The 121,896-nt window shown below is 38.6% G+C and overlaps 7 protein-coding genes and 1 long non-coding RNA gene across 9 annotated transcripts; 6 read left to right on the forward strand and 2 right to left on the reverse strand.

The window, feature by feature from the left end:
* The first annotated feature begins 1,446 nt into the window (after window positions 1-1,446).
* Window positions 1,447-2,130, forward strand: LOC146311381 (uncharacterized). The gene is made up of 2 exons (XR_014772337.1): window positions 1,447-1,878; window positions 1,959-2,130. It is a non-coding gene; the product is annotated as an uncharacterized LOC146311381 (long non-coding RNA).
* Window positions 2,131-4,644: 2,514 nt separating this feature from the next.
* Window positions 4,645-12,922, reverse strand: lrit3b (leucine-rich repeat, immunoglobulin-like and transmembrane domains 3b). Its single transcript, XM_084742679.1, has 6 exons — window positions 12,721-12,922; window positions 9,540-9,917; window positions 7,204-7,289; window positions 6,446-6,739; window positions 6,298-6,357; window positions 4,645-5,293 (listed from the first exon to the last, which is right to left on the reverse strand). The coding sequence occupies exons 1-6, from the start codon at window positions 12,828-12,830 to the stop codon at window positions 4,833-4,835; spliced, it is 1,389 nt and encodes a 462-aa protein (XP_084598805.1). The 5' UTR covers window positions 12,831-12,922; the 3' UTR covers window positions 4,645-4,832.
* A 4,510-nt stretch (window positions 12,923-17,432) lies between these two features.
* Window positions 17,433-23,058, forward strand: fam241a (family with sequence similarity 241 member A). The gene is made up of 2 exons (XM_084742581.1): window positions 17,433-17,681; window positions 22,342-23,058. Exons 1-2 carry the CDS (start codon window positions 17,532-17,534, stop codon window positions 22,633-22,635), a joined length of 444 nt encoding a protein of 147 aa, XP_084598707.1. The 5' UTR covers window positions 17,433-17,531; the 3' UTR covers window positions 22,636-23,058.
* Window positions 23,059-31,610: 8,552 nt separating this feature from the next.
* On the reverse strand, window positions 31,611-40,477 carry jkamp (jnk1/mapk8 associated membrane protein). Its single transcript, XM_084742428.1, has 7 exons — window positions 40,369-40,477; window positions 38,654-38,733; window positions 37,485-37,639; window positions 36,830-37,036; window positions 35,406-35,587; window positions 35,232-35,308; window positions 31,611-32,445 (listed from the first exon to the last, which is right to left on the reverse strand). Exons 1-7 carry the CDS (start codon window positions 40,370-40,372, stop codon window positions 32,227-32,229), a joined length of 924 nt encoding a protein of 307 aa, XP_084598554.1. The 5' UTR covers window positions 40,373-40,477; the 3' UTR covers window positions 31,611-32,226.
* A 4,869-nt stretch (window positions 40,478-45,346) lies between these two features.
* On the forward strand, window positions 45,347-50,588 carry gpr135 (G protein-coupled receptor 135). Its single transcript, XM_084742990.1, has 2 exons — window positions 45,347-45,777; window positions 46,686-50,588. The coding sequence occupies exons 1-2, from the start codon at window positions 45,662-45,664 to the stop codon at window positions 48,034-48,036; spliced, it is 1,467 nt and encodes a 488-aa protein (XP_084599116.1). The 5' UTR covers window positions 45,347-45,661; the 3' UTR covers window positions 48,037-50,588.
* An 8,017-nt stretch (window positions 50,589-58,605) lies between these two features.
* Window positions 58,606-88,842, forward strand: daam1a (dishevelled associated activator of morphogenesis 1a). 2 transcript variants are annotated; one of them, XM_084742364.1, is made up of 26 exons: window positions 58,606-58,737; window positions 69,953-70,170; window positions 70,267-70,356; window positions 71,790-71,861; window positions 72,040-72,134; window positions 72,218-72,437; window positions 73,649-73,762; window positions 74,271-74,381; window positions 75,220-75,323; window positions 75,430-75,496; window positions 75,640-75,757; window positions 75,855-75,993; window positions 76,993-77,051; window positions 78,208-78,395; window positions 78,513-78,776; window positions 80,239-80,346; window positions 80,675-80,772; window positions 81,586-81,670; window positions 82,074-82,180; window positions 83,151-83,239; window positions 84,027-84,195; window positions 84,395-84,502; window positions 85,442-85,502; window positions 85,638-85,772; window positions 86,282-86,452; window positions 87,648-88,842. In XM_084742364.1, the coding sequence occupies exons 2-26, from the start codon at window positions 69,985-69,987 to the stop codon at window positions 87,840-87,842; spliced, it is 3,153 nt and encodes a 1,050-aa protein (XP_084598490.1). In that variant the 5' UTR covers window positions 58,606-58,737; window positions 69,953-69,984; the 3' UTR covers window positions 87,843-88,842. The 2 variants fall into 2 exon arrangements, with proteins under 2 accessions (XP_084598490.1, XP_084598492.1); XM_084742366.1 differs by lacking the exon at window positions 87,648-88,842 and having other exon boundaries at window positions 86,189-86,326.
* A 3,270-nt stretch (window positions 88,843-92,112) lies between these two features.
* On the forward strand, window positions 92,113-107,755 carry LOC146311387 (mitogen-activated protein kinase kinase kinase 7-like). Its single transcript, XM_084742169.1, has 14 exons — window positions 92,113-92,335; window positions 95,986-96,096; window positions 98,107-98,172; window positions 100,274-100,319; window positions 100,549-100,687; window positions 101,008-101,132; window positions 101,500-101,628; window positions 102,045-102,175; window positions 103,559-103,619; window positions 103,735-103,865; window positions 103,960-104,098; window positions 104,893-104,954; window positions 105,578-105,693; window positions 107,363-107,755. Exons 1-14 carry the CDS (start codon window positions 92,270-92,272, stop codon window positions 107,532-107,534), a joined length of 1,494 nt encoding a protein of 497 aa, XP_084598295.1. The 5' UTR covers window positions 92,113-92,269; the 3' UTR covers window positions 107,535-107,755.
* Window positions 107,756-114,958: 7,203 nt separating this feature from the next.
* Window positions 114,959-120,860, forward strand: LOC146311388 (4-galactosyl-N-acetylglucosaminide 3-alpha-L-fucosyltransferase 9-like). Its single transcript, XM_084743037.1, has 2 exons — window positions 114,959-115,106; window positions 119,344-120,860. The coding sequence occupies exon 2, from the start codon at window positions 119,351-119,353 to the stop codon at window positions 120,509-120,511; it is 1,161 nt and encodes a 386-aa protein (XP_084599163.1). The 5' UTR covers window positions 114,959-115,106; window positions 119,344-119,350; the 3' UTR covers window positions 120,512-120,860.
* The last annotated feature ends 1,036 nt before the right edge of the window (window positions 120,861-121,896 follow it).

Here is a 121,896-nt window from a genome sequence, read left to right on the forward strand (position 1 = left end):
CCACGCACCCTTTTACGGTATGGACTGACCACAAGAACCTCTCCTATCTACGGTCTGCACGTCGACTAAACTCCCGGCAGGCTCGGTGGGCCCTGTTCTTGGGTCGGTTCCGGTTCTCCCTCACCTACCGCCCTGGTTCCAGGAATGTTAAGCCCGACGCCTTATCCAGACAGTTTACTCCACCGGTGGAAGACACACCTGTGGAGACCATCCTCCCTTCCTCCTGCGTGGTGGGGGCGGCCAGGTGGGAGATTGAGCAAGTCGTGCAGGAGGCTCAACAAGATCAACCCATTCCCGAGAGCTGCCCTCCCAACCGGATGTTTGTTCCACCCGCCGCCAGAACTCCTGTGCTCCAGTGGGGACATGCTTCCAAAGTCGCCTGTCATCCTGGGTTTCATCGCACCCTCTCCTTGCTCCGACGCAGTTTCTGGTGGCCCTCCATAACGTCTGACACCAAGGAGTATGTTTCCGCCTGCTCCGTCTGTGCCCGCAACAAATCCTCCCACCAGACTCCTGCTGGCCTCCTACGTCCACTGCCCATCCCCCATCGCCCTTGGTCTCATGTTGCAGTGGACTTCGTCACTGGACTCCCACCGTCAGAGGGTAACACAGTAATCCTTACCATTATTGATCGTTTTTCCAAAGCTGTGCATTTTGTTCCTCTGCCCAAACTCCCCTCAGCCCTAGAGACGGCCAACCTCCTCGTCCAACATGTGTTCAGACTTCATGGTATACCTCAGGACATAGTTTCGGACCGGGGTCCCCAGTTCTCCTCCCAGGTCTGGAGGGCCTTCTGCCAGGCTCTGGGAGCTTCAGCCAGCCTCTCGTCTGGATACCACCCCCAAACCAACGGCCAGACGGAGCGGGCCAACCAGGACCTCGAGTCAGCTCTCCGGTGCGTCACCGCTAGACATCCCGCCTCCTGGTCCACCCATCTTCCCTGGGTGGAATACGCCCACAACTCTCTGGTCAGCTCAGCCACAGGTATGTCCCCCTTTATGGCCTCTGTGGGTTTCCAACCTCCCCTCTTCCCCATCCAGGAGACCGAAGTGGCAGTTCCGTCCGTCCAGGAGCACCTCCGGCGGGCACGGCGGGTCTGGCGGGAGGCAAGGGCGGCTCTCACGCGGACTGCGGCTCGCAATCAACGATTGGCGGACAGACGTCGCGCTCCTGCCCCCCACTATCAGCCGGGTCAAAAGGTGTGGCTTTCCTCACGCGACCTCCCTCTGCAGACGGAGAGCAGGAAGCTAGCCCCCAGGTACATCGGCCCTTTTGAAATAGAAAAGGTAATCAATCCCTGTGTGATGAGACTCAAATTGCCCGCAGCCCTTAATGTTCACCCGGCCTTTCACGTTTCCCTGTTGAAGCCTGTGTCCACCAGTGCTCTGTGCCCTCCGGCCGAACCCCCTCCGCCCCCCCGGCTCATTGATGACCACCCGGCCTACACTGTCCGGCGGTTGCTGGACGTCCGCAGACGGGGCCGGGGATACCAGTTTTTGGTGGACTGGGAGGGGTATGGTCCAGAAGAACGGTCATGGGTGTCCCGTTCTTTTATTCTGGATCCGGACCTTATTAATGACTTTTACAGGGACTTTCCTGGCAAGCCTGGCAGGCCGCCGGGTGGCGTCCGTTGAGGGGGGGGTAATGTCATGGTTGTTGAGTTTTTTGGATTTGTTTTGGTGTTTTTGGTGTTTCGGGTTTCCTTGTTTCCCTTTTTCCCCCCTCCCCTTTCCTTCCAGGGCAGTGTGTGTGGCAGCGGCGGCGGTCATTGGCTGGCTCAGCATAATGAGACGCACCTGGCTCTCATCAGTGCACTTCCCCGGGTATATGAGCTTGGCCTAGTCTCCACTCCTGTGCCGGACTATTCAGTCGTTGTCGGTAATGTAGCGCAGCAAGCTTTCTAGTGGATCTTTGGTGTTTTTTCCTTCGTGATTCTAATCAACAGTGTTTTTGTGCAGCCTTCAGTTCCTCTTCCGACCGTGGGTGCAGCACTCGTGCTCCTGAACCTACGCCAGCACGGTTCCCCTCCTGTCGACCCCGCTGCGCCAGCCAGCCGACCGCGTCCAGCACCTGCCCTCGCCTTCCGTTGTTTTTTGCTCTTTTGTGAAACAATAAACTCTTTGAAAACTGCTTTTATCTCGCTCTCTGCGTCTGGGGTCCTGGCCAAACTCTGAACCTAACAGTGGGGTCTCTTAATTAATGGGTTGTATCTGGACAACCTCTAGAGGAAGGTGCCTATACGAGGCATTCTTATCAGAGGCTCAAAACACCTCAATTTAATCTTTCCAATGCCCAACCGCCCTGCTTTGCTTACCCATTTTGGTCACTTGTATCCACAGTCTCATCCTTGTGGTCATCCAAAGTTCATGACCATGAGTAAGGGTTGGAACATAGATCGTCAGGTAAATTGGGAGCTTCCTCTTCAGACTCAGCTCAATTTTTACCACAGTGGTCTGGTAAGCTCCCCGCTTTTGCTGCATGAGTCCGCCTGTCTATCTACCTTTTATCCTAACTTGTGAACAAGTCCCCAAGATACTTGAACTCCTCCACTTGAACTTAGGGTAGCAGCTCCCTCCCAACCCATACTATTTAAAAAATGTTTACAAAAAATTAGTAATGTGTTTTCTGTCTTATAGTCACTGTTTTGTTGATTCGTGATCATTTTGTTTTGTTTCTACAGAAGCTCAACTTACAGTTTCAGCTGACCACTTTATGCAACTAGCCTGACCCTGAGCTTCTTCCTCACGTTGTATCTTTATTGTCCTTGAAAGTTTCACAGAGATAAGATAATCATATTTTTTATGGCTCATAATCCTTGATCTACACTAAAGATCTGCATGAGAGACAAGACATAAAACCCTGTTGAATCAGATCTAATGTCACCCAACACTGATGATCTTGCCAGCACAAGATCTTTGTCCTGGGACACACTTACATTATATCAGTATATCATAATAATTATACATCATCTTTCTGCAGGTAGAACTTAAGATATTTCAAATTAATTTAGAAGAGCAATAAGCCTCAAAGAACATTTTAGAACCTTTTACCATATTGGACATGGCATGTTTTTTTTTTAAATATCACATTTAGTCACACTTATAAAATACTGACAACAGAGCAAAAGTGTAGTTGTCAAAGTCAACACTAAGCCATGACCAAGACTGGAATGTTTCAAGAACAAAACAAGGGCAAGACTTTGAGGGACTGAGACCAAGTCAATACCACAGAAGGTGAGGCGGAGTCAAGACCGGGACCAGACCAATGGTATATGTGTATTTTTCTTCTAAGTATATAGCATAACACACAATTAGTATGTAATCAGACACTTTCCCAGTGTGGGAAAGAGTGATTAAGCAAGCCAGAGAGAGAGGAGCTCACTGAACTCCAACCACACAAGTCTTGGTAAAATGTTATAGGCCTACTGCATATTTGATGTACAACTCTTAAAGTAATGTGCTGTGCACTCATGGCTCACAAGCTCAGCTTTTTCTCTATATGTTGTCACATTTCACACAAATGAGTGGGCAGTACTGAAGATAGCTAATATTCACTAAATCTGGGTGAATAGCAAAGAGTAACACTTAGCTTACCTTTCCTTTTGCTTCCTTTCTAAAATATTAATTTTCTGTGTCACTGTAATTAAATTTGAAATAGGATAAGGTAAGGCTAAATACTGTAGTCCCATTCCACTTAATAAATGTCAGCATCTTTTCTCCAAAAAAGAGTGTTTCTTGCATTCTGGTTAATTTTAAAGGAAATGAGTCAAAGTCTATGAAAGTCAAATTTTCCGTGGAATGGTTTAGAAAGCCTCCCTTTTTGTGAGGTCTCAAGGTTGGCAAGTATGGCTTTAACATGCTGCATGTCTTTTGTTTGACCCAAACACAAACAGAAACATAAAAATGACAATTTGTGGTTTTAGGAGTAATGCACCAGAAGTCAGAACCACTGTGCAAAAGTTCCAGTATGCACATAACTTATAAAACAACTTAACCACAAACTGGAGTTGACGCATGTTTTCTGTTAAACAAATGGGATAAAATGTGTTAATTTGTGAGCTTTGGATGTGTTTTTCTGTTTTTTCTAAACTTTGGACAGACCCAGGCAAGCAGTTTGCCCCAGCATCATTAAGTTGTGAAATATGCTAATCATTACTTTTGTTCTTTGTCAAAAGCAACAGATGACAGTAGTTAGGCTGATGACAGGTTGAGGCTGTGTGACAAACACGCTTGTTAGTTATCTGTCAACAGATAATATGTACAGTATACTTGTTACAAAGCCCATGTGTCACAGTGAGGTAACATACTGTATCCACTGGTGCCCTCTAGTGGTCAGTGGTCGTGTTACATTTAGATATGAATTCATGATGAAGTCATCCTCACTCCTCCTTTTTTAAGCCAGGTATTAAAACAGGAAGGCTGGGCAACGTGTACTCACTTCTCCGTGGAGGGAATGTAATTATGGTTACTACCAGGAGACTTGAGAATGAGAATGTGAATCACATTTAATAATAAGTTGGGGGTTTCCTATGGGCTGGATCTGATCCATAGGCAGGTAATTTGAGACCTCTGCTGTAGACATCCCTTCAGAAAACTATAGTTCATCAACATCACAGATGGTACATCAAAGTTTCTATGTCACGCATTTATTTTTTTTTTTTACAAACAAGTCAAATTTGCAGGTTAGCTCATCAAATTGTGCATTATTCTGCAGTGCAGAATGATGCCAAAAAAGCCTGGGTGACTATAACTAGAGGTTCACAAACAATGAAATTCTATTTGTGATCTCAACCTCTTCTTAAAGTAAACCAAGTGACTGACCCTCAGTGTATCTCATTCAAGTGTTTCTGACAACAGAGTAGGTGTAGAGTTTCTGAGGGGCTCAGGTGTAGACTTGATAGATGTCTGGGTCTTTTTCTTTGTATCTGCTAAGGAAATTCTGCGCCTTTTGTCTAACACTCTGGACACAAGATTAGGGGAAATCTGGGTCTTGTTAGACGGTGGTGTGGTGTTTTGGAGTATCTGGTTCTCCTTCACTGAGGACATGCTGGTTGTAGTTGTATTCTGGTTTGGCTTCCTGTATTTTGATAATGACTTGGGTGCAGACTTTTGGGACTTCCTGTTTGGAAGACGGGATACTCTTGTGACTCCCACCACCTTCAGTTTGATCGGGGCTTCAGATATTCCTGCCATGTTCCGTGCCTGGCAGCGATATTCACCAGCATCCTTATATGACACCCCATTGAGGCTGATTATTGACCAGCGGACCCCCACTCGAGGAGACTCCTGCATAACTGAAACATAAAAACAATCTTAGCTTATACTTTTCACTATAAATATAGCTTAGAGTTTTACACAATCATTCTTCGAGACTAGACCGATCTAAAACCAACTCCCAATTTGAGACCTGAACTCAACTCCAAGAAACATTTTTGCTTTCTTTCATGCCAGAAGGGGGCACAGTCATTGTTTTGCAAGTTAAGGCCCAATTCATGACTTACAAGTCTCAAGACAAGTCTCAACTTTGAATTTCATGTCCTAAACAAGTCATAATGCACTTGCCATTTTAACAACTGAGCATCAACTTTGTGCAGCTTCAAATGTTGAGCATCTGATAGATCATGCTAGCATGATCATTTTCACCCAAACAATTATCTTTCCCTCACCCTAATCTGTTTTTGTCCTTACCTACCCCAAATTTAACAACAGAGGTGTCACATTGTAAAACATAATTAGTTTGCATAATGAAGAAAAAAACACAAATCTCGGTTTCTTGGGTTCCCTTCAAGACACAAAGTCTTCTGTGAAGACAGAGATAGCTGTAATGGCAGGTTTTCAGTTATACACGGTACATTTTTTTTCAGCATTCCTTAGCAGTAGTTCTTTTCTTTGAAATTACTTTCTAGACATTTTCATATTTGAATCAGTGATGTCTCTTGTCTGTCAATGTGGGACATCAATTTGTTTGCTTTTCAGACACTTCAGCAAGTTTTTCACACAAATACTATTATATACCACATACCCCATGTCAGGTAGGTATGAAGGTATGACAAAGTACATACCACCCAAGGCTAATGTGGGGAACAAGTGGAGCAATGGCAGAAAGCTAGCCAAACTCATCAGGGTTGACTTACATTCTTGCATGCTGATTAATAACCAAGGCAATCAGGTATGTTGTGAAATTTGTAGCTACAGCCAAAAGGCTCAGTGGTAATTAAATCCCCCAGGCCTACAACAAAACATTGCACCAGTGCCGTGACAAGAGTATCAGAGTATCAGACTTGTGTTTGTCACTCACAACTCTCCAAACTCCTGGGCAGCTGGTCAGAGTTCTCAAGAATGTCTTGTTGGCAACAAGCTGTAAAGAGAACCCAACAGCAACATGACTTGATTGAAGCTTAGATGTTAGTAAACTCATCACCGAAAAATGACTCTGGATTGCTTACTGGTGTAGGTGGAGGTTTTGATCCAGGTCAGGGTTGGTGTAGGGTAGCCGGTGGCATCACAGCGGAGGATTACATTGCTGCCCAGTGGAGAGATGACTCTGGTGGCTGCAGGCTGGACTGAAGGCCTCATACAGCGGGACAGCTGAACCTGGGTCAGCAGCATCCCTGACTGACCCAGAGACCTGCTGCATATCAGTAGCTGGTCCATGAGGACCACAGGACTCCCCAGTGACATGGACAAGGACATCACCATGGAGATCTGGCAGTCACACAACCAGGGGTTGTCATGGAGACCTAGGTATCCAGGATAATTTGACTTTGACTTTTGACTACATCATTCTCTTGTGATGTTGAGTGGAAATATGTTCTCTGAAGACAGTGAGGTGGCTGTTTTCAACTGTACACAGTACATTATTTCAGTAATGTTATTCAGCAGTACTGTTCTACTTTCTACCAAACATTTGACAGATCAACGTCATCTAACGGACTCTCAGGAGAGAGTATAAGTCTGTGGTTTATCAGTCAAGTGTATGAACTACACTGAATACTGGAGTCCCCGTTAACAGTGACAAAAAGACTGACAGCTACCTTAAATGAAAGGGTCCAGTGAGGACTGAATGTGCATCATACCCTATGCTTGTCTCCTGTTTGAAATGACTGCATCTTCACTATGTCTTGGCTGATAAAAAGCAAGTGTAGCTACTTTAGACAGCAATAGAATATAATGTGATTCTGTGTTGCTCCAAAACATACTGTACCCAAAATTCTTCTTTGGACTGGTCCCCCCTGTTGTTCTGGGAGAGGAAACCAAAGGTCCAGCAGCTCAGCAGGTAATATAGTTAGCCTGAGGAGAGGAGAGGCGAGGAGACATAACTAATCCCAATATAACCTCCACAAATAAGCCATTAGTTTGGCAAATGCAGTGGGATCTAACATAAGTTTGGCTAGAAGCAATGCTACTGAAGCTAGTAAGCTGCATTAGTTAGCAAGACATGCTCACGTTTGCAGCTTACATTAGAGCAGATAAAGATAATTTAATCTATTCCCCTACACGTGCAAAGAAGGAAGCCACCATCCGGATTCAGTACCGCTCTTCTTAGAGCCAATATGTAGAGAAATACAAGGCCTGACAGGCCTGTGGCACCCTAGTGGGTTGATAATCTATGACTGGACCATTGCTGTTCGCAGGACGCGTCATTTCTGACAAAAAAAAAAAAAAAAACTTAACATGACTTTGGGGATGTTCATGAAGAAAGCATGTCATGATAAAGCTCATCTTCATAAGCCACTAGTATATCATGGGCAGGAAGAGATAATATAAGTGCAATTAGCATACGGGAGATGTTTGCCTTCAGGGAAAAATAAATGTTTTCTTCAAGAAAGCAGCTCTCTGGTGTTATATGCAGGGGTGTTTCTAGACAGGGGGCATGGAGGGCCACTGGCCACCCCTGAAATCTTATTGGCCAAACTAAATGCCACCCAATTATCCTCTGGTATGACTGGTTATCTGTCCAGTGAGAGGCGGGAGCTTACTTTGAACCAACTGTCTGAGAAGAGTATTTTTAAATGGGCATTGCTTTCTTTTGTATACCCTACTTTTAATTTTTCACAAGGTTAATTTAGCCTACTTAGCAAATGAATAAATGATTTAAAAAATAAATCATAACAATAAAAGTATTTTTCAAGTGTGGAGGATGAATTTAGGAATCTCATGGCCTGAGGACAGATGTATAATGGAGGTACAATCAAAAAGTACGACTGTTTAGCTTTGAAGGAATAAGAAACTTTAAGATACTGTAATGTTAGTAATCAAAGTAGATATGAGAAGATGGTATGTTAATGTGCATTAGTGTGTGAGTTTATGTACATTTCACCCCTGCATTAGTCAGTGCCCCACTTGGGCCACTTGCCAAAAAAAAGGTCTACCCCTGTTCATATGCATGATCTATGGCTTGTGGTTCAGACATACAGCTGAGATTACTAATGTGCATATTCATCCATAAAGTTGTAGTTTTATCTAAGACATTTTAAGGCATGATTTATTTCTTAATAATTCTGATGAACAGCGATGAGGTTTTTTAGGGGTTTTAATCAGTGCAACTCTGCAGCTCTCTACACTCTTAGAAATAAGGGTACCAAAAGGGTTCTTCCTGATGGGCTGAGGTTCTACCTACAACCATTTGCTTCTGAAGAAACCCTTTTTTGAAGAAAGGGTTTGTCAAGGGTGTTTTTGTTTTTTTTTTGAAAGATTAAGGGTTCCATTAAGAATCCTTATCTTCAAGAATCCTTTTTCGAAGATGGAGTTTTTCAAAAATTGTTGAAATCCTTGACAAACTCTTTCATCAAGGGTTCTTTGTACCATAATATAAAAAGGTTTGCAGTAGAAGCCCTTTGTTTGGTTATAGATAAAACCCTTGGAAGATAAAAAGGTTCTCAGTAGAAGCACCTAAGTGGTTCTAGATAAAACTCTTAAATATAATAATGTTCACAGTAGAACCCCCTGGGTGGGATCATGATAAAAGCATTGGAGTATAAAAAGGTACACAGCAGAACCCCCTGGGTGGGTATTTGTGATCAAGGCTTGGAATATAAAAAGGCTCTTGGTAGAACCTCCATGTGGTTCTGGGACAAAACCCTTAGAATATAAAAACGTTCTTGGTAGGGCCCCCTGAGTGGGTTCTAGATAAAGCCCTTGGAATATACAAAGGTTCACGGTGGAACCCCAAGTCGGTTCTACCCTGGAAATATAAAAAGGTTCTCAGTAGAACACCTGGGTGGTTCTAAATAAACCCCTTTGTATATAAAAATATTTTCAGTATAACTCCCTCGGTAGGTTCTTAGAAGACTGAACTGTTCTTAGGGTTCTGGGTGGAACCATTACAGCATAGAAAGGTTCTCTCTAGAACTCTCATCCTCTGGGTATAACCTCTCACAGATTATTCTAAGTATAATACTTTATGTTGAGTTCTAGGTAGAACTCTTTTCAGGGTTTCAAGAGGATCCTCTATAAGAACCCTTTATGGTTCTAGTTAGCACTTTTAGTTCTAAGAGTGCACATCAGTAAGCATTGTGGTTGTGCAGCGTGTGGACACACCTGTTGCTGGACAAGTCGAGGTAGGTGATGTTGGGGAGGAAGACAGAAGCATGGGCAGGGAGGCTGGACAGACGGTTGTTATGGAGACCCAGAGTCTGGAGGCGGGGCATGTCCCGGAGCCCCTCCCAGGGGAAGGAGGTCAGGAGGTTTCCATCCAGACGCAGCTCTCGCAGGGCCTTAAGGTTGACAAAGCTGCTGGGGTGGATGGAGGTGATGGAGTTGTAGGTCAGCCACAAGAACCGCAGCTCCGACAGGTTGTAGAAGGCTGCACGGGGCACCCTGGAGATCAAGGTCTTCTCCAGACGCAGTTTGACTGTATCCGCTGGGACATTGATGGGGACAGCTGTGATTCCAGGGTCACTGCACTGCACCAACCGGCTGTATATGAAACACAAAGCTGTGAGGGCTGAAGTTTGGACAGATGAACACAAACACCTGTATTTTCTGAGTGTAATTCACTCTGATTGTGTTCTAGCTTTATATTCTGTAAAGATGACACTGATAAAAATACCATACTGTAAAAACAAACTTTGTTTTAACTATAAAAAAAATGTCCAGGCTGCCTAAAATGAAGTTAAAGATGATTTTGAAAAGACAAGTTAGGGTAATGTTGTTATGATTGAAATAAAAAAAACTTTTCTCATCAAACAGACTTTATGTTAAATCAGTTGAACTTGAGAGAAAATATTCAATATGCTTAAGATATTAAGTTGAGCCGACAACTGTCATGCTGACAAACAAATTTGTTTTACTTTTACATTTTTGAAGAATCAGTTCTTCATTCTTCACAGAGATTTAACTCTCAAACCATGCATGCTGGAAAGTCTGCTAATATGCTGATCATGTTTCTTTAGAAACTTAATTTAATGAGTTGATTGAACTGTATACGGTACATTCATTCAACTCATGTTTTCAAGTCAAGACTTCGAGTCAGAAGACGTTTTGTATAAATAAATACTAGAAATTCAAGTTCAATTGAAGGAGCAATATGTACGAATTTTAGTTTAAATCATTCAAACATTGACAAAAATTGTATGCAGAATGTTAGGAAATAACAGTTTTGAAGTTTTGTCAAAGACTTGTGTATTGTCCTGCTGTCCAAAGCTCCTGTGCTAACATTGTAAACACTACACTTGCCTGGTGCTTCAAGCTTCCAGGACAGTGTTAGGATTCAACAGCCAATTCTTACACATATTGCAACTTTAACTTAAATTTAAAAAAACTTGGATGTTAAGTTAATAGGAAAAGATTAGTTGATTCCACTAAAATCGCGTATGATATTTTTACATTGACATCATTTATCATTTCATGATAAACAGTTCTGTCACATTTGTAGTTCTCTTGCAAAATGCATGGTCTGTATGAAAAAGCCTTACAAACATGCTGAATGCATTTTCTACCTGGAAATTCCTTTGTTTGTTTTTCAAAAAAATGGTATCTCTTACATCTGCTCCTTTCTTCCTCTTCTTCGATTTTATTGGCTTATTGCTCCTGGGTTTGTGTCATTTAAAGTAATTCAGCACCCTCTTGTGGACAAGTGTGCAAAAAGTCTTTATTCAGCAGCATGGTGGCAGTAAGAAGCAGTTATTTGATCGCCTTTACTCTGTTTTTAGTTGTTTTTATGGAGAATCGAACATTCCAGTTAAGCTAATTAAGACCTAACATATACTGATATGGATGCTTGAAAGGAAATATTACATGCTATGAGTGTAGTAGTAGTACTAGTAGTAGGCCACAGTATAGAGCACCATAAGAATAGCAACATTTAAATGTGATATTGTAAGATTCTTTCTACTGTACTACTGTTGAAGTTTTACAGGTTCTTTAATTTGACCAGAAGGAATCCAGTAAAAAGTAATCTCTGTCTAGTCTGATAATGGAACATTAGATGAGGGCAGATTGGCTTTTTTTTATATGCAATGTGCCAGTGTGCCACAGAGCAGTCATAAAAGCTCTGTAGTAAGAGGTCCAGCTGCTGCTCTGAAGGTTGGCCTACAGATTTTAGGGGGTACACATTAGAGCAGTATTTGAGAATTGTGAACTGTAGAGCAGGAAATAGTATTTAAAAAAACATCACAAAATTAATCTTGTAACTGAACAGTGGCACAATTTGGTATCGAGGTAATCTAAAAGTAACAGAACACAATTACATTACCAGTAATTGTATTGGAATACAGTTTTAAGGTGACCTCTCCTACCCTACTAATGCAATGTCATGTAATGAAACCTGCGAAACATCTGATTTGGATACAAGCCCCAGTCTTACAAGTGGAAGTCATGTGAATGTAATATAATGTATGCAGTGTTACGTAACGTAACGTAACCTACAAAACATCTTAATAACAAGTCAGTGTTACTCTTTAGACATGAACCCCAGTCTTGCTGGTAAAAGTTGGTACGTAGTATAACTTATGCAGTGTTTCATAAGGTAGAGTACCCTACAAAACATCTTAAAAACAAATCAAAGTTGACTCTTGGTTTCGATACAAACCATTGGCTCATGGGTGAAAGTTGTTACCTAACATCATATAAAACTATGCAGTGTTACATGATGTTACCTATGAAATATCTTGAGAACAAGTCACGCTGGCTGTTGGTTTGGTCTCATGGGTGAAAGTCATTAACTAACCAGCCTCCATAACTGAAGACAGTCTTCAGCATGTAAATGTGCAGTCATTATGGAATCTTTTTGCTTTTGTAGTATATGATTTCACAAAACGTAACACTGTCCACTGTTCAACACATGCGTCATTGTCGGAATGATGTGATTTTTTTTTTTTTTTTGTTAGCCTTCATCAAATTTGGTTGCAATGAGATTACTGCAATCCTGTCACTGTGCATGCTATACTCTGTTATCTTAACAAGGTAAAATAATATGCATGGGGCAGACCACATGATTTCACCTTTCTTTTGCAAAATGAGACACCATTTAGTGACTATTCTGACTATTAAGTTTTGATCAAATTTGTCAAATGACATTACTAAATGTAACATTTGCAGATCTGCATTACTATGCTGTTTTCCAATAGAGCTTCAATAATATGCTAATGCTCAAACTATAATGAACTGTAATGCTCATGTAGATGCAGATCAGTTGCATACACACACACACACACACACACACACACACACACACACACACACACACACACAGATGAGAATGAAGCCAGTGTCACTCCACCTGAGCTCTGTTATCCCACTGTTCCCGTACGTGCAGGCACATAGAGCCGGACAGGAGCGCACCGCCAACACAGTGGACTGCAGGATGTGAAAGAGGAGCAGCAGATACATCCTTCATCAGACAAACCCTGCGCTCACACAGGACCTTCATATCTCCATGTTCCCACTCCTCTCCAGTCTGAGGCTGTGTCCACAGAGCAGAGTGAAACTGAATCCCAGATTAGCTGGGATTACACCTCTTACAAGTGGCATGTAATCCCACGCCTCACTGTCAGAACAACAAATCACAACATCAGTGCCAGGCCAAGCCTTTTTATTGGGCCTTGTGGACCATTTGACCCCACCACCCCAACCTGTGGAAAATTTCATATGGAACATTACACATCACCAGCCAAAAGCATATTTAGTCAGATAGAGAATTTGAAAGATGGTCTGAATTGTATTTTGCTGTAATTAAACAACTGAACGTGTCACAGAACTGACCTTTCTATGAAGATATTGTTTCAGTATTTCTGACGGGATATGAATGCAGCACCATATGGCTCATCGCTCAGTAACCAGGAAGTAACCAAACAATAGCTTGAGCCCTGTTCAGGAGGTGTATGTATAAAAGTTTTTCCTCCTGAAGGCCAGACTGAACCTGTTTTATCCCCTGGAGGTGATAAATGCCAGCAGTACACTAAGAAAAGTTACATGAGCTCACAGAGTTTACTCTGACGCTGAAGTTCAACATGATGGACAACCTGCAAAACATGCCTCCACGCACATGATTTAAACTATATTTAATCATAACATATCCAACTAGAAGAGGTCACTCAGTAGAGTGCAGATCTCCACCAGGCAACAGATCATGAAGCACCTATTGCAATCTTGCCACAACCGTCAGATGCAACCAGCAGAGTCTTGCCAACATGAACATGACCTCCACATACGTTGTCCTGAGCTGAAACAAGAACTCAATCTGAAGCAGTTGTTGATCACTTGCGGCCACTAGTGGTCGGTTAAGAAGAGTGAGAAGTCAGCTGTCAATGGTCGTATAAAACAGAGCAGTCAAAAATTAGAATCACTGTCTCACAGTTGTTTGTCTCCATCAACCAGTCAAGTTACAGTTTACATCCATGTCTGTCCACACTCATATAATGTCTGTGGTGAAGACTGAAGGAATTTAATATGGATCTGACCACTATACTGACCTGTAATTTTGAAGGATGGAATGGAAGTTCTTACTATACATGTATGAGTCCAATGAATAATTGAGAAACGCGCCGTCTTCACTTGGAGACTATTTTTTACACAGGAGGACAGAGGATTCCTAAGAATGGGATGACCTGAAATATAATGCCTCCGGCCAAAAAACATAAAGGCAAAAAAAGACATAATAAATGTTTTTCAAGAATTCTGAATCAGAGAGGTCCTTCAATATACAGTCATGAATGTGCACAAAAATTAGACTGATCAGATTAGCTCTGGACAAGATGCAGGTCCAGTCATAATGCACACACGGAAGCGATTACATGATCCCCTCCTTAACTTGAAAAGTCAGATGGTCAGTTTACCTCTACATGATTCAGTTTACCCCTAACCTGGGGTAAGTTGAGCCACAGGAACACTTTTTTCAAAATCAAATTTTCAGGGCCCTTTGTCATAGATACATTTGTATAAATTCAATTGGTAGGAGACATCCTGAAGTAAGGGTAAAGGTTTTCATTGTGCTTCTGTTTCATTTTTCTTGCCTAAAGGAGAAGATAAGACATCCAACCCCAACTCTCCCCTACCTGGTTATAAAAATACATTTGGACAAAAGCTTGGCTGCCAGACAAAGGAGATTGTGTCTTTAAAATTCAGATAAGAAAAGGCTTTCTCTGCTACATTGGGAGGATCCTCAGAGCAAAACCATGGAGATTTAATAACTCACTATTGCAGGATGTGGAGTTTGTCCCCTTAGGACAAACAGCAAATGAGTTCTTCACAATAAGCATGCACATTCAAACAGCACATTCAAGCCTGATTAAGTAGCCTGCAGAGGTGGATGATTGGTTACTCAACCACCAAACACAGGCTGAGAAATGAAAGAAAAAAGAAAAAGTAAAAGCACTGTAGTCTCGACACATGCAGGAAACCACAAATGTTTCCCCTGAAGAGGACTCTACTCATGGTGAGAACTGTTTTACAATCAACACCACATGAAGTGACTGCTTTTGACAGATTTGCCTCGATAAGATTTACGTTTGAGGATCTAAGAAAGGCTCTGTACACAACAGGGGGCCCTAAGCAGGATTTTCTCTGGGGGTCCTCCTTACTTTGCCTGCAGCTTAGAACTGTGAAGTAAGACAAAAAATATACAGTACATATCAGGGATGTAACAATATATCAAATATTGCAATATTGCAATAAAAGAAACTTTGATACTGTGCTAGATTGTCCTACTACTAACTTCTGCATTGTTTTTGTTTTGCAGTTGTACATATTTCAAAGACTGTCTGCTTTTATTTCATTTTATTAAAGAAGGAAAGTAGAAGCACTGTTCATTAAAAGCAAAAAAAAAAAAACACTTTATATAATTTATATAATTATGAGAGAACTAAGAGGAGCTCGGCTCCCCTGATAAGGGCATGAGACACTTCCATGTATACATGTGCATATCACACATCTTAGTAGCGTCGTGCACCGCAAAACAGGGCTCCCCCAAAAACCACTGTCTAATTCAAACCCTGAGGGCCACAATCTGCAGAGCACAATAACTGCAATATTCTACTTTCATAGGAAGGAAGAAGTATGAGGCTCCCTTCAAAAATCTCAGAGTTTTTTGAGTTGTTGAGTTCAAGGAAACTTTATAAGCTTTGTGAGATCTTGTCTATGTCTAATTCTTAATAATTGTACATAATATAATAATTTGTCACCGGTAGTGTAGGAATAGGTGTGAAAAGGGTGTCATAAAAAAGAATAAATCTGTAAAAGAAGAAAAAAATTGTTGAAATATAAAGAGGAATAAATAAAAGCATAAATCGGTAAATAAGAAAAGTCTACATTTTTATTCACTGATAATATGAGGAGAAATAAATAAAAGAAGAAAAACAGCAAAAGGAATAATTCTATGTAATTTTTCCAACATTAATTTATTTGTTAATTTAATTCTGCACATATTTATATGCTTTTAAAAGAATTTATGTATTTATTTATTTATTGGATAATAATGACTCTGTTTTTGAATAATTGATTCACTTTGTCCCTTTACTTTCCCTAATTGTTTTCCTTTTACTTTTGCTTTTCCCGATTGTTTTTGTTTTGGGTGGGCCTTCCTGCACAGGCTGAGCAGTCATTTCCTACACACACAGGGTCATTCCAGCAAAAACAACAGGAAAAGGCAAAAGTAATAGAGAAGAATGTAAGAAAAAATAATAGATTAAAAATAAATAACTGACATCATATATGAATTAATTAATTAATTGAAAAGTATAGAGGAAAAAAAGTCACTTGTGTACAAAAACAAATATATATATATACATATATATAATGAACAAATAAATGTGAAATAATGAAAATCCTTATAACGTTCTTTTATTAATTATATTTTATTTTTTATTTCTCTTTATATATATTGAGTTGCTTTTTATCTTTATTTCTCTTTACATCTTTGTATTTTTATTATACTTATTTTATTTTTATAAATTTTTCTTTATATTTACACATTTATTTATTTGCTTAATTATCCTCTTATTTCTTTGAATTTTAGCATTTTTATTCTAGTTATTTATTATTTTATTTATTTATCTTTGTATTTACACATTTTCGTAAATTTACTTTACTTATATATATATATATATATATATATATATATATATATATATATATATATATATATATATATATATATATATATATATATATAATATATGTGTATGTATATGCATTTTTTACTCAAGATGTCAATACCATTTATTTTAACAGTTGTATGTTGCACATTCTGTTTTTTATAGCTTTTCATTAACTCTATCATTCCGCTGGGAATGGAGTTTATTACTGAGCTAAAGTCTTTAAATTTGATAGGGAATGCTTTTTCTGTAAGAAAATCTTTATAACTACGTAGTTGGCCATTAGAGTTAAATAAGTCTTTTAAATAAATAATATTTTTATCTAACCAATTCTGTAAATAGAGTGATTTGTTCCTTTTAGTGATACATTTGTTGTTCCAGATGATAGATTTATGTGAAGAAAGGTTATGTGAATAATATATTTTCCTTGCTAACAATGCTAGTTGACAAAATTCGGACAACTTAACTGGTAACCTTGAGATACTATAATTACATGACAATAAGAACTGAAGACCTTCAACATTTCCAAATATGTTGTGTGGAATGAAATGCTTTTAAGCATTCTTTTAACCATTTCACCTTAAATGTATAGTTCAAGTCCATGAAGTCCAGTAAATCAAAACCACCTTTATCTTTAGGTCCAGAGAGCAAGGTTTTTTTCAGATGATGGTGCTTATTCTTCCATACAAAGTTAATAAACATGTTATTAATATCCTTACATGTGGAAACATATATTTTCTTATTCCTCTACAGATTTGTTCTTTTTTCATGACAGGCCTGTGACTCCATATACACGCAGCACTGCTGTAATGACTATTCCAGCCTGTAGGTGGCGCCTGTTGACGTGTGTGCGGCCTGTCTAATGTGATGACGGTTGCTGAGTTCGCGGGAACGCGCAGCGCGCCTCTCAGGGCGGACGTTTGGAGCAGTGCTGGTCTATCAATCACTCCACTCGCATGTTTTGATACCTGAAAGTTGCTGTCAGTGGACGAGCTGTAAAATGTCCGCTGCGACGCCGCCTTTAAATGACCAGTATGTTTTTCGTCGACGTGAATTAGAAGAGCTGCCGTCAGAGAGCCAGAGAAGATGGCATACTCCTCAACCTGTCCACGGTGCACGGCAGACCGCTCTACACCACCAGCAACACCGGGTAAAGCAAAAGTATCGTTAAGCTAGCTGGAGCCGTTTATTAGATTTCATGCTAACCCTGACACTCGGGAGTGTCTTCTCTGTGTCAGAGTTCAACTCAGCTCTCACAGCGAAAGAGCTTATCAGCGTCTGTTTACGACCACCTCAGTTTTACCAGTGTTCAGCTCGCACTTGCCCTGTTTAACAGCCGAATAACACCAGCGCCGGAACCAAACCCCATTCAAAAATGTGACACCTTAATGTTTCGTTTCAAAAGGAAACGAAACATGCTTGGTAGAACATGCCGTATGATTGAAAAGGACCAAGTATACAAGTCGGCATATATATAAACCTGATAGAAGAGCTGCATGGTTATTAATACAAGTTTCTTGCTGTAATACTCTGAAGTCTTGTCCCGCTCACTGTATGTATGTGTGCGTTGTATGTAATTTAAAATGGGACATTTTTTCAATGTAGTTTGGTGGCAGGTTCTTTGACAAGAAAGAATATCGTTAGAGTGCCAGGCATTATCTTGAGTTAATTCACCACTTTAACAAAGTGGGAAGGTAAATTCAAAAATCTTTTCAAATTGAGTTTGTTCACTTGGGAGTAAAATTGGTCACTATTAGCTAGCTAACAGACCTCAACCCCCTACAGCAGTAGGGCTTCTTTAACTACTATTTGGAGGTCATTATGACCTCAGTGTAATCACAATGTTCAAACTGCAAACAACACTTAAGGTGGTGTGTTTTAACCTGTTATTTTACAAGGAACCTGGCTGGGTGTAATTATTGGGTAATTTGATCATTTATTATGTTCCTGCTTGCAGCAGGCTTGTCACTGTTCAGTTGTTTGGCTAGCTGTATTAGGATTCAGCATTATTTTTAGTTGGGCTGCATCCCAGAATGCTCTCTGGTTCAGTAAGGAAGTTAATAAGATGAATAGAGGATTACATAAGGTAATAAACAATCATTAACCACAGTTGGCATGTGGTCCATGCTTATTAACTGGCACACCTAAATCTTAAGTGTGGTGTTGTCACTTGTAGTCCATACACATAGAGAATAAGCAGGCTTTTTACAATGCATTCTGGGAAATGCAGCATTTAGTTTTAATGTTTTTTTTTTTCCCCACTTGCTCTGTGGGGCAAGTGGGTCAGAAATCTGGTTGCCCGAAGTAAATTTTTTACTTTCTCCTGCACAGATTGTTTCCTGTATTAGCAGTTATCAAATAACAATAAAGACTAAAGTTAACTGTCAAGGCTGCAGCATCTATAAAATGTAACATAGTGAAAAATGTCCATCCTAGTTTTTCAAAGCCCAATGTGATGCCAGTCTAAAACCCAAAGACATTAATTTTAATATGATAATAAACCAAGAAAATAGGGAAATCTCCTTATCTGAGAGGGTGACACCAGTATTTTCTGCCATTTTTACATTGTCAGGTTTACTTGTCCAACATGGTGTTTTACTTGTCCCGGGCAAGTGGGCTAGCTGTATTGTTGAGCCCTGAGCTGTATGAGATCATTTACTAACAGGAAGTTACTGTTGTCTGATTTGCATTGTTCACTTAACAGCAGCATCCATGTAGGAATAACAGCTGGGAACTGAGTAGCTTTGTATTTTTCTGAAAGCTTTCTCTTACTACACAAGAGAGGTCATGATGGTTATATGAAGAGATAGTAGTCGATTTGAACGAGGCTTGACAGTCAATGATGTTGGAAACCTTGTTTTTCAGGAGCTACATGACACTTACTGGAGGGCGTGGTTCAATAAGACAAGTCCAAATTAGAAATATGATATGAATCAAAGTACTGTTTGCCAGAGAGAAGATGTATCCCTGTTAGAGTGCAGAAACACTCAGTCCACTCGGTTTTACAGAATCGTTACAGAGAGGAGGCTCCTCCCTTGCAAATGATCAACAACTGCAGAGATTAATTTTGATATGTCATCAAGTTACTCCCCGAATTAGTCTAACTGGGGATGTCCCATTCAAGTTTCTTCGGCCCTGATCAAGTTGCTCACGTTTAGCATATCCTTCTATTTTACTAACCATGGTGTCAGAGCTCAGTTAGTCACTCTGGCAACCCTAAATAATTTTTGACATTCATTCACTAAATTTCATATCTGAACAAAATGCTGAAATGTAGAGGACAGCTGTCAGAAAGAAGAGCAGCTCTGCAACATTAGCTGATGGATAAACAGAATAGAATACAGTAAAGAGAGGATCAAAATTTATGCTGATACAAATCATTAAAATATGCCTGCACTGTCTAGATTTAGTTTGAGGGTGGGCAATTATTTTTCCAAAGGGGCCACATGAGAAGCCCTGATTGTTGCCAGGGGCCGCACAAATTTTTGTCACACTGTACCTCAATTTTATAGCTAAGATTAAATGTAGAAAACATACTGTACACTTACTCTTAGTCTTCAGCATTTATTATATTGAAAATAATTCCAAACAGCATCTTATTAAGAACATTAAATTATAGTCTTTGAAAATACTGTACAGGTAATCTAAAGCAAGGATGCTGTGGACACAACCCATCCTGTATACCTGTTTTATCTTTGACAAGAACTGTTAGCTACATAACAGCCAGGTATAAAATATACAAAAAATGCACAAATGGCTGTTTTCAGATGAGAACATTAGTGTGTTTTTGAATAATCCACTGTGGATTCTCAGTGCCAAAAACAAATAACATGACAAAATAATACTGTTTTGTACACACAGAACAAACACGTGACGCTTGGACACAACTCATCATGAACTCCTGTTTGCTTCTTTGACAAGAACTGTTGAGCAACAAAACAAACCAAAAACAGTACAATATCTCCTGTCCTGACCTATAAACACATCGGTAGGTTACTTTTTTCAATTTATGAGAACAGGAGTACTTTTGTTTTGTTTTTTGAATGATTCAGTGTGGATGTTAATGCCAAAAAACAAAAATCTTGTTTTCTACACAGCAACATGTTCGTTGCAAACTAAGCACACAGCCTTATTGCTGACCTCCGTGAAAAAAACTTTAACAGTCCATGACGCATTAAACACTCGACATTCAGCATCAACCTCACGCTTTTTAGTGCTCATTTGGTGACTCCAGTGTTTTCCTCCATCAACTGTGTTCCACGAACAAAATGAAAATCCCCATTCACGCAACCTGCCGTGGGCGTGTTTCAGTCACCTCAGCACAAGATGCAGCGACTGCAAACATCACTCGCGTCAATCAGTTGTGACAAGAGGAAGCGCACTCGCGCCATACAAGCATTTCAAAATAAAAGCTGATTTAGATCATTTCATTCGTCTCTTTAGCCTCCTAAGTAAAATGGTGTGGTTTGTCTTCGACATCGCAGGCCGGATAGAACCATCATGTGGGCTGGGTTCGGCCCGCGGGCCGTACAATGCCCAGGTCTGGTCTAAACCCTTCAGATCTGGCGTACATTATAATGGGCATCAAATAAATTTTGTTATGATCGACTAGTTGATTGATAGATAATTAACCGTAGAGCTGCAATGAGGAATTGATTATTAATTGACTATTAAATCAGCTATTTTGATAATTGATTAATCGGTTTGATTAAGTTTTGAAGAAAATAGACCAAATTCTCTTTTTTCAGCTTCTTACATGTGAATATTTTCTGGTTCCTTTACTTTTCTCTGACAGTAAACTCAATGTCTTCAGGTTATGAGTAAAACATTTGACATTTCAGGTTTTGGAAAACACTTAGCGACATTTTTCACCATTTTCTGACATTTTAAAACAATATCAACAACTATGAATTTGCTCGAGAAAATAATTGTCTGTGAAAATAATCGTTAGTTGCAGCCCTAATTAACTGGCAACAATTTTCATCATCAGTTAACTGTTGTAGTCATTTTTCAAGCAAAAATGCCAAATATTTGCTGGTTCCAGCTTCTTCAGTGTGATGGTCTGAAATGTGATGCTTTAGTTCGTCATACATGAAAGCAAGCATTTCATCACATCGAGCTGCAGGAAATTATAAGAGGAATTTTTCATTATTCTCTAACATTTATTTGGCAAACTTTAATTGATAAATCGAGAAAATATTCAGCAGATTGACCAATAATGGAAATAATCTTTGGTTGCAGCCTTACATTAAAAGATAGCAAGCTCACATGTCTCATCACAGTAAAATGCCTGCTGATATTGCTGGATGTTATTGACCTATCGCAGCTATATCTGTTTATGTTGGTATCTGTGTATATGTTGTCCAATGTGTACGGACATGACAGATTGTCTTCTATAGCCTATTTATTTATTTTTTGGTTTATAGTTATTTATGATTATTAGAAATACCAGTAAAAGTTAACTGTTATTGGACACTTTATTGTTGATCTGTAAAATATTTTGCCTCCATTACATGTCTTTGTCACAAGTATTTTATTGGCATCGACCCGAAAAATCCAGTATCGGTTGGGCCCTGCCTTGTATTCTACTCCTACAAGAAATAACTTTAAAATTAGGATTTTTTTAGGAGCTAAAAAGCAGATCAGGTCTAAAGGGCATAAGGGGTCAAAACAAAGTAAAACTGAGTATGTCTAACAGCAGGGGTGCATCGCTTTTCAGCGCTGTTGGGGATTTTATGACCAAACACTTTTCACTGACGCTGTGTGTTTGTGTTTGTGTGCGTAACCCGTCATGACCTTTGTCCCCACAGGCTGACGGCAGCCGGACCCGACCTCGACCTCCCAATGACCCCACCAGCAGGTGGCCCCACATTGATGACCCCACCACCAGACCTCAGCTGGATGACTGCGAGCGCATGGGGACTCTGTTCGGGATGCTCAACAAGTGTCTGCGGGGGATGGGCTTCAGCCAGATGTACTTTGGGGACAAGATAGTGGAGCCAGTGGTGATTGTGTTCTTCTGGCTGCTGCTCTGGTTCCTGGGCATCCAGGCCCTAGGGCTGGTGGGAACTCTGTGCATCATCATCATCTACATCCAGAAGTAATGCGAGCTGACACTCAGGGCGGAGCCTGCTGTTTTCTTTGGTTAATGCTTACACATGCGGGACTCATGCTGATAGATGTTTGGATTGGAGTCTGCAGTGGGTCTGTGCTTTTAGGAGAGGGCTGTGCTGCTCTGTAGCGATGGTGGCTTGTAGAAATGGTTTGACAGTCAAATCGAAGTTGGACCTGTCCTTCAGGATGGTCTGGACTGGAGCTTCTCCTGCCTCAATAACAGCAGCGGTAACATCCTGCTGCTGTTGCCAGGACTTAATTGTATTGATCAGAGAACAGGAAGATGTTGTGAGGAAATGGTTTGTTTCTGTTTGAGTCAGAGGCTGCAGAGTGAAGGCCAGGAGTCACTAAATTCAACTGCACACTCTCCGTGGGAAGGGATTCACTTAAACCTGCAGTGCCGAACTTTTGTCTCCCCCTTCTGGCAGTGAAAACAAACACTGTCAGCACTCATAGCTACCATTTTTTCTGAGCCAAAATCCAGTGCATTAAGAAAAACATATATATCATTATTACTATTATTATCACTATTTTGACAACTGAATACTACTACCCCTGTTTGGATGTGATATGATTGCTATTACTGTTTTATGGCCAGGCTCAGGTCAAAATTTGGCATCCAGGACGCTGCTGGGAAGCAGCAGGGTCCCACTTTGGGGTTAAATATTGGGTCATGTACAGAGTTGCATACAATGGTTATTTTTACAGCTGGTTAACCTGCTGTTTATTTTCTTGAATAATGATTTATTGCTTTTGTCCAACCAACAGTCTAAAACCCAAAGACTCTTTATAAATGAGAAAAGCAGCAAATGTTTGTTCAAAGTGTGGTCCGGCTGCTGTTAGCCTGTACAGGAAATGACTAAAACGATGAGTGAATTGTCACAATAGTTGGCAACTAATTTAATATTGATCTACAAAGTCAGTTTTCTTTTTTATCTTAGGTTTTTTTCCACTATAGACTCTGGCCCACTCCTACACCCCATTTAGTCTTTTGTCCAACCAACATTCTAAAACCCAGAGACTTGTCATAAATGACAAAGAAAAGCAGCAAATCCTCAAATTTAAGAAACTGGAACCAGGAAATGTTTGACATTTTTACTTGAAAAATGATTATCAATTATCAAATCAGTTGACAGAGATGTACTGGGCAGTTAAAGGCTCAGTCAGCATTGTGTGAACCCATTCAGCGACAGCTTGAGTGTAGCAGACATTCATATGTAAAAGTCCCGCACTGCAGCTTTAAAAAGACAGTGTGTTAATATGAAATCCAGCAGTTAAATGACTCCAGTAATCAATCATAAGAAACAGTGTCTGAATGTAACGTTGACACACAGTACATGTTATGTTCTTGTGAAACCTTACTGTAAAATGTTTACTTTATTATAGATACAAGCAATGCACAATATTATTATTATTATATTAATATTGTTATTGTTCCAATATCAGAATTACAGCTGGTAGTGAAGTCCAGTAAGACTTTTTAGGCTAGCTGTGGAGAGGAATGCAAATTCTGAAGAAGTAAGCAACGTTGCCTCTAAATATCTCTGTGTCTTGGTGCCTGTGCTTTGCCTGATTAACTTACTGTACTCAGATTATTACTGGTTGCTGTTATCAACTCTGACAGTGCATATCCAACAAATACAGATGGGATACATTTCAGAGGAACTGACAGAAATGGACCTAACTGATGTTGTAGAGAGATAAGAAATGGATACACTGGGATAAAACTCCCATTTAGTATTGGAAACTGTGTTCAACAGACACAGTGGTGTTCTTGTGCCAGTGCTTACGGAGCGACAAAACTCAACTTTGATACCGGATGCAAACAACCTATGTATAGTCTTCCAGTTTGTGTGTGCTGATGTGGCAGAGCTGCAGTGTGACAGTTGCTCCCCACACGGCCACAGAACGACACACTGAACCACATTTTTGCCACACAGCTACACTGCAGCTGAGTTCATTCTAGGGTTGTCACAAGAACCGATACTTCCGATACCAATTCGATACCAACACGAAAAAAATAATTCCATACTTGCTTTTTTCTGGTACCATCAGAACCGAATATACTACTTCTCCCTCGGCGAGCCGTGTCTATTCTTGGCGGAACTGACGGGGGCATTATACGCGTGTGAGCAGCACGGAGCAGTCAGTGGCGCTGAAGAATAAAACCTGCCGTCTTAGAAAAAATAGCTTCAGCAAGTGAGAGTGGTACAACGCGTTGGCTTGTCGACAAGACAGGTACTAAGAGTCGCGTGTGGAAATATTTTGCATTCGAGGCGGATGAATACGGAGCAATTCTAGACTCAAACAAGCCGACATGCAAACAGTGCCTCAGAAGTTTTCAAACGAAAGGAGGAAGCACATCAAACCTGGCCAAACACCTTAAAGACAGGCACCCCGACTTGTTCAGAGAATTCAAAGTGAGTGAGTTTCCGTTTACTATCACTGTTGTCACTGTCACATTATACGTTAACCCGAATATGCCTGCTATGTTCTGTCAGTTTGGCATGAGAGTCAGCTGAAGCGCAGCTGTGCAGGCTTCTACTCTCTCGCTCAGTCGTTCCCTCGTGTAGATGACGTTTAACGTAATGTAACGATACGGTCTGCGTCATTATACGTAAGGTGTGATGATGAGATACTGTCTGACAGTCTCTTATGTTATTTAAACTAAAAGTTTTTTTTTTCCTTTACAGTATCAGTGTGAGCCAGACCAGGAGAAGCAGGAGGAAAGTCACACACTAACACAGCCAAAAATCACTGAAGCTTTTGAAAGGCACAGAAAATATGACTCGAATTCAACTGAGGCAAAAAAAAAGCTGAATAGGGCGGTAACAGAGTTTCTGTGTTTGTGTTTTTTTTTTTTTTTTTAATTCGTGGTATCGAATTAGTATCGAGAATCGTGAAAATTCACAGGTATTGGTACCGACTACTGAAATTCTGGTATCGTGACAACCCTAGTTCATTCACAAAGTTTACTGGGGCTAGTCAGTCTATTAACAGAATATCAGTATCATTATATCAGATGAGATGCGGTTTTTGGGGTTTTGGTTATATTGTGAAGTTCTTTCTTTTTCTTTAAGTTTGTGTAACATTTAAGTTACACAGTTGTCTTAACCTGGCTGTCCTAACTGTTTTAGTTGAGAGCAATTTACAGAAAAAGTCAGTTTTTAATCATCAGATGTGTGTCATCATGCTTGAACTGAGGTTTATGCTGTATATCTTCTGAAAGCCGTCTCAGGCTCAGGTGTTGTTATTGTCCTTAAATAAGGAAAATGTCCACAATCCAAAGCTGAATGTTCACGCTGCAAACTGAGGCGATGAAGCCGACTCTGTCTCTTATGAATCACCCACATATGCAACACAAAATTTTCCGTTAGCTATTTACATTCACTCTCAACTTTTTGTTCCAGTGCAGGAAGTAGTGTGATATTGGATGAACAACCAATTTGTAACCAAGTCCTTTAAGCAGAACTAAAACTAAATGCTCAGAGTTGAGGAAACAAATGACAAATACTAACAGTTAACATTTTCAGCATTATGTTGCATACAAAACCTTTCAGTCTAATGCACAACAGTTGCATATGGATAAAGGGTATTTCTGCAGAGAAAATGTCTGATAAAACCGGTTGATACAGAAGAGCATTAAGGCCAGACATAGGGGGAAAATGAGAGGATTATTTTACAATTAAAGAATAAAGTTAAAATGTCAAGAAAAAAGTCAAATTTATTTTTGATATTTCTACATATTTCAACTTTACTCTTAATATTTCAACTTTATTCTCAATATTTCAACTTCATTTTCAACATTTCTGATTATTCTTGACATCCACTTTAGTCTTAATACTTTGACTTTGTTCTCGATATTTCAACCTTATTCCAAATATTTCAACTTCATTTCCCACATTTCAACTTTTCGGACAATATTTCAACTTAACTTTCAACATTTCTACTTAATTCTCAACATTCACTTTATTCTTAATACTTCAACTGTGTTCTCAGTATTCTCAACTTTACTTAATTTTAGACATTGTTCTCAACATTTGAATTTGTTGTCAAAATTTCGACATTATTCTCAATATTTTGGCTTCATTTTCGACATTTCAACTTTATTTTCAACATTTGTTGAAATGCAGAATGTAAAAATGTCTAGTGACAGTGAATACAAGAAAATGTCATGTATCCCCCTCATGACTGGCCTGTAGGTTGAAGAAAATTGAACGGGACAAAATGTAAAAAAAACATTGTAGTACCTCATCTTTCAAAAGAATATATAACAGTGTGGGAGCATGTAAAGGATTGTGGTTTAATTTTACCTTTAATTGTTCTGGGAGTCTCAGGTAGCTTTTACAGTTGATCATATTTTACTCTTGTGTTTTTATTGTTCATTTTGCTGACAGATGATTGGAACGTGCAGGTGTTAACGTTAACTGACCACACACTGTGGTAACAGACCTGCAGGCATCACACAGATTTTAAAGTTTACTACTGAGTATAAAACATCATCAGTGATGGTGATGAGCAGTATGTTCACCTGTGACTTCATGTAGCCAGGCTGTACTTGTCCTTGTTTTAACAAACTGCAGTTCTTTTGACCATAAATTATTGTTTATAAGGTGTTTACACAGACAGATTTATGCATACCTACAAAAGAAATATTGAATCAAAATGTATTGCAAAGTCTATGATTAAAGTGAGCCTTCCTAAAAGTGTCCTTTGGCTGTCTCTGAGTTTTACAGCAATATATAGAAAAAGGTGACATGTGATCCAAGATGAGTTCATTTGTCACAGCAGTGTTGTTTCTGTTCTATATTGTTTCAAATTTTTCAGTTTTTCTGGCCTTCAGGTACCTTAGCTTTTCTAAAAGTCTGTTCTAAAATCACTGTAAACTGCTGCCTTCTGGTGATTATTGCTTTTGTATAGTGGTTCTCTACATTTTTTGAGTCACAACCCCTCAGAAAAATCAGGTTGATGGTGTGCTGTCTGCCTGAAACTGATCAGGAATTACTGTGTAACATACTAAAGCTTAAAAAACTATTTTGAGTGTTTACCAGTCCAAGATGACGTCCTCAAATGTCTTCTTTTGTCCACAACCCAAATATATATACTGTTTACTGTCAGAGAGGAGTAAAGAAACCAGAAAATATTCACATTTAAGAAGCTAAAATCAGAGAATTTTGACTTTTTTCTTTAAAAATGACTCATATCAATTATCAAAATAATTAGCAATAATGGTAATAAAAGATTAATAATAGATTAATTGTTGCAGCTGTAATATCAGTAGTACAGGCAATGTAAAACGCTTTGGGTAAAAACATTGGCTAAATGACCAGAACATCTAGAACATGCAGGGCAGTGGGCCTTGAGGACCAGGATTGAGAAACACTGCTTTACATGACAAATTAAGAATTTACTTAGAAAATATTGTCAAGGTGGCTCCAGCTCCACTTCACTATGAACAGACAACAGCAAACCTGTGAGTTCACAACATATGGCACATAGTTTATTTTTTAAACTTGAATCCCTTGATTCTGGAACATACACCGATCAGGCATAACATTCTGACCACTGACAGGTGAAGTGAATAACACTGATTATCTCTTCATCATGGTACCTGTTAGTGGGTGGGATATATTAGGCAGCAAGTGAACATTTTGTCCTCAAAGGTGATGTGTTAGAAGCAGGAAAAATGTGCAAGTGCAAGGATTTGAGTGAGTTGTGATGACTAGACGACTGGATCAGAGCATCTCCAAAAGTGCAGCTCTTGTGGGGTGTTCCTGGTCTGCAGTGGTCAGTACCTATCAAAAGTGGTCCAAGGAAGGAGCGGTGAACCGGCGACAGGGTCATGGCCGACCATTGATGCACGTGGAAAGTGAAGGCTGACCTGTGTGGTCCGATCTAACAGATGAGCTACTGTTGCTCTAATTGTTGAGCATCAGAACTGGACCACGGAGCAATGGAAGAAGGTGGCCTGGTCTGATGAATCAGGTTTTCTTTTACATCACATGGATGGCCGGGTGTGTGTGTGTAGCTTACCTGGGGAACACATGGCACCAGGATGCACTATGGGAAGAAGGCAAGCCAGTGGAGGCAGTGTGATGCTTTGGACAATGTTCTGCTGGGAAACCTTGGGTCCTGCCATCCATGTGGATGTTACTTTGACACGTACCACCTACCTAAGCATTGTTGCAGACCATGTACACCCTTTCATTCCTTGATGGTTGTGGCCTCTTTCAGCAGGATAATGCTCCGTGCCACAAAACAAAACTGGTTGAGGAATGGTTTGAGGAGCACAACAACGAGTTTGAGGTGTTGACTTGGCCTCCAGATTCCCCAGATCTCAATCCAATCGAGCATCTGTGGGATGTGCTGGACAAACAAGTCCGATCCATGGAGGCCCCACCTCACAACTTACAGGACTTAAAGGATCTGCTGCTAACATCTTGGTGACAGATACCACAGCACACCTTCAGGGGTCTAGTGGAGTCCATGACTCGAAGGGTTAGAGCTGTTTTGACAGCAAAAGGGGGACCAACAAAATATTAGGCAGGTGGTCATAATGTTATTCCTGATTGTTGTATAGCTGCTTCTGTAAACAGGCTCCTGCTTTGTGTGTGTACTCTGCATATTGTGCTGGATGAAGCTGGATTATGTTAGCATGAGTCAGTTGTGCCTGTGTGACTCAGACAGCAGGGATACAGTATGTTTTTAAGACTCATAAAGAAGACTCATAAATACTTAATGTGTGAGCTCATGCTGCCTCGGTTCACTGCACAGATTTAATAGATTCAGAACACATGTAGTGTCAAAGACTTACACTGGAATCATACAGGAAGGTACACAACTTTAAATACAGTGGAACATTCATCTGTAGTTTTAACGTTCACTACTTACAAACATACATATATTTACAACTATAAATATATATATATATATATATATATACAGTACATCAGCAGCCTCAACTCATCAACCACTGAAGGCCTTTTGAAGGATTACAGGTCGGTTCAGGACACAAAGGACAAAACAGCATCACATAAGCACCATTACAGACATACAGAAGAGTATTAAGGCAAGACATGATGGGAAAAATGAGTGGATAATTTTTGAATATTTTAAACCAACATTTAACCCATGATTTAAAGAATAAACATTTCCCCTTATGCCTGACCCTAGACTGGTGCTTTAAGGTTTTTCATTGAATTATTTTATCTTTATTTATTCAATCATTCAGTCATTGTCCTTAAAGAAAAAGGTCACTCAAAAGTCAAAATTCAGTCATTATCTACTCACTCTTGAAGGCTGAAGGTTAGGTTTAGTTTTTCACAGGAAAAGTGTTGCAGAATCTCCCAAACAATGGAAGTGAATGGCGACCACTTTTCAAACATAAAAAAACAACAGAATAAAAAATGTAAAATGTCTCCATACTGCTCGTCTGGTACAATCCAAGTCTCCTAAAGCCCTGAAATGGCGTTTGTACACCGTCACACCACATCCAGATCAGACGGCATGCAAGCACAGGACAAGCAGTTTGGAAGATTCTACAACACTGTTAAACTCCAGCAGTGTTTTGTGGACTAACAAAATGAACCCAACCATCAACTGCCATGACGGTGAGTAGGTAATGACTAAATTTTCATTTTTGGGTGAACTATTCCTTTAACTGCTTATCCCTGGAGGGTTGTGGGGGGCTGGAGCCTGTCCCAGCTGACACTAGGCGACATGCAGGTGCACCCTGAACAAGTTGTTCATCACAGGGCTGACAATTATCTTTATGACAAACAGAATTAAGTTCAGTAAAATACACAGCAGTGACACTATTTACATGTTTCTTCTCACCTATAGAACATGTTTGACACTTGTGACACCTAGTACAGCTTCAAAGTGTCTTCCGGTATCCTGCAAGACTTTCTTCTCGTCTCTTTGCTTGTTTTATACAGCACAGAAAAATGCAGACAAGGCATAGTGTATTAAAATACAAAAAAATAAATGAATAAAACTTTTAAAATTAGCAGGGTCATGTCATTTCCAGAAACATCTTGATTTAAATTAAGAAACAAAGGACCTTGTTAACTGTGTTTTTGTCATTAAGTGTACAGAATATTCTTTCAGTCTTGTGGGATTCCAGAAATACCTTCAGAAGTGGATTTTTTCTTAAAATCACTTCTTTCAGAAGACCTGATGCTCAGCCGTCTGACTTTAATGATAATACAGGAGCAGCTGAGATGTCCTTTGATTATACTTTATGATGCCTCCCGGCCCTCTGAATTTCCAGTAACCAGGCCATCATCACTCTTCATTAACAGTATTTACAAGAAAATGTACAGGATGCACAATAATGCAAAAATAAAAAACTATCAATACACCTTGGTTTGTGTCAAATCAAAATAAAGGTAAAACTTGAATAGCGAATGTAGCTTTTGATTTTCCAAAAACAGGATTTGTAGGTAAATGTAGAACTAGAAAATGCATATATAATTGATTTATTGTTAAAGGGATAATTGATGAATAGTGACCAGTTTTCAAATGTAAAAAAAACTGCAAAAAGAAAAAAAAACAAAAGAAAAAAACAACAAACAAAAAAAAAAACATATAATGCCTCCATATTGCAAGCTGACTAAAAAATGTTATTAATTCCATGTTTTTAGCCAGAATCTTCACTGTAGATCCTTAGCTTGGATTATGCTCACATGCACACTGTCTGAACTGTGTGTGCTGTGACTGGTCACCATTCACCTCCATTGTTTGGGATATTCTGCAACACAGTTTTCCCATGAAACTCCAGCAGTGTTTTGCAGGCTAACAAAGTAAACCTGACCTTCAATCAGCATGAGGGTAGGTGAAATGACTGAATTTTCATTTCTGGGTGAACTTTCCCTTCAAGCTGATTGATCAAGTTAAAATACCATCTGGTTGCAGCGTCTCCACTGGGAGATTTCTGCAGATTTTTGTTCACCATCACTGTAAATTGAATCTTATTGGGCTTTTAGACATATTGGACATTTATAGACGTTATACTGGATCAAAACTTGTCATCGACATTCATCATTATTTTACAGACTATAGGAGAATGAGTTAAACAATAACAAAACAAGATTAGTTGCAACCATGACATATAAACTGTTATGTGAGCACTCAGTGAGCAGTTCTCAACTTGGACTGTGCAAACAAAGAGTGAAGAGCCGGTTTTCATGCAGTCATGTTCCCATGGGAACATTTGCGAGTTACGGTGTTTAAATAAGATGTCGCTCAGCAGTGTGAACTGATCTGGGAACTCTGATGGCTTTACAAATCATGAAGAGAATTACACAAAAACACTGGAACTGTTAATGTCTTCCACACTGGTTGATCCTGAAGTTGTTTCTTCAAGTTAAAAAACAAGCCCAGCCACGCTCAACACCTCATGATTTCATCACTATATGGTTTTTAACTGGTTGATCAGGTCTGATCACATTATCTCTGAACCTGAATCCCATCCAAACACCTCAGTGACACTCTGCTGTAAGCCTCCTGGTGGCTCACTGCTAGCATTTAATAGAACTCATGTTCTGGCTGTGGGATGTGGGAATGTGGAGCGGGGTGTGTCAGTGTCCGTTGCCGCCCTCAGACAGAATGCGGCTGGGCTCGGTGAACTTGGCCGTGGCGATGTAGAAGAGGGCGGGGCCGGGCACGAGGGCCAGCAGGGGCAGGTCCTGCTCCAGCTTGTCCAGTCGGGAGATGGAGATGATGCCGTACGCGTGGAGCAGCCAGTGGCTGAACAGGACGACCAGACGCTTCTTCTTAGCAACCAGGTTCTTAAAGGACTGCAGAGGGCGAGCACACAGAGAAAACAGGTTAGAAGGAATATCACTGGGACATCAGCTTCACTAACTGTCAACACAAAAACAATATTATTTAGACAAATACCAGCAGGGGAGGCACATATTCAAGATGTCTAACAGCTGAAAGATCGTAAAAATCAACAGCTGTCATGAGTGCTTAATTCCAGGGTTACCCATTACAGAGTATAAAATGTGCCAAAACAATAGTTCAAGACTTTATTCAGTGTTAATAATAAATTGCTAATTTAAATCCATGTTTCCTTCTTTATTGCCTTGAGGAAAGAGAAATAGTTCTAATATAATAATAATAATGATAATAGTATATATACAACAAGCATTCTTCAGGATTAGAACAAATCATGTCCTACCATAACAATTAAAAACTTATCAGCAACAACATTCTTGTTCCAATTTTTGGGTGAAAAGGTCTTCTTTAAAGATTTATACAGAAAGTTAGGAAATGTTTTGCTTTGCTTTATTTTTGAACTTCCTCTGAGTCAGAAAACAGTCTTGTTCCAGACAAGAATTCACAACTTCAAACTATTTAAAAATGTGTTAAAATCCTTCAAAATCTAAAACTAACAATACCTACTGATAGCAGAGGTACAATAATGCACTATTACAATAATCTTTGTTTTAAAGTAGATTTTTTTTTTATTGTTGGCCTTTAAAGTTGTGTCCCAGATTTCTGCCAACTCCATCAGAATTTTGTAAAAACATGATTTAACCAGGCATAAAAAGGGTTAGCTATACTCTAAAGACCCCTGTCACACTTCCTGGTTGAAAAAAAGTCAGGAATACTGCTCAAGCACTGGTCAACGTTTTTGACAAATTCTTTAAATAATATTTCTATCAGATGAGTCTCAACTATAACATGTCAACTCTGTAGTCCTTCTAATCAAAGCTAATTAAGAATTATTGTTTAAAAATGTGTATTTGTGTGTATAATGACACAAAAATGTGTATTTTAAAAATGTGTATAATGGTTGCTCACTAGGACTATGCTGTGACAACATTTAAATTGAAGTAATATATATTTAATGTTTATTATTTACCTAATTTATATGCACGTGTTTGATTTCAGCTCAGTGTGATTACAGTCTCACTAGTTCCTTCCTTTCCTCTGCTCTGTGTCAGTGAACCGAGCAGAGGAAGTATCAGTTACAAACAGGCTCAGTAGTGCGCGACACTCATGACAACATGCTGACAGATTGTGTGTTTCTGTATTTTTAGCTGAGCTGGACCACAGAATATTTGTTTAAAACCATTGTTCTGTGTGAAGTTTGCTGGAAGTGATGTAATGTAGCGCCGGTGTGTTTTGTGTGCAGTAAGCACTGAGCTGCACTCTGTTCCACTGCTTGTCAGCAGCAAGTCATATGGTAACCTCTGAGGCGATCAGGCCTCGTGTGCTCTGATCAAGTTAGGATTCGGTTAAAACACCAGTCAGAACGGTGTTTCAGTGAAACCTCAACCCCTGCATTTACTCCAGGTGTTTTTCACCACTGTTTTAACAGAAGTAACAGGCGACACAGCTTTTCTTCTTAAATCAGTGTGTGCTGAATCTCATTTATGGTAGGTTTCAAAAAAAACTTGAACCTTTAAATAGGCAAGCATGTATAAATATTTTGGAAAATTAACTAATTTACACTCTGTATCTCCTGAGATACGCAAGCCATTTAGGATATAAATTTAACATTTTCCCTTTTTTTAAACGGTCTTTGTGCCAACTTTTAAACAAATAATTAGCTGCTTTCTTTCACATTTTGCTTAAAAAGTTTTAAAACATGAAAAAAACTGAACACCACACACTCACGCACATTTTGACTGCTGGAAACAAACCTAACTGTTGAATAAATAAGTTATTAACATTTAGAAACTAAACATCTCATTATCCCTCTACATGAGCAACATCCCATCAGCAATGGAAGCTGAGCAAATGGGGAAAAAGTTGAGAGCATTTTGACCAGTGACCACATAAAAGTATGTTTACACTGGTGAATCAATCAATAATAGATATTTAAGAGTAAAAAAAAGACTAAAAAGTATTTCAAACATTTATATTATTGATAATCTGTAGAGTTTAGGCCTCAAAACAGAAGTATATCTGTGAGAGATTGTTCCCGTTTTATACTCCTGTCTGAGCAATGCATCATTCAGTGTCTGAGTATCAAAGCTGTGAAAATGTAATTCATTATTTTGCAACAAAAACAAATTAAATCGTCCTTAAAAAATACTTTCTTAAACAAAACTGCCCCAAAATATACACATATACACGTCATAGTCACTGTCTTTCTCTATGTACACTGCAATTTTGGATTTTTGATACAAATTATGATGATATTTTTGAATACTGGCATGAAGTCACATGACCTGAGTACTTCACCCTCCCATCATGTCGAACTACATTTCATGATGTACTATAAATATCAAGGCCCATAAATATCACTTGATAATTGGAAACTGATATTATTATTTATTAATCCAATGATGAAAGCATATCTGATTTGACAGATTATGTCAAAGCATTTATTTTGAATTCTTCAGCATAATGCTCTTAAAAGATAAAGTATGTTTGCTAGAGTAGGTTTTTAAATTTTTATACAAGAAAAACTAACTGAACATTTGAAACGTCAGAGGTGGTCTTGTGGTTTTTGTTGTCATAGCGATGTCAGATTTGGCTTTCTAAACACTACAGGTGCTACGAATGTTTTTAATGTTTTTAATGTGCTCTGTATTAAAAAGAAACTCAGGGCAGTGGGTGTAGTTACCTGTATCTCAGAGGCAGACATGTAAACAGCCAGTGTGACCAGAGACAGGACCAGGATGATGTAGGGAAACGCATAGTCTGAAACACACAAACACACAGCTGCAGGTCAACCTCCGCTGTTACACACTGAAGAAAACAGCTGTGAGACACTGGGACCAGCTGGATGTGAACTCACAGAGCAGTCCTCCACCCACAGCCTGCAGCACAGTGAGGATGGGGAAGAAGTAGAGAGCGGCGTAGATGCTCTTGAAGCGATCGGATTTGCCCAGACCGCACGCTATCTTCTTCACCAGCAGAGGGCGCAGCAGCATCATCAGCACCAAGCAGAAGGCGTAGTAGATCAACACGATGGTGTAGCTGACAGAGAGAAACAGGAAACTCAGTCACAGATGAACAAAGTGAGCAATAACGTGATGGAGACATGATGGAGTCAGAAATATTAGAAAACATGTCACACGTTGGTTTGTGGTCCATCACTTTGAAGCATCGAGTTTGGTTTTATAACTGTTACAATTTTGGTTTCTTTGAGTCAAAAGTGACCATATTTGGCAAGAGGGTGGAGCTGTGAAGGATATGAATTGCTACACCCCTAGGCCAAACAACTGCAGCTGAAAATTAGTGTTTATAGAAGTGACTAGGGCTCCAACTAATGCTTATTTTAATTATTGATAATTCTGACAATTATTTTCTTGATAAATCAGTGAGAGGTTTACTCCATAAAAATGCCAAATAATGCTGAAAAATGTTAATCAGTGTTTTCCAAAGCTCAAGGAGATGTCCTCAAATGTCTTTTTATGTCAAAAACACAAATATATTCAGTTTACTGACATAAGAAACTAAAGAAACCAGAAAATATTCACATTTGAAAAGCTGAAATCAGAGAATATGGACATTTTCTTTATCAACAAATGGCTCAAAATGATTACCAAAAGAGTTGCTGATTAATTTGATAATCAATTCATTGTTGCAGCTCTACTGTTAATTAATGTGTGTTATCCTTGTAAATAAAATAAAATAGATAACATGAAGTCCTGGTTGGATGTGACTGTGAACCCGAGGTTAGGCGTGGTAGCGACTTGTCGATTACAAGGTAGCCCCGCCCTAAATCATACCCTGCTTTATCGTCTATTTTGTTCTAAAAGGGACCATAATTTATTGAATGAACATCATGCTGTATACATGAAGACTTTGAACTAGTGATTATGACCATGAACTCACTGAAACTGATTACTGAGGTCATAAAACAAGTTAGGAGGCTCATTTTCTCATAAGCTCCACTGTCGCCCCCTGCTGGACTTTAGAAAGAATGCATGTTTAAGGCACTTCACTATTGCCTTCACTTTTACTTTCATTATCTATGGTGAAAATACAGAGTTTGTATATTAGAGTACAGTTCCTTAATATCTGTATGAAGAATACTTGGATAGTAATTGTCTGTAAAAGTTAAATGTCACATAATACAAGACAGACATAAAAGGGTTGGGTGATCAGGCACATATATTAGCTGTTAGTGAGTCCATCAGCCAGTTCCTTTTTTGAGGGTCAATTTTTAACAGGAGAATAACCAGTGTCCAGGCGTGTTGTCAGTACAGTACTCACAGTGGGTAGACAGCCTCCTGGGTGCAGTGTAATGTGTTGATGTAATCTGGACTGGGGTTGTACAGCATGGTGTACCAGTCCGACAGCATCTGGACTCGACAGGAACGGATGCTGAGCTTTCCGACCGGCTCCGTGACCAGCAGGGTGACCACCGCTGACACACTGCACTCCACCATGGCGGTGATGTGCTGCAGCAGAGCGCTGGAACTGAACGCACAACGACAGACACAACAACACACAGATCAGACAACAGAAACACACGACTGAAGTTATTCATCACAGATGACATAGCAACACATGACATCTATAAAATATAAAGCAGTCATTCTTGAGAAATGGGACAAATCATGACTCTAAAAAAAATCATTAATACCAACACTCTAATTCTATTTTTTGTGAAACTGGACTCATATATATGAAATATATGTAATTTAAGAAATGCTTGGGTTTGCTTTAATACTTTCGATTTCTAAACTTGCTCTGTGTCAGAAAACAGTCTTGACCCAGACAACAACTTCAAACAATTTAAAACTGTATGAAAAAGCACCAGCATTATTGTAAAAATCAAAATCCCTTAAAATACATTTTTGTCCCAATTCTCAAACTTGAGTGAAAGAATAATATTTTAAAAAATTATGCCATAAATAAAGCTGACCTCTTCTTCCCAGAGTACCACTCGATGAAGAACCAGTGCAGCACCAGTGGTAACATGGCCATGAAGCCCAGATAGAGCCAGTCGTAGAGCTCGGGGGACTCGTCGCAGCGTTGACACACCTTCTGGTGGTTCGTACGCTCCCCACGAGGACATACCTGCCAGGACAGAGTGGCTGGGATTAGAAACAGTGTCTCACACAGCCACACTTCATTTAGTCTACTTTCCCCTCTTTCCCTTTTTAGTTAGCCTTCCTGGTTGGCCCAAAAAAATAAGAGGGATTCTATTCTTGCTGACCTGGGACATCTAGCCTCGCATGAAAGGTTGCAAGTGAGAAAGCTTGGTATTATTTTAGATTCTGAGCTAAATTTTACTGCCCACTTTAATTCATTGCTTTACACAACATTGTAATGGTAAGACCTCTACTGACCCAGCAGGATGCTGAAAAGCTTGCTTATGCCTTAGTTTTTACTTGTCCTGATTATTGTAATGCTCTGTATACTCGCTGACCAAAAGCAGCCAGTACAAAATTACAAACCATTCAGAATGCTGCTGCCAGGGATTTAACAAAAAAAAAACTTTTAGAACTGACTTTCGAGTGTTTCTTTTAGTTTTTAAGTCACCACATAGCCTCAACCCCTTTCATATCACAGACTCCCTCTCATTTTATGATCCTTCACGAACCCTTAGATTCTCCACAGGTGCTCTTTTAGCTCTCCTCAGGGTCACCACTAAAACCGTCAGCAATGCAATTTAGAACATTTTGCCTTTTACACATTAGACTCGCTGACTTAGAAGACAATTTCAAATGACAATTCAAGACATATCTTTTTAATTTGGCTTATAACCAGCTGTAGACCAGATCTTTCATACATGCTGCTCCTTGTGCATGCACTTGGATTTTTAATTTGTTTTGTGGGTGATTTTTGTTGTTGTTGAGTTTTTATTTGCAGCTGAATTGTAAAGCACTTTGAACTAAAGTTCATTCATTAATTCACTGTTTTCTCTCCCTGATCTGAATGAGTGTCATCTTTACCATTACAAGAACAATAATTACATAAGAGACGGTAAAATATCTCTATTATAGCACAGATGGATGACAGGTGATGATGTCATCCAGTTAACCCTGTGTTCATCAGCAGTCAGACATAAATGTGACGTTCAGTACTCACACCACAGTCTCCCTCCACTGATTCGTTGATCATCATCCTGCCACAGTACAGGCCCGGACACGTCGAGCTCATGGCCACCGCTGCAAAGACATACAGTTTATACAGCCGTCAACACTGTCAAGTCAATACAGCGGTTTGGTAACAGTAATTTTACTTAATTCTCATGTCATTTTACCTTATAATCAAGTATATGTGTTTTATATGTTTCATAGGCTATGTAATGCTGTCAGAGAATACAAAATATGTTGCTGTGGAAATAAAACTTTGATTGAAGGGGAAAAAATGCTTATACACAATTTTTATGTTTTTTAAAATGGTTAACTGATAGTTACTGTCAACAATCAAGTGCTTACAATTTGCAACCTTATTTTAAATCAATAAAATCATTTTTAATCGATATTTTGCATCAAATTAATTATCTTTTTTGAAGCAAGTAGTGTTACAATAAACAGGAAAATGTACAATAAGCAGGTGTTGATGTAAATGTGAAAACATCTCCTTCAGGGTGATTCAAGACCTCCTGCATTCTGCCATAATGACCCACTTCACTGTACAGTAACCCTTACATGAATCACTATATGTGACGTTCCATCATGACTGCTGATCCAGGATGGAACCATAAAGCAGTGAACTTACCCCGGCCCAGTTTTACACTTACTGTATCTGGAACCTGTCTGTTATCAAGTATTTTTCAACCAACAGACTGTTTTCTATTCAAAGTAAAGAACATAAGACAGTTGTGGCTTTCTAGAAGGAACAAAAACCCTAAATATTCTGGTAGAATTCTGATGAGTACGACTGCAAGAGAAAATGCTTGCAATGACGGAGACAATCTCATAATTTTACATTTTATTGCAGTGATTTTACTTGTTCAGTTTTGCCTGAACTTAATGAGTCTTAGGCAGTGAGTTTCTGTGTATTGCTTAAAGGGATAGTTCAACCAAAAAAAGAAAATTCAGTCATTGTCTACTCACCCTCATTCTGATTGCAGGTTGGATTTAGTTTTTTAGTCCACAAAACACTGCTGGAGTTTAACAGTCTCCAAAATAATTGAAGTGAAAGGTGACCAGATTACAAATGGAAAAATAAAAACAAAACATGGTCTTGGAACATTACTCCAAGCCAAGGATCTGCAGTCAAGATTCAGGATGGTGTAAATTATGTCTTTCATATCTGACCAAGTCAACAGTATTTTCTGATAACTAATATGCAGCTATAACGTGGTGTGCGTCATTTTTTCGAGCCTTTCTCCTCCATCTTTTCTATTTGTTCAGTGTTTAAAAGTAAATATGACGGATGTCTGGTTCATGTCAATAAAGCAGCCGACGTTATTTTAAACTATAGAGCTTTCAGTGAAGAAGAAGAAGCATCTCATTAGCTTAGCTTAGCTAGCGACCAAGAGAAGCACAAGGCAGTTAAGGAGAAAAGTGGAACATATTTCCACAGCTGGGACAAAACGTGACTTTGACAGGTCGCTAATTAAACTGCCATGAATACTGCTGTCGGTTAATTTAACTACATAAATGTTTTCTAGTGAACCATTTCAGCTGAAGTCATTACAGCTGGTGCAGTGGGATGTTGTTAGCTAGTTGACAGCTAGTTAGCTAAGTAGCTAATAAAACCATAGTTCTGATGAGCCACGGGGCGGTCAGACTATATTAACACGCTGAATATCATCAGATAAAAACTGAATATGAAACAAAAATGTAACTTACACATTTTGGACCAAATAATGATTTAAATCGAGGTTTTCTCCTCAGTGCCGCTGCCGTATTTTCATCTGGTGCTCAAACCGGATGCGGACGAAAATAAGGTAACACAAACCGGAAGTAGTTTTTTTCTTACAGGAAGTTTTTAAAATAGTCTCCTCAATTATTTATAATATAATTCAAACAAAACAAAACAAATGAATAAATACTTAGAAAATTAGAAGATAAAATAATTAAATTAATAAATATAATGAAAAATAAATAAATCTTATAACCGCAGCTAATGATAAAAACAACAAAACATTCCTTTCTGTTGTTGCACAAGACAACACACCCTAAATAGCTGCTATGTGTGTAATCAATCAATATAGAACCATGTCAATCCACTGTCTGCTCAGAATCCTTCAGATGAGGGCTGCTGCTCTGTTCATGGTTTAAGTTGTGTTTGATATAAGGTGGCCCTCGAGTGTTATAAGTATGGTCTACTGGTTATGGAGGTGTGTGGCTGCCAATATTCAAATTGGCAATCAAATGAAATTCAAATGAATTATGAGTTATGACCCATTAGAGGTGTGTGTGGCTGTGTCTGTATCTGCAGAGACCCTGCCCTCTACCTGTACTTTCCTTGTCTTCTCATTAATTTGCTCTGCGTGGGACACTGTTACCAACACAAAGCGTTGGTTTTAGACATCCTGTGAATGAGACTCAACAATTGTTCAAAAAGCGTTCATGAACAGCTAGGACAAATCCTATTGATTCTATACGGTGCTGAGTACTCCTATGTATAATGATGACTGGTGGACTCAGAGGTGGGACGGGTGGGTGATTACCCCCACTATGTCCTCATGTTTGAAAATACATTATAGGATGCCCTATAGATAAAACATGATAAATGCTCTCCAGGTGGCCCAATGGCCACCTGTTGGCCCCAACAACCACAGTGTCTTTCCAGTGGAAAAAACATCAAAAAGTGCATGTCCTTTCAGTGCCATATAACTTGTCCTATATACTAGAAAATTAAATAAATAAAATTAATTTATAAGATCTTTTAAAAATCGTACATAAATTAATTAAGTATGATAAAACGCTGGTCAGGTCTATAATGACACGCTCAAGACAAACCATCAAACTCACAAACTTCTCAATGACTCTTTAAGGTCATTTTAAGAAATTAGTGTACCTCTGCGGGCTTTGAATAATTCAATAGTTACTAATTTTTTTGTGTGTTTTTATATAGAGGCGTAGTGGTTGTTGTCAGATGATAAAACATTTTTAATATTCAGCAGTGATTGGAACTCTTTCCCTATAAATACACCCACCGAATACAGTAGGTGTCCTTTTTTTTTTTTTTTTTTTTACAATAGTTCACACCAGAATTTCAGTTTGTCTTGAGATTGGGACAAAATTGTATTTTGAGGGGGTTTGGATTTATATTCTTCAATTATGCTGAAAAATATGTTTTAAAAGATCATACTTTTGGCCATTAAACCTTGTGATGGCCCAACCTCCAAGTCATTACATTTTTATTAAACACAGATGTCAATTCCGGAACATGGAGGTTTTTTTTTTTTTTTTTTGGTTTTTTTTTATTGATTTGTCTCTTCCCTTGATTAAATTAATCAAATTTTTTGGGGCAGCATAGACTTCCAAACCATGGATGTCATGCTGCTCAATCTGAATAAAAGCACATCTCTACTGTTTATTTCATCAGAACCCTGCTGAAGACACCATGCATGACAATTGATTAGTGATTTTATTAAGAATAGGCAGTTTATGCAGCCGTCCTCTAACCAGCTTAAAGGGATAGTTCACCCAAAAATGAAAATTCAGTCATTTTCTCCTCACCCTCATGCTGATTGAGGGTCAGGTTTATTTTGCCGCTGGAGTTTCACCAGAAAACAGCTTTGCAGAATCTCCCAAACGAAGTGAAAGGTGACCAGTTTTCAAACGTGTAATCCAAGTCTCCTAAAGTCCCAACATGGCGTTTGTAAACTGTCACATCACACAGACCCAGTTCAAATGGCATGCACGTAAACGTGACTCCAATTTAAGGATCTATAGTAAATATTTAAGCTAAAAACATGGTGTAAATGACCTGATTCAAATGATCTTGGCATGTTGGGACTTTGGGAAAGTTAGATCACACTAGAGGAGCAGTATGGAGACATTAAATGTTTTGTTTTGTTTTTTTCTGTTGCTTTTTTTTTTTTCTTTTTTGTTTGACATCTGGTCACCATTCACTTCCATTGTTTGGGAGATTCTGCAACACTGTTTTCCTGTTTTCATTTTTGTGTCTACCATCCCTTTAACACACTTCTGCAGCACATGCTTATCTTGTCTAGTAGCATCAGCTCATCTCACCTTAAACAGACTCAGAGCAGCTGTGAACAGCTGCAGACCAATGATGGTCCAAACCAGAGATCAGTACTGCTCAAATGGATTTTGATCACCTGATGGTTTATATATCAAATGTCAAGAGCATATTTTGCAAACACCTTATTTATAATGTCATTTCACAGGGATACAGATGCAAAATCGATCACCAGTTACCATGGCAACTGTATAAAACGTCACACGTTCATATGGAGGGCGTGGCTTCAGAGAGGGAGAGAGATGGGGGTCGTTGGCAGGTAGAGAGACCCCGAGACAGAGAAGAGAGAGAGAGAGAGAGGGAGCGAGAGAGATGAAGCTCGCTCACACCTGGAATTATTGAAGCAGCTGCTGACATTAATGGAGATGTAGAGGAACAGCAGCGAGGCAGGCTGTGGTTTTATTGACAGGATTCAACAGGGTGGACGGAGTCGCTGTCCGTCTGTCTGGCTCTCTGTCCAGCGGTGTTTTGTTTTCTCTTGCAGCGGCGGTGGACACAGCTGTGGACCGAGACATGGACTGACTGTCTTCAGCTCTCCTCACCAAGGATTTCACAGGCCAAAACCTCACCAACACATGTGCTGAAGCCTTCAGTACTGACACGGAGCTGCGGCTACACGGTGACTTTGCTGTACACGCCGTCTTCTGTGTGTTCTCCAGAACCTCCAGAGGAGAATAACGCTCATTTAAAGCTACTAAACAAAGCTGAAACATGAGGACAACAAGCGTTTGGAGCGAAAAGACTGACAGAGATCCGTAGCTTGTCTGTGTGGGGGTTACTGTGGACACACTGGAACAAAATGGTCAAAGTTTGAGGGGCCGAGGGAGCATGAGGAAGACAGGAGACAACCGAATAACGGACATTTATGCTCATTTAGCAAATATACTTTAACTAAATGTCAAAAGGCACGACTCTGCGAGTTTTCACATACTGCAAAGAACTAAAATAACTACTCTTGCGAAGAAATATGGAGACCAAAATGTGTCCAATAAATATTGAGTTAGCTTATGTTTTTTCAATAAAGCTTTCAGGCTTTTCTTTATGGTAACATGAGGCTAACAAAAACAGCTGCAGCTGCTAACTAGCTTACTATGGCTAGCTAAAAATATATGCTTTTTTCCAGGCTAAATACTGTACTAGTGATGTTTCAATACTAAAACAAGTGCATGTAAAAATATATATTTTGTTAGGTTTTTATTTTGTGTTTATCAGACTATTAGTCTAAATAGTCTAGAAGGTGTAATTTACAAATCACTGTAGCCTCAGTTATAAATATTCCAGTGCTTTTGGTGTGTTCAAGTGGGGTCGTATTTGCCATGTTTGCGAGATGAGCCAATTTAAACGCCTCCCCCTCAATGTCGTGTTCATGATATCGTGAACTGGAAGTTTTCTGTTAGCTCCAGGTTCACAATTTTCTGTTCACGTGTTACGTTTCTTAATAACAAGTTCAGGAGATCCATTTGAATTGCAGCATATTTTTTCTTTACCAATAACGATTCCGACACCTGAAGTCTGCATACCGGCTGATAGCAAGGGCCAAATCTAAAACTGGTGCATGTATTTACCAGTTTTTATTTCAAATCACTGTAGATACAGTTATAAATGTTCCAGTGTTTTTGGTGTGTTCAAATGGGGTTGTGTGCTCGACATCGCAAACTGCATGTTTTCTGTTAAGCTCGGGGTTCACAATGTTCTCTTCACGTCTTCCGTTTCGTAATTACAAGTTCACAAATTCCACTTGAATGCAGCATATTTTTCCCCCCAGTACCATTTATGATACCTGAAATTTTTTTGTATCGGATGATACAGAGTACCAGTGCATCAAACATAAAGGCTTGTCATTTTTATCTTTTAACAGCTGTATGCTGATAACTCTCTATGGATTGTGATAGTATAGCTGCTGTTTTGTGGCCTGATGCAGGTTAAAAAAAATTAGCATGCGGGATGCTACTGGGAAATAGCAGGGTCCTGTTTCCAAGCTATAGGAAGCAGCTGCAAAGTAGTAGTTATATTACAACAAATTATGCAGTATTAGATTGGTGCCAATAATTTGCCACTAATGGATGCATTTCCAATACTGGTATTCATATCAGAACAACCCCAGATATAGTATTACTCCATCATATTACCTGTATCAAGTATTACAGGAATGCAGTGACACTTTAATATATCATAATACAGCAAAATAATACCACAAATTAAATTTGATAGTTTAACAAGCAAAATGAATGAGTGAAGCACGTATTTTGGGGGAATATGCCATCAAAATTCACAAGTGTAAACATACAAGAGTATACCAATATATTTCTACCAACAGAATTAAAATGAAAGTAGCTAAAACAGACAACGTGGTTCCAGTTATAAAGGAAATCTTTTCTGATGTTGAATTAAACCAGCAGTAGCTTAATCTGTACACATGCAGTTTTTATGACGGGCTGTGGATCAATCGTGGCATCAGTCAGTGGCCTCTTAATGCTGAGAGCTGGGCGTCAATAGAAGGACACCGGGGAGTTTGATGGCATACAAAATGCAGAGCCAGTAGCTGTTGCAACAAGGAATGATAATTGTCTTTACATATGATTATTCACAGGGCAGTGGTATCCATCAGTTCTACATCTTTTCATCTTAAACACTTTTGTTTTCTTCTGCCATTAACATACAAAAGTAACAAAATATTGCACAATGACCGTTTCATTAAACCAGCCTGTTAAGTCAGTGTCAGCCTATGAGCACAGATTTGACTTCCCTTTGTATTTTCCTGTCTTCTGATGATGGATAATGAAGAGATAATGAAATAGGGATCTGCAAATGAATGAGTTATGAGCAGCTGCATTTGAATCCAGGACACCAACACAGACTGACTCTAATCTGAATGGATGTGTGTGCGGCGAGGGATGAGTTTTGTTGTGCTGTTTCTGTGCTTCGTCGATGGATTCACCTGTTAGCACAGCCCTGCGGGGCAGCGGCGGCTCCAACTACACAGCTGACACCTCTGGTCCAAGCTTCACTGACCAGCTGGGCACCGCCTCACCTGTTGTTCCAAGGTAAGTCACTCTGTCCAACCATCTTTCCATTTTTCCTTTCTTCTTTGAAATTAAATCACTGTGCAGATTTCCATGTGAGTGGCTCCAGAGTATAGGACACTCATTCTTGAGAATGGGGGCAGAACTGAATTTTTAGTGAGGTTGATTTTGACTTTTGAAATATATTGTTAAAGATCAAACTCACTGTTAAACCTTGTAAAGGGCCGGCCTAATAGTTTTTAAATATTTGTTAACTCAGTCTGCTGGAAAGTTTTACGGAGTTGACATTTTAACAAAATAGTTAACAAAATACATATTTTTAAACCATAATTTTTATTTAGCTTTGATTTAGGACTACAGAGTCAACATATTACCGTTGAGACATCTGATAGAAATGTTATTCAATTAATTTGTCTAAAACTAGAAAGTTTTCCAGTGTTTGAGCAGTATTCTCGCCATTTTTTTTTAAAACCAGGAAGTGAGACAAAGGTCCTTAGGGTATAGCTAACCTTTTTATGCCTGCAACAATGGGGCACCTGCACCATCTATACACCATTTCCTGGAGCTACAGTCACCTATAGCTGACAGCAACAAATGGTTAACAATCAAAATAGAGAAAGTAGCTAATTTCAGCAGAGATACAATTAGTAAGCAGAATTGATTTCATCTCTCAAGTGTAGAATAAACTGATGGCCTTTAAATAAATCAGATATCAGCCCTGCAGCATCAGTGGCGTGGTTACAAATTCTCAGCCTCCTGGAAATGGCTCCCTCAGGACTTGAACAAATGAATCTATAAGAGGACAGTTCACCCCAAAATCAAAAATACATATTTTTCCCCTGAAGAAGTGCTGCATAATCAATGAAGTCATAATTGTTACTTACTCTTTTATCAGATTATTTTTTATCTTTTTTGTTTTTTTTCTTTAGGGTTGTCTCCATAGTGACCAGCCTGGTGACCACCACCACAGAGGCCACAGTGGGAACCACAGGAAACCTCTCAGCGTTCAGGGACCAAAGAGGGAGCGAGCTTGGTCAAATCCACCAGGCGTCAACACCGTCGGTGCTGAGCGCCGCCGAGAGCAACTCTGTCCTGCAGGGCATCACGGTGGCGGCTCAGGCCCTGGTACTCCTTGCCATCTTCCTCCTGTCCAGCCTCGGCAACTCAGCCGTCGTCATCGTCATCATCAAGCACAGGCAGCTTCGGACAGTGACCAACGCGTTCATCATGTCGCTGTCCTTGTCGGACTTCCTCACGGCTGTTCTGTGTCTGCCATTCTCCTTCGTCATGCTCTTCAGTAAGGACGGTATCTGGATGTTCGGGGATCGTTTCTGTGTAGCCAATGGCTTTTTCAACACCTGTTTCGGGATCATCTCCACCCTGACTATGACTCTGATCTCCTTCGACAGATACTACGCCATCGTCAGACAGCCACAGGCTAAAATCGGCCGCCAGAAAGCAACTCAGCTGCTGATTGCTGTGTGGTTAACTGCAGTCGTTTTCTCTCTGCCTTGGTATCTGTTGATCCGAACACCAACAGAAATCCATAAGCAAGGGTTCTACCACTGTATGTACGTGTTCCACTCTGGAACCTCACGCATGGGGACGGCTTATAGCATCTGCCTTATCGTTGTGTGCTATTTACTGCCATTCTCCCTCATGTGTTTTTGTCATTATAACATCTGTAAGACAGTTCGTCTCTCTGAGATCCGAGTCAGGCCGGTGACGACGTACGCATACTTACTGCGATTCTACAGTGAAATGCGAACAGCCACCACAGTCCTGATTATGATTGTTTTTATCATTTTCTGTTGGGGGCCATATTGTTTAATGGGGTTGGTTACAGCAATGGGGAACTACACGTTCAACCCCGCAATGGACACGGTGGCTATCTGGCTGGCCTGGGCGAACGGAGCCATCAACCCTCTGATCTATGCCCTGAGGAACCCTAATATATCCATGTTGTTGGGGCGGAGCAGAGAGGAGGGCTATCGGACCAGAAATATTGGCACGTACCTGTCCAGCCACACCCAGAACCGTGAGATCCGGCTCAACCAGGCGGAGAGGATCAGGGACCGCTACGTGAGCCGCGTGGGAGTGAATAATAACAGCCGGCTGTCGAGTTCAAGTCCCGGGAAAGGAGGCGGCGGAGGAGAGGTGGCAATGTGGGCCTGTAAAAACCCTGCTGTGTTCTTCTGCAGGGACGCCCAGCCTGACACCGCAACACTACCCAACTCCGTCAGCGCCCCAAAGATGAAGACAGCTGACACCAGCCTGTGACATTCTGGACAAATTCTTCACCATATAATGAGTGTTTTCAGTTTATCTGTGTTTGTTGTTGTGGATCTAGAGACTGTTGTCACCAGTTTGTGACATTGTTTGGAAATACGCAACAGTATTTATTTGTCTTCAGATTACAGAGTGTTTATGATTGATCAGATTTTGTTCCAGGAATCAAAAGATTTACTACTATTCAATTGGAGTATAATGGTTTACACTGAGGACACCAGGACACCATGATGAGGATCCATGGGACCACCCGAGGGACCTCTGGAACCCCCTCAGTGATTTTACATGGAAAAGAAGGCAAAGAATTTCTCTAGAAAATGACGACAAGTTTTGTTTGTGCAACAGAGCTCTTCATATCAGATATCATTTAATATGTAAATGCAGCTGTTGGATATGGGAAAATGATTTTAGATCCACAGCATTCCCTGAATCCTAAATATATCACCCGTTCTTGAGAACTGGGACAAATCACGTCCTACCAAAAAACTTTAAAAACGATTAATACCAACACTAATTCCTTTTTTTTTTGTGAAAATGTATTCTTTAAGGATTTATACATATGAAATATATGTAATTCAAGAAATGTTTTGTTTTGTTTTGATTTTTTTTATTTCTAAACTTGCTCTGTGCCATAAAACAGCCTTATACCAGACAAGAATTCACAATTTCAAACAATTTAAAAATCATTTTGGCTTTAAAATCTTTTTTTAAATGAAAATGTTGGCCCTTTAAAGTTGTGTCTCAGATTTTCATCAGCTCTGTCAGTTTTTGACAAAAACCTGATTTAATCAGGCAGAAAAAGGGTTAGCTATACCCTGAGGACCCCTGTCTCACTTCTTGGTTTAAAAAAGGCAGAAATACTGCTCAAGCACTGGTAAACCTTGTATTTTTCAACAAATTCATTAAATAATATTGCTGTCTCCCAACTTTATTTTGAAAGTGTGAATAGATGTTGCATATTAATTATTGCTATTTTGACCGCAGAATGAGAACGATGGTGGATTAGTTTGAAAGTCGTGATGAGTGTCATGAAAAAAATGGAAAATTGGTGTCTATGCACTCAAATCTAATGGATTCAATTTCGTGACTGTTTGACAGACTGCAGTGAGATGGTGTTGTACTGTTGTGAAAAACGCCTCCAGACTGTTCTCTTTCAGAAGCAAAGGCAAAATTAAATGGAACTTTTGATGGCCTGGTCACACCAGAAGGTGGCACAGTCAGTTTAGCCTAATCCACACAGCATTGCAAAAAACACCACCCAGCTACAATAGCTTCTAAACTGCTGTTTTAGCTTCTACAAACCAGCCTGTATCAGAGTTATAATAAAATGGATGGTTCAACTCAGCTATCAGTCAGTGGTGCAAAATACGTGAGCCAAAATTCATGAAAGCTGAGAGCACATACGCTTCTCCCTATGTGATCAGATCCACTAATTGGGACAATTCCATTGATATTACTTGATTTTCTCCAAAGTTGTGTTGTTTTTAAATGCTGTGAGAAGGCCAGTAGAAGTGGTTTATTTTGTGGAATCCATGTGATTGATTTCTACCGACCTTTTAGTGGTCTAAATTTATCCAAACCTCGATCTACTTACAGCTTCAACTTTCAAACACGTTTGCTCACTACAAAGCCAACTAAGTCACTGTATGCAAAGTCACAATCCAGTGCTGCTTTCCACGGTCCTCAGTTTGCCTTGAATTAAAAGTGAGTTCAGTTATTTGCTGATTCAATTATTTTGGTGCCTGAAAATTTTATGTTTTTAATTGAAAATATAAAAATTTTAAACATCATTCACTGTCACTTCAATGCATTTAGTCAGTATTTTTTAAAATACAATTGTTGGCGGTTTTTAAAACTCAAAGATTCAAATTTATCTAAAGAAGAAAAGCAAAATATGTCAACAAAAGTTAAGTAACTGGTAAAACTTTTTCAAAACTTATGAATTTGATTTGGGCTTGAAATTTTCTCAGCTTTTTCGATAAAGGAAAATAAATGAAAATTTAAATTACAAACACAAAACAAAGCCATAAGGAGCCAATGGAGAGTGGCTAAAAGGCAGCATGTGAGTTTGGAGCTGCAGGTTGCAGATCCAGACTCCAGACTTAAAGCTTGCACAGGTTACCTGCAGGCTGCAGGGACATCGATCTACACAAGTGCAAGACATTGGCAACATTACACTTTGACACGATGACAGCTAATGACGAGTCCTACATTGTAAGTTGATCAGCTGTTTATAACTCAGCTGTCTGTTGAGCTAAGCCTGTTACCCTGAAAACAAAAGCCCACTGCTCTGAAATAACACTCTGGAGTTGGAGCTCAGTGACTTCCTGCCTTCTCTCTGCCAAACTCCATTAACATTTTACTCAGTTTAACCGTTATAAACATCGACTCCTTCTAAAAGATTACTAATGATTTCTTACAACTCATTAACAAACACTAACTACTTTGTCAAACATTCTGCATTAATTTTAGCTCCATGTGAAGTGAATGAATAGCGCAATAGGCAATCCTTTTCTCACCAGAATGGAAAATTCAAAGAACATACTGGCCTGCAGGGCTGCTGTTGGAGAAGTGGGTATTTCATGTCATTTTGTGATTTACTGCAGTAAGTATATTACAGATTTCTCCTTTAAAAAATGTGACTTTAACTCAGAATTGGAATTCTGTTTGTTGTCCAGGATGGATATAAACAGGAAAGACCATTTTTCACATGGAATACTTTGACTTGAGGGGTTCATTTGCAAAAACAGATAATATATTTGTATTGGTATTCAACAACCTGGGAATGAAACTTCACAGTGAACCATTTTTCACCAGAATTGCTTGTAGCGCCTTTAACTGCAACCATCCACCTGAATTGTTGTTTCTTTAACCCAAGCGTCATGCATTTCATCCAGACCCTCTCACATCGGTCGACCTCTGTAGATGTACAGTACAGAGCTCACTGAGTGTCCACAGGTGCTGCATGGAGGAGGATTCAGGTGCCAAGCAGGAGGGGGGAACTGTTTCTCTGATCACTTTGTCCTGCCTGTATGTGTAAGTGTATTTCCATCTCACCTTTTGTTGTCAACAATAAAAAAAGTTACATTTTCTATTTTTAAATTCCACTTTTGTCTCTTGTTTTTCTCATCTTTATCATGGAAAAAAGATTACCTTCCTGATATGTCCTTGGTGGGTGCATATTTTCAACAAAAAAAAAAAAAAAAGCAATTTACAAATTTGAGGAGATTTCATTTAATGGCTTGCCTAATTTGAGGTAAGCTATTTTTCTACACTTTTTTTCTCAGTTATGTGAAAGAACAACATGAAATGAAAAATACTGGACATGAATTAACCCTCCTGTTGGTCGAAGTCTTCTCTCTGAAACACATTTTAATCGATTTAATCTGATTGTCATGACGTTCTATGTTCTATGAATTTGTCCTCTCAGGGCATCTGAACACACAAATACATTTTGATCATTTTCATTTAGTTTTGATGTTTTATTTAACTTTTGTAGCCCCGTGCTCATAAGAAATGAATAGGTGAGACTGTAATTACCATATATAATTTAGGTACATACCCATCACGTGTCGAACCTATGGCCCACAGGCCAAATCTGGTACAGCACTTTGTTTTACGTGGCCTGCAAGAGAATATAATTTCATTGTCATTTGTCATGAATGTGCACAAAAAAATTAGGCTCGGTCCAGTAGTATTAACTATTAGCTGCAGACAAGATGTAGCTCTAGTGATCACACACACACACACACACAAAATCAAATACATGATCCCTTCCCAGTGTATACCCGGCGGGATAAAAAACTAAAATTAAAGTTGTTAAGGATCCTATCTATCATGGATTGGGCTTAAAATTCAAAATAACATCCAGTTGAAGCTGATATAATAACTGATCTGCAGATCCAACATGATAACTCTGAAGACAGGGTTGTTGCTGTCCTGTGTCATCAGTCCTCAGTCATCTGTACTGAAGCCTAAAGGTCATGTGTCTTTGAAGACTGTCACCCTGCAGACAAACACAACCAGGACAGGAGATCAGAGAGAGGACAGAAAGGACACCATTCATTAGTAAACACAAGCGACCTTACAGGCAGAGGAGGCAAAAGTGACCAAACACATTCTGTACTCAAGTAGAAGTACAGATATTTGTGTAAAAAATATACAAAAGTAGAAGTACTGATTCAACTTTTTTACTTGAGTAAAAGTGAAAAAGTACAGGCTCTGAAATATTAAAGTAAAAAGTCGTCCTCTGAAGGACATTTCTACTGACTGTTTCTGTGCAAAGTTAACTGAACCTCAACTTTTCTCCAAGGTCTTGTTCTGTCTTAAAGTTGTTTTTTTCTTACTCTGTCTGTTATGTATTGTTACATCCATTACATAATTTTTGTCATGTTACTTTATTTTTAGTCTTGTCAGTTTTTTGTCTTGTAATGTATTTTTCTGTTCCATGGCATCCTTAATGTTTTTTCTTGTTATGTCTTTTTAGTCTTGTTACATCCTTTATGATGTCTTTCTTTTGTGACATATTTTGTTGTCTTTTACCTCATTTTTAGTCTTGTTACATTTTCATCTTATGTCTTTTACGTTCTTTTTAATTTTGTTAAGTCTTTTGCAACTTTTTTTGTCTTGTTACATTTCTCATGTTGATTTTTGTCTTGTTATGTCTTTTTGGCTAATTACGTCTCTATGTTGACTTTCGTCGTTAGGTCTTTTTTGTTTTTTTTTTCTTTTAATCTTCTTATGGGTTTCTTGTTGTTTTTTCTTGTTACATCTTGTACATTGTTTTTCCTCTTGTTATGTCATTTTCTTCACGTTGCATCTGTCATGTGTAATATGCACTGATTTCTACACCAATGAATTGTCTTTTCTATTTGTCATTGTCCCGTCCATGTGGTCTGAAATCAGTCACACAGTGATGCAAAATTAAAATAATCAATAATTCCATTCAAATGTACAAAGTAACCAGTCTGTTTGAAAATGTAAGGAGTAGAAAGTACAGATATTTGTGTTCAAATGCAGGAAGTAAAGGTAACAAGTTGACAGAAAAACAAATACTCAAGTAAAGTACAGATACATGAAAACTCTACTTGAGTAACATATTTAAAGTTTTTTTTACTGAGTTACTTCCCACATCTGCTTACAGGGTAACGTGGGATGAAATGAGTGATACATCCTCTCATATATCAGCGTTGAGATGATTTGATCCATTAATAATGACCTCAAAGTTCAACTTCAAAATGAAACATGTTCTGTTTCCTGCCCACTCTGACAGTTCATTTTCCTTTCATTCCTTCGGTCTCTCTAACCAGCACCTCTGTCTACGAACATGTTGGACATTTATACCATTGTGGTATTCTGTGTGTACACATAAGATATAAAGAGCAACACAGGAGCACATACATGTGTTTCTTATATGACTGCTTCATGTACGCTTGTCGCTCTGCACTGGCCTGAACACTTGTGTATTGTGGGCTGTAATAGAGATTGAGACCTTTAGGGGGAGCCAGCAATATATATAATATATTAAAACTTTTAGTGTTGTTTAACTTGAGTAGTAGCAGAGCTGTTTGATAGTGATGTTCAGTCTGATACCACATGTGTGAATGTTGTTCTTACTGTGTAGCAGCTGCTGCTGATGCATATTTCTCTTCTCAGACTTGTGTAGTAAGAATTACTTCCAGCTCATCTGTCCTGTCACTATCATGTACCTGTGTGCTTTGAAACGAACAGTTAGTGTGACAGCTGCACTGATAATGACTTTATCCTGCTAAGCTGACATTACCCATCAGTCTGCTGGTTAAGACCAGAGAGAAAAGAACTGCACCCTTCACTGCTCCACAACATCACAGTGTGTGTGTTGGAATGTCACCTGGCTTCATATCACACACACACACACACACACACACACACACACACACACACACACACGCACACACACACAGGGAGGGTGAAGGACTGAATCATAAGACTCATCAAGGTGATGTAATAGAAACAGACACACACACACACACACACACAACCACACACGTGAAGTTCGCTGTCTACACACCCCTGTTAAAATACCAGGTTTTTGTGATGTAAAAAAGTGAGACCAAGAGAAATAATTTCAGAACTTTTTCCACCTTTAATGTGACCTATAACCCGTACAACTCAATGGAAAAACAAACTGAAATCTTGTAGGGGGAAAAATAAAAAATGAAAAACTTACAATAACCTGGTTGCATAAATATGCACACCCTTAAACTAATATTTTGTTGAAGCACATTTTTCTTTTATTACAGCGCTCAGTCTTTTTGGGTAGGAGTCTGTCAGCATGACACATCTTGACTTGGCAATATTTGCCCACTCTTCTTTGCAGAAACGCTTCAAATCTGCCAGATTGCGAGGGCATCTCCTGTGCACAGCCCTCTTCAGGTCACCCCACAGATTTTCAGTCGGGTTCAGGTCTGGGCTCTGGCTGGGCCATTCCACAACTTTAATCTTCTTCTGGGGAATCCATTCTTTTGTTGATTTGAATTAATGCTTTGGGTCGTTGTCATGCTGAAAGATGAAGTTCCTCTTCATCTTCAGCTTTCTAGCAGAAGCCTTGATGGGTATTTGGAACTGTTTATAATTCCTGCCCCAGTTCCAGCTGAAGAAAAACCGCCCCAAAGCATGATGCTGCCTCCACCATGCTTCACCGTGGGTATGTTGTTCTTTTGGTGATGTGCAGTGTTGTGTTTGCGCCAAACATACCTTTTGGAATTATGGCTGAAAAGTTCAACCTTGGTTTCATCAGACCATAACACATTTTCCCATATGCTTTTGGGAGACTTCAAATGTGTTTTTGCAAAATGTAACCAGGCTTGGATGTTTTTCTTCACAAGAAAAGGCTTCTGTCTTGCCACCCTACCTCACAGCCCAGACATATGAAGAATAAGGGAGATTGTTGTCACATGTACTACATAGCCAGTACTTGCCAGAAATTCCTGCAGGTCCTTTAATGTTACTGAAGGCCTCTTGGCAGCCTCGCCGACCAGTTTCCTTCTCATCTTTTCATCAATTTTGGAGGGACGTCCAGTTCTTGGTAATGTCACTGTTGCGCCATATTTTCTCCACATGATGATGACTGTCTTCACTGTGTTCCATGGTATATCTAATGCCTTGGATATTCTTTTTTTTACCCTTCTCCTGACTGATACCTTTTAACAGTGAGATCCCTCTGATGCTTTGGAAGCTCTCTGAGGACCATGGCTTTTGCTGTAAGATGTGACTAAGAAAATGTCTACAAGAACAGCTGAAATTTATTTGGGGTTAATCAGAGGCACTTTAAATGATGGCTGGTGTACACTGACTCCTATTTAACAAAAAGTTTGAATGTGATTGGTTAATTCTGAACACAGCCACACCCTCAGTTGTAAGAGGTCTGAACACTTGTGCGACCATATTATTTACTTTTTTTATTTTTACTCCCCCCACCCACCTAAAAGATTTCAGTTTGTTTTTCAACTGAGTTGTACAGGTCATAGGTCACATTAATGGTGGAAAAAGTTCTGAAAAGTGTAGACTTTATATATACATACATATGCATATTTTCCAAATATTTGTTCTGAACAGGTGCAGAATCAACATTGTTATTGGTCCTATAATACTTAACCTGAGAAGGACAGACTGCTGCAAGAGTCTTCTCACAGACAACATTTTGATTATATTATGTTTTTTTTTTCATTTCTCCCTCAAATCAGCCTATTGGAGGAAGCATAATAATCAGAATGGAATGCAGCCATAGTTTCTCTCCACAGCAGCTGGAGGGCAGAGTTGAGGGTCATCAGAGCAGAGTTTGGCCTCCACTGTGTTTGTGATTGGTTTGTTTGGTTTGGCCCCTGGTTCCTTTTCTACACCACACAACATTCCTCTCGTAGTGCATCACAGAAACTGTAAGGTTACATCTGACATATCTACAGTTTCACTTTGATTTGTGGTTTATTTCCTCTTTCTAGTTGGCATGCAACACATCTGCAGTTGCATGTGTAGCTCATGTGTGCTCTCCTCTTTTTTTTTTATCTCCATGACCTGGTTGCGACTGAATGAACTCACATTTAAAACACCATCGTGCTGCAGTTTACCTGTTTACTTCTGACTGTGACCTCTTTCTCACAGTGTTTACTCTGCAGACACACTGTGTCAACACCTGCTGCTACCTTTGCCCTCACAACACACAGCTGTCCATGTCTATGTTTTGTTCTATAAAAAGAATCAGACATTTAACCAGATCTCATTTCTCTAAATAAATAAATGAGTCTGACCTCATTCATACTTGTTTATTATTTCATACTTTTTTATTCAACAATCAATGCCATCTTTTACTGTCATTTGATACATATACATATGATACTTGAATGCAACTTCATCCAAATGATTTTAACCTGATTTTAAAATATAAAATTCCAGGCATAAGTGGGGAAAAAAGAGAAGCAAGTTGAGAAAATGAAGTCGAAATGTCGAGAATAAGTTTGAAATGTCGAGCGTGAAGTCAAAATGTTGAAAGAAAAATTGAAATATTGAGAATAAAGTCAAACTTTTAGTATTAGAACAAAAGGTTGTTTTTCTTGTTTTGCATTTTGATACCATTTTAATGTATAATACAATTTCAACTTTATACATTACACACAAACATTTTGACTTGATGCTTGAGGTTTCACTTTTATTCTTGACATTTCAACCTTATTCTCAACATTCTGATTTTATTCTTGATGTTTTGACATACTTTGGGACTTTTTGACTTTATTCTTGACCTTGATTTTATTTTAGTGTTATTGGTGACAACATTTCGACTTTATCTTGAGGTTTCAATTCTATTCTTGATATTTTGACTTAATTCTCAACATTTTGTTCTTATTTTCCATGTTTTGACATAATTTATGACGTTTTGACTTTATTCTCAAACGTTTTGATTTTATTCTCACCATTTTGACACTATTGTTGAGATTCTGAGTTTAGTCTCAACTTTTAAACTTTATTCCTGTAATTTCAGCTTTATTCTTGACATTTCAAGTTTATTCTTGATGTTTCAAATTTATTCTCAACATATCAACTTTATTCTCCATATTTTAATTCTTAACACTGATACTCTATTTGTGATTTTTTTTTTTATTTTATTCTCAAGGTTTCAACTTTATTCTCAATGTTTCAAATTTATTCTTGACATTTTAACTTTATTCTCAGTATTTTAATTTTATTCAGAACATTGCTACTTTATTCTTGATGTTTCTTAACATTTTGATTTTATTCTCAAAGTTTTGACTTCAGTCTTGACGTTTGGACCTTATTCTTAATGTTTCAACATCATTCTTGCCATTTTGATGTAATTCTCAACATTTCAATTTTATTCTTGACATTTCAACAACTTTTCTTACTTGTTTTTTCTTGAGATTCTAAACTCATCTCACAGTCTTCATCTGCAAATGGAGCTGTCATCATGTAACCAAAGTACTAAACTTCCATCACATGATAACATGTGATTATTTTTAGGATTATGAATGAATTACTATTTTTCAAAATGTGTGGGGGTTTTGTAAGAACTGTTCAGACCAAAGTAAATGAAATTTAGAACTGAACAGAACATGAGATTCATCAGCTCAGACTAGGCACTTCAAAACTTCTTTGCTTCAAAGTCCATAAATGACTGCAGACATTTCCTCTGTCATGACAGTTTGAATCAGTTGCAGTATCCTGGTTGCAGAGTGCGATCATGTGACAGCAGGCTGCAGAAGTAACAATGATAATGAGGGCAGTAAAAGTTAGAAAAACTGGTTTCTGAAGGATTGTGGGCTGCAGCAGGAAACATGATTGATTGTAATCTGCTGATCTACATCTGAAAATATCTTCATTATCAGACACGATGAGAATGATGGGACTGTCACACCTCTCTGTCTCTAGCTCTCTCTCACACACACACTCATGCATGTACACACACACACACACAATGCAGTGGGTGAGGTCTGAACATGACTGCCTCCAGCAGGAATGCAGTAGTGTGTGTTTTGAACCCTCCACATACTGTACACTCTCACCCAGGCTGATGTGTTAGTTTCTCTCCACATTCTGTCTGACAGACACCACACACACCGACTGACTCTCATGAGCACGAGCGAGCGGAAAGAGGGGGAAAAGAGGAACACAGAGGCAGAAACAGAAGAAGAGATCTGTGGATACATGAAGCAAATGAAAGAGGATTTGTATTTCTGTGGACACCTGCTGCAGCTTTCTGCCAAATCTGTCTGAATGAGCTCGTGGTGACTTTTCCCTCTCTTGTGGATTTTGTATTTTGTAACTGAACAAACCTCTTGTGGATTATGACTGCAGACTCTGTTTGAACATTTTGAATTCAACTCCAGCTCTACTGAAAGAACCGCGGGCTGATTTAAGTCTGTTTAGTTGTCATAGACCTTTAGCTTCAGAAGTCAAGTCTGTGTCTTTGGAGTTGAAGCTTCATTTCAGCATCTCTTTCTTTTTCTTTGGATCATATAAAGCATGTAAGAATATATTTGAGAAGTCACTCAGAAGAAGTTTTTCAGTGATAATGACGTTAGAGTTTGAGCTGCGGTGACGGAGAGCGGAGTGAATGATCTCTGCCACAGATGTTCATCTGACACCTGCCTGCCGGAGCTGAACATGGCATCTCACTGCGTCACATAGGAGCGGATCACAGAGGTGAGACGCACATGACGAGCCACACACTTTATGTAAAGGGTGATGACATCACAGATCCAAAGGCTTCAACAGGATTTCAGTTCAGATTCCCACCTCACAACCCACCTCTTTACAAAAACCAAAATATCCTTTCATTTTTAACATTTTGGACATGACTTACAGTGTTAAGAAGACAAGACTGTGTGCAAGGGAGTAAAGTTGAATGTTTTAGAGGAAAACAGAAATAAATTATGCTAAAATTGTTTTTCTCAATAGACACTTCCTGTGGGTTTCATTATAGGGAAATTAAATCAAAGTTTTGGGGAAATTGTGGTAGTTCCTGTCCTGTGTGGAAGTAAAAGTTAAGGTTAATGTGTTTTAACTTTTGTACAAAAGTATGTAAGTAAAGTATGTAACTTATGCCATGTTCACTTGGCTACAAAACTTAACTTATGTCACTAACTTAACAAATTTATTTTCAAGGGTAGAAATAACTAGTTACAAATTCTTAAGTTACTGTGCTTGCGTAGTTTTTTGGGCAGTCTGTACTTTTACTTATACTTAAGTTTGCATGACATTATGTAATCTCCTTAGTTACTTTTAAAATCATAATTGAGAAATGTCCAAACCTTTTTCAGTATTTTTGTAGTTGATAAGGTGATCTGATCACAAACAGGCCAATGGACACAAAACTGCAGCAGCACAGGTGTGGAGTAAGGATATTAATTATTAATCGGTTAATCACCATTGAGAATTTATAAATCTCTTCAAAAATATTTAATCAGAAGTCTAGAAATGACAGTAACTGCACCTCATTTGACAGTGTTTTGTCTGGTGGAGTCATTTGTTGAATAAGAAAACTTAGACTTTATATGAATGAAAAAATGCTGAAACAAAACAGAAAAAAATGAAAATGAGAAAAAGTAACAGCAATATGTTTTGTATCTTATAAATGATTAATGATTAATCGATTGTTAGTGTTTTCAACGACCAACTATCGGTCAAGATTTGAAGAAAGAGAAACCCCATTGATTGAATAGCAGTAAAATGTAAAAACAGAATAACATCAACAGTTAAAAAATAAACTAATACTCTGAGTAGTTTTTGAGATGAATACTTTGTACTTTTACTTATGTATGTTTCTGCCAGAACTCCTTTTTTTAACCCACACCATGATCTTTTCCTAAACCTGATCAAGTAGTTGTGTTGCTTAAATCTGCAACCGCTTCACAGTGTTTACTACAATGAAAATCAGGTCAACTAACTGTTGTTACCGCGTCCAAAACTGATAAAATGCACCTGACTAAAGGTAAAAGACGCCTGAAAAGCTTAAAATTCCTAGAAATGACACGTGAAATGTCCTAAAAAGTGGCGTGCTATTTAAACGGCATCCATCATGAGATTATGTTGCAGATGCACAACAGATTTTCTGTTCAGGGTATCTCACCTAATCAGTGCTACAGTGTGAGCAGATGGCAACACAGAGACTGAAAGTACGCAGATAAAAGTTTGCTCTCAGGGTGTTATAAAAGGTCATGCGGTCACTTAAAAGTTTATTTTATCATGAAGCATCCACAAAGATCTGACTTCAGGAGTGTGGCACTTGAAGAACGGTCAGGGTGGGTTTCGACAGGAAATATAATGTGAGCTTTCCCTTTTAACCTTGCAGTTAGATTTAATCAGGCTCTGCCACGTCACAGTACAGCCGAAGCTCATCGTTGCCGTTCAACACGATGCCTGTGATTCCACCAGCAGCGCCTCAGTTTAAATACACGCCAAGTCTGTTTTTGATGGATGCTGCATCAATCTGCACAGAGCAGACTGAGCGGGCAGGAGCTCAGATACAGAAAAAGCAGACAAAATCAGTTAAATTTTCAAAATAAAAGCCCCTCTCCAGACTAGCAATCATTATTGCAGACGGAAAAGAAACTATTTTACTGCATAACCTGTTTATCCATGTTCAAAGCACAAAGACCAAGGAAACAGGACCAAATCAACAAAATGTGAGGCATGCAGCCGTGTGGAAGATGGGTCAAAGCTGTGGCGCAGACATGCCATGCCCGGTGAAATCAACCAGCTAGATCTCCAAAGCTGTTTGTCCACAAAACATGCAAAACTCCCCTGATTGAATCTGTGCACAACTTTTGCACAAACACTCCTGATGGTGCACTTAAAACCAGCAGTGCATCATCCATTGCTGTTCTCATTCTGCCATTACTTAGTTAGCAATACTAATTATGCAGCATCTAGTTAGACTTTCAAAATAAAGCTTGCTGAGAAACACTAAAGCTGATGGTTGCAGGTCGGTTAGCTTTAGGAACAAAAACAACATGGTTAGGTTGAAGAAAACATCGAGATTAGGCTCAAAACAACTTCCTTTAATCAATGTTGACTATTGGTTTTAAATGGGAAACAAAAATCTGGTCTTCTGTGGGCCAAATAGTCACTACAACACCAATTCACCCCTGAAAATAGACATTATTCCCTCGTGCTGGAGTAATATTTGTGAAAGAACTGCAGCAGCAACGGTTAAGGAAAGTACTGAGTCTTTTTAAAAAATAAAATATATGTTAGTGTGCGGTTTTTAAAGTAGGAACCAATGGACTCAGCGCTGAAAACCACAGACAGAGCAGAGAAATCAGAAAGTACTGAGAGGTTATTGGTACTTTTATTGGATTCATTGACAGCAATAAAGTTGTAAAATAACACCAAGCCTTATCCAATTAATCCATTAATGTCCACAGTGGAATTTTATAATTTCCTTCACAGCATGATGTATCTCTATTTAGCATATCAAATCAATGTTAAACTGATGTAAAACTTTAAAAAATCTAATTTATCTAAGAAGTAAAGTGTGATTAATATGTGAAATCAGAAGTTGTGGTTTTCACTGGGGTCAGGTCTGCTGCCATGTCACCTAAGGCATGATACTCTTCAGTCAGTCACAATGTTAGTGATCAATATGATTACATAAACCCCATTAAACCATTTAAAAATGTCTCATCAGGAGCCAGGAGTGACAGATACACAAAAAGTAGTGTTCTTCTGCCTGACGAGGACATGTGGTTTGCAGCCTCATCAACAACACACATCCATGATGGGAAGGCAAACATTTACTGACTGAACTGTCCTTGAGTGACAGTGAATCCCCTGCAGCTCCAGGGCTGCTGTTGTGTCGCTGGCACTGACCTTTGACTTCCACGTGGAGGAGGGGGCAGAGAGAACACTCTCTTCCTGCAGGGGTCGATACAGTATTGATTAAACTCTGCGAACTCTGAGCTGACTGCTTCATCTGAGCATCAGGGTGAATTATAACCCTGTCATCAATCCATACACAACATGAACATACAGTACACACACATACACACACACAGTGCTGATCATTATTACAGTCCTGCAGCAAACATCGACATGCATGTAAAAAACATTTATGCGACTGAGGCAAGGACAGAGTGCAGGGACACAAGAGTTACAGTGCTTTTATTTATGTGTATTTCCATGTGTATTTATGTATTCTGTAGAGTTTAAGCATGATGACATCAGCCAGTCAGTAAGTCGATCTTTGGGATGTTGTTGTCCTCAGGAGATCACCTTATGACTCCTGACCTTTTCTCTATTACAGCAACATTATGCAAGACTTGTTTTTTTTTCAGTAATTTGGCTCCCCAACAGTTTCAGGGCCCTATCTTGCACTGATTTAAAGCACAAGGAGCAAAGGTTTAATTCAAGGTGAATCCAAATCTACCTTTGCTGTCTTGTGCCAGGGCCCCAGCAGGATACACCTATCAGCTGTGCCCAAGTGCCTTGATTAACTCATGGGTGAGTTTTAGGCTGAGCATGCAATAAACCAATCAGAAAGTCAGCTCTTATCACCTTTAACAATCAGGTATGCTGGGAGCGCAAGCAGTGGCAGCATGACGGCAGATTTGCCGAGGACAAAACAAAGGAAAATGATTTTCAAGTGAGGAGAAAGATTTTGGACTGGTTTAGGAAGTGTAACTGCGAGAGAGAATATATGGAGACAGCAGGGTGTCTCATTTGTTTCATATGTAAATAGTTGATTTTATCATCACCATCATTATACAGATACCAAATGCACCTTCGTTTTGCCTTCATGTTTAGACTTCCTGCCCACAGCCACAGCGACTGGGTGCAGGTTCATTTGCTGTCTCACAGATGTGGCAAAAATTACAATGCTGTAAGTTAGCATTGCCACCTGTGACACTGGCACCAAATGTAAGATAGGACCCTCAGAGTTTATAGTTTCTGATTTTCTCTGCAGTTTTGAATAAATTGATTTCTTTTTTTCTAAGTAATGCAGATCAACTACTAAGCCAGCAGAGAGCCAGACAAGATTTAAAAAAAAATAATTTACTGGTTTATTCAGCTGTAATCAGTTTCACAGAGATTATCTAACTGTGCTGCTCAGTGTGGCTGTTAGATGACATGTACAGTTTGACAACATTGTTAGGTATACAGTATACTCCAGACCTAATCAGAGAGTTTACACCATGAAGCTAGACCATTAAAAGCATTAAAAATCATCATTTATCACACCAGTGCACCTGCTGAGGGTGTGTCTCTGTCTGCCTGTCCTGTCAAGTCAGCATACTTCACATAACCTTCCTGTTGCTCCTGAACCGCCTGTCAGCCCAGTCTGCCCTTACACACACGTTGTTGTCACGTCTGCAAGGTAGCAAATTAAGTTGCACCTGGTCTGTGCAGCCTTGGGCGGGAAGTCTAAAAAGGAAGGCAAAATGAAGGCGTGGTCAGGTGCATTTGCTATCTTTTGCTCGGCACATTGGAGCCACTTGCGCCTTAGTCCAGCTAAAACCTGGTCGAAGAGTCTGTGGTCCAGTAGGTCTGAATGCACAAGATAGCAAGTGACGCATTTTGCAGAAGCACACACACGTCTCCATAATCACAAAACACCTTAATTCATGTTACGTCTTTTCCCCGCACAGGTGTGTGCATTAATTAACTCAAGTTAGATGTGCATTTGTATCGCATTTATTGTGGTGAACGTTGTCTACGTTAAGTTAGAAAATAGTTGCTGAAAATGTTTAAAATTGAATTGTAGAGTTAGATCATAAAACTGTTGTTCATGATTTCTGTGTTCAGGATTTTTTGGGCGGACCTGAAACATGGCTCGATGACGTGCCAGAGTCATGGTCCCCCAATGTACTTAGTGATTTTTTAAATCATTTAAATTTGGCTGGGTTTCTCAGGTGTGACAAACTCACACTTATTGTTGCTTACACACTCTTCAATAGAACAGAGTTACCCAACCCTATAATCAAACTCCAACATGAATGAAAAGTTCAAACAGTATTAAACAATAGAGTAGCAGCCATTTTCGCTGACTTCCTTCTTCACTTTCTGACGTATCATCTGATGTTATGACGCCATTGACAGGCAGCCAAATGAAACCCATCATTATGTTGAATAAAATGACAGATTTCTTTGTGTTTGTCTACTCAAAGTCTAGACTTGACTTATCTAATCTTCCTGCTGGTCATGTAAGGGTATTGCAGTTTGGGACTGTACTGAAATTAGTATTGAAATGGGCTCAAGAACATTTTACCGAGCTATGATCTTTTATTGATTTAATATTTTACTTTTCTTCAGATAAACTAGAATCTTTGAGTTTTAGAAAGCCAAAATTGTTCGGCCAATTTATCATTATTTTGGTGCTTGAAAATTCATTCATTTTTAAGAACAAATTAAATTCTATCTACAAAAGATTATAGGTTGAAGAAAAAAAGTTTAGGGTTGAGGTTAGACAGTCGAGAGTTTCCTCAACTTTATTTTTTACAGTGTTTCTAATGAAACCCTGATGGTTCCATCAATAAGTTAATTTATGATTTGTGGATCACAGGTGCTTAAATGACAAATTTTTCCCCTCAGAACCTGCTTAAGCAAAGTTTTTTATGCTCAGTAGGACTGCAACTAAGGATTATTTTCATTTCTGATTAATCAGCTGATTATTTTTCAATTCATTGATTATTAGTTGGTGAGAAAAGATTAATACTTGGTCAGAAAAATGGTGAAAAATGTCAATCAGTGTTTCCAAAATCCTGAGAAAACATCCTGAAATGTCTTGTTTTACCTACAACTCAAAACTATTCAGTTTACTGTCAGAGAGGAGTAAAGAAACAAAAAAATATTCACATTTAAGAAGATGAAATTAGAGAATTTTGACATTAGTTTAAAAATGGCTCAAACCAATTAATCGATTATCAAAACAGATGTTAATTAATTTAATAATCAATCAATTAATTGTTGCAGCTCTAGCTCAGTACCTTTAATGAATCAAGTACAAAGTACAAATCTGATAATATTCTTATAAGACGTCCCATCACTGGAGAAAAAAATGCATGTAAAAATGTCTGACATACCATCAGCACTTGCTTCCTGAATATGTGAGCATGTGAGTGTGTTCGTTTCTACACTGAAACTATTTTTGTGGCACGACATACCAAAGCGCTGTTTCTGTCATAAATCACATCCTTAAATAAATGATCAGACACAGGACTGTGATGGAGGAGCACTGAGACACACCTCATGACTCAGCTGGCCGAACAACAGCTCTTCCAGTTATAGCTGTTAATCACACCCAGTGAATGACTGTGTGTGTGTGTGTGCGTGTGTGTGTGTGTGTGTCTAGTTGTGTTTGTGATCGTGTTGGTGTTGATTGATGGTATGTTGAAGATGGCTACACATTGTCAGAGACGTGTTTGTGGGTGTGCAAGACAATAAATATCTGTGTTCATTTTATGTATTGATATTAATAGATAGACAGGAAGTATTTAGTATGTGATGTCATTGTGATAATGCAAAATCATGCCCCTTCCAGTGTGCCTCATGGGACCTAACTTCAGAAAAAGTTAAAAAAAACAGTAGTCAAAGACCTGAGTCAGATTAGTTTTACGCTCAGTTTGAACTGTGCTACTATGTTGTTTGCACATTTAAAACAGAATTCTACAAGTCAAGAACGTCTCATTCTGTTGTACTTCAGTTTTATGTGAAACTGCTCAGTGAACTACATCTCTAGTCCTGCACAATACATGTCACCAACATTAATCTTGCTGCCCCTTGTAGCGTTATCTTACCTGAAGTGTTTAATCGGCGACGGGTGACGGCTGGTTCACGCTGAACTGCTGCTGCTCGTGTCCACACAGGCTGTGTTTCTGCTGCGAGGCAGCTGCTGAAAAATTCTATCCTTCTACATAGAATTTGCAGAAGAGTTTGAAGAGAAGAAAATTACCATTTTCTGTAAGCAATAGGTGCTTTTGTACTCATTCAGAGAGGGAAGGAGGGATGAATGAATAGAGAAAGAAGAGAAAAGAGAAAGAAATAAAAAAGATTGTCTACAGATGTAGATGATGAAACTGTAGTGAGAGGTTTCTTCTTGATATGACTGTCAACAGATCATTTTTAATGTGTATTTTTTCTGAGAAAGGCACTCATCTTGCGGAAAAAATAGGCAAGCCTCCTAATCTTTAGATGAAGCGTGGCTGCAGAGTCATGCTGCTCAAATAACATGGGTGCCGAAATGAAAACCAGCAGGTAACACCACACACACACACATGCTGCTCCAGTGTGTAGTGTGAACAAGCCGTAAGATCTGCTGTTGTGTGACTACATCCTGGTACGAAAACACACAAGCATCATAGCTAAAGTGAGAGAAAAAGTCATGACGTCACTTACACGACTTAGTGTGTAGCCTTTCTAATTACCTTCACAGTCTGATATCTCAACAGTTTTACAAAAAAAAAAAAAAAAAACCTTCTTGACTTTTAAAATGACCTTTAAAACTGAAAAATGTGTAACTCATGGCACAGGATCAAAAAATTATTTGACAGTTCATATTTTTACTGCAGTTTGGTCCCGTGGTGGTCCACCAGAGGGGGCGTGACTTTGGCTCTGTACAATCTGTAGAGATCAGTTTTGGATTGATTGGAGATCAATCCATGGAGATCAGTTAGCACTGCGTTCTGTGTTATTTACAGAATAAAGAGTCAGAAACTTCAGTCGCACAATGTAAAGTCTGCAGAGTTCAATTAAACTTTCAATAGTAAAGATGAGAGAAAGATTCAGTTTTGAGTATCATGCAAATGACAGAGGCTTTGCATTGGTGGCGAGCTGCATGTGGTCTTTGAGGTCTTGATTATGGATGGACATATAAATAGAATAGATAGATAAACTTGGCTATATAAGCCTGAAAACAGAGTCAAGGAGCAGAACTCTAGTTTTCTCTCAGACCACTTGAAATACATTTTCCTTAAAGCATACCTGCTGACACAATTGGGGTCACAATTGTGCTGTATTTCTTCTGACTTATGATGTATTTGTGGCACTACACAACCTAAATGAGCCCTACAACTCTAAAAGTCTACATGAATGAGAGCTGGCTGCCCGCTGTACGACTGTGTCCTCTCCTCTCACACTTCGTCCTCCTCCGTCTCCTCAGTAGGTGAGAGTCATGCAGAATACAGCAATATTGTACTGCTACTTTAAAATTTGCATTTCAGTAAAAAATGTAATACAGAAGAAAAACTATCCCATGTGCACCATATTAAAGGGAGGCTCTGTCATCTAAACAAGAACAGGCTGTCGTTTTACACGGAATCATTCACAACTCATCACACAATGGCTCCATCTATTCTTACCCATCAAAATAAAAGCACCAGACCCTGTAACTGGTCTGCAAGCTGTTTGATCAGTGTGGAGCTGATGTGTTTCGTTGCTCTCAAACAAAGTTTTGTTTTGGGTTTATGGAACTGTCAAACCTTTTTTTATTGATTGTATACTGTACAGCTGTTAATTTTTATTGTGCTATAAATACAATAATTATTGTACATCTAGCAACACTGGTGAGAGTCATGTCTAGAAAGGATTTGTGAAAAACTGCTGAGATTTGTACACGTTGTCACAGTAACTGTCAAAACATCTGTCAAGGTCTGGGATTCCCCCTCTAAATATGACTGTGAGTGAGAGACAAAATTTCAGACAACTTTTAAATCACATATTTTTAAGAAGCCTAACTACCTGAAACTTAGAAAAAATAAAATAAAATATATGTTAAATATCCATTTCACTGTAATCATTTTGAACTGGACCAGGTGAGGCTAAATGCTGTGGTCTCAGTCCAGCTAATACAAGTCTGATAAAGTTCATCTACAGGAATCTGTTTGCCAGAAAATATGTACTTATTATTCTGTTATTTTCATTCTTTAAAAGTCACTTTGGTTCTGACATCCTCCCTATTTTCGAGATCTCAAGGTTGGCAAGTACCCTGTAAAAACAAAAAAGTTGAGAAATCTCAGTTTTAAAAAAGTTTTGTTGAGATAATTGACTTTTCCTCTTTAAATAAACTTAAAGCTTTGAATTTTAGAAATTCAAAACATTGTATTTAAAAAATATTGAATAAATTAATTGAAGTGAACATAAATGTTACATTTTTAATATTTTCAATTAAAACTAATTTTTCAGACACTGAAAAAAGATCAGTTTATTTTATTTTAAACCCCAAAGATTCGAGCTTATCTAAAGAAGAAAAGTAAATTATCTCAACCAAAGACTACAGCTTAGCAAACCTTTTTAAAGTTTATCTCAAAACTTAAGAATTTGTTTGCTTCAAAATTCAAATCTTTTGCAGTGCGTTGCCTTGTCATCTCAACTTTTTTTTTTTTTTTTTTTTTTTTACAGTGTATGGCATTATGACCCCCAAGTTTGGGTGAGGAGATGACGGGTGTAACAATAAATTTATGTAACCGGGTGAAAAAGGAATAAGGGAAAACCGAGATGGTGTAAACTGAAGTTAACAAATAAAATAAAATAAAAGGATTAACTTAATCTACTAAATTAAATGACAACAACACTCAAAAAACAACAAGTGCCTTTGCTATCTGGCAGAGCTAGCGAAGCACATGGAGTGCCCAGTGAGTGTCCTTGCTCACCGTAGAGCAGGGGTCCCCAATAGGCAGACCGTGGTCCGAGTTCAGGCCCACACGCCATCCTATACGGACCCGGACCTATAACCAAGAAATTATTAATAGATTTTATTTTTTTACGGGACGCTTCTATTTGAACTGGCGCAACTTTTCTAGTCTTTCCGCTGCTGGTTTAGCTGATCAGGAAACACACAGACCAACTGCAGAGAAGCTGCGTGTGGAGGAGACTGTTATTAATGATGGAGTTTATTACAACAGAAACTAACATGATGCTTAATGACATCGACACCGACCAGATGCACTTATAAAATTAAACAACTGTATAAGGAGGCCTGTACGTAAAACAGGAGAGTCTGTGTTTCTCTGAGAGAAATAAATAAATAAAACACTATTCACTGAAACACTGATCACTGACCTGCTGTGATGGAAAAATACTCACATTCTTTATTGAGGTATTTTTACATTGTGGTATTAGGGTTTTTACTTAATTACAATTTAAAAACCTTGCATGTTATTGTTTCCATTTTTGAAAAATCAACATTTTTATTGCTGTTGTTGTAATTTAATGGGTCTTATTGGTATTTTTCGATGACTAAATACAGACCTGCAAACTCATAAGAGGAGAAAAAGGTGGCATGTTGGTAAACCAGTCCCCTGTCCTCTGGGGGTCTGGGAGCGTCTGTCCTATCTGATTACTCGATTAATCACCAGAATAATTGATAGATTATGCTTTAATTTTACTGGTCCGGCCCACTTAAGATCAAATTGGGCTGTATGTGGCCCCTGAACCACCCCTGATGTAGTCGTTGATACAACTACTACACTACTTCAGTATATATCAGTGTATATATCTCATAACACAAGTTAGACATTATGATGTTCCAGACCTTTGCTTTAGGAAATTTTCTCTAACTGGACCTCTTTGAATTTTAGTTGAATACCCCTGCCGTAGAGGCTTGCAAGACCCATGATACACAACACAAGTGACTTTGCTCGCTGTGAGAGTTAGCAAAGCCTGCCTCTGCAGGACTAGACTGCTGACTTGCAGACCTCTGTCTGGCTGCACTCTCCTACCTTTTGAGCGCCAGGCCCTGATTGCAGAGTGACTGCACCTGCTGCCAATCACTGCAGCTTGCAATGGGGAGGAGGGGCAGAACCTGGGCACAGGAGAGCTCAGCACACATACACACACTGTGGCATTTAACAATGGCTTAAAGGTTACTGTGGAACTTTTGCTGAATGGTGTCAATAATTTTTATACTTGTTGTCTTCCTTTTCAGTCAACACTTCTGGTGAGGTCCCTATTGCAACCATGGCGTCCCGGGTGAAGCAGCCCCAGGGGCGTGGCCTCTCCTCTCTGTTCTCTTGCTGCTTCAAAGAAGACGACCAACCAGAGATCACCTACTGCCACGATAACATGAACAGCATGGCTGTACTGGAGCCCACCCTGCCCATGCCCCCCGCTCAAGAGCTGGACTCTATGTTCACTGAGCTGGTGGTGAGTACCAGAGTCACTGAACACCGCCTCCAAACACACAGCAGCTTTCTTCTTATTGTCCTCATTCTCTTTTTCCACCGTCTCTTTCTTCAATAGGATGAACTGGACCTCACAGAGGAGCACAGAGCTGCCATGTTTGCTTTGCCAGCAGAGAAGAAATGGCAGATCTACTGTAGTAAGAAACTGGTAAGAACCTGGTAGGGTTGCCACCTGCCCCATCTAATACAAGATCATCCTGTATTCAAAAATAAAATTGCTTTCTGAATCAATACAGGATGCGATTTGTTCCATATTTTTATGCAAACTCTACTCTAATGCACAAAATACATTTTCACATGCTTAAAATGACATGAGATCATAAAACCAACAGTTTCTTGATACATGAACTATCCAACCTGAAGCAAAATTCAGTACAGGACTGCCTCGTCCAAACAACACAAGGGCAGAATGAGCAGATTGGAGTTATTTTGACAGACCAAACATTTTGCCCATGTCTATGATCTGATGTTAAAGTAACTGATGCAACTGTGCGTTATATTATTGACTCTTTATTTCCTTGACATTCATGTTGAGACTTTGAAACTGATGCACAAAGAGCACAAATCTGTTGCACGTAGCAAGGTGAACCCAAACACTGAATACAGACAGATAAGACTGTGTGAAGTGTGTGTGAATGTCATATTGTCCATTTCAGAAAAAAATAATAGATGCAGTCCCCTTCATTTCTGCATGACATGCTGGCATCAAAAAAAGTTTGAATTTCTTTCACGAGCTGTTATGTGCTCAGTGATTTCTATAGTACAGTTTGTTATTTTTGAGAATGATTGATCAGTTCATGAACTATCAAGGTTCTTGGAGCATTTTGCTAGCTGGGCAGATGCGTCTGGTCATCCTGCCATTCAGACAGATTTCCACGCATCCTGACTCTTTACGGGTCAAACTGTCAAACTAAGCAGTGCTGATCAAATATAAATCAAGATTCTGTTACAGCATTGACTATTCCTCGCCTCAGATGTTTTCAGTGTATGTAGTATTTAGCTGTACTTTCAGACCAGACCACCATTTTTTCCTGTTTTTAAAAAATGACCAAGCACCGTTGCAACTTACATTTGTTGTTCTGGATGGTTGTAGGTCGATACAATTGCGTCTAGAGGCATTTTGGGCTGCACCTGTTAATAATGCCCACTGGAAACTGAAAATGAGCTCAGAGATTCCAAACTAATACACATTAGCAAATTAGTCTTGCAATGCCGGGCTGCATTTTTGCATGAGTGATTATGTGTTTACTGTTTGCCAATCTCTCTTAAACTCCACCAAGCTTTCCTAGCTCTCCACCAAAATTGGACTGGACAGAAAACTTTAAAATGCCATTTTAGAAACCTGTGAGTCATGTCACAAATCCTCATGACATCCAGATTATCAGTATTCTGTGTTTACAATGCATAACATCATCTAGATATTATGTTACCAACAAGAAGTTGTTTATCACAATAACTGAAATGATTCATCCATCCTATGAAGAAAGGGCTAAAAGGCCACACATGACCCAGGGCTTTGTTGTCTAGTATATGTAGGTTTTTCCATGGCCTGACCTGTGTGTGTCGGTGTGTGTGTTTCAGGAGGCGGAGGAGAACACAGGAGCGACCAGATGGCCAGAGTATTATATTGACCAGCTCAGATCCATGGCTGCTGTGAGTAACACTCCAAAGACCAAGTTTAATCACACAGAGTTTGCTTTACTAACAAAAAACTTTCATCAGAATAATTTTATTCATGGCTTCTTCAACTATGATTATTTGTTCATGATAGACATACATTATAATAATCTCTTGAACTGTGAAAAGTTACAAGGTATTTATTATTTCCCAGAGGAGGACTCTGCTGGCTCTGGAGGGTGAGGAAGAGGAAGAACGATATAAGATCGTAGATGGTTTGAAGACAGCACTGAGGACTCAGCCAATGAGGTACAACTCCAGTTCTGACATATCATCATTTTGATTTTTTTTCCAAACCTGGGTGACCTAAAGAATCTGATTCATCTCCTCAGGTTTGTGACACGATTCATTGAGTTGGACGGCCTGTCTTGCATCCTGAATTTCCTCAAGACGATGGACTATGAGACCTCCGAGTCTCAGGTCCACACATCTCTGATTGGCTGCATCAAAGCTCTGATGAACAACTCTCAGGGCAGAGCTCATGTCCTGGGTCACTGTGAGAGCATCAATATCATCGCACAAAGTCTCAGCACTGAAAACATCAAAACCAAGGTACAACACAACAGCACACAGGAAACTGTAACTTTTTCTTACTTTGAAATCATGAAAAAGATTTGTAAGTAGGTGAGGATGGTGGTGAATGGATGAATTAGACAGGCTGGATCAGAGGGCCCACAGAGCCCACCAGTAAGTGACACAAAAGGAGTCTAAAGAGAAGCTCAATGATGACAGAAACACAAGAAGACCACAGGGAGATGCTAAACAACCACAAAGAGGCAGTACATGATCAAAAAAGACATAAAATAACCACAAAAAGATGCTAAATGACAGCAAAGAAACACAAAACAAGTTAAAAGAGACACTAAATAACCACAAACAAATGCTAAATGATGACAAAAGCACATAAAAAAGACCACAAGGAGATGTTTAAGAACCACAAAGAGGTGCTACATGACCAAAGAAACAAAATGACCACAAAGAGACAATAAATGACAACAAAGAGACACAAAATGACCACAAAGAAATGCTAAATGACCATTAACAGACTTAAAAAGGTCACAAAGAGATACTAAACACAAAATGCTCAAAGACACAGTAAATGACAACAAAGAAACACAAAATGAGCACAAAGAGATGCTAAATGACCACAAAGAGGCACTAAATGACCAAAGAAACATAAAATTATATCAGACGGACACAAAACGACTACAAAGAGATGCTAAAATAATGACAAAAAGACATAAGATAAGACCACAAAGAGATAGTAAAGGACCACAAAAGGTGCTAAATGACCAAAGAAACACAAAATGACCACAAAGAGACAATAAATGACAACAAGGAGACATACAAAATGACCAAAAGAGATGCTAAATGACCATTAACAGACTTAAACACTTGCTACCTTACCAAAGAAACACAAAAGGACCACGAAGAGATGCTAAATGATGACAAAAAAGACATAAAAAAAAGACTTCAGACACACTAAATGACCACAGAGAATCAGTGACAGAAAGGAGACACTAAAAAAATGATAGAAAAAAAAAAATACCTCACTACCTATGACAAGATGACAATGGAGTGAGCTAGATGAGGATGATATACTGATGTCAAACAGTCACCTAAAAGTTTTGTTGTCATCATTTTGTTTCTGATCACGCTCTTATGATTTCTTTAAGGTCAAACTTGAACTATGTCCCAGCAAATAACCATGAAAGTCCTTCTCCTTCTCATTTGTAATGGACCATTCTTGTTTGTCTCCTCAGGTCGCAGTATTAGAGATCCTCGGTGCGGTTTGTCTGGTGCCAGGCGGCCACAGGAAAGTTCTAGAAGCCATGGTGCACTACCAGGAATTTGCTGCGGAGAGAACACGCTTCCAGGTCTGCTCCTGTTCTCCTGAGTTTTCATTTTCTGCAAAGCACGATTAAATGTGGATGAAATAGATTCATCTGAGCCGGATCCAGCTGCCAAACCAATTTTGGACTTTGGTTCTTGTTCAAAATATCTATGAAAAAATTTTGGCGGGATGGAAATTTAAAAGATTGAAACTCGAAAGTCTCAAAAGTAAATCTGCATATATTTCTGCTATCCTCTTGCCAACCCATGAATATTTCTGCAGACCTGCCCCTGCATCAGGCATGGTCTGGACTGAGTGGTTTGCTGTTTTATACAAAGCCCTGTATTAATACAGAGGCCTCATTCTGCTATATCAAATGCTCAAAATGTTATTGCATACATGAGATACAATTCATTCACACATTTCTGATAAATTCTTATGCACAAGACACAGTTCAGTCTCTAACAAACATAAAAGATAAGCTATTGATCCAAGTAAAGCTCTTTTATAATGGTATAACTTGCATACTTTTGTGTTTTTTTTGTGTGCAGACCCTGGTGACAGACTTGGATAGATCCACAGGCCGCTACAGAGATGAAGTGAATCTGAAGACTGCCATCATGTCCTTCATCAATGCTGTGCTCAGCAAGGGAGCAGGAGAGGTGAGGAGCCAGCCATCTGTGTCTGCCTTAAAGGAAAATCCTCAGTTTTAAATGCATTTCTCAGAATGCAACCATTGCATTCAGTAGCATATATGATGAGCTACATCCTGAGTGAGTTAGAGTATGTACATGAGCATTTCACAAATACTTCACTTATTGATCACAGTGTAGTCTTAAAGGTCAGTACCTTATTTCATTTAATTCAGTGTGCCTGATGTGCAATGCACAAAGGAACACTATATGTAATCCGCCACACTTATTCTTCTGCTTCTTATTATTTTTCTTCCACCAGATTTCTGGCATGTATCTAGTCCTGCAACATTGGGAGCACATACACAAAAAGCACATCAAAATGTGTGGAGATTTGGGATATGAAAGAGATAAAGCAAATTTATGAAACAGAAAATAGGCATGGGAAGACTTCAAATATAACAGTTTAACTGTTAACAGTTAAAGTGAACTGAACATTTTTTGATTATTGTAGATATTTTAATTCTAATTCTAACAAATAATGCTGCATACTTGATAATTACTATTGTTATGAACAATGATTACAAATATTTGAAATATTCTTTAAGCTTTTGTTTCCTTGCATTGGACAAACAGTCAAAGATATAGTTTCTTAACTTAGTAAAAGTATTCTTGAGAAGTTGAAAAATAAGAAGACATCAGTGCATCCCTGAAATCAGTGGGCACAAACAGAATAAGAACAAATTGTGGATACAAACAAAAATAAGAGAAAATTTGTCTCTAAATGGTTAAATGGTTTTTAATATTATCTTGCACAAGGCCAGCTGTTTACCAAAAAGCTAAACGTGTGTTGCATGTATGTTTTCAGACCAGACTGGAGTTCCGTATACATCTGCGTTACGAGTTTCTGATGTTGGGCATTCAGCCCGTCATCGACAAACTACACTCCCATGAGAACGCCACCCTGGACAGGTGAGCGCCGCCAAAGGGCACCAGCATTTAGAAACATCAGTACTCTGTCAGGGGGACATGTTTACATGTTGGCATACACATTTTGATTTTGTGTTGTCGTTTCTAGACATCTGGACTTCTTTGAGATATTGAGGAATGAAGACGAGCTCCTCATGTCCAAACGTTTTGATGCTGTAAGTCATATAAAACACACTTGTACCAACACATCTTCAGCGTTACATTTCTTTTCACTGTCAACTTAAGTATGAAAATACAGATCAGATGTGTAATGTGCTGTAAATGATAATGATAAATGTGTTTTGGTACGTTGCCTCAGGTCCATATAGACACTAAAAGTGCCAGCCAGATGTTTGATCTGATCAAGAAGAGTCTGAGCCACACTGAAGCCTACCCTCACCTCCTGTCTGCGCTGCAGCACTGTCTCATGATGCCATGTAATTTACTGATTTATTTTTGAAAAAAAATTAAATTGCGATAACATGATAGTGTCCATGCCTTTCCTTCTGTTGACTTCTGTCTGTGTGTCTGCAGATAAGCAGAACAGTGCCACCCTCCAGTACTGGGTGCTGTTGGACCGGATCATTCAGCAGCTGGTTCTGCAGACAGACAAGGGTGAGAACCCTGATGTGGCCCCACTGGAGGATTTCAACGTTAAAAATATTGTACGCATGTAAGTTTCCAGGGTTCCAGACTTTGGTACATGAGTATTAGTGACCATTTTCTTCCATTTTGTTATAAATGATGACGGATGAGATTCAAACAGGACCGATGAAACAATGTTCTCTAAGTTGTTGAGGGAACCAGAGCAGCTGGAGAAGCCCCAAGCAAGCATGGGGCGAACATGCAAACTCAACACATGTAGTGTCGACCACGCACTGTAAAAACAAAAAAGCTGAGAATACTCAAAATTTCAAGGCAGCAGACTGCAATGGATTTTTGAGTTTTGACCCCAACTCAAATTCTTCAGTTATGAAAAAGTTTTACCAACTACTGATCTTTTGTTGAGATATTTTACTTTTCTTCTTTAGATAAACTCAAAGCTTTGAAATTTAGAAACTGAAAATTCTGTATTAAAAAATATTGAGTAAATTCATTGAAGTGAATGTTAAAGTATTTGAAAAGAGAAATCAGGTTTGTGTTTTTGTTTCTGTTGTTTTTTTGTGTTTCTAAAACTCAAAGATTCAAGTTTATCTAAAGAAGGAAATTAAATTACCTAAACTAAAAATTATAGCCCGGTATAACTTTTAAAAGTTTATTTTAAAAGTTTGAGTTGGGCTCAAAACTCAAAAATCTATTGCAGTAAATTGCCTTTACATATTGCACGTAGTAAAGTCAGATAACTAAATAAAGTAAACATTTTACCAAGCATAAAGATGCTTGTTCAGACTACAGGAGACTGGCAAAGAAAATATTGTTTTGTCAATGGCAAATATATATGTCCACTTTTTGTTTGCATGTTGTGTGTTTTTTTCATTTTTGGTACTATATGGTTATAGTTAATGACACTTATGAATGGAGGTCAATGGAATGTCCTAACAAGGATAGTGATACAAACACGTGTGTAGTAGCAGCAGATGAAAATCATCACTGATAAACTTCTTTCAGTCATATGTGTGTGTGTGTGTGTGTGTGTGTGTGTGTGTGTGTGTGTGTGTGTGTGTTCCTATAGGCTCGTCAAGGAGGACGAGGTCAAACAATGGAAAGAACAAGCTGATAAAATGAGGAAAGGTAAACACACACATATACAATCTTTGTGCAAACATCTGCATTCTGCTATACCAGAGGGTAAAATGAAGACCTTGGCTGGACTGGACAGTTTGAATATATACGTTACTCTCATAATTGCTGCAGGTTAACGTGTCCAAAAGAATAATCAAGAACAACTACAGTAACACATTTATTTTTTGTTTTGAATTCACCCAAAACAGAGTTAACTGGACACTCATTCATGGGAACTGGGGACAAAACTGTATTTTGAGGGTGTTTAGATTTTTCTGTTAAATTTTAAAGATCAAACTCTTGGCTATTAAACCTTGTAATGGGCCAACCTCATAGGGATTACATTTTTTAAAAATGTAGACGTGAACTCCGTCAGAATTTTTTATGTCACAGTGTAGTTGTAGTGAGCAGCCATTTTATTATTTTAAAGTGTCTCAGAGTTTTTTTTAATGTTAATCAAAATCATAATTCTTATTTAGCTTTGATTTAGAAGGACTACAGAGTTGACATGTTATGGTTGAGACACATCTGATAGAAATATTAGTGAATGAATTTGTCTAAAAATAGAAAGTTTACCAGTGTTTGAGCAGTATTCCTGCCTTTTTTAAACCAGGAAGTGAGACAGGGGTCCTCATGGTATAGCTAACCCTTTTTTTATTCCTGATTAAATCATGTTTTTGTAAAAATCTGACAGAGTTGATGGAATCTGGGACACAACTTTAAAGGGCAAACCATTTTTATAAAAACCATAGTTTAAAATAGATGATTATAATCACACATTTTTATGTTGTCAGTAGGTAATCTTTGTTTTAGATTTTGAAGACTTTTAACACATTTAAAAATTGTTTTAAGTTGTCAGTTCTTGTCTGGGACAAGGCTGTTTTTTGTTTTTTTTTTGGTTGGAAATGATTTGTTCCAATTCTCAAGAATATGTGCTTTACACATTCAGCTGGAAATAAATACTTTATAAGCGCTTTGCTAATTTCTCACACAATGCACACAATGATCAAAATCATTGTCAATAAGTCAAGATGCAGAAAGTGACGATGCTTCTTGGTTGTCTCCAGCTCCGTCACTCATCATCAATCCTAGCAGCTCTGCCATCAAGAGTTCTACTTCAGCGTTAAGATAAAGACCCTCCTGTCTGACCTTCTCCTCTTTACAGAACATCACAACCTACAGCAGCGTTTTGAAAAGAAAGAGCGAGAGTGTGAGGCGAAGAACAAGGAGAAAGAAGACATGATGGCCATGTTGAACAAGATGAAAGACAAACTGGAGCGAGAGAGCAACGAGCACAAGCAGGCGAAACAACAAGTGGCAGAACTGACTGCTCGACTGCAGCAGCTCAGCTCTGTACGTTCAGCACACTGCAAAATCTGATTGATCAGTTTTACACAGTAACAATATAAACTGTCCGTCTGTTCAGAATGAATGACGGAGTTGTTCTTTCTTCTGGTCTTCTGTTCTTAGTCTTCCAGTGTTCCAGGAGGACCTCCTGTGATCTCTGGTGGTTTACCTCCTCCTGGTCCTGTCCCGTCTGTTCCTTCTGTTCCTGCACCTCCTCCCCCTCCACCACCACCACCTCCTCCAGGAGGCCCTCCGTCTTTTGGCAATGCTCCATTTGCCCCACCTCCTCCTCCTCCTCCAGGAGCTCCACTCGGAGTCGCCCAGAAGAAGAATATCCCTCAGCCAGCTAACCCGCTGAAGTCCTTCAACTGGAGCAAACTGCCTGAGGTACACTTTCTAGTTCCAGATGCATTGTTACTAATGCAGTCTCAGAACCAATCAGCTATCATCTGATGACGATTTAGCCTCTGAGACCAACAGCCAATATTTTTGATGTAGCCAACAGATATCCAAAAAAAGTATATCTGGACTAAGACTTTGTCTTCCCTGCGTTGGTCATTGTTCACAGTCTGATTAGCAACTTGAGACATAAGAATGGACAACAGACAACATTTCAAGTTATCTCCACAAACTGATATCTGTACCTGAATGCAGATGCATTTTTAAGAAGCCAGTTAAAATTGTCAGATGATAGCTGATGGGTTCCAAGACTGCATTTCGGCCAATGTGATTGGTCAATACTACTTGGACTACAAATGGAAACTAGGATACATCCAATGCCAACATCTTCTCCCTTGCTACAGCTTCTGCATTCATACACAGATATCTGTCTGTAGAGATTAGTCCTAATTTTACTGCTGCTATTACTCCTATTATTACTGTCACTACTGCTGTTATTGTACTATTACACAAAACATATACTACCAACACGTTCTCAATCCCAGCAAGTCAAATATGGCTTGTTTAGGGGCTCTACACTTCAAACTATGATGTTGTAGTACTGACTGTAAACAATATTTTATTGAAGAAAACAAAAAAGGATTAATCAAGAAATAATACACTGATGCTTTCTGGGTAATAACACTAAATAGTAACACTTAGGCACTTCTGTACATATAAGTTAGATACACATTAATGTGACGAAATATCAGTTTCAAAATGCAACAGTCTGCTATACAGAAATAACAGACTGTAGACTGCTGTAATTGACCAATCAGAATCAAGCAATTAACAAAGCAATGTTATAAGCAAGGATTGAATGTATCCTAATATTTCTTACTCCTCTACTGCCGTAGTGCTCCTTTGTTGTCCACAAACCAAAAACACATCAGTTAGTCACTGTCGCACTGCGTAACGAGTTCCATCATGAACACACACTGTCATTTATTCTGACTCAATCCCACGTACACTGTCCTGCTACCTCAAACACTCACTCAACTGCCAAATGTGGATTATTCTACAACTGAAAATAGTCCCCGACAAATGCTGTTTTCCTCCTGTTTGAGTAACATTTGCAAAACAAACCTTCTAGTTTTTGTAGAAAATGACCAAACTTACTTTAAAAGTGAAACTAAACATCTGAGTTCACATCCTCAGTGGGCTCTAGGCTCACAGCCACAGGAGGTATTAAGAAACAAATTAGCACATTGTAGGTTTTGGTTCATGGAACTTGTTTACAGTAAGAAGAACACAGAATAACGGTAGACCTCTTTTGATTTGCAAATGCCAGTCAGCAGCTGACAACCTTGTTTGGAAATAAGAAGTTTTGAGATCCAGCCTCTAGAAGAAATTCATTAATTGGAACTTGTGTTAAGATTGTGTTGACACACTGCATTATTGTTTGTTTCAGAACAAGATAGAAGGAACCATATGGAAAGAGATCGATGATCTCAGGGTGTTTAAAACTCTGGATCTGGAAGAGTTCCAGAGGACCTTCTCAGCTTACCAGAAGCCACAGGTAACCTTTTTTTCTTTTACCATTCATAGATTACTTTCACTGACATTGCTCATGTTCCGGCAAATTTACTGGTAAAGTTGTTAAATCTTTTTTAGAACACAAAAACAGCTGTGGTTTCCAGAGATTTTCCTAGATGCTCATGTGTATTTTCTGTGATAAACTATCACATTAATAAATTATCTTATTTTCTTCATGAGTTTGTTAAAACTAAAACCGTCATCTCAAGAAAATTATCCCACTGTTGGGAGTCCCACTCTTGGCACGGCACTGTTATATTGTGCTGTATTTTGTTGCATCCTAACTTTCTTTCTTTTCTATGTTTCAACAGAAGAATGCAGAGGATGACCACACTTTTACCAAAAAAGTGAAGGAGCTGTCAGTGATCGATGGTCGCCGAGCACAGAACTGTAACATTCTGCTCTCACGGTCAGTGTGTGGAGAACAAAACACTACAGGTTGTCAATACTGGAAGTCATACATGAACTGTGTTTGTTGCTGTCAGGAGCTTGAGTAGGTTATTTGTCTTTACATGTGGGCTGATTCAATGCATTGTGTTAAATGGATAGATTTACAATAATACACAAGTAACTTTGTAATCTAGTAAAAGTACTTCTAACTTAAAATTAAAGTCATAAAGGTGTCATCATGTTCTATTACACTGTCAAATGCTTTGACAACTAAGACAACTAAGAAAGATATCTGCCAACGGGACTAGAGATGGAAATTAGCCTTGGCTACAATCTCAAACATATTTACATAGAAATGTTTATTAATATGTATGTCCCATTTTTTTTTTAAAAAACTAAATCTCTCTTTAAATAATCTTGGTAGTATATTCTGTAATTCTGTAACATTTTATGACTGTCAAGTGCAAATGGTACGACTTTAGTTGAGGTGGAGCGAATTATTCATGGCACTGTTATAAAAGCATTTGACAGTGTAATAACACTTAATGACATCTTTATGACAATTGCAAAATGTATCACTGTGGTTGACTTAAAGGAAAATATTCAAGACACAATAATAAAAGTTAGTCAATCTCTAAAGCCAACCAGTTTAATGTAATGTTAACACATAATGCTATGACATGTTGTCATAACTAAGCCATAGTTGTTTTGGTTAATGTCAAGTTGTCATATTGATAACAAAGACATTGATGTACACACTGCATTAGGAACTCCATTTAATTTTAAAGCCCAGCATGATTTGGAAAAAAACGAATCTAAATTTCTGTTACAGGCTGAAGTTGACCAATGATGAGATCCGCTATGCCATCCTGACCATGGATGAACAGGAAGACTTACCTAAAGACATGCTGGAGCAGGTGCAAAGACACACAAACACAACACAACACAACACAACCTGAGGACACAATGGACATGCTCCATATCAATTACCAGTTTTAAAATTAAATTAAGATTTGTGAGAAATATAGTAGCAAAGTGGGTAGCAGGGTATCAGCCATTCAGGGTTCCTAAAGTCCAAATTCATTTTTCTCCATACACTCTATGTTAGACTATATATTGATAAAATGACATGATAGATTGATTTTAGCAGCTTAATCACTTTTGGATATTAGAATAATACTGGATCAACAACTGTGATGCATGTTTCTTATAGAAACATCAGTGTTTATTTTGGCCTCATACATGTCTGATAGATATTTACATGAAGAATTTTTCATATCAAATGCTCTTATCATAGTTTGTGTATGTTTTTGTGTGAAGCTTCTGAAGTTTGTTCCTGAGAAGAGCGACGTTGAGCTGTTAGAAGAACACAAGCATGAGCTGGAACGTATGGCCAAAGCTGACCGCTTCCTGTATGAGATGAGCAGGTACACACCAAAAAAAAACAAGAAGTAGATCCTGTAGAAAGGAAATGTATGCACATTTGCATTAATCTCTGAAGGGTTAAAGGGACAGTTCACCCCAAAATTAAAAATACATCTTTTTCTTCTTACCTGTGCAAAGACAGACAGTATGCTCTTGACATAGCATTTATCTTAAGTTTAATACATTAATAATGTCTTACTACAACTGTATAAGCACAACCATGTCATGTTCATAATATACAATAAATGTCTTATACTAAGTTCCTTTTATTTAGCACATTACCCTGACTTTGTATATGCAGCTTCCACTCAGAAGGGTGATGTAGGTTCCAGAGTGACTGGGGTCCCTGTGCAGCCATCAGCCTATTGGAGCCATGTCCCACTGATCCCATTTATAAAACGTCCTGTCTGAGCCAGTGCCACCTTAGCGATGTCCAGTATCACTTGCATGCAGCATCTGAAAAGAAGTTTGATGCATGATTAGTTTGTTAATCTCATCAAATGGGGATTTACATCAAGTGAAATATTATAGAACAGTGATTCTCAAAGTGTGGGCTGTGAAGACCCTGCAGATCAGCCTTGAGAGGTCATAAAAAATAAATAAAGAAAAGGTTTTCAAACTTCAATGTTCTCATTTTGAAATTACCATTTTATTTATGTTTTTTAAGGTAATCAGAACTAATAAGACAAATCCAGAAGATATAAATCACATATTATTGTTCATTTATCTGACCTAGTGTTACACAGCATTTGGTGACCTGTCACATTAACCCTGGAACTTATATCTCATCATTGGTACAAATAGTCCTGGGCGGGATTTTCAGATTTCTAATTTGGACGTGGCATTCTTAAGTTTGGGAATGGCTGTTATAGTCTGTATATGTCTCTTCCTGCTGGTACAATTACCAGTGACTCTTGTCAAACATTTTGAGTCCACTCACAGCCATACTTTCCATTTCCTGTCCTCGCCCAGCATCAACCACTATCAGCAGAGACTCCAGTCCCTCTACTTCAAGAAGAAGTTCGCTGAAAGAGTGGCTGAGGTCAAACCTAAAATCAAAGGTAGGGCTCTTTTCTATTATTAGATCACACTGAATTAATGAATGAAAAAATGTTTTAGATGAATGATACATTTGTCACTGATGGGGATGAATGTATTTAACAGGATTTCACAGGCTTTTTTGGGGATTGTTGCAGCCTAAAACGCTTGATTTGACAGCAGCTTTTCTAAAAAATTGTAATATATCCTGCAACGTTTTTAAGCATTTTATGCAATGAAATTGCGGGACTAAGTGAAACTTAGACTTTTAATGAATTATTATACAAAAAAAATGTATAAGTCAGCTAGTTCTGGTGACAATAAAAACACACTCTGTTCTAAGTAACTTTACCAGAAAGGCTCAGGATTACAAAAATTCTAACAAAATAAGTTTTATTTGTAAATGAAGAAGTGCACCTGGGGAGTATTCCAAAAAGGAGCAAAATCTTTTTGGAGTTTGTGCTCAAAAGAGCACAAAATTACATAATTTTAAAGTGGACAGAGAATTGATACATGTCAATAACATGACAAACCACATGTTGTTTTCAGTACCCATGACAAAATAAAAATACAAAAAAAAAAAAAAAAACTTGCAGGAAGCTACAATGATTGGTCAGATTTGCAGAAAAGTTCCAGTGATTGGACAAAATTGCAGGGTTGTGCAGAATTCAGAACTCAGTTGAATTTGCATTAATTGTTGTGAACACAACTTCCTGGAGGGACTGATTAAAGTTTCATTAAGTTATTTTTTGTGTGGAGATCTTGTAAGATATTAGATATCACAATACTGATTTGTCTGTGTGCTTTCAGCTCTGAGTCTTGCGTCCAGGGAGGTGGTCCAGAGCGGGAGACTGCGTCAGCTGATGGAGGTGGTCCTGGCCTTTGGGAATTATATGAACAAAGGACAACGAGGAAACGCCTATGGATTTAAAGTGTCCAGTCTCAACAAGATCGCTGACACCAAGTCAAGCATTGACAAGTACGCTTCATAACAAGGCTTTCTATATCATACATTTGACATACAACTGAAGCACATTTGTAAATAATACAGTGAATGGTTTAATTATGTAATGTTAATAGTAACACGTGCTTTTCCTACTATGACCAGACAAAATGTCTGGTAATTGCAAGTTGTTCCAAAAACAATGATAAATGATAAATGTGGTGTGTATTTGTAGAAACATCACTCTGCTCCACTACATGATCACTGTACTGGAAAAGAGGTACCCAAAGGTGGCAGCTTTTAGTGAAGAGCTGCAAAATGTGCCAGAAGCTGCTAAAGTCAAGTAAGAACACACACACACACACACACACACACACACACACACACACACACACACACACACACACACACACAGAGTTTGTGGCAGTGGCTGTTAAAGTGTTACATGCAGAATCAGTTTGATTGAAATTATGTTTTGAGTTGTTAGGTTTAGTCATTTATGAATTTGATAAGATATTAATAACAATAACAGCAACAGTAACAAGATAACGCTCACCTAAACTGTAATTGTTTTGTCTTTCAACTGTTCCAACAATCATCAGGTCTAGTTTATTTGAAATAAACTCCTAAGTCTTTGAGTTACATGTGAAAATATCACAAAAATCTGCCATTAAACAGGCTGCAATGGAATCCTCTGGGGCAACCGTGCACACTGAAAATTCATCCACTAAAAGTGCGTGTTTTACCACTGACAGGCTCAGGTTGTTGTTCTAGGTGTCTGAGCACAGTATGGAAAGGATCCATACAGAGACAGAGATAACTGCAGACAGTAACTGCATCAACTGTTCTTCCCATTTAAATTCCATCTAAAACCACAATATTTAATCATACAATAATATCTCCTCAAAAAGAGATGTTAAATGTATTATATTTAATGCAGACGGCAATAATTAACTGTCATGTTACTAATTACCAGTGGTGGACAAAGTACTAAAAATCTGTACTCAACCAGAAGTACTATTACATTACTGAAATTTTACTCAACTACAAGTAAAAGTACTGTAACTTCAAACTGTGCTCTGAACTCAAAAAAGTAAACTACATAGTGTAATGCATACTTAAATAAGTAAGTAAAAATAAGAGTAAAGTAACAGACATGAAAATGACTCACAAGAGTGCAAGAGTACTCAAAATAATGAGGAGTTGTAATTGGTTACTTCCTTCCCTTCTCATTATCTATTTCCTTCTGTGTGTCTCTCTGTCTCTTTCACTGTCTGTCCAGTATGACTGAGTTGGAGAAGGACATTGGCAATCTGAGATCTGGCCTGAAGAGTGTTGAGGCGGTGAGTGAGCTCAGCAGAGTGTCAGGAAATCCGTTCAGTATCACCCAACGACACTGTAAATCTGTTGTGAAGAAAACAAAGTTCACATCTTCATCAGTCTGACTGCGTGTCTGCTGTGTGTTTGTCCGTCTCCAGGAGCTGCAGTACCAGCAGGCCCAGTCCTCTCGGGGTTCTGCAGATAAGTTTGTGTCTGTGGTCAGTCAGTTCATCACTGTGGCCTCCTTCAGCTTCTCTGAGGTGGAGGAGTCTCTCACTGAGGCCAAAGAAGTGGTGAGTGACCAACAGATAACTGTTTCACTTTCATTTTGTCCCAACTTCAGCTTCAGCAACTTCAAAAACTTGTAACAGCATCATAACACTTAGCAGTCTCAAGGTACAGGCTAAATACTGGATTTCCATCCTGTCTTCTACATTGTTTTTACTGTTTGACGTTTGACTTTGACGTTGACGTTGATAATCACAACAGTAGTGGATGGAAAAAAACATTCACATTTTCTTTAGTTGATTTCCTGACATGCAGTTAAAATTTAGCAGCATTTTCCCACTGCCCTTTATCTTTATGCTAAGCTAGGCTAACCAGTATGTAGACTAAACCAGTCTTTCAGTCATGAGGGCACTGAGGTTCATGTTTATGTGTGAGGCTGGAGATATACTCGCTGTTTAACTACATGCTTGTGTACGTGCAGCATTAATTTCTGAGGACGTGCTCAACCATCAGATGAAAATGAAAATCAAATGACCAAAATAACCACCTTCACCCATCGTGTCTCCTGTTGAAGTTTGGAAAGGCGCTGAGACACTTTGGAGAAGACCTGTCCAGCCTGCAGCCGGATGAGTTCTTTGGGATCTTCGACAGTTTCCTCACAGCTTACTCCGAGGCCAAACAGGACAACGAGAACATGGCCAGACGCAAAGAGGAGGAGGAGAAACGGGCGCTCATGGAGGCACAGGTGAGAAGACATCATCAGCTCAGATTAGAGAGAGGTGTACTGTAGGCAGACAGGTGAAAGGATGCAGGATGTGTTTGAATAGTTCTTTACCAGCTCCTTGTTACAAAGTGTTTAGATACATGAAAAATATTTTACACTTTGATTTATTACGAAATGTTGTCAACTATGGAAGGGCATTTCTGCCAATGAAATAAAAAAGATCCTGTAAGTCACTGCAAAGAGAAACTTGACTTGCTTATCTTAAAAGGTGTTAGTATGTCAAAATAAAGGGAAACTCTCATTATTTTCTTTTGCTGCTTTGGCACATTTGAGAAAGGAGCACTTAGGTTTATACCAAGAATGTTTCTTATTATTTAGTGATACCAAGTCATTATTAAGTCATTTTGTGATATTAACTGATTATTTTGCAATACCAAATAATCATTAAGTCATTATTTTGCTATGTCAAGTCATTATTAAATCATTTTTGTAACACTAAGTCATTATTTTGCAAACTAAGTCATTATTAAATCATTTTGTGATACTAAGATTAAGTGATTATTTTGCAATACTAATACTTATTATTACATAATTTTATGATATGAAGTCATTATTTGGCAATACTAGCAATTATTAAGTCATTTCTGTCACAATAGGTAATTATTTTGCAGTTATTTTGTGATATTAAGTCACAATTCTTCTATACCAAGTAATTATTTTGCAAACTAAGTCATTGTTAAGTCATATTCATGATACTAAGTTATACTGTTGCCATTATTTTACAATATTAAGTAGTTAATAAGTCATTTTTATGACACTAAGTCATTCTTTTGTGATACTAAGTCATTATTAAGCCTTTTTTATGATTAATTATTTGCAATTATTTTTCAATATTAAATCATTATTTTGCAACACCAAGTAATTACTTTGCAATTATTTAACAATACTAATTCATCATTTCAAGAAAGTTTCTCATCATAATGACTTACAGGATCTTTTTTCCATCACATTGGCAGCAGTGAGCTTCAATAGAAAATACACAAATTTTGACCCTAACATCTGAGAGCTGACGTAACTTTCATTATTCAGTTTCCCTGTTTCCATACTGGCATGATCACCTGATTAATGGATGAATATGTGGAAAAGATGTTAAATGAACCCATCCATCCTCTCCTGTTATGATCTCTCACTCTCCCACTCTGTTCTCCTCCTCCAGCTGAAGAAAGAAAGGGAGCAGAAGGCGAGGAAAGCTAATGCAGAGGAAGGCGGTGAGTTTGATGACCTGGTGTCAGCTCTGCGCTCCGGTGAGGTGTTTGACAAGGACCTGTCCAAAATGAACCGAAGGAAACAGAGGAGACACGACTTGTTCGACAACAGCCGGGAGAGACCAGTAACAAAGCTGAACGAGTGACAGAGACGGGACACTTGATGGACAGCAGCACCTCACTGAGACTGGCAAAGACCCTGAAACACATGAACCCAGTTAAAGGAATAGTTCAACATTCTCCAACAAGAATGAGATGTCCCACGTTACACACACTGCTTCCAAAATCATTGGTCTTCCATCCCCCAACCTCTCAGGTCTCAATAACCATCACTCACATCACACTCACCATACCACATGACCCTGGACACGCCCTCACCCTGTTTTCACTCCTGCCAGAGTGATTCTGAATTCCATAGCCTGTAAGCAGTCTATGTATTAGTCATTTGTGTGAGTTATGTATAAAAAATGACCAGTTTCAGTCTTGACTATGTCTTGTAAGCTGTTGTTTGCCAAGAAATAGTTCCAGCAGAAGTATTCCTAAATCACAAATTGTCGTTCTTAACCTATTATTGAGAACTGGGATAAATTATGTCTGACTAAAGAAATGCTTTAGAAATTATTAATACCAACGCTGAACTTCCCATGTTTTGGTTGAAGTTTATCCTTTAATGATTTTTATATATGAGTAATATGTAATTTAAGAAAGGTTTTGCTTTGCTTTAATTATTTTAATTTCTAAACTTGCTCTGTGCCTAAAAACACCTGTTCCAGGCAAAAATTCACAACTTCAAACTAATTAAAAATGTCTTAAAAGTTTTCAAAATCGAAAACTAACGATATCTACTGATAACATAGGTGTAAAAATGTGCTATTATGATCATCTTTATTTTAAAATAAATTTTGTAATGAAATTGTTGGCCCTTTAAATTGTATCCCAGTGTTTTACAAAAACTTGATTTAATCCGGCATAAAAAGGGTCAGCTATACCCTAAGGACTCCTGTCTCACTTTCTGGCTTAAAAAAGGCAGGAATACTGTGCAAACACTGGTAAACTTTCTAGTTTTTGACAAATTCATTCAATAATATTACCATCAGATGTGTCTCAACCATAACATGTCGACTCTGTAGTTCTTCTAAATCAAAGCTAAATTATGGTTTAAAAATGTGTATTTTGATTAACATTAAGAGAACTCTGAGACACTTTAAAAAATAAAATGACTGCTCACTATGCTGTGAAATGAAAAAAAAAAAAGATCAACACAGTAAGATGTCAACATTTAATAAAAAATTGAATTACTGTTTCAACGTGTAATACCCAAGAGTTTGATCTTTCAAAATGTATTTTCCAACATAATTGCAATGAAAATGAAACCCCCCTCAAATTGTCCCAATTCTCAAGAATGCATGCTTTACATATGAGATAATATTCTAATCTCACTTTCTGACAGAAACTGGAGTTGGCTATTAAGTGTATTTCACAAACAAAATGCAGTTGATGAAACAAAGGTACCAAAAAGTTTTCTTGTATGAATTCAACTTGCACTACTCTAGTTTTCATGTATTAAAAAACAAGCAAACAAAAAAACTGTCTACTTTCAAAGGTAAAATTGTGCACTTTTCATGTGGATGTCCAGTCAGTATTGATGCTACATGTATTCAGTTGAAGCAATATATTCCTCAGTGCTGTTATGTTGACTAAGAGAGCTGAGTTCTCCTGCTCGTGCAGTGCCTACATGTACCAGGATGCATTGCATGTTGCACATTTACTAGGATGTCCAGACCCATGTTGCCCTTCATCACCACCTGAGCCTATAGCTATAACTCTGTTGGACAAAATACAGTGTTAGGTGACAAAAATACCATCAACACTAACTGAACATCCACATAAAAAATGTGAATTTTCCCTTTAAGGAAAATATGTGTTTGTGTGTGTGTGTGTGTGTGTGTGTGGTATCATGTTTTTGAGTCCAGAATGTTGACTGGTTGACTTAGTGTGTTTTGCCTTTTCTTGTGTTCAAAATGTACTTGTACAGGATATTTTGCACAATATAACATAATATATAACTGACTGTAAGTGGTATTGATTCTTTATATTGATGGATTTGAAATGGATGAAGTTTGTTTTGTAGAGGCTTGTTTGTTTGCAGTACGATTGGAGTGTCTCAGCGTTTCTGCAGACACAATTAAAATGAAACCTCTGAATGTGTTTTGTCATTACAGACGTTAATATATGCTGGATGTAATTTATGTAACTTAATGAATGTATGTAAATGTGCTGACCTGAGGCAGAACACTGTTTTTTTTGTGCAATTCTAATAATTGAAGAAGGCTTTTCCATGAGAGAAAGAGAAAAGTAACAAAATACATTGATGTTCTCAGATGCAATATGTTTTACAAGAGGTGTTGTTATAATATCCCTTGTATAGATTATTTGCCCAGGTTTGCACAACTGTGGTTTGATCAGGAATTTTAAATTACAATTATGAAAGAAAATCAGTCTTTTCACCCTGTAAAACACTGGAGAAAAATTCATACGAAGTTTCAAAAATTGACTATTTAATCAATATTAAAGTTTCCTTGTCTTGAAGTGTGAAATGATTGCTGCTCGCTGTCACACAACTCTGCATCCATGACATTTAATCCTTTTTCACACAACAACTTCGATCAAAACATTTTTTGTTTTTGGGATGGATTGCATCATACGGAAACCCTGAGAGGCAAGTGAGATTTAAAAAAAACAAAAAACTGATGCCATCCCTTTTTTTATTTATTTATTTTAATTCTACTTTTTAATTGTATTTATATTTTATTTACATTTTGAAAGGATCATTTTTCTATATTGCTTTTTTCATATGTGAAAACAAGTGAAAAAATGTTTTTTTTTGTCAGGATCATGTTGTTTATTGTTGTAATACTTATTTCATCCACAAGAGGCTGAAGTGCACGATAGATGGATAGATTAATGAATGAAAATAGGTCAGTAGTGATGAAAAGTTACCTGTGACAATTTCGAAGACTCTTAAAGTGATTGAACATCTGTGCCAGATGTGTCACTCCACTCATCAGTCTGTCAGACTCTCTGCAGCAGCTCTGTGTGTGTAGAGAATGTAAACTGATGTTGAAATGCTTCTCTGGATGAAACGGACACTTCACTCACATGTTCCATGATCTGGGAGCATTTACATAACAGTGACATTTCTATTCCAAGACCTCAGGGGATCACAATGCCTCTGTCTGAGGAGGGAATGTTTCCAAATGGGCATAGATATGGTTTCTCAGCACTGTGGGAGATTTGAGCTCTTTGATTTACTGTAACTAAAACATATAAAGCTTGTTCTGTCGGTCGACTTCTTCTCTTGTCTTGCTATGTCATTTGCATAGTTTTAATTGTTGTTACATCTCTTTCATCTTGTTAGTTTCTCTCCTTGTTACTCCTTTTATGTTTGTCTTGTTACGTTTTTTTTGTTTTATGTCTTTTATGTCATTTTTTGTGTTGTTACAAAAGTTGTTAGAAAAATAAATACTCAAGTGAAGCACAGATACCTGAAAACTCTACTTAAGTACAGCAACACAGTATCTGTACTTAGTTATTGATTTAGTTAATTTTTTTAATCGTTCAAACTTGGCTGCGTGGGTAATCAAACATTTCTGTTGTGTTACAAACTCAGAATACACATTTATTGCTTTACATGAGCTTTAAAAAACAAACAAAAATCTGTGGATACAAATTTGAGAATAAAATGACAATAAATAAATGAGTATTTTATTTCACATTTTGTTAAAATAACATTGTTTTCATTTTTCTGCCCTGCAAAAATACAAATAAAAAACCTCAACACTAATTAAGTACATATTTTAAATTTAGGGGCTTTTTTGTTTGTTTTTTTAATAATTCAAATTTGATTGGGTGGGCAATAACATGTTTTTGCGGTGTGACAAACTAGTTTATTTATTTATTGGTATTTTATTTTATTTCAAATTTTGTTACAATTACATCTTATTTTTTATGCCCATCAAAATACACATAAAAATACTCAGATAAAAATACATATTTTAGATACATTTAACTGAAATATTGCCCATCTCTAATTGTACAGTCACTGTATTAGTATTTGAAATATTGTTTGTCGCCCCCATGTGGAGGCTCTGCTGCATGCACAAACAAAACAAAGCTGCGTTCAAGACCACCTCAGCAGGGCTACCTCATTATAAAACGTATGTATACCGCAGGTCACACGCTGAAGATTAAATGTGCGCGATGTGTCCCAGTCGTAAATCAATCAAATCACGGCAGTTTAACATGAAATGCTCCATCGATGCTTTTTTTTCTGTGCGGTGAGGCGTTCACGGACGCTCAGCCCGCCCACAGCTGTTTCATTAAGCAACAACAAGGCTGCGCGAGCCGCTGCTGCTACTTCCTGCTTCACAGCAACAGATGAAACGAGCCGTTGGTACAGGAGGCAACACTCACCGCTGCGTTTCATTTTGCCCCCACGACCGCAGGACCAGCCCCTGGTTCACCCCCGACGCCGTCGGCTCGTGTCGAGGAGTGTCCCCGCTCCGCCGCCGCGATGGTGGAGACTCCAGCTGGCTGTCTGTTCGAGGACATCCAGTATGAAGACATCCAAGTTGAAGCGGTAAGTCCAGCAGCTCATTAACGTTAGTTAGCTGCGCTTCACTGAGGGAAAATGTCCTGCTGGTGTTAGTTTAACTGCAGCTACGTCTCCTCTGTTCATGGGCAGGACTGGCTGAAAGACACACACAGGCTGTCTAGAACTTAAGTGTTCTTGTTAGCTGTTAAGTTACTGTTCCTTGGTGTGAAGAACAGTGAGAGTTTACTGCTCTGAGGTCTGAACTAACCACCAAACAACAGTTACTGTTGTAAAATCTAGTTAAGTGTAAGGCCCCAGTGTTGAGAAGGGCAGACTGGAGGTGAAATGAAAGTAGCAGCTGCTAAATTACTACTAAAAGTACTGCGGGTATAAAAATACAGATAATGCAACTAAAGCGAGAGCATTTTAAAGCTCTGTGCTGGTGTATCCTGTTCATTACAGCCACATTAACCTTCTTGGGGCGTCCAGGGGGAAAATGAGTGTCTGGACCCCTGTTAACCCTCCTGATCTTCCCCATGTCTGTGCAGTTTGTCCTCAGCTGGAGGACAGGGGATCAGGGATGGAAAGACTGCTAGAATATTGTATTCAAGTAAGAGTAAAGTTAGGCCTACCTTTGTAAATATGTACCCAACTAATGTTAAAAAGTTGGCCAGTGAAAATATATGACAATAGGCACATAGTTATAGTTAAAAGAGCAGTGGAAGATGAGTATGGCAGGAAACATTTCCTTCAATTAACTCCTGAAATGCTATTTCCTGCAATTATGCACACTAAAGCTGCTCTTTCACTGTTTCTCTATTATATATCACCAATTCTTTCAGACTTTATATTAAATATGTTATTTATTACGTGTTTTGGTTTGCTTTAACTTTTTAACAGCCTTGTCCCAGAAGAAATCAGAAATCATAACAACACTGTCAGATTTTTACAAAAACATAAAATGAGTTATCTATGCCTTAAAAACCCCAGTCTCACTTCCTGGTTTAAAAAAGGTGGGAATACTGCTCAAACACTGATAAACTTTATAGTTTTAGACATTCTTTAAATAATATTTCTATCAGATGTGTCTCAACCATAACATGTCAACTTTGTAGTTCTTCTAAATCAAAGCTAAATAAGAATTATGGTTTAAAAATGTGTGTTTTAATTAACATTAAGAGAACTCTGAGACAGTTTAAAAAATAAAATGGCTGCTTAATAATTTTATAAAAACTGTAATCGGTAGGAGGTTGGCCCAATACAATGTTTATTAGCCAAGAATTTGATCTTTTACAAGATATTTTCCAGAATAATTGAAGAGTAAAAATCAAAACCTCTCAAAATACAGTTTTGTCCCAGCTCTCAAGAATGAGTGATATATGACCATTGGCACATAGTTATTCTTAACAGACAGGTGCAAGATTAGTACGACGGGACATAGTTCCTTTAATTGACACTTGAAAGTTCCATTTCGTGCAATATAGACCCTTCAGTTATGAAGACTGAAGCTGCTCTTTCACTATAAAGCTCAGTTTATATTGTACTGTTGCACCCAAATGTCAAACTTGGCCATCACTGATGTATTGTCCACAATTTGGTGCCCTTTACTGGATATTTCTGCCTTTATGTCATCCATTCTAGCTCTCAGCTAGCAGTCATCACTGTCAGATCAAACAGTGGGTGCTTTTCATTCGGTAAATTCATCTCCTTCACTTGCTTCCTCTCCTTGCATCATATCTCCACCGAGCTAAGATATGAGGGAGAGATGCGAGGAAGAGACGCGAAGACGGAGGAGATGAAGTTGAGAAATGAAAAGTCCTCAGTTCCTTTTAGTGTCAGTCTGAAGCAACAGCTGCACAGCTGTATCAGCTGTCAAACTGACTGCTGTGAATGTCCACACAAACACTCTTCATTTAGGTCTGTAAACTGTTTAAAATAGCTAATTATCAGTATTATTCTTTCTTAAGTTGATTTTAATCAACTGCTAATTTATATTGGCTACAGATCAGTTTGTTTACTAAGGCTATTTATTTGCTTGCATTATTGTTATCTGCACAATAAAACACACGCAACTGTGTAAGAATGTGTGTGTTGATTTTATTGTGAAATAAAAAAAAAAAAGATAATCTGCTGCTTTGCATGATGCCACAACTCTCTGCAGTGAAATTAACATATGACTGTGCATTGTATCACATCTCATCATGTAACTGTTTTATTTTCTTATCTATAGATCCCTGTACAGGTCACTGTAAAGTAAACATGCCACCACATGTATTTTCTCTGATCAGTCCATAAAAAAGTGTGTGACAGTGATCCCACAGTAGTAAACTCTGAATCATTACCAGGCGCCTTTTAATCCTGTTTTTACCCATTTGTGTCATTTTTCGGAACATGCAGCGATTTGTAGTCTGATAATACTAATAATGCTTATAATCAGTTGTTTCTTCATGAGCTCTTTGTGAAACTAAAGGACATACTGTACATATTCAATCAGAATCATTTAAATTCTGCAGAAATTTCTCTCAGTCAGAATTTGATTTTGTCCTGATGATGCAGGATGAAAGTCGCAGAAACTGTCCAATCGTAGGGCACATCGGTGTATCCTCGCTCTGTGCTCCTCCAGAAGTCTCCTCTCTCCTCGTCTCCTCCAGGTGCATTTGAGCAATTGGAAGATCCTTCACCATGGTGGAGGAGAAACGACTTCCAGGTCGACGGAGGAGAGAGGAGACGAGGAGGCAGAATTCAGTGTTTGACAGGATGTGGGGTCAAAAGTTGTGTTGTAGACTTTCACAATGAAATCATGGCGACTGATTAGGTTTGAGCTTACTCTATTGGCAAATATAAATGTTAAACATATTGCGCAATCATTTTTATTTCTTATTTCTCCAGGAAAAAAACATGTTATTGTATTGTATTTATTTATTATATTATTGTTCTCACCTGCTGCCTGACTGCTAGATAAGATAACTAATTGATTTTAACCTGTGCCTACACACACACTACCTAATTTAATGTAATAAATCAGTTTTTACAAATTGAGGATTTTGTTTGAGATTTTTTTAGGATGATGTTGTCATAAATTATGACGACAGTTGCAATTAAGCTCATAAAAATAGTTACTGAATGTAAACACGCTGACATTCAGTTACCGCCCTACAGCCAGTATTATTAGGCTACATAAAGTAAAATACTGCCTATTTAACAGCAGAATAAAGCGTCACAGACAGACGGCTCTGAGTGTTTAGTCAGTATAAACTCCACAGCAGCTACAGCCACAAAACGCACAATAAAGCATTTATTGTACTGCTCACAAAAAGCTATCGCACGCTCCCTGACACTCAGCCAGTAAAGGTAAAAATGTTTTTATGGAGTGTCTCCTCTCTGACAGGGAGCTCTGCTCTCCTACAGCCTCAAACACACCAGCAACTTTTTTCCCTCCTTTTCTTCTGGTTCATTCTCACACATTGTATCAGGACTTTCTCATGTGACTTTGGGTTATACTCTTCAGCTTGAAATGTAGCAAACTACAAATTCTAATAAAAATATTTAGCTAAAAATAAAATTACAGATTTTTAAAAATACTTGTACAGAGAGGATAGAATAGCACAGAGAGGTATAACTTTGTTACAGTAACAAGACTAAATGTAATTGGTTCCTCACACCGTGGAATATTATGTTGTCATGTGTTTCTCCAGGCTGTTGGCAGAGGGACATTTGGCGTTGTCTTCAAGGCCATATGGAAAGGAAAGGACGTAGCGATCAAGACCATTGAGAGTGAGAATGAGAGGAACGCTTTCCTTGTTGAGGTACTGTGATCACCTTCTGTTGTTCTGTGTGCACCATGAAACCTGCAGCCAGTCTTCCTCGTGTTCCTCAGGGACGCCGTGATTATAACAATATTCTGTCACTTCTATTTTAGAGAGTCAGGCTGTCTGAACTTCTTGAGAAGCACTGTCATCAGTCGGAGCATTTATCTTTGACAGGTGGAAATGTTCTCGCAGCCTGCTGGGTTTCTAATGTAGCCATTAGTATTGCAAATTGAAAGCATTTTACCTTTATCGATTATTTGTAGCATTAATGATTAGTTCTAATAATTAATTCTGCATATACCAAACCAAATATTTTTTTCCTCCTCACTCAGAGCACCATTACAAAGCCCATGAAACATAAAGAGAGGAAGGCCACATATTGAACATAAAACTACTCTTCAGATATTTATTTCGTAGTAGATTGATTCAGTTTTCTGTGATCAATCAAATTCTTAACAACCGATTAATTGATCATCGATTAATCGTTATCATCCCTAGTATCTATTGTTAATGTTAAATTCGAACAAATGTAATAATTAGATGAAGATTGTTTGTAATAGGGCTGGCTGCCTTTTTGTTTTTAAATTTTTCAATATTAATTTTGTTGTTGTATCTGACATTAATTACCAATAACAACGCAGTGCTTTATTTTTAGTTTGAGGAATATGAAAATGTATTTTCTCCATAATTAAGACGAATTTTAAAAGAAAAATGGTACAAATTCCAGATACATTAAATGTGAATATTTCTTTCCTCCTCTCTGACAGTAAAGTGAATTTCTTTGAGTTGTGGACAAAACAAAACATTTGAGGACGTTGTCTTAGGTTTTGGGAAACATTGTTCAACTACTAATCAATAAATCAAGAAATAATCGACCAGTTAATCTACTGTGAAAGTAATCATTAGTTGCAGCCCTAAACTCAAGCAGCTATACTATAACTGTTTTTAAAACGTTAAACTGGTTAAATTTACATTTAACTTTGGTCTACCCTGATCTGTCTGATCAAAGGATAGTTAAACGAGATTATGAATCTGACCAGAAGTTCACTGACACATTTTTGAACTGTAAATCTGTGCAAGTGCATATTTCATAGCGCTGCATAGTGATTCCTCTTTTGGTGCAGGCTGCTCTGACTGTGCAGGCTGCTCTGATTGTGCAGCTGACACTTGTGGTGTTGCGGTGCATTCATGCACCGTGGGAACCTCTGACCTTACAGATGAGAGAGTTAGCTGATCTGCAGTGGCTGGTTTAACATCCCCATGTGCTGAAATACATATACTGTGAGATGATGTAATTTCAGACATTTTGACCAGCTTGTATCTTGGTGTGTTCAGATAGTTTATCATTAATATGATGATGTAACTTGATTTGCTAAGTATTTGCTCGATTAACCAGAACATGACATTTCTGTTATTTGTGTTGCAATTTAATCACTCATTATTTTGTATGTTTATTATTTTTCAATACGTGTTATGAGATCGTATTGGATACTTTCTTGTGTATTGTTGCTTTATTTCTGAATGCTTTACATGCCGCTCAGAATTCTACGGCAGCCCTGAGAGGCAGAGTGAGAAAAAAAGTTCCAGAGATTGTTCTTTTTTTTTCTTTTTTTTGTCTGACCCAAATAGTTTTCTCTCCTGTGTTTCTGACTTAAGAACAGGTGAAAAAAGATTTTGCCAGGATAATCTTAACTATAAAACTGTATTTTATGGAACTGTGTTTTAACTGCCACTAATTTTCTGTCTGCATTAGCTGTACTCAGACTGTACTTCGCAATTCTTTTGTCTTAGACTTAGAAAATTTATCTTTTTTTTTTCCACTTGACTCTCAGGGCCTCTGTGAAATGCAGACACAAGTTTCAAAGATCAGTACAAATGTGAAAACTATAATGTAATGCTTATTTAGTATTTGCAGACATATATATGTAACATACTCCAATGTAAGGAAGAGAGACAGAGAGAGTGATGGATATATGGATGGTAACATGTTTTTTTTTTTGTGCTCAGCTCCGTCAGCTCTCCCGGGTGAATCACGCCAACATTGTTAAGCTGTACGGCTCCTGTGATAATCCAGTAAGTATACTGACCCAAAACTGTGGCACTAACAGCAACATATCAGTGGCTTTCTCCCATGATAAGTGTGGTAAAAGACAAACCACCATCACCAAGGGGGCCCCGAGAGAGGTGTGTGTGTGTGTGTGTGTGTGTGTGTGTGTGTGTGTGTGTGTGTGTGTGTGTGTGTGTGTGTGTGTGTGTGTGTGAGAGAGTGAAATAATTTTTAAATCAACATCTGATTCACCAATGTGAACATTTATTGTGCAAACTGCAGCAACTTTGAAAACTTCAACAACAAAAGAGAACACAACAGAACATATGAAATATGAACAAATTTGTAACAGAAATATCCAGGCTTTTAACATGTGATGTGTGTGTGTGTGTGTGTGTGTTTGAGAGTAACAGATAAATGGATTGAGAGAGAGTGTGTGTGTTTAGTTCATTTCCAGCAGCAGACCAGCAGGTCCTGCAGCATGTGACCTGGTGCTCTCTACAAACACACCTGTTACACTTGGTGCAGGTGGTAGAGGACTTCTTTTATAAGCCTGTGCACAACCAGCACACACCTCTCCTTCTGGTCGAGCTGGCTGCAGCAGTGGCAATGGTAGTGTCAGTGGTTTCTGCGAGGGCAGACAGTGGTCTGTAACTCCACTACCATGGCAGCAGCAGCTGCTGTATGTGGCGGGTGCTACTTACATTTTTTGTGTTGTTTCTGTCTTGTCACCTCTTTTTTTCTTCATGTTTTTCACCTTGTTATGTCTTTTACATGGTTTTTACCATTATGTCTTTCACATTATGTTTGTGCTGTTACATTTTTTCTGTCTTGTTGGATCTTTTATGTCATTTTCATCTTGTTCCATCGGTTGTACTTGATACGCACTGAGGGATAGGTTGCAATCGGCCTGGATATTGGGAATGCAGCACACATTGATGCAAAATAAAAACCATCAACAATTCCTGCCAAATTCATTAAAAGTAAAGTAACAAACCTGTTTTGAAAATGTAAGCTGTAGAAAGTACAGATGTTTGTGTTAAAATGAAGGAAGTGTCAAGTAAAAAAAGCAAAGATACCTGAAAAGTAGTATTAGTATTAGTATTAGTAGTAGTAGTAGTAGTAATTGTACTTAGTAACTTCCCATCTTTGTTTTTAAGGCTATTTTGCAAATCATGATACACTGGCCTCCTGGTAGTCATATGGCTCCATAACTATATTGATATTTATAACTGGCAAAAATAGAAGAATTTCATGCATCGGCCTACAATGGGATCGCGGTTGAATCTGGTGGAATACAGTAAAAATGTCAAATATCACTACTTTTCTTCAAAATGAAATGCTGACATTACAGAGTGCATGGTTTTATACTGTAATGGCAGTGAGATTAAAAAATGTAGTTTTAATGGAAGCCAATGGGGCATTTTTGGCCATGGTGTCCAGCGGGAGTATCTACTACTACATTAAAGGGACTAATGCAATCAAATCAATTTTGTTGCTAATCTTTGACACATCCAAGACTCTAATCACCACCAAAGCCCCACCCCCTACTATTTATTATATGGAAAATATTTTTTTTTTTGTGTTTTTTTACAATAAATAATACGTCAAATACTTAAACTGGTATTTAAAGGGTTCAAATCCTGAAAATGATTGAGTGTTTGGTAGTTTGAAATTGTTTAAGAGATTTATGAAACAAAAGCAGAAAAAAATATTGATGGTACGATGATTTAATAGCAGTTTTTTGTACGTGTACATTTTTGCCACGAAGGTGTCCAGAGGGTAGTAAAGTTGAGGAGGGCACAAGGCTTAAATTAAGCTATTTTTTTAAAGTTGTGTGTAATGTCCTACTTGCTGAGCTGAATCTAAGTTGACACAGTGTAAAGACGCAGTAGGTGTATAAGACCTGAATATTCGTGGTTGTGTGTAAAGCACACCAACACCAGTTGGTTTGCTTTAGTCATGTTGTGTGTTGAAAACCCTGTACCTATCACCTTATTTTTAGTATGAAGATCTTGTCAGGTATTTGAAAGTGTGTGAGAAGTAGTTAGAGTTAGAGGAAGTTACATAAACACCTGCCTCACTGTCATGCTTTCATTGCTAAGATAAAATGATTTGTGTTCTCAGGTCTGTCTGGTCATGGAGTACGCAGAGTGTGGCTCTTTATATAACTGTAAGTCCTATTATGTCATTAGTTAATTCTACTTGATTAACTTTGACTGAGTATCAAGATCAACAACATAAATAAAACTAAAATTCTAGTAATTATTCTCAGGCTTTGGTCCTTTACCAGAGGCCTGGGAGTTTTAGTGTTGTGCATGTTTTGTAGGAAAACAACATGTATGTGATCATGCAGTGTGATGTCATTCTTTGCTTCTCCCTCTGCTTGTCACTTATCAAAGTGTTACACAGTGCAGACCCACAGCCCGAGTACACAGCAGCCCACGCCATGAGCTGGTGTCTGCAGTGTGCCCAGGGGGTTGCCTATCTGCACGCTATGAAGCCAAAGGCCTTAATTCACCGGGACCTCAAACCACCAAAGTAAGAGTCGTGAACTCTGTGTTGACATCTACATTTAATAAAACTGTAATCACATGGAGGTTGGACCGTTAAAAGGTTTAATAGACAAGAGATTGATCTTTTAAAATTTCCAGTAGTTTGTTCAGTGGCAGAATAGAACTCATACAAATCTAATGCCATCATCAGGTCAGCATTTCTTTTCACCCACCCACCTTCAGTGTATGAGCCAATACCTGCAAATGTATTCTATTCAAACTCCTACATCTCCATACATTTTGCTGATGTATAACTGGACATCTATTTTTTTAAGTTCATAATTCCTGTTCTCTGTCCTGTGTCAGTCTGCTCCTCGTGGCTCGTGGCACTGTGCTGAAGATATGTGACTTTGGGACAGCCTGCGATATTCAGACCTACATGACCAACAACAAAGGCAGCGCAGCCTGGATGGCACCAGAGGTGTTTGAAGGTCAGCCAAAACACACTGCTTTCACTTGTCATTCTGGAGCCGGCTAAACTGGTTGAATCTGTGCTGAATGTCTGCCAAATATTTCTCTGCCACAATCAGTATCTAGATTTATAATTTTGTCATGTTTTTTTTTTCATGTGTTTTTAATTATCAATATCTAACATCACAGCTAGATTAATTCACTTCACTTTAGTCTTTCACTTAACTGTCTAAACTTTGTAATTGCAGTGTTAAAATAACTTAAAATTTCTGGTTAGTTTATAGCTCAATTGACTTACCAGTTGAGTTTCATGTTTATCTGCATTTTGCTGGTTGTGAGTCCTGAACACAATAAACAATGAATGTCACTTTGGCGTGTGTTCCTCAGGCAGTAACTACAGTGAGAAGTGTGACGTGTTCAGTTGGGGCATCATCCTGTGGGAGGTCATCACACGCAAGAAACCTTTCGATGAGATTGGAGGCTCAGCGTTTTGTATAATGTGGGCCGTCCACAGAGGTGAGGAAAATACTGCAGCAACTACAGCTCAACCAACTGCTTTTGTGATGTGCTTCTTTTGTTTGTTTTTTTTTATTTTTATCTTTTAGAAAGACAATGCATTGACACTGGTGCTGCATCCCGATTCTTCACCACACCTCAGCTGCAGGAGCTTCTAAACTGACAGCAGCTCACTTATTTTTGTTTGGGGGCGTTTAATGGGAGTCAACCAGTGTCCAGTCAATACAAAGAACGATCTGAAATCTGCTGAATGCCTCACCGAGCTGCAAGCTGACTGTTGATTTTCAGAAGTATCAGATGTACTAGCAGAATCCACGATGTCTTCATATTTAACTGTGATGTGATGATATTCCTCCCCTGCAGTGATGATATGAACTAGTGTCACATTTACACTGACGGTGTTTCCTGTGCTGCAGGTACTCGGCCTCCTCTGATCAAAGACCTCCCAGAGCCCATAGAGACTCTGATGACCCGCTGCTGGGATAAAGAACCCAGCCTGAGACCGTCCATGGAGGAGGTCAAGAACACTATGAGCAGTCTCATGAAGGTAGAGTCCAGTCCCTAACTGTAACTCCCTGTATCTGTTTGTGTACAGAAAACACAAACAAAATATATCTGTGCAGATCTTTTGACTAAAAAAAAAGCTAGTAATTCACAGAGCACACACATAATACACACATAATAAGTGCACGTCACATCAAAATGTGATGACATGCACTGCCAATCATGATGTTCCCACTTCAGCAGTAAAGAGGAACCTTCAGGAAGAACCACTCTTTCAGTCAAATTGATTGTAACTCTGGTCCTGCCTGAGGTGAAGCTAAAATTTATATACTTATTGTACTGAAGGAAAAAAAATTATCACTCAATTCCTTTTGATGGATTATGTTAACTCTACATTTTTTATTGCATATTGTTTTAAAATGTAAATGTGGAGCATAATGTACTCAATGTGCAACCTGACTAAAGCTTCGTGAATTCATGAACAACAACAAGTTCAAGAATAGCATTCATCTTAACCCTTTATCAGCATTGCTTGTTATCAATGATAACCCTGAATCTTTCTAGATTGTTATCTAATAACTCAAAGGCAAATGTTGATTAAATGCAGTCACACTGGTTTACCACACTTGTGTCAAAATAAACAATATTTACACTGCCTGAAACACCCAAATCAGTAATACATGCAAATTAATAACAAAATGTTCTAAATAACTAAAATATTCAAAATAAGGTCTAGTCTAAATAAGGAGTAAAATGTTCTCAGAAATAACAAAATGTTCTAAATAAGTATCAAGATTTAAATGGAGAAGTTTGGACTCATTGTTCTGTTTATGATTTCCTTATTAGGTTTATACAGGTAGATGAAACCAGGACACTTGGTTACCATAAACATTACACTATTCTACGCATCTTAAAGAAAACTGATATTCTCTTATATAAAAACACTTGATTCAGAACTTTGCAAATTTGACCTGGTTGCATCTGACAGTTGAGGTAGCATTGCAGTAGGTGCTTCACCTTGTTTTGTCTGCACTATATTGAGTGACCTCTTCTAGTTACCCATATTTTGTCAAAATTTGGCAGCCTTACCTGAGCTTTGTGATAAAATGTGAGATAAAATGTCCTCATGTTTTGGGTGTGTTGTCTTCTGTAACCAACCAGCTCACAAACCATATTTGGAAGTTCAGCTTCCTTCAGCTTCATCCATGTTTGTACTGCAGCTACAGCTGGATGTAGTTCAGCTCTGTATGGACAGACATGAGAGTCAAACTGATATTCTAATCTAACAGTAGCCTATTTTCCAAAACTGTCCTTTTAATATGATAGTGAATTGTTAATGCCAACCAGTTGTGTACAGTTTTCCATCTAATCAGGTTTTTTTAATGAGGTCAAACTGTACTTAGCTCTTTGTGTTTGGATCTTGCAGTACTTCCCAGGCTCTGATGAACCTCTCAAGCTCCCTCACCAGTCTTCAGCCACAGGAGCAGGTAGCTACCAGTCTGCAGCTTCTACTGATACAAGAAAATGGCCACAGTCAACAGTGGGGTCCGTGTATATAGAATTGATTGTACATGTTTAACAGAGAGTGTTTGCTGTCTGCAGGCTCGTACACTGACTACACCATCAACAGCAACAGGAGTGACGACAACTCAGAGCACAGAAACTCAGTGGGCAGAGAAGAAACCCTGAAGAGTTTTGAGGCCAAATTCCCTCTGCAGTTCAAACCATCAAAGGTACTGTAACCATGGCAACTGGTCATACAGGATCACACTGTCAGGACTGTGTTCTGGTTAACTTTAATCATTTCCACCTCTTCCCCCCCCCCAGACAGCCACGCTGCGTACTGGTCTGTCCAGAGTGTCAAGTATAGAGAGTCAACCAGGACGCTCCCACAGCCCCACCCACTCCACCAGTCCTGTAGCCACCACCAGCCAATCAGAGCTGAGGATGACGTTTAGTCCCCCAGGTAGGGAGGAACAGCTGATACTGAAGTCGTGGTCAGACCAAAATCCAAAAAGTTCAAGTCCAAATAGTGAGTTGGAGCCATAGACTGTATATTAAATAGGCTGTAATCCTATTTATTATACAGTCTATGTCTGCCTGTCTCACTGCCTGCCAAACTTCATTAACATTTTGCTCAATTTAACAGTTGCCAACATCTACTCCTCCTTTAACAACAGCAGTTTTTCATTACACAGCGTTGTATCAGACATTTTACTGTCGGTATCCTGTCCTACACTCACTACAGCAAAGTAACATTGTTTCTTCTCTGCTGCTTGCATGATTTCACCATGCAGTTATCAAACAGGAATATAAACCAGCTGTATTTCCTGAACGAGAGGTTAGTACCACCCCCTCTCTAAAAAACAAAAGTGACAGAAATAGTTCACCTCTGCACAGTTGGACAGTCACAGCCTGAAGTGAGCGTGAATGTCACATTGATGGTTATGGAAAGTTAAGAGAAAATCTGACGATAGTGTAGAGGGCACCTTATGTGAAAGCTCTAGAAAATATATATATATTTTTCTTTTCATTTTGTTTTTGAGTCCTACTTCAGCAGATTGATTTCATCAGGAGTCTGATGACTACGTACACAATCACAGCATTCAGTCATGTTGCACTGTCCTCACTGCACCACTAAGGGGCATTACAGTACAGTCTAACAGTGTTTGTATCTGTGCAGCTGTGTGTGATAGTAGCTCTTTGACACTTACAACAACATATGTGTGTGTGTGTCTCTCTCTGTGTGTGCGTCTTAAGCTACCAATGGCTTCGACAGCTCCATTCCCATGGCCTACCTGAAACTGGATCACCAGTTACAGGTGAGCTGAAAATCCATTTAATTTGGTTACCTTCAGGAAAACCCCTCCTTGACATCATATTATTACTGTTGTTAATGCTAATAAGAAAACAGTTATTATGCCTCATAGTTCTTTGTCTATTGTTTGTGTTCAGTTATTTATTTATTTTTTTATACATTCAAATAAAATGGAACATGGGGCAGTCACTTTCTCATGGTCTGCTTTAGAACATGATAAGATACAATAAGATAAGATAGTTCTTGAATATTCTCACAACAGGGAAATTGTTACAGCAGCAGTGGACAGCAAAACAAAGAGCATCAATAAAATAATGGATAAGCAAACAAGGAATAGAAACAGGGGAAATATATAATGTAGGAGCAATATAAACAAGAGGAAATATAAAAAATGTGAATGTAAGCAACATGAAATGTAAATAGGAATGATCTAAAGAAGGAAACAAAAAAATATCAGCAATATAGACAAAAGGAAAGACTAAAAGGGGGAATATGCATACAACCAAGATCCAGTTTTTAATGTTGTCCTAACTGATGAATGTGTAGAGCCTGTTCTTTAACATAGTATTCATCACTGAACTGTATGTGTGTACATGCATGCGCATACGTGTGTGTGTGTGTTTTCAGCCTCTGGCTCCGTGTCCGAACTCCAAAGAGTCCATGGCCGTGTTTGAGCAGCACATCAGGATGGCTCAGGAGTACCTCAAAGTCCAGTCAGAGATCGCTCACCTTGTTCGCAGGAAGTAAGTCAATTTACATACTGTGTGATATTTATTTTCTTAGATCTCTTTAGAGATTTTGTATTGTTAGAAATATGATTCCAGCTTGAATTCAAAAGCTTCACTACTATTAAATCAGTCTGTTGAATGTCAAGCAGGGTTTCTACAGCTCCAATAATTTAGGGTTTGTATGAGTGCTGCAAAGCCTGGAAAAGCCTTGAAATTTAATGTGTTGCTTTCAAGGTTTGAAAAGTGCTTGTATTTTAGATTAAGTGCCTTAAACTGCTTGCAATTTCATAATAAGTCACTGTCTGACTGAATAGTTTGTTTTGTAGATAAAGAAAATCAGAGAGCCTAGTTGCTCTTGACTTTTGCACAAACTGAATATGACTCAGCTCGAGAATTGCTTGTCACTGCTCATGTGGCTACGCTTAGTGTGATCCGTCACTATTTTTTTAATGCATGCCCTCTGATGGAACTGTGAGTGACAACAGATCACATAACAAGAGGTTGCTGTTTCAGCGAGCGTTGGCCTGAAAATACAAAAATATGGGCACGCTCCCATAACTCAGTTGGTAGAGCACGTGTCCCATGTACTGAGGCTGTCAGTCCTCTGCAGCGACCACCGGATCGACTCCCGTCAGTGGCACTTTGCTGCAGGTCATCCTCTCTTTCTCTACCACCTTTCCTGACTGCTCTTCAGCAGTCACTATACAGCTGTAAGGTGCAGGCAGAGCCTGAAAATGATCCTTCAAAATGCTTGATAAGTGCCCAAATTTGACTGTACAATACAGGGATTCTTGCTCATCAGTCAGAAAGTGAACAGTTCAAACTGAAGTGTGTGTGTCTGATCAGTTCCTTGTTAAAAGGTGAGTGAAAGTGAGCCCACAGTGACTCCTCACTATAACATCACAGCACCGGATGTCTGTTTTTCATTCTGTTTCTACCTGTTTGCACCTTTTGATTTCTGTCTAATAAGTCACTATGAATGGCAAACAGAGCAAAACTAAGAAAGCAACAATGCAGCATGTCTTTTACCTGAAGCAGACAAACTGAGCAGAACGTCAGGTGTGAACAGGACCTCAGAGTTCACAGACATACTGAAAACATAAACATCTTCTAAAACACAGTAACTGTCATCTGGTGGATTTCTACTCAGAAATATGACCCAGTGCAGCTTTCATCATCAGGAATAAAAGACTCTCAAATACATGAGACGTTTTCAAGGACGTCTGCTGCCGCTGGCTCCCCTGTCAGTCTACTTCTGCATTTAAAGGAACAGTTCAACATTTTGGGAAAGAGGCTTACAGTCGTCTTCTTTCTGTGGTGGAGATGAGAAAATGGATAACTCATGTCTGTATGTTTAAGTCTGGAGTCTCATTAATGTAAGACTTGAAGCAGGGTGACACAGCTAGCCTGGCTCTGTCCTGTTAAATGATTATTTATGATTTTAGAGGGGTTAAGTGCTGGAATTGTTGGTAAACAACAGTGTATCCATCTGCCCAGTACTTAAAAATAAGAAATATAGAGAGATTATTTATTAGCCATGTTTCCCATCCCTAATTCAGACACAATACCAACATGTTAAAGTGTCTTCAGATGAACACAGAGAGGTGCATGTCTGATGTCTAATGACCCGTTCCTGTCTCTTTAAAGACATGATGCACTGACAGTAACTGTCCCCTCTTTGCAGACAGGAGCTTGTGTCAGAGCTGGAGCAGGACCAGAGGGAGCAGCAGACCTCGTCCAGACTCATCCAGGAGCACAGCAAGCTGCTGGAGGACCATGGCAGCCTGTCCAGCCACTGCCAGGGCCTGAAGAGCAAACTGAGCCTGATCAAGAGTCAGACCCAGCACCACAGCTAGGACAGTCCACTTTCTGCTCAGTGGTTTTACTCTGGGGTGGGCTGCCTCGTCCTCTGAAGGACAAGAGGACAAGACTTTAAAGTAGGGAAGCCCAGTATCCTGAGAAAAATAACAGATTTAACTCCCCACAAAACAATGTATCCATGTACTGGACATATTTGTGGAAAAGCCTCAGAGTGGGTGTCTGAGGGACAAATGAGAGCTGGTGTTAAAGGGAAATTCTGGTATTTAAGTCTTACTCCCATAACTGTGGGCATTCTCACCTCTCTTGTAGAGATTTGAAAAGGCCAAGTCCAAGAAAAAGAAACTGTGTGAGCCTCTTAAAGCTTTCATTACATTTGTCTCTGAGTCTGACCTGAAAAACATAGGCAGGACCTCCCCGGATTAATCTAGCTAATGTGGAATATTAGTGCCGGCATGAGAGAAAAAAATGAGAGGAGGAAGAATTTTTGTTATTTTGTATTTTCAAGGTAGAATCAGTAGGATTTGAACAAACTGTTCATGAGCGCATCAGAACATCCTAGGATGTCAAATACCAAGGTTTTGTGTCGGTGAAACAACCTGAGAAACACACAATAAAGAGAAGCATAAAGGAAATACAGGCAGGTGACAGACAAACCATCACAACCCAGTTCACAACAGACCTTATCAATAAATTCTGGGAGGAATGAGATTAAATAAGTACATTTAGACAGAATTAACAGGTTCTTTTTGTTTCCTCTCATCATTATTTATTTCAAATATAAATTTGAAATTTTGATGATTTTTTCATTCTTTTTAGTTTGGTACCCAAATAAAATCTCCTCTGACCCACCTGTGGGTCCCGACCCAGTCTTTGGGACTGACCGCTGTAGACCACACATTTCCTGTGGGTCGTAACCAATGACTGAAAGGGATTATGCTCGTATGAGTCTAAACTGTAATTTTAAATGATTTTTTTTGCGTGTTATGCCCTTAAAGCGACAGTTCACCCAAAAATGAAATTTCACTCAATATCTACTCTCCCCTGTGCTGATGTGAGGATGGGTGAAGATCTCCAGTTCACAAAACACTCCTGGAGCTTCAGCGGAAAAAAGTGCTGCAGCCAAATCCAGTACAATTTTTAATATATTAAAAAAGGACACACAAAACCTACAAAATGTCTCCATACTGCTTGTGTGTTGTAATCCAAGTGTCTGTAAGCTGCAACATTAAAATTTTTTTGTGTTCTTTTTTTACATTTTAAAACTGGTCACCATTCACTTCAGTTGTACTGGATTTGGCTGCAACACTGTTTTCCACTGAAGCTCCAGGAGTGTTTTGTGAACTGGAGATCTTCACCCGTCCTCACATCAGCACAGGAGTGAGTAGATATTGAGTGAATTTTCATTTTTGGGTGAACTGTCACTTTAAGAATAAAGTTAAACTACCAAGAATAAAGTTGACATGCTGAGAAAATAGTGGAACTTTCAGTGTAAGAAACCTTTCCTCACAAGGGAAAAAAAAAATCAGAGTAGAAATTCAAAAAGCTGAAATACCATTTATTCTTGATATTTCGACTTAATTCTCAAAATTCAAAAAACTTTGTTTCTTTCCTCATGCCAAGGACTTAAACTCAAAGTTCAACTTTATTCTCTGTGTTTGGCCTCAACATGTCAAATAGATTCTCTAAATGCAAAATTTATAAAAAAAAATCTTCCTCCTCCTTTTCTCTCCTCACACTCAGCCTGAATACTCGTCCATGAGCATGACTCACAGTCATGAAGGCCACAAGTATTAGAATCAGAGCCAGGATGAAAAATACTGGAGTTTAGTTCTCCAGTCTGAAAGTGGAAGCTCGTCAGCCTCACATGCTAACATGACCACCGATTACATCAAGCTAGCGACTCTTTCATGAGTGTCAGCGGTGATCAGTAGGTGAAGGACCAGACTTCAGGACGTCACCTCAGAACACGGCGGTGTGGTTTGAATCACAGTAACGTTCAGAGAGTTGAGCTCACAGATGGAGCGAATGTTGGCGCGCAGCCTGGTTCACCAGCAGGGGGGCTCCAGATTTCCACTAACTGTTTTTAGAGCACGTTGAAATTTTTCAGTCAGTGCTAAACATTCAACACCGGCGCAGAAGTTTAAATAGAAATTTCTTCTTATGGGAAATAACAGTTTGACCATATGTGTACAAAACAGCAACAGTTATGGAGCTGTATTGCTGCCACACCAGAAAAAGAAAAACACATCAGTATCATGTTTTAACTTGAACATTTCATTGTTGTAACAAGATATGTTCATGTTATTATGACATACACACTTATAACGCTATAACAAGAGCTTTATCATGTTACAACAGCATACTGTTTATCTTGTTATAAATAAAACTCATGTTATAAAGTGATAACTAATTATTCTAACAAAACATTCACATTATAAATTAACTTAGACTGTTATAATGTCATGTTATGATGAGATAAATAGTATGTTATTATATCAAGAAAAGTTTGTTGGTTTATCAATATAATTTATCATATCAGAATGTGAAACATTTAATGTTATAACAATTAGTTATCACTTTATAACATGAAATACTTTACATTATAACAAGATATACAGTACATTGTAGTAACAAGATATTTTCTTATATTTATATATATTTATAACAAGAAACTTGTTTTGTTCTAACAGTATACTGATTATCATGTTATAAATTAACTCTTCGTTATAAAGTAATAACTGATTATCATAACATTTCACATTATACATTAACTTATATTGTTATTAGTTGTCCCTTTATAACTGATATACAGTACATTGTTATAACAAGATATTTTCATGTCTCTGTGACACACAAACATAACTTTGTCATAACAGCATACTGTTTATCTTGTTATAAATGAGATATTCCATGTTATTAAGTGATAACTATAAAAAATTTCACATAAATTAACTTAACTGTTATAATGTCATGTAATGATGAGATAAACAGTATGTTGTTATATCAAGAAAAGTTTGTTGTTTAATATAATTTATCTCAGAATGTGAAATGTTTCCTGTTATAAGAGTTAGTTATCACTTTATAACATGACATCATAAAAAGATAAAACAGCATATTGTTATAAGAAGAAAGGTTTTTGTTATTTTCCTGTTACATAGTGTGTCAAGTTTGTCATAATAATATAAAGATATTGTGTCATAGTGTGAAAACCATCTTGTTTTAACAAACTTTTCACATTCTAATATTTTTCTTTTTTTCTGGCATGGCAGCGATAAAAAGCTGCTGTAAAAAAAATCATTTCACTTTATTACCTTTATTTTAAAGGCTTGAGGTAAATGAGATTATTCACTCATGAGAGAAGAAGAAACTAGCAGCTGCCACATCTTTGGGCCTCCATACATGTGTTTTTGTTTTTTTTTAAATGGGACGTACCATAAGATTGATTGAAATAATAATTTCACACCAGTATTGATCTGTTGGGACCAAAGAAACCCACTCGGACTCTGAACTGGACTTTGGTTCAGAAGAAACCTGAAGCTTCACGCGTCCCTGTGGGTCAGAAGATGAGTTGCCTTTTCGCCAGTGACTTCTATTTTGTCGTCCATTCTTCCTTGAATTGAGTTCATAAAAATAAGTACAGTTGTGATTACTTTTATCAGTTTATCAGCCTCATTTTATTGTTTCATGAAAAGAAGAAAGGCAGTGTGGGCGTGATCATTTTAAACCAAATTTTACTGTGAATCCAAGACTTGCCAAAGGAATCCTGCTGCCTCACAGCAAAAGAAAAGCTTTGAAAGGCTGTTTGAAATAGAAATATCTGTAGAATTATTCCATTTGTTTTATGTTTTATTATTTTCTTTAGTCAGTTTTACACAATTATATTTCACAGACTTGTATTAACTATTATTCTGCACTGCACTTATTTGGGTCAAAGAAATCTTCTGCATGTGTTGTACTCTCACTTTCTTAGTTTGTGTGACGGTGGGTTACTATGGGATAGATTGTTGATAAATGCATTTATTCAGACGTTGCCTTAGGATTGTTCTTGTACAGTTCATTTTCATCTCAGTTTATTTTATGAATACTTTTGATTGAAGCCAGAGAATTCCTCAAGCGTTTCTCCTGCCATGTTAAAATGTACAGATTGTATGCTTTTAGAAAGTAAAAAAACACAAAGTTTGTAGTAATTTGTCAGTTGTCTTTATTTACATACTGCCTTTGTAGCAGGTTGAAGAAGTGGACAGTTTGCTCTGCGGTTGGGGTTTAAAGTGTTTTCAAAGGTAAACTGTTCTGTGATTGGTTAAGAACACCTGGCACGTATTTGACCCAGTTTCACTCAGTAACACTTGACCACACACCCCTGCAAACAACTCCAGCATATCAGAGGTGGAGTGAAGTTAGTGATAAAAGGCTGGTAGCTGCTCAGCTGAGAGCTTGTTTGTGAAGGTGTGAAAGCTTGTAAAGCCGTCAGGTTCTCGTTAAACAGCCCTGTGTTGAAAAAGGATTAATAAACCAACCTTTTAACATTACAGTGTTATGTTAGAGTTTCGTCCTGGGACGACAATACCCTCCCATGTTTACCTGAGGAAGGTAAGTTTGTTTTCAACTCCAGCACACCTGTTAGAAGCTGCTGCACTGCTGGACGAATATGTGCACTAGAAGCAAATTTTCTAAATTATAAACTGGTTCCTACAGTATTATTAAAATCAGAAAGTAAATTATCTGGACAGGTAACACTGTATTTGGATAGTCCACCTGCTGATAGTAGTTATAAGTTGAAAATTCAACTGTTTCACTTCTAAGTTTTTAACATATTAATATATGTGACAATTCATACACACACTGACACATTTTCAAAAGAATTTAGTTGAATTTACTCAGTCAAATCAGTCTCTCCAGGATTTCACGGGCTGTTTTTTGGATCGTTGTAGTTTAAAATGCCTGATTTCACGGCAGCTTTTCTGAAAAAAAATTGTGGTGCATGTTGTGATGTTTTTAGGCATTTTTTAAAATGAATTATTAATGAATTATTTTGTGTTTCCTTAAAATCAAAAGCAACTTGTTTCAGGGAGGATAAAACTGCACTCTGTTCCCAGTAACATCATCAAAAAGGCTCAGAATGACAAAAATTCTAACAGAATTGGCTTTATTTGCTCAAACTCAGTCAAAACAGCACAAAAGATCAAATATGAAAGTGCACAAAGCGTTGTGTCAACACTGGCAAATTCTTCTCAAATTCTTTTCAGTAACCGTGATAAAACAAAAAAATCTAAATGCGATATAATAGTGAATGATTAAACAAAACATTGAGTTAGTTGTAAATACTGGAAAGCTGGAGTTTGTGCAGCAAATGTACTCAAAAAAGGACAGAAGGCCATAAAGATATAGAGCAGATATCGTTATTGTAATAAACAAGTGATATTCTTGATATCATTTATATTGTTTTCTTTATTTTTTTTTAAATATGTGCTGCATACAACGATCAGGAATAACATTATGACCACCTGCCTAATATTGTGTTGGTTCCCCTTTTGCTGTCAAAACAGTCCTGACTCATCGAGTCATGGACTCCACTAGACCCCTGAAGGTGTGCTGTGGTATCTGTCACCAAGATGTTAGCAGCAAATCCTTTAAGTCCTATAAATTGCGAGGTGGGGCCTCCATGGATCGGACTTGTTTGTCCAGCACATCTCACAGATGCTTGATTGGATTGAGATCTGGGGAATTGGGAGACAAAGTCAACACCTCAAACTTGTTGTTGTGCTCCTCAAACCATTCCTGAACCAGTTTTGCTTTCTGCCTCCGCTGGCTTGCCTTCTTCCCACAGTGCATCCTGGTGCCATGTGTTTCCCAGCCCCATACACAACAAACTGTGATACATTATGCATTCTGACACCTTTCTATCAGAAACAGGATTAACTTCAACAATTTGAGCAACAGTAGCTCATCTATTGGATCAGACCACATGGGCCAGCCTGCATCTATGAGCCTTGACCGCCTATCACCCTGTTGCCGGTTCACCATTATTCCTTCCTTGGACCACTTTTGATAGATACTGACCACTGCAGACCAGGAACACCCCACAAGAGCTGCAGTTTTGGAGATGCTCTGATCCAGTCTAGCCATCACAATCTGGCCCTTGTCAAACTCACTCAAATCCTTACGGCCTCCATACAAAAAGAAACATGGCTGTCTAGGGGCAGGAGGCTGCAACATCTAAAATGAGGATGCCACACCAAACTGTTCAACAAAACACAACATAACTAAGGGGAAACAAAAGGGGGCTGGAGACCTTGGCCAAAAGGAACAAAAGAAGGGAAGACGCTGGGCCAACCATGCAGTAGGCTGTCACTCACTGCGTGTAAACAAAGTAAACAAAGGAGATAGATAACTAAACTACCAGCAGTCTCCAGCCCAAACTAACGCAACAAACTAAAACAACAAACTCCCAGCACCTAAATGTGCCAGGAGATTAAACCTGCTTGGGGAGAGAAAAAAGAAAAGAGGAAGAAAGTCTCCTCACTACCTGTCGTCCATGTGTTGTGTGCCATGTACCAGCCCCCTTGTCTCTACACTCTGTTCCTCTTATCCCCTCCTCCTCTCTCTACCTGAGTGCTGATTGCACTGCAGGCAGAGGGAGGAGGGAGACAAGAGAGAGAGACTGCTGCACGTAACACTTACCCTTGTCCATTTTTCCTGCTTCTAACACATCAACTTTGAGGACAAAATGTTCACTTGCTGCCTAATATATCCCACCTACTAACGGGTGCCATGATGAAGAGATAATCAGTGTTATTCACTTCACCTGTCAGTGGTCAGAATGTTAATGCCTGATCAATGCAAATCAAATCACCATCAAGCCAGATCAAATGCTTCAGGAGGAGAGGGAGGAAAACCAGGATAAGAGCCACGCTAACCCAGCTTGGACTGTAAAGCTTCTCCTGGCTAATGTGCGAACAGGGACTGTAGTGCCCACATCTTACAGAAATGTGCTCCACCGTGCCATCCTGGGTCAAATAAAATAAAAGTCCCCTGAAATAAATTAAAGAAGTTACAGTTGCATTAAAATATCTATATATGAGAATCCATTTCATATGAGGGAGGATATAAAAAGTGTGTTTTTGTTCTACCTCTGGCAGGAGTATCTCAAGATTTTGGGTGTCTTCTCACTGCACAGTGTACCTGATAGCTATTGTACAGCTCAGTTCAGATCAAACAGGTCGTCCTACAACAAAGGATTCTGTGACCGGGATCATTTCCATAGTGTGCTGGCCTCTCCAGGTTTACAGAGGCTGCTCCTCCTTAACTCCACCTGTTTACTCTTCTCATCAGTCCAGCAGCTATCATGGTGACTCCACCCACTGCTCACCTGCAACTCTTCTATCATCAGCCACTCGTCATGTCTGGTTACCTTTGCTCCTTCCTAGTTGTTAAGCTGTTGCCATGTGCTCTGAGCTTCTGTATCTGACCTCAGTCGCTCTGTTGTCCCAGAGACCTGCTGACTTCTTGTTTCGGCTTCATGTCTTTCTTGGATTTTGGATTTTCTTCCTGCCCCCTTGGATTTATTCAGCTGCGTTGGTTTTGACCCTTACCTGCTTCAATATTCAGTAAGCCTTGTTCTTTTCATTGATCTGATCCTGTCTGCGTCTGGGCTCTATCCCACCTCTCACTTGTATTCACCAGCTGTGATGAACTTATGAACTTGTTGGAAAGAAAAATACAAACTGCAATAAATTCAACTTCTTAAGCCTTACACTACACAATGCACATCGGATCTCTTCGAAGTAAAAAAAAAAAAAAACTTTACAAATACTAAGTATGTGTGCAAATACTAATTTAATCACAGTGTAATGATATAATATATTATTTATACCAATTATTTTACTTTACACACAAATGCATTACTAATAATTAGCAAACATAATTAATTATTGGGTAAAACTTTATATCAAGGTGCTAGTAATAAATCTGAGGTAGTAGGTAATAAGGCGCTTATAAGATACTTATTAACATTATGTGTTAATAATAGCATTATAATAAATAAAAATGTTTATTCTTAGAAAATAAGATATTTATTTGTAGTCTTATAAGAAACCTGTTAATTTTCTATAGACTGCTTAAAGGAACAGTTCACCCAGAAATGAAAATTCAGTCATTATCTACTCACCCTCATGCCGACTGAAGGTCGGGTTTAGTTTTTTTTTTATTCTACAAAACACTGCTGGAGTTTCACAGGAAAACAGTGCAGCAGAATCTCCAGCATAATGTAAGTGAATGGTGACCAGTTTTCAAACTGAAAAAAATTCCTTCATTCGTCTTGTCTGGTCTCCTAAAGCCCTGACATGCTGTTCATTTGCTAACAGTAACACCACACACACACCCAGTTCAGACAGTGTGCTTGTGCACCTGAATGTGGCTCCAAGCTAAGGATCTACAGTGAAGATTCAGACTAAAAACACAGTGGAAATGACGTCTTTCAAGTCAACTTGGCATGTTGGGGCTTTAGGAGACACCAGGGGCCTGTACTACGAAACAGGGTCAACATACCCAGGGTATCTTTAAGTGCTGTGGCTGGACTAAACCTAAAAAAGGCAATAAAGGATACGTGGTCACATCAAGCTGGTTATCAACTCTGTAAATCAGCCCAGGGTTTATCAATCTAGACACGAGCATGTTCACATAAACAGGGTGGCGTTTGCAGCAGTTTGTCAAGACTACTGACAGCACATTGGCATATTTACAAAATTCTCTGAGCACAAACTGTAATATTAGACTAATAATAAAAAAGACGGTGATCATAACAATCCAGACAGAATCCTTTCTGATCAACAGACAGATGAGGACATAATTCAAACTGGTCAGCAGGCTGACTTTTATATGTTTTTTAAGTACAACAAGTACGAGGCGTTAGTGCTTTAATCAGTCTCTGTTGTTGGATGATATCGGTATATAAAAGCACACTGTGCACCAAATTCCACAGGCTCTTGGTGATGCCCACTGCCGTTTAATAAAGTGATCTGATTGGTCAGCTGGAGGTGCTTTATCCAAATTGATCTCTTATTTTGAACATAACCTGCTCCGGAGCGTTCAGTGTAAGTTACCATGACGATCCACCCCCCTGGTGAGAAGTGAACCATCATCAAGACTGCAAAAAAAATCCTGCTTGTAGTACGGGCCCCAGATGAACAGAATGCGGGTATTTTATGTTTTGTTTTTCACCAGGAGATTCTGAAATGTTGTTTTCCCTGCTTTTCCTGCGAATCCAGCTGTGTTTTGTGGACTGAAATACTGAACCCGGCCTTCTGTCGACATGAGTTATCCCTTTAACAATGTTAATAAAAACGTTTTTGAGTTTCTTTCTAACTTACCTACTTCATTATGCATTTATTAACAGTTAACTAGGTGCTTATTAACAGTTAACTACTCATTTTGGGGGTTAACAGATCTACAGTGTGAGCCATGTTTATTAAGGTTAATTGATCCTTTATTATGCACTTGTTAACAACAGCTTTTTTTTCTCTTTGCTAAAAATTGCTAATAAAAGCATAATATAGTGTGTCAAAAGGGACAACAAAAGCTTAGTAAAGGTTTAACAATGATATAGTAGGTAAGTTAAACTCAATAAATTCATTCTTAAGCAATCTATAAAATGTTAACATGTTTCTTATAAGACTGCTTATAAATGTCTTATAATGTCACAATAAACATGTTTATTACACTATTATTAACAATTATATAGCTTATTAACACAGTAATGTTAATAAGAATCTTAAAAGGCCCTTATTATTATCAACTAAGGCTTTTTACAACCTTTATATAAAGTGTTACCAGTTATTGTTTGTTAACAGTGAAATAACTATTAACTAAAATTTAATGTTGATGATGGTCATTGTAAAGTATGACTGAAACTGTAACACATCTTTTTGATTTTTTTTTTTTTTTTCATCAGGTACAAAAACATAAAAATGAAAGATGAAATAAAAATAATAATAAAGTAAAGCCCCACTAAACCACTAGATTGAAGAGACAATCAGCTTTTTCTTTATCTTTCTCACACTTTGAAGGTTACTTATTTAATCCAAAAACATACAACAAACTTTTCTATACATTGGCATCTTTTATTTTAACACAATACACACAATACAATACACACTTATTTTAATTATTGTGGCTTGGTCTGTGTTTGTGGCTCTAAACCATTATTCATTGCAGGCTTTACATTATTTCTTCACTGCTTACCTTCGTGGTATGTATTCAGTCTTTTATACATGTATATTTGTGTGGAAGGCAACAGTTTACAAGTCAGATCTCCTGTTAGTTCTTTGTGGGAGAAGGTGATAAGCTAGAAAACAATCCAACAAGATAAAACGATGTGCTGTTGTCCAGTCAGGTAAACAGATTACCTTGTAAAAAGGGTCAAAGTACCACTGAATGAACGTATGAGCAAACAGTTTGTAAATGATTTTCTCACATGGTCTCCAGGGGTGTCAGAATTAATCATTTCTAAGATGCATCGTGATTGATGCAGTGACAGAACAGAATCGATTACAGCGTAGAGACGTTCTGTTTTTCCAACTGTGGCTGGACAAAAAAAGCTACCAGTGCCATAGCAATGTCATATTGATTTGTATGAAAACAGGGCAAAGCGGAAGGAGGTGACTATCAAGAGCAAAAAAAACACAGTATTTTCAAAGCAGACCTCTGAGCACATTTCAGATTTTCTGAACTTGCTGGGACGCACAAACTGGACAAAACACATGTTGTGTGTTAAGTCTGTCACACAAAAATCAAACACTTTGAAAATACCACTAACTTGAGAAACCACGATAGCTGCTGTCAACTTTGCCACCCAACTCTGAGAAAAGGAAGAGAATCACCCAGTCTTTCCCTGTCGATTAAACACAAAATTTAATTTATACTAATCCACTAGTCTATCGGTGAGAAAATACTCAGAAAGCAGGTAAAACTCAACACAGCTTACTAATTGATAATGTTAAACACTGTCTGAAAAATACTGAGTGTATTAAGAGGCATTTGAAGCAGTTAATCACAGTCTACAGTCCCCGAATTATATTTTAAATGCGCCATGCAATACGAACATTGCACATTAACCTACAAAACATGACAATATCTTACTAGATGCATCACCTTTTCAGACCGAAAAGGATCACAGTGTCTGGGGGTAAACAACATCATTTCTCTGGAGCCGACGTTAGCTGCCAGCCTGCTACACAGTGTGGCTAATAGTATCAGAGCTAGCGGCAGCAGCTGCTCTGCGTGCAGGTTAACATCACTGTCTGTGCTTAATGTGGTCACATGTTTCTCCAGTCGAGTGGTTGTGGATCAGATTATTCAGTCACAGCCTGCATTCAACTTTATTTCCATAACCGCGCTGGTTTTACGAGCTGTCATCTGTCCGACTCTGCTGATTAAAAACATCTGGGATTGGGTGGGACATCAGGGCGTACGCGCTGGGCGAGTGGGGCTGCAGTCCCGACTAGTGGCCGGCAGCTGCATAACATCTTAGAGGCAACTGTACATTGTACAATATTGATAAATAGTTAAACTAACTAGTTTTTCTGGTTTGTGGTAAGACTGCAAGTACCTGCAACTAACAACTACTTTCATCACATCATCATTTCATTTCATTATTTTCATCACAGGTTTGGTCTCGATGTTGAGCATTGTTTTCCAAGCCCAAGTTGATGTCCTCAAATGTCTTATGTCCAATTTACAAAGATATTCAGTTTGACCCATATCAAATAGACAACATGACACTGTTTATAGTTATATCAAACATCAATTGCTCTGTCTACATTCAGTGGGTCTATTTTCTCTCCAAAGGTGAGCCATGTCCTCCTCAGCCTGCCAGTGGACCTCTCCGCGCCTAGCTGTCTTCAGCGTCCTAGTGTTGTGTTTTCTACTCATTTTCTTCACATATTACCAACCTAACATCAAGTTACCATTTTTGGACATTTACCAGGAGAGAAGCCATCAGCCCTGCACAGCTGTGTGTGCAGAAGGATCACCGAGCCAGGACTTGAACCTCACAGAGCTGCACATGGACCCACATCACAACAACACCCAGAATACCACGGCTCCGTCAGGGCATACAGAGCCTGACACTATTCTATTGATCTGGATGTGGCCATTTGGTTACAAGTATGATCTCAACTGCAGTATATTCAATATCACGGGATGCCACTTAACAGATGACAGGACACTTTACTATAAAGCCCATGGGGTTCTCTTCCACCACAGAGACATTAGCTGGAAACTAAAGGGCATGCCAAAAGAACCACGTCCATGCTTTCAGAAATGGATTTGGTCAAACATGGAGTCACCTGCAAACTCAGGTCCAATCGCTAAAATAAATGACCTATTCAACTTGACATGCAGTTATCGACTTGATTCAGATATCCCTGTGCCTTATGGGTATATGGTGCCAGTGACATCTGAAGACAAGCCTTTCAAATTGCCAGAAAAGGAAAGGTTGGTGTGTTGGATTGTGAGCAACTGGAACTCACGGTTTAAAAGAGTTAAGTTCTACAATGAACTGAAAAAACACATCAAGATTCAAACTTACGGAAGCGCCTTTCATAAATATATAAGCGACAAAGACTATCCAAAGATAGTTTCTAGTTGTAAATTCTACCTCTCCTTTGAAAACTCAGTTTACAAAGACTATATGACAGAGAAGTTATTCAGGCCCATGAGGCTGGGGGCTGTTCCAGTAGTTCTGGGCGCTTCAAGGCAGAATTACGAGGAGCATATCCCAGCAGATTCTTTCATTCATGCTAATGACTTTTCCACAGCAAAGCAGCTGGCAGAGAGGCTACATTACCTTGACCGGAACGATGCTGAGTACATGGAATACTTTAAATATACAAACAGTCTTAAGGTGAAAGAGTCTTGGTTTGGTAGAGAACATGCGTGCAAAACTTGCAGTTACTTACAAAAACACAGAGAGTGCCAAATTTTTTATGACCTCAACAAATGGTACTGGGGTTAACAGAACGGAGCATGTGCTAAATTACATTGAGTCTGTAGGACACTGACAGTTGACCTGTCCTAAGTCCCGCCTTTGTTTGCTCTGTGCTCCAATAAAAGTTGAGCAAACTTGGTACACAATGGAGCCTCAGTCAACTTTTTCCTTTCCTGTTTCCTGTATTTATAGGCTTTTCACACTACATATTCTTAGCCCAGGGCTATCCTTAACCCTGGGGTAACTTATCCCCTTTTCATACACACATTGTTGTACACAAAATCCCTCCAAAATACCACCTTAAGACACCAAAACCTGAGGAACAGCACAGAAAAAAATCTGCTGTGATCTGGAATCAACAACTTTTGACATTTGGAGAATTGAATTTTTCAGTGGTTGGATGGTGAGTACTTCTGTTCTGGGGATTGCTCAGAGAAGCAAGCAAGCCACTTTGGAGTGGGCCAGGATTGTACCGGTGTAAAAGCCCTCTTAGCCCCATGCTAGGAGAGCTCTTAGCCTGGGGCTAACAGCTCTTTTAGCCTTTTAGGGATAACTGCAGTCTGAAAAGCCCTTTAGATTTGCTATTTGTTAGACTCATCTGCGTTGAAAAGAAAACCAAATTTTGCAGATGCTTAAAAGATGTTCCTAGGGAACCTGTAAAAGCGACAGGCTATATTCACATCTAATGTTAGCACAACGCTAGCTGACTAGCTAGCTCAGAGGTTCCCAAGCTTTTTCTTGTGCATCCCCCTTCAGAAGCTGAAAAAAGTTCACACACACACACCTCAAAAATGATAAAAAAAGGATTCAAAAGTTGAATTTTTGTGACATTTGTTAGCAGATGTACCTAGCTAGCTAATGATTGATGTAGATTTCACTAGCTAGTTAGCTAGCTTAACTGTCTTTAAATTTGGTTTTGGTGTATATTTATTTGTTTTATAATCTTGTGCGCACAATATAAAAAAATATCATAGGCACTTAATGCAGGAACTTCGGACAGCTACAGTTGTCTTGTACAATTCAGTGATATTAACTTCACAGTATGCAAAAAGAATGTCAAAGATGTAAGTCAGTATTATCAGTGGTGTAGGGAGTGGCTGGGTGAGATGAATATATAATATAGCTGAGTGTGAGGTGGAAAAACAAATCAAACAAAGCAACCACAGCCCTGCTAGTCGGGAAGAGAGCCAGACCAGAACTGACATACCCAGCCCTCTATCCAGCCAATCAGGGACAGCCAGGAAGGGGTGAATCAGGTGTGGCTCATCCTCCAGCCACATCTCTGCCAGTCTGCCCGCCTCCTGCACAGGAGCAGAAAGAAAGCGGGAGAAACCACAACAACTAGCTGGAGCCAGTTGATCCACTAAAGGGAATTTTTTGTGTGTGTATAGACAGTGTGGATGTACCTATTC

Source organism: Lutjanus erythropterus, chromosome 18, assembly GCF_056507025.1.
Source record: "Lutjanus erythropterus isolate fLutEry1 chromosome 18, fLutEry1.hap2, whole genome shotgun sequence".
NCBI lineage: Eukaryota > Metazoa > Chordata > Actinopteri > Lutjaniformes > Lutjanidae > Lutjanus > Lutjanus erythropterus.

What these genes read in the sequence shown, in the direction of transcription:
- fam241a (XM_084742581.1), top strand. Translation starts at nt 17,532, where the DNA reads ATGTCCGCTGCGACGCCGCCTTTAAATGACCAGTATGTTTTTCGTCGA. An exon ending in TACACCACCAGCAACACCGG is followed by an intron (nt 17,682 to 22,341) that starts GTAAAGCAAAAG and finishes TTGTCCCCACAG; the next exon opens with GCTGACGGCAGCCGGACCCG.
- LOC146311388 (XM_084743037.1), top strand. Translation starts at nt 119,351, where the DNA reads ATGTCCTCCTCAGCCTGCCAGTGGACCTCTCCGCGCCTAGCTGTCTTC.
- jkamp (XM_084742428.1), bottom strand. An exon ending in CAGGAGGCTGTCTACCCACT is followed by an intron (nt 35,588 to 36,829) that starts GTGAGTACTGTA and finishes TCTCTCTGTCAG; the next exon opens with CTACACCATCGTGTTGATCT. An exon ending in TGTCTGCCTCTGAGATACAG is followed by an intron (nt 32,446 to 35,231) that starts GTAACTACACCC and finishes CGCCCTCTGCAG; the next exon opens with TCCTTTAAGAACCTGGTTGC.
- daam1a (XM_084742364.1), top strand. Translation starts at nt 69,985, where the DNA reads ATGGCGTCCCGGGTGAAGCAGCCCCAGGGGCGTGGCCTCTCCTCTCTG. An exon ending in ACCAAGTCAAGCATTGACAA is followed by an intron (nt 84,196 to 84,394) that starts GTACGCTTCATA and finishes GTGTATTTGTAG; the next exon opens with AAACATCACTCTGCTCCACT. An exon ending in GCCTGAAGAGTGTTGAGGCG is followed by an intron (nt 85,503 to 85,637) that starts GTGAGTGAGCTC and finishes GTCCGTCTCCAG; the next exon opens with GAGCTGCAGTACCAGCAGGC.
- gpr135 (XM_084742990.1), top strand. Translation starts at nt 45,662, where the DNA reads ATGGATTCACCTGTTAGCACAGCCCTGCGGGGCAGCGGCGGCTCCAAC. An exon ending in GCCTCACCTGTTGTTCCAAG is followed by an intron (nt 45,778 to 46,685) that starts GTAAGTCACTCT and finishes TTTTTTCTTTAG; the next exon opens with GGTTGTCTCCATAGTGACCA.
- LOC146311387 (XM_084742169.1), top strand. Translation starts at nt 92,270, where the DNA reads ATGGTGGAGACTCCAGCTGGCTGTCTGTTCGAGGACATCCAGTATGAA. An exon ending in ACGGCTCCTGTGATAATCCA is followed by an intron (nt 98,173 to 100,273) that starts GTAAGTATACTG and finishes TTGTGTTCTCAG; the next exon opens with GTCTGTCTGGTCATGGAGTA. An exon ending in GATGACGTTTAGTCCCCCAG is followed by an intron (nt 104,099 to 104,892) that starts GTAGGGAGGAAC and finishes GTGCGTCTTAAG; the next exon opens with CTACCAATGGCTTCGACAGC.
- lrit3b (XM_084742679.1), bottom strand. Translation starts at nt 12,830, where the DNA reads ATGTATCTGCTGCTCCTCTTTCACATCCTGCAGTCCACTGTGTTGGCG. An exon ending in AGTGGGATAACAGAGCTCAG is followed by an intron (nt 9,918 to 12,720) that starts GTGGAGTGACAC and finishes TTTCATATACAG; the next exon opens with CCGGTTGGTGCAGTGCAGTG. An exon ending in GCCCAGGAGTTTGGAGAGTT is followed by an intron (nt 5,294 to 6,297) that starts GTGAGTGACAAA and finishes TTTATGTTTCAG; the next exon opens with TTATGCAGGAGTCTCCTCGA.